The following is a 142,036-nucleotide window of genomic DNA, read 5'->3' on the forward strand; positions in this document are numbered from 1 at the left end:
TGAACCATATCACAGGTGTTCAGCCTTCCATGAGAAATTGGCAGACTTTACACAGCCCCTTATCCACAATACCCTTAGTACAGTGCTTTCTTAATATTTTCCGCATTGCATAGAAGATTACACAATACCCTTAGTAAAGAAACAATAAGTGCAACAGTTTATCCAATTGTTTTTACTATTGAATTTTCAAATGGGTCATCATCCTCTTTAAATGGGCCATCATCCTCATTATTCCAATTTTAATATAAATTTCTTGTTTCCTATAAAAACAAATAGGTCATCATCATCATCATCATTATAAGTTTAAGTAATTTACTTAGTGAACTTGACGCCAACCATGAAGTCATCCCTGCTATTCCCACCAAAAAGTACTTGAAAGTCACCAGGTTTTGAAGACTTCTGAGGTTTTACATTTCCAAAGTCCTTGCCACCTGGGGGTATTTCTTTTTCGTCCTCGTTGTCATGAACCTCTTCAGTTCCGAATTCTCTTGAAAATCGGTCCATGTGCTCTACATTAACCTGATAAAGCCGTCATATGATATTAAAAGAGGATAACCCCCTCAATAATTTTATTTCCTTTTCTTTAATAAACTGATAAGAAAAATAAGATTATTATGTTATCAATGCAAGAAAGTAAAACCCACAAAAATAATAATGTAGATATTTTTATGCAATGATTCATGAAGAAAAAACGAGCAAAAAATCTGAGAAAAAAGGTTGAAAACTTCTTGAGCAACCTATATATGGTTTCCAGAGATTGCTAACATGAATACTTCGAAATTGAAATTTCAAGCACCAGAATGTAGCTATGTAGCTTCCATTAAGAACAACCTCAACAATCACAGAAGTCTCACTTGGAACCCTGCATAGTAGATTTTTTTTCTCTAGAGTCTTAATTTATGTTTTTCCTAAATTAGAGACCTGCTGGAGAAAGCCTATGGATATGTGAAGAGGAAGTTACCCTGTACTTGTTACATGGACTCTTTTTGAAATTATGTGGAAGAGCTGGAATTGGTATTCAAATATGCTATTCTTCTAACCTCTTTAAAAGGTAAACCGAGATAGTTCTTTGCCAACTCTAGTAAATCCATCATGAGAAATTACACTCACTATACTCATGACTACAACACCCCGAATTCTTCTAGCCTTGTGCTTCTATAGAACACAGAATGGGCATCAACACCATTTTATCATTATAGCCACTAATTTTACCATATCTAAACATGATTAATAGCCTATCTTACAGAACTGTAATAAATCCTTTGCTCAGTTAAGAGCAGGCTAAAAATAACAACAAATGAGCCTAGTCAATTCAATAACGCAACTCATGCCATTGCAAAAGGATTTCCAAGAGACCACTTTTAAGAGAATGATTAACCATGGGATAATTTATCAAAAGGAAAAAAAAAGAAAGAAAAAAGAAATACCTTGTGAGCTGAAGGGGTAAGTTGTATTAGCCTCTTAACAACACGAAGTGCAATGCTCGCAATTGGCAATAGGATCAAAACCTGGTGAACATAATTAAAACAAATGCTCTTCACTAGGCATGCAAACTGCAGTAACTCAATTTGTAGATATCTGCTATTCTCCATGTAACAGAGATATGTGTACTAACTATTAAGTCTCTAGAAATACAACTTTACAAGCAACATGATGATTATAAGTTTACAACATTCATAGCTTGAGAAAACAAATATGAAAAATATAATCAAACTGCAACAATTATAAAAAATAGCCAGGATTTCATAGCTTGAGAAAACAAAAATAACTATATAACACAAATCCCATATACGACCACAAACAAGTTCAAAAGATATACATTACATAGCTGATACGTAACAACGGGATATACACCAACTACATAGCTGATGTTAAGAAAATTTGACTTCTCCAATATCAACTATAAATATGAGCAGATGCTGCAGATGTAATTAAATACCTATAACAGGCAATCTAAGATCCATCGATCTAGGGACTATAATGTATCCATCCAACAGCAGAAAATCACAGAATTCAGATAATATAAAACTAAAATCCTTTGTATCTTGGAAGTTTGAACCCAAGAGTTGAAAACTCTAATAATTTAGTCCTCTAAATTTCAGGAAATAAGTTCTCAAAACTATAACAATGTGTTTGGATAAAAAAATTAAACTTGGTATTCAGGAAAAGTTGGAATTTGGGAAATGACAATCTCTAAGTTCCTTGTTTGGTATAGTCAACAAGGAAATCTTGAAATTCGGTGTGCGAAAAAAATGTGAAATTTGGGACCATAAATTCCACCTAAAAGGTGTGATTTCCAAAATCTCAGCGCAATTAAGAAAAAAGCCACATGCACCCATAACCTACAAAGAGTTATTTGATTCCACGGAACAAAATACCAAACATGTTGTAATATAATATGTAATTTCCAATATTTTGTTTCCTATCTCTACCAGTCGAACCTGCAACCTATTGGACTTTGGTTGTTACACAAAGCCAATAAGCCACAAAGGCACCGGTATGTAATTTCCAATATGAATTGGTAAATGCCTGAATATATAAAGCGCTACCATATCCACGTATGGGATAATCGTGAAACTCATACTATATTCAGATTTGGAGATCCAACAAAAGAAAATCCAAGTTCACTTTATGATAACAAGCACATCACAAGAAAGCACTCGTATACCTTAGGACGCGTAAACCCATGATCAAGGAAACTATCATCACTAAGCATTTCATTCTTAGCAGTTTCTTGATGCCTTGCCACTTTTGCATCATTCTTCGTTACAAGATCTCTAGTTTTGAAGACATGATTCAGCTGCATAATATTACTTTATATAATCATTAGAAGAGGAAAAAGATCTAAAATTTAACACAAAAAATTTGAAATCTTTCCAGGAATAGGGACAAGCACGTACACAATGCATAATGTATGCATCCATGACACTTGAGTCTTCTTCAGAGCCTCTGTGATAAAAGGGTTTCTTGTTGCACTGCAATATATCCCGATAGCTGTTGACTGGGGGAAATGTAGATATCAACATAACCACAAAATAGATCCAAATTGAGTCAACCCATACTATAATTTCAAAGTCAAGAAACTAACTTACTACAAAAATTTTGGGAAAAGAAAGAAAAGAAAAGAAAAGAAACAAGTAGTGGAATAATCACGTATGTGTCGGGATTAATCCAAGCTTCTAAAATAATACAAAAAGTGACAGTCTACTTTATTAAACAATCAAACTCAAACAAAATTTTAACAAAACTTAACAAGCCATTTCCCCAAGTACTAGGGACCGACTACAAGAAATCTATGAAAGTCATATTGGGCACACTTACAAAGGGAGAAGAATAATCTTTGTCTAGATGAATGAAAATCACAGCCTCCAGATGTGTTATATACGTCCAACCAGTGCTTATACAACTTTTGTTTCATATCATAACCAGAATTGGGGTTAACATCCTGAAAAAATAATTGAAATATAGGATTAGGAAATACGCCACTTACTACTCAAAATAAGAAACTGCAATATATGAATATAATAGTGCAAACTGCAGGACAGGAGCAGATTCAATAAAACTTCATCTGTTTCTTCTCAAAAAATAAAATAAACCAAAACCACCTCTAGGATTGTAATGCATGCAGATTATACTTAGCATGCCAAGGAAAGACATGGACCATGTGATTAAATATATTTTTAATAACATCAAAATTTTATTCAAAGGAAAAAATAAAATACAGGAAGTGATGGGTAAGGTGTCCAACTTTGATCCTATTGTTTCTCTCTTTTCTTCTGTTTGTTTATTGCTAGGGTTACACTTCTATTTTATACCAAAATGGAACAGAGCAAGCACTGGGAAAAAAAAAAACGAGGCAACCAGCGGTTCCAAAGTTAAACAATAAAAATCAAAACTTCATTGCCAACTTAAGAGTATAATAACCAAATGAAAATGTGCACCAGGAGGATAATCCATAATACTCCAGCAACTTTGCAATAGAACTACAAGTCCTCCACACAGTACTAATTCAGTTATTAATAGCAATTCCCTCTACTAATAAGGAGAGCACTAAAAAAATGATTAAGAAAGAAGATCAGGGGTGATAGCTAGCAAATTTGGCATTTCTCAAGAAACTGGGATCGATTCCCACCTCCACTAGGGTTGGGAGATTTATGGGGATGGGAGAGGGGCCGGAGGGCTACCTCCATTTTGTAGCCCATAGGCTGGAAGGCCCTTAAATGGATAAAAAAACAAGAATAATGCAAAGAGATCATGTCTAGAGCTTTTCAAGGCATTACAAAGAGCATAAAACAAAATATAAAGTGTGATTAATAAATGGGAGACATACTTTTATGAAACACTCTCCCGTTCCTGCCCACTTGCCCTTTGACATCCCAACAGCAGGGACCTCCCACTCATATGTCCATTTCTTTTTTGACAGATTCTCAACCTCTACTTTTGTTAACTTGTGCCCCAAGTGTATATCAAAGGAACTGCATGATGAAAGACATAATAGGACATTACATGTATATATGTATACAACCTGAGATTTTAAAAAAGTACCAGCACGAAAGACATACAAAGTTCTCACATAAAATCCATAATCATAAAGCACAGAAAAACAAAAATACATAGGATTTTATAAGCATCATACTTAATAGAAGAACTTTTGAAGATATGGAAGAGGAGCTGATTTATTTGTGCGACAGAATTAGATTCCTTGCTTCCTTGTGGGTGTCATTGTCTAAGCACTTTGGGATGGTCCTTATAGTGTGATTCATCTTGATTGGTCTTGTACTTAGTGTGGCTGCTTGTTTTGTTTAGGTGCCTTGGTTTGAATGGACTTCTTGTCCATATATTTTGTACTTTTTTTTCCCTATTTCTTTCTATGAAGTTCTCATTTCTTATCCAATATACATATATATATGTGTGCGTGTAAGCATAACACTTGTTTGTCTGTATCAAGAATCAAAAACCCCTTACACTAACTACTGGTAGACTAGTAGTATAATCTTGAAAACAACAAAGCCAGCCCTCCAGGTATGAATTCTAGTCAGTCAATATGTTGTTCCATCCAACCAGCAAACTACAGAACACTTTTTTTCTGCAACACATTCACAACCACCTCTATTGTCTTCCCCCATTACTTACTGTTACTGACAAAGGAAAAAATTTCTGAACGCGTTCACAGTTGAAATCCCATATTTACTGTAAGGGTTCCTTTTTCCATCCTCACCCAAGAAACACATGTCCATGGTTAAAACAAAAGCTAGTTTTACTAGCCAAGAAACTTCCTCTTTCTTATCGTTCTGATTTTCAAAGGAACGCACAAAGGATTATACATTTTTACCCAGTTTATGTTCACTGAAATGAGCTTCAGCTGTGCTTTATCCACTCATTCGATAAAATCAAATGAGACAGCAGGTAACCATACAGAATTGCTAATTTATTCTTCTTTTCCTAAGAAACTGTGAAATATACTGCTAAAAAATAAACTCTTACAGAGAGAGTGTCATAAATAAACATAACTCAGCCCTACTTCCAACTAAATGGTGTCAACTACAGGGATTCATTTTGGCTATCCAATTCTATCTAAGGTGATATTCTCAATCAGATCATTAGTCATCGTACACCAATTTTTTTTTTCTTTTTTTATTCCTACAACCAAACCATCTCAAGTGACTCTCCCTCATCCAATATTCCATTGGCACATCCCATAACTCACGACTGTTGGGGCCTTTCCAATCAGTTTAAGATTTCAAAGATAATGGTGACTTACACCAAGTTTAAAACAACACACACTGACAATGTCAATGCATGATGAAAACATAAAAGCTAAATAAACAAGACATTTCATGTAAATGCACCTCAAGCACATTGATGCTTCAACAGCAGATTGACAACTGATTCCCAGATCCTGTTCTACATCTGAGGCAGAGGACTCCTGGCCATCCAAGTCAGAGGTCTCCTGCTCATCCTCAGTTTCAGCATTTTCACTCTGATCGTCAATGCCAGACATTTCAGGGTCTTTGAGTTTTCCTTTCATAGGAAATTCATCGTCGTCAACTCCTACGTAAGTACAGTAAATGAATGAAATAATATGCAGTGTGGCACAAGATAACAAATAAGGACAAGACAAAAGGTCAATGGTGGATACTAAAACATGATCACAAAAGCATGGCTTTCTCCAGCCTCAAAACCGAAAAGAATTCATCAAGTGTCGTTCAATTGTGAAAATGATTTTGTTCTTCAATTGCTCTTCTATTGTGCAAAGGATGTCAACTAGCATCTATAACGCAGCACCCATATTAGAATAGTTTTTCCTTTTCTCAAACCAGGAAATCCAATTACTACTTGCAACATCTTTCAATCTATGTGCAGTAGTTTGATACTTATGAGGAAACTATGTTTGGGTCCCTGAAAGAAAGAGGTTGAGGAAGAATCGCAACCCCAAGACCACCACTCCATTACATCCCCACATAAATTAGAGTGGACCACCAACAGGATCCCAATGAAAAATAATATATATATATAATCCAGAAGTAAGACCTCATTTTAATTCATTATTGTATAGGAGATGGAAATGAAACTAAACATCCATGCACACAGCAATAGTGTATTCCTTTCCATAACGATATTAATATATGACTATATGAATCTCAGTTATGGGATTTCGGTTTCTTATGCTTTAAAAAAAAAAGGATTTTAGTAACATTTTAGAATAGAAAATCAGAAATGTTCTACCTTCTTCACCATCGTCCAGTTCTTTTGATTCACTAGAAGATTCAGTTCCATCATCTTCATCCTCTTCTGACTCTTCTGACTCTTCTGAGTCACTTTTACCTTCTTCTTGTCTTTTCCTGTGCACAAAAGAAGCAAATGATAAAATGTTAGTTGTAAGTTCCTTAAGTAAATCAACTAGTTTAAAATAAAGAGCATTTAGAAAAGAGGTTAATTATTAATAAACCACTTATATCAATTCAACATAAGTGTACAAGCATCCAACTTTATTGTGAATCCAAATTCATTGGAATTTATATAATGCAAAGTTCTAAGACACCAAAATGCTCACATACCTCATCAAACAAGCATCCAAATAGAACCACATAATGAACTTCAGAAGACAGCACAACTTTTTTTTTTTTTTTAACTTTTGCTAAGTAAAGAAACCAACAACTTATGGAGGACTAAGTAGTGTTACAAATGTCAAATCCAAAGTGCACCCCCTAAACGAAGTACTTGAGTCCTAGAGGCACCCAGACACCTTATAAACAACAATTCACATGCCACCCTTAAACTCAGCCAAATAGAGCACAGCACAACTAATAAGTGATGATCACCCAAGAGCCAAAACAAACTTAAACAATGCAAAACTCACTGAATTATGTACAATTAGGACTGACGCACACAATTTCTTTCAATTATAGACCAGAAGTACAAGCTAAAAAATGAAAACAACTCTGGGACTTTGAAAAGACCATACCTCTGCTTATATGCAGCAGCAACAGATTTACTAGATGAGCCCAGTTTCATTAACAATTTATCATACATTGATGGCTCTTTATAAACTATTTCTTCTTCGGAAGCCACACCATTAGATTCTTCCTTTGATTGTTCCCCTGTATTAGAAAAAAATTACCCAGATCTTGAATTTCAATATAAAAGACAGTGGCCATTCAATCATTATCTCCAACTTCAATAATAGAGACTTAAACCGAATATCAAAACTAAAAAGGAAAGTTTATTATTAAAAGTTAAAACTGACACAAATTTAGAATTTTCAAAACAATATAAAGCTAAAATATATAACATGCCTGATGAAGTAGGTGAGGGGCTATGCACAACCTTTTCTTCTTCAGCACGATGACTTTTCCTGCCTGTGTAAGACTTGTTGGGTATTTTGCGTTTCCTCATTCCTGATAAAGAAAAAAAATTGTCTTCCGATATTATTGCTTCAATGGAGAGTAATAGTGAAAAAAATATATATATACACAAAGAGCAAAATAAAAGCAAAAATGGAGAGTAATAGTGAAAGGCAGAAGCTTCTAAGATAAAAATATAAAAGAGGTTGAATTATAGTACTATTAAATCATGAGGAACAAAGATATCAAATTAAACCCTGAATTTGTTTGAACCATAAAACACGTATATCTACTGCATGCAATGCAAATAAACAGGCCTAATTAGGCAAAGGAGCAGACTTTTCTTTTTATATAATCAAGGAATTCAATAATCAACAAAGCAAAGCAGGTACATCCTGAATAATTACATCAGAAAGCCAGTGTGGACCTTCTTCAGTCCACACCTCCTCCTCTCCAATACAAGAAAATGCACGCCTTGCAAGAACATGGGCTTCCATATTAAAAACCCTTTTACAATGTCAATACAAAATCAATCTAAAACTAGCCATGAGACCTTGAAATTCGTTCACCCATGGGCCTCCCATGGCAAGACAGTCACTTTCAGTATGTAGCAAATGAATTACTTCTTGGGAGTAAGACTCGACCAGTAGAGTAGAAAAACCACCAAATAAAGCAGCACCCCAGTTGCAGCAAAGGAGCAGACTTGAGTTTTGAAAAAAAAAAAAAAAAATTACATACAAACACATACATATATGTTGTACTTCCAAGATAATTTAACAAAAAAAGGGACAGAAGCACCCATTGATAAGGTCAAGCACTAACACATGTAACAAAATAAAGCTAATATGGTCCTTTTTTCCTTCACTTTCGAGGCAGCCAAACAAAACCTTACCTGGGTTCTTGCCTGATTGCTTTCCCATATTGATAAAAGACAGAAACTTTTCTCAAACAAAATCTGGAAAACGCCAAGAAGAACAAATTCCTCAATTGGATTGCAGACTCGCAATGCTTGGCTCGGTTTGGGTAGGTACAGTGACGGGAAGGCTTTTGTGGGTTTAAGCTTTTTTTCCTTCTTTTCTTCTTTCTGGTTGTATTGGAGGTTTAAGGATTGGCAACGGGTAGATTCTAGGGTTTAAGTTTTATTATTAAAAATTTTTTATTACAAATAGTCCCTCAATTTTTGTCCAAATATCAATTTAATGTTTAATAAATATATTTTCATTCAATTCAATGTCGTCCTCTAATTTTAATACATGTTGTTCTTGTGTTGTATTCTATCCGAATTTCCGTAAAAAATGTTCAATCCTTAAACCAGTTGGAATTTCCGTCGAAGTTCCTCCAAATTGTTAATTTTTGGGATATAAACGAAGCAATTGGCAAAGTTGGAAGATTTGCCATTTATTTGGACAAGGAATCAGATAAATTGTTTCCATCAAGAGATGGCTACCTTATATCACTATCATACTTTAGTCCATATGATGGATGGATACCAAAAAGTGAAAAATTAATAGGATTGGTGTTCAAAGATTTCAAATTTCTCAGAGTTTTGAAAGTTGAAAATATGGAGAGAAAAGTAAAATTGTCGACTCAAGTTAGAAGAGAAATTTGAAAATTTAACTCATTTTGATTGTCATTTAAATAGAGGGCTGCTATTTGCACACCCTCTTTTTTCTTTTTACACACCCCTTTTGAAAAAAAAAAAAAAACACTCAAAGAAAAAGACAACTTTGGCCCTCCCCCCCCCCCGTACACACCCATCTTTTTGCACACACCGGCGCAGCACCGCCACCGTGCGCAGTACCACCCCCTGCATGCGCCACCCTCTTGCACCACCCTCTCATTCTCTCTCTCCTCCCTGCTGCACTACCCTCTCATTCTCTCTCTCCTCCCTGCTGCACCACCCTCCCCGCGCCCACCACCATGCCAAGCTCGCACAGCCCCAACGCCCGACCACGCCGCCGATGCCCGACCTCGCTCTGCCCAGCTCGCACGACCACGCCGCAGTCCCTGCCAAAAGGATGAGCTTCGCAGGCCGTTCGGCAGTCATCCGCCGAAACCTGCGGGTTCGTTCGGCAGCCATTCGCCGAAACCGGCGATTTCCTTCGGCAGCCACCCACCGAACATTCGAGTTGCCTTCGGCAGCCACCCACCGAACCTTCGGCAGCCACATGTTTCTTCTTCACCGTCAACCTTGGCCGCCGCCCACACGCTGCTACACCTCCGCCCGCAGCACCTCGTCTTCCACCTCGAAGCCCAGAACCAGCCACCATTAAAAAAAATATATGCAATTCGACAGTTCGGCGGACAGGTGCCGAACCGGGCTGTTTGGTTCGGCAGTCATCCGCCGAATATAACAGGATTGTTCGGCGGATGAGTGCCGAACGAAACAGCCCAGTTCGACACTGGTCCGCCGAACCTGCTGAACTGAAATTTTTTTTTTAATGGTGTTCGGTGGTGCTGCTGCGGAAGAAGAGAGAGAGAGATATGAGGGTGGTGTTGCGGGGAGGAAAGAGAGAGAGAGAGAGGTCAGTGCTGCGAGGAGGAGAGAGAAAGGGAAGTGGTCGGTGAGGGAAGGAGAGAGGGAGGGAGGTGGTCGGGGGTGAGGGAGGGAGGTGGCTGTGTGTTTTTTTTTTTTTTTGGTATGGTTGATGGGGTGTGGTGGGTGAAGGGGTGTGTTGTGAGAAATTTTGTGAAATGTATAAAATAGGGGTATTAGGGTAATTAGAGGGGTGTGTTAAAGAGAAATTTTCAATTTTGGGAGAAAATAGGGGGTGTGTAGAATAAAAGTGTGTGCAAAAAGAAAAAAAAGGGTGTGCAAATAGCAGCACTCTTTAAATAACCCTTTTTTTTTTTTAGAAATTTGATTTTTGAGTAGTGCTCGAACTCTTATCAAAAATTCGAGTACTACTCAAGGGGGGTTCGAGCATTACTCGATAATCAAATCTCTAAAAAAAATTTAAAAAAGTTAAAAGTCTATATTTGACTTCAATTTAAGTTAATTTTTCAAATTTCTCATATTAGAATATAATCCACTCGAGAATTTTAAGTCTCCGTTATAGTAACATACGATAGTTGCCATCATGCATAGGTACTTTGATACGTTTGCAGACTCTTGATCTTGCCATCCGCTCTCAAGTTGAAGACCAAACCAACTTGTTGGATTCAATATTTTTAATTTTTTATATATGATGTTTCTAACCACCATTGGACATGCTAGTCAAGACAACCATCATAGTTTGCTGGTTGGCATTGTCTTATTTGTAGGAAACTATTAATGAATGAATTGTCTTATATTGTAATTAAACGATTGTAGATGCAAGTACGACTTGGGAGACGCATCAAATCCCTCAAATACCAATATACCAAAATGACAATGGCGTAGCATCTCATTGTCAAAAACTATGATTTTTCTTAATCCCATATCAATGTATGATTTGAGAAGACCCGATCATGAAGGGCATGTGTTTGTGAAATGAGGTTCTATCAAAGCGAATTGATACGGTAAACTGTAAAAAGTTCGAAACAAATTCATTACAACAGGGACCAGACACCAAAGGAAAAAAGGGAAAGAACAAGGCATCCTCTGCTGAGCCGAAACAGAGTAAGGCCCCGTTTGAGATTGCGGTGGAGGACCCAAAAACTGATGTGGATGACAATTTTTAATCACCTATAGCAGTTTTGGTTTTTAAGTAATTTTGAAAGCTACAGTGATTCATAACAACAATGAATATTTTATTTTACCTATAATACCCTCATTGATTTCTATAATTTTCATTTGCTTATTTTAAATTAAAAAAATATGTCAATTGTTAGTTATATTTTATATTGTGATAATTAATTATGATATTTTATTTATACGAATAAAATTATAATATACCTAAAAAATAATAGGCATACTTATTTAATAATGTTGTTCTTAGAAAAATTAATACTAATAAAAATTTGTAGTCAAAAATTTCAAAAACAAGTAAAAAAAAAACATTTTATTTTTACCAAACAAATAAGTGAAATGCACTTTCAGCATCATGTCTATTTTAATAATTATACACAGTCACAGTATTTTTATATTAACATTTACCAAACACTTTGATACTGTTTTTTGCACTCACAGCACTTTTGAAAACATAGTTTACCAAACACTTAACTGCTTTACTTTACAACTAACTTTACTTCCCAGCTGTTTTACTTCACAGCTGTTTTTTCTCACAGCAATACCAAACTGCCCTAACTTGTGTGTTGTCCCATCCCATGTTGGAATGAAGTATTCAAGTATGAAAGTGAAGAAATTAATAAAATTTGTGAGGGGATACATGGTGTTAATGTGTTATACACCTTCCTGCCACATTAAAAAAGAGAATAAATTTAACAAAAGAAAAGGTTGTTATCCCTAACTTTGCCGGATTACTGTAATTTCAGTCATGACTTTGGTTACCATTTCGAAGAAGCCATTTTTTGTGGTTCATTGAAAGGATTTGTAAACAATATACAAAAAAATCGATTGAATTTTATATCAGCTAGAGAAACATTTTATCACCCATTTTATTTCTTACATATGATTTGAAAGGAGTCAAAACAAAACCCTCACTGCCAAAATTGTTAGAGCATAAGCTGCTTTTGAGATTTTTCGAGATCAAAATAAATATGCACTACTAAAATTTCAACCCCGAATGAATCGCAACCACTCCTCCAACAAGGTTTTCATACTCAACCTTCTGGAAACCTGCATCTGCAATCATCGAAGCAAATGTCTCCTGCAATCATCAATTAAGATAAATGGTAAAGGGATATATAAGTTACAAAACAATTATCCAAGCAAAAGAACTCAGCAGCACCTCAATTAAACAGTCAAAACAAATAATTTCGCAAGGTACATAATGACACTAATAGAGCAATTCAACTTTCTACAGTTTTTTTTATTTGTCTACAACATATTATTCATGTCCGACTCTTGGTAGGGGCAATATATTCCTTTCAGGAAATGGTTCCAGAATTTTTTTTTTTTTTTTTTTTTAACTTTTTTGAATGGAAGGCAAAATGCATCCTTTGCCTTTAGGTGCCTAGGCAAAATCATGGCCAAACTTAAGGTCTTGTCCCATCCCAATTGACAAGGTGCAAGAATCCTTCCATCAAATTATAGTAAACTGGAATGAAATATTCAAGTATGGAAGCTGAAATAAAACCTGTGTAGGGAAACGACGGATACTCTCTACCAAGTACTGATAAGATTCCCTATCTCCTGCAACTAGCTCTCCTAGGGCGGGAATGACTGAGAATGAATAATAATCATAGCTGCATGAGAAAATTAGCAACCTTAAAACACACAACCTATAATATACATGAGACAGAAAATAAGGGTGCATCAAATAGAGACTGGCAAAATAGTCAACATTGATAAATAATCTAGTGGGTGATGTTGCTCTAGTTACAGTGAGCAACACTGTGACACCATGTGGCAGTTGGCACTGCATGATTATTCTGCGTGCATTGTTGCAGCATAACAATATTGGTCAAATCTGTACAATAAAAGATTGAGCAATGGGACAAGATATTGTTCATTAAGCTCGAGTGCACAAGATTTTGTGTTATTGTTAAATGATACACACACATGATTGTGTTCTGGTGTGCATGCATATGTATTTTGTAAAGGGAGGAAACGAACCGACGTTAACTTCAAGAAAGTATTTCCTCTCTTTTTTGGGATAAGAAACTTCAACATAACATTTTGTGTAAGCAGCTGGGTTGTCAAACTTCCATAACAGCATAAGTACAGGGGAAACCATTCTTTAAAATTACTTAGAAAAAGAACTATGCAGTAGACCGTAAGACTATGATATTGCGTGAACAAAGATGATGAGGGTGATGATATCAGTGATAACTACAATGAAATTCTAACATTGGCAAGCCTCAGGTTTATCAAGTGCGAATTCAACCTAACTAATAGTGTCAAGAATACTTACAACTCTTTGAATACAGGAACTTCTACATGGCTCAGTTCAAGACACAGAAACCTTCCTCCCCGTTTTAGTACCCTATTAACCAGACCATAAAAACAAACATGATAAGTATATCAATTTGACAGCAATCGGCATGTCCTACAATCCTTCCCCTCATTCTTAAAAGCTTCAGCATGCGAATAACCAATTTTAACAACCAAATTAACAGTCACAATGATAGATAGCTTAACTATTCAAGCCTATCACTAGAGTTAAATCCAAAGATAAAAGAAATTAATATAGCCCATGTGTTTAAAATAAATTAAAATAAGTTATTCCACATTTGACTATATGATCGATTTGTATGTGTTAGACTTAAGTCTTGATACATGCCCAACAACTAATAGTCACATTCATATACAGGGAGTGATAGCCTATTCAGAGAGTCATATACCAATTTTACATGATAATAGTTTGCCATGTATTAGTTATTAACTGTCAGAACCTGTTAACCAGTACAAAGTTGTGGCCTTACCTATAAGCTTCAGAGAGCACTTTCTCTATGTGTGTAACATTCCTAATCCCAAATGCAATTGTGTAACCATCCATTGTATTATCTCCAAAACTCAAGGCTTCTGCATCTCCCTCAACCCATAGGAGGGATTTGTCTTCTCCAAGACCTATAAAGTTCAGTACATGATCTTACATTTCTAAGCAAAAGAAGAATTTTTTTCTCTAATGTGTCAAGGGAATGTCCAATTCAACAAAAGTCAAAGCTCACAACACTAATATTACCTCTCTCCAAGGCCCGCTTTTTACCAACATTCAACATGTTAGGGTTGATGTCGCATACATAAACCTTAGTTTCTTCTTGTAAATCATCTTCAAGAACGTCTTGCATAGCTCTACGTTTGATGCTGTTTATACTGTTGAGTATCCTGAAAGCAACATCACCTGACAAAAGAAAAATATTAATTAAAGAATAAAAATAATTGTAAGATAGACATATGTCATTCAAAGATTTTAAGGGAAATGAACCTAGGTTAGATCAAAGCAAATGATCAATAAGGTCCCAGACAAGCAAGATAGATTGTCATGTAGCAATGTAGCAGCTATAATTTCATGTTAGGAGATCTCCAGAAAGGAGAATGAATAACAATTTTTATTTTTCACTTGGTAGATGCAGTGCACCCAGCAGGTACTGTACCTGCAAGATCATCATCCACCCCATAATATGGGATGGGAAGGGGTCAATTGGCTAGAAGGCAAGTTTAATCCATTTGGCCTGAGCTTAACAACTTCCAATTCTCAGAAGTTAGAACATATAATTCTTGTTTATAAAGTATCTCCTTTTTTGAAACTGCATCCTTAGCCCACTCCCAAGGTCAGATCCCTCCGCAACCCAAACTGGGTTTCATATTTCATGATAAGCATAAAAATGCCAAAAGATGAACTAACACAAGTACACAAAAGTTCAAAAATGTAAAGAAATCAAACTGGGATTCATTCTGTTTGGAAGGAGATAAAGGCAGAAATCAGCCTCAAGGAGCAGTGGCATCTAAAATGTTTTTTTTTTTTTTTTGGTGAAATCTAAAATGTATTCTTGGTTTCATGCTTATAATTGAATCCAGAAACTACAGTAGCATCATATTGTCCGAATATGTTGGTACTATTAGTATTACTTGTTACTATCTGGTGTGACAGCAAAAATACCTGATATGAACATGTGTCCCCAAGTCTTATGATCCATATAATTTGACAAATGTAACGATATAATTGCATATCACAAGCTTACCTGTCCCACCAGCCACATCAAGATGCTTCATTCCAGGAAAAGGATTCAGTTTGGAAACTAATCTGAAAAATTGGGCAGATGACATACAACATATAAAGCAAAAGTGCAATAATTTTTTGATTTGAAAAAGAAAAAAAAAATCACAAAAGTATATCTTCAAGAGGCTAACCTATCCTTCCATAATCTATGTAATCCGGCACTCATTACATCATTCATTATATCATAGTTTGAAGCAACATTGCTGAAGACATTACCAACCATTTGACTTTTTTCCTCTTCCCTTACTTCTTTAAATCCTGCAAATCAAACACTGATAATTATTATTTATCAATCAACGCATATGAAACAAGGTAATGGTGGGTAGTACATAAAATGGCTTTGTTTTTCATGTATAGCAAATGGAAAAGGAAAAGGGTAAAAAAAAAAAAATAATAATAAGAACTTTTTTCCCCAAATCATGAATCCCTCAGCCCACTCTCTCAAAAAAGAATATGCCATACTATTCTTTCTCAGTAAATTATTATGGAATCTAAACCCATACAGATCAAAACACATATAAATACAAATAAAAACCCTTCTTTTCACTTGGTAAATTACAGATACCCAGCGGGCAATTAACCTGGACCTTCATGAATAACTACTACAACATTCACTGTGATAAAGCACAGTAATAGTAATAGGAGTTTCTACAGAGTTCGATATTCATATTCCGCACACATGCCACTACCATTGAGTTCTTTTCATCTCTATATACATATATATACACGCACACACACAAGTGAGATAGAAAAAGAGAGAGAGAGATGGACTAACCGAAGCTTGTGGCATGCGAGTGCAATAGAGATGCAGGAGAAAACCTGGGTAATAGTTTACTCCCTAACTTCCTTGTGACTGTTCTCAAGGCCATGACTGTATTTAAGAGAAATAAATAATAACAAAATTAGAAGCACATGAAGAAATTTCTGTATTAACCAAACTATGTAATTATTGAAGTTATCAAACAACAACAATAACTGAGCTACTGTGATTGAATTTTCTGCAAACAAGAAAATCACTGTCTATTGAAAAAAATCAAACTCAAATACTCAGAAGGTCTAAAACCACAAATTCAAAACCTAAAAACAACAAAAATTAAACCCCATGTATAAATTAAAAAAAGTAAGCATATATAGCAATAGAGTAAAAAAGTAATCAATTTGACATAAGTAATTAAACCCTTTTTTATTTGACCAAATTTTCTCCATATTGATAAATTACATAAAAAATGGTCATATCCCAAACGTTGGAGATTCAATATGCATAAAAGCTATCTGAATACACTGAATCCTTCAACATCCGTCAAATAAAAAAAACGAAGGAAAGCTCAGATTTTTTAAAGGAATTATGTCAAAGACCTCAGAATTTGAATGAAATTAGTACATAGAGAGGACATGAAGGAAGTTGGTTGCTTGAGTGGAGAAGAAGAAGCAGCTGGAGAAGAGAGGAAGTTAAAAATGTGGACTTTTGGCTGGAAAAAAGTCTCAAAGAAGGATAATAAAGAATAATTCACTGCAGCCAAACAGAGCGAAGTTCAAAATGTGGACTTTTAGCTGAAGTCACCACAAAATTCAAAATAAATAAATAATGCAGCACAGTACTAGTGTATATTATACAAGCTTCAACAACTAAAGGCTTATCAGCATTGGCAACAATGATCAAGCACTAAATTTCAAAACCCAGAACGAAAACAAGAATCAGAGTTACAAAGATCAAGAAGAAACCGACTAGAACAGCAAGAAGAAACCGAAAAAACCAGAAACCACAACACAATTTCCACCCAATTATCAATTTTAACAGAAAACACCAAAAAAAAAAAAAAACAAGCAATCAGTACCCATGATTAAAAGTAGAGGTAACGTACCAGTTTTGAGTGATAGAAGGAGGCGGGTTTGAGGAGGCGTCTGCTCTAGTTCCCTCGTTTGGGTTCAGTTCCGGGAAACAGAATCGAATAGTGTGGAGTGGAGATGCCAATTTTGCTTAATAACCGATCAAGCAGAAATCAAACCAAGCAAAACTTGGACGACCTTCTTTTTTTGTAATAAAATTGTAAGGATTGTCGTTCGTAGCAAGAGCCCGTCTAGCTCAGTTGGTAGAGCGCAAGGCTCTTAACCTTGTGGTCGTGGGTTCGAGCCCCACGGTGGGCGATTCTTTTAAATTTTTTGCAGGTTACCTAAATTTTATTTTCTTCTTTTACTAAGTTCTTTTTATTAGTCGATCGATTTAGCTTTAAGCAGTATTTTTTTTCTTTTAATTAACAGAGAAATGAAAGATTAAGGCAAAATGTTGAAATGAAAGATTCAGCAGGACTTGGCCATCTTGAGAAAAATTCAGTGTTTCACTTTTGCAATTGTTGAGAACCAACACATACACAGTAGACAATACGTCATCGTAACAGGCAGCGTCGATCGCATACTCGCATGGACATAGATGCATGCAATTGCATGATGGAGGGCTATAACTGGAATTAGCATGATCTACTTATATTTTCTATGTTGATGACATTACTTCTTTGATCAATTTCAGATTAAGTATTTTGGATTTAGGGTTTATATATATTGGAAATCATTAAATGAACGGAAATGTTTCTTTGTCAAATAATTTTACAACATAAAATGTTTATGTCATTATATGTTGCCGATCATATTGGAAATCCAAACTATTGATTAAGTTGATTTTTATCTGAATACGTGGTTGATGCTTACGACTAACTAGACAATAGAACATTACCCAATAAAATGGCTAAATTACGATATCATTCCCATTATCATATATATGAGTCATATGACATACAACAAAAACATGAAGATATATACTATACATACAATACATGTGTAATATTACGAAAGTTGCAGTAAAATGGAAGAAAGTGAGTAAAAATTAACTAAAAGCTCACAAAGAGAAATATAAGTTAGAGTTAAAATATAGCTGCTTAAAGTATTTTTGTAACAAGTTTGGTAATTTTTTGTATTTTTTATAGCGCTATATTTGTATTTTCAAAAATTTCACCGAATCTTGAACTTTCTTTTTCAATGGGAAGCTAGCTATGGATTCATTACATAGAAAGCCATGTCAGTTCGGACCATACCCGGCCACATCTAAACTCAGTACACGCAATTTGGAGTGGTTCAACTTGAACTCGATCGTTCCCAACCCCAAATTAAATTTCCATCTATATGGGGCGGGTTAGAAACAATATAAATTTCCAACCCGATCAAATTGGGGCTTAATTCGGATTAGGAGTTTGTTAGTCTAATTTCAACGTACTTGAACTCAACAATTCGAAAGTTTGAATTTATAAGATCAAGCTAGGAAGCCATCCACATGTGAATAAGTCTGAGACCCACCCAAACTCTGCCCAATTTGTGTGCAACCAATTAATGCATTATGTACGTCAAGGTGATCCTATTTATTGACAAACAACTATATTTACGAAAATATTAGAAAAAATGTCGTTCATCCCTCTAGCTTTATTCGGCAGGCAACTCCTTGTTTCCATATTTGTTGGTCACACGCACAACCATAGCTCCTAATAATCAAAATTATATCTTAATATATGCTATACCTCATGAAACCTTAACAAACCCAAAGTGCTTCAGTGCGTTCCCATTGGAAGCCAACTGAAATTGTGACTTTTTGAGGGAAACTACCATGCTCATGTGAAATTGATTTCCACCAACTTGGCTGCATTTCTGGCAGCCAAATGAAATCAACTTGTTTCTTTATAATTTTCGTTCCTCAATTCCTGTACAAAGAGAGTGAAGTCACAACCCCATCTATCTAGCTAGCCTATAAAAACCGCGGCCAGTACATTAATTAAACTCCATTGTCTACATGCATGTTATTAAACACAAATTAAGCAATGGTGGTGAAGTTCAAAGGCTGCAATTTACTGAAACCCGCCAAACCAACATGGAAAGGTTCACAAACTCTATCCGAATGGGATCAAGTTGGCACCATCACTCACGTACCCACCATTTACTTGTACAGACCTGACCAAAACTGGGTCACATCTCATGACACCATCGCCAAGACCCTCAAGGACTCATTGCGCCGCGCATTGGTGGCGTTTTATCCACTAGCCGGCCGGCTGCGTTGGATTGGCGGAGGCCGCCTTGAGCTGGAGTGCAACGCCATGGGGGTTCGGTTCATTGAAGCCGAGTCTGATGCCAAACTCGAGGACTTGGGAGACTTCTCTCCGTCCCCGGAATATCACTATCTTATCCCCACTGTAGACTACAGTCTCCCAATTCATGAGCTTCCAGTGTTGCTTGTCCAATTGACTGTGTTCAAGTGTGGTGGTGTTAGTCTTAGCTTGACCATATCACATGCTGTTGTTGATGGGCAAGGTGCTTTGCATTTTATTTCTGAGTGGGCCAGACTTGCGAGGGGTGAGCCTTTGGGGGTGATGCCAGTTCTTGATCGAAAAGCCTTGCAGGCTGCTGGTGGCAACCCCCTTACAACTCCGCGGCTTCACCACTCGGAGTTCGACCATCCCCCACTTTTGCTTGGCCAATCGGATAACATCGAGGAGAGGAAGAAGAAGACCACCGTCGCCATGTTGAGGCTTACCAAAGATCAAGTGGAGAAACTCAAATGGATGGCAAATGAGAATGAGGCCATTACACGTGCTTATACCCGATATGAGACGGTGGCAGGACACATATGGAGATGTGCAAGCAAGGCGAGGAATCATAGACAAGAACAACCTACGGCAATGGGGGTTTGCGTTGACTCACGCAGTCGCATGCAACCCCCATTGCCCCAAGGCTACTTGGGGAACGCAACGTTTGACGTGATTGCCACAAGTCACGCTGGTGAATTGGTTTCCAAACCATTAGGGTATGCAGCCAGTAGGATAAGGGAGGCCATCGAGAAGGTGACGAACGATTACGTGTGGTCAGCCATTGAGAACTTGAAGAACCAACCGGACTTGACAAGGTTTCAAGACCTTCATGCCCTAGGGAGTGACCAAGGGCCATTCTATGGAAACCCTAATCTTGGGGTTGTGAGCTGGTTGACACTGCCTATATATGGTCTTGATTTTGGGTGGGGAAAGGAAATTTACATGGGTCCAGGAACGCATGATTTTGATGGGGACTCTTTGATCCTCCCAAGCCCTGATGGAGATGGATCTTTGGTTGTGGCCTTGTGCCTTCAAGTGGCCCATATGGATGCTTTCAAGAACCACTTCTACGAAGATATTATCCAGAATTAACATGTTATGATCATGACCATGCCTGAGTTTGATCACTATATGTAATAATATATATATATATATATATAGGTTTAAGTTGAGAAATAAGGAACACATTCATAAACATAAAGCTCAAGCATCCTACGTACTCTGAGTTCCAATCCTAATTACTCATGTTGTATTTAAATATTGTAATTGTTTCTCTTGTGGGTACTCGATCTGTAAATCTTCCACTACACATATATATAGGTCAGTAAATTTAGTGATCGGGTTCAATATAAGAAAAAAAAAAATGAGAGTGAGTAGGTTGAAGCTTGAAAGTGGAATACTGTGGAATTTCTATAATAACCTTAGCTTTTAAATTTATTATAAAAATTATTCAATGTAATAAGAATGTAGTTGACAACTTGACATGCAAACTGCATAGTGTATATAAGAACTCTCTTTGATTAGAATGAGAGCTTCTTTCTCTAGAGTGTAGACGAAGAGACTGGGTCGGCTGGGCGAACCCATTATTTTTTTTTTCATCATGTAATGATTCTACCCAACCTTCGTCAACAAAGCCCAATAAGCCATCCCAACTCACCCAAACAGCCTACCCCAGCCCACAAAGCCCATCTTTCGGTCTCTCACTCCCTCGTAGAAACTCTAATTTTTCCCCACTGTCCTATTCTCTCTCTCTTTTCTCTTTTTCACAGCACAACGTCACAACTCTCTTCTGGTTTCTCTTCTTCACAACACAGTGTCACCCTAAATTAGTAAATTTCAACATTGTACGTGTTACTCATGTATTACATATGACAATTACATTAACATGCATAGTTATGCAAATGTCTTAACTCCATATTTCTATTTAATTATTTTTATATTTTAAATACTAAACACTTAACCATAATTTCTAAACATGCTAAGATGTTTGGTGGCCAATTAGTAGTATGACTTATGTTATTATTATTAAAATTTGGAAGACCTACATTCCAAGAAGTTTAAATGAGGCAGACCATGAATTAGGTAAATTGGCCTTGAAGGACGGCCTGTTGTTGTTGTAGACATAAGTAACGGTATCACCTACCAAACAACGCGCCTCCTTCAAAGTTGTGATGGAAGTGCACTCGTCTACTCCCCACACTTCATACACATCCATAAAACTTCACTTCATCCATCTTTTAATTGCTACTGTTTTATTGAATTCCTTCATGGGTTGATTAATATATTTTATAAAAATGAGCCTGAAATTGTCGAGGCTCAATTATTATGTAATTTATGTATGTACTGAAATTGTTGAGGCTAAAAAATAATAATAAATATTAGAGATTTTAAATTTGTGTGTTAATTATTTGGATCTCAAATTTATATACAGTACGGATCTGTTTTAAAGTTCATTTATTTACAACAAGTAAGATACTAACACTTACGCTCATACATCATTTAGAATTCGAATTCAACATACAAATTTAGAATTTCTAACATTATTTATTAAAAACTTAGGCAGTCCATCAAAATTCTTGTATTAGTCTTTAATTTACTATAGGCAAGTAGCCCAAAGAAAAAAAATTACCTTAGGCAACACATGAAAGAGGGGCTAAGGAATTATGTTCTTGCTAAAAGCTACATGAAATATATAAAGTTCTCGTGCTTGCTCGATCCCATGTTCTTTTGGTTGAGTCCCAAATATTCTTCTTATCTATGGTAGTCGTGTTTCCTGGATTGCCTAGAGGACCTGAGGTTCATAACTGGTCTTTATGTTTGTGAAAATGGTAGGTGAGGACGTGCCAAAGGCAATTAATAAGAAAATAATGGATAAAACTATTTGCACCCTATTTTTAGTATTACACTATTACATATGTAACAGATTTTTAATAGATGAATTTTACGTGTATTAAAAATATGATAAAAATAGAGATGTAGTATTTAAGATTCAATACATCTAGCTAATTAATGCTAAAATATCAAAGAAAATTGTGTAGTTTATAACAAATGAAAAGTTCGATTCTTACTCCTTTTCTCTTCTTCCGAATTAAAAAAAAAAAAGGGTATGATGACATTGATGAGAGTCACTACTAGACAAGCCTACAATAGCCACCTATTTTTTCTTTTTACTGCATGGAAAAGGACTTGACTTGCTATTTTAACCACTATGGCATACTTTCAGTGTAGGACATGCCACAATTCTTGGGTACAGAGGCAAAACATAGAATGTGCATGTGTTCTTCTGATGCATTCAAGTAATTAAATTCATTTTTTGTACAATGGGTCCAAGTTGCTCACTTTGGCTTTTAGAGACTGAAAAGATGTTACCTGAATTTTTCAGAAAATCAAACCTCAAGACCAATTTAGCATTGCCATTTAGACTTTCTCTATCTTCAAATAATGAAAGCAATCAAAGATGCTCAAGCTCCCTCGATGCTTAAACAACTACATTCTCTGTTGGATTTTAGAAAATGCCATATAAATTTATTTATGCTATGGAAATTCAGAATTTAGGATAGATGTTGTGGAATAAAAAGGAGATGTGTGTATTAGAGAAAACCTATGAGAATTCAATTATCAATCCTTTTTTCTCCAATAATAGAGTATCTGCAAGGTTGTTTATGAAAATGGTGACATTATTTCGTGAAAATTATGGGCCAAAGTTGAGTAATACCCAATTACTCAAGAAAAAACCCAAGAATTCTTTCAAATGTAACTAAAGAATATTCCATGTCCATTTAAAAGAAGGGCATCACTACTAGTTGGACTTGGTGAAAGTGATAAGATGTTGGTGTTGCCAAATATGACCATAATATTATTTATATATATGAATACAAATGTATACATAGATGAGAAGAATGAAAAAAAAGAAAGAAATAGAGCCAATAGAGGGAGAGAAGAGTCTAGAAAGTCCCTAACATGAAGCCCCACGGCCCCCACCTTAGGCTTTATGGGCAAAGCATGAATGATGGCCGGTGACCGACCTTTTCCCTTTCCCAGTTTTTCTCTCTTTTTCCAAATCAATCCTCACAAAGCGGAAGTCAGCCCTCTCCATCACCAACCATCAATTCTTTCTCGGACCACCCTTTCTTCCCCTCTTTTCCCTTTCTCTTTGTTCCATTTTTTTTTTCTCAAGAAAATCATTTTATTATTACAGAATTTGTCAAAAAAATAAAAATAAAAATAAAAATAAAAACATCTGAATCAGACCCAGAAAAGTATCTGATCAAACTAAGATACACAGTCACACAAAATACAAAAATCGCAGCACATACCACCAACTGCTGCAGAAACAACAACAACAACAACAAATTGTACCTGTTTGAGACCCATTGATTAAAGTTTTAAAGGTACTTGCTTTTCCATTCCTTTTATTTGCCTCTCATAAACTTTCTACATGAATTCTTTCTTACCAAACAGTCACACACACTCTATTATATATTTATATGTTATATTTTTTCTACTGCTCTTTCATTTGCCCTTGCCATTAATGATCAAACCCACTTGGTAAATTCTGATGTCTAATCAAATAGTAAACAAATTAGATAAAATATTGAAACCAACAGATTTCACATGAAAAAACAGAGGATTTGGAAGAAGTAGAAAAACACCTGATTTTTGCATTAAAGCTTTCACCTTTTGGAAATTTATCCTGCCGATTTTAAAAACTTTAATCATTTATTCCCTATTTCCCTCTAAGTAAAATTTAATTTGGAAATGAAAATAAAAAAGCAAAACATAATAATAATAACAATAAAATAAAGAATTAAATAAGAGGAATTTACAGTTCATCTGTGCTTGTGGGGAATGTGTCTTCTTTTGTTGCCGTTAGTGATAAGCACGCCTGGCAACTCATCATTCCCTCCAACCTCCCCTCTTCTCTCTCTCTTCACCTTTTTTCTCTCTCTACCCCTTTCTCTATCTCTACACTTCCCATTTTTCTTCTTCTTCTTATCTTCTCTCTCTAGCCCCCACTTTACTTTGTTTGCTTCTCAGCTGTCTTCCATCTCTCACTTTATCAATTTTTTCTTGAAAATGTATATGAATTATTTTTATCTCTAATTTTTATGCATTAGATTGGATCTGGGGCGGCTTCATTTGGACTCTAATTGCGATTTTCTTCGTCAGCAACTATCGGGTATGCTCAAAACTCAAGCTTTCGATGCTGGGTTTTTGCAATTCTGTTCTTTTTTCAATATTTTATTTATTGGGTTTGTGAGTTAATGTTTCATTTTGCTGAATTCAATGCGAAAACCCCATTAACATGCTCTGTTAGTCATATAGATATTGGAAAAGTTTTGATTCTCGTGTGTTTTGCTCTGCTCTTGGTGATGTGGGTTTGATCGGATTGGTCTGCTATGATTGAATTTCACTGATCTAAGAGAAACTACCGTGTTTTGCTGCTCAATTTCAGCTGAGCTTGTGGATTTTTTCTCTTGTTTAAATATGAATTTCCATGAAACTTAGTGCTTAATATTATAATGGTGTGGTCCCGAAATTCGAAACTTGGAACTTGTAGTATCTCTGTCGTGGTCTTAGAATTTTGGTTTTTGAGATTAGTGAAGTTACTGTTATCTTTACTTCTTTCGTTTTCGCCGCCGTGACCCATTTGATTTTATCATCAATGTGCATGCGTGCGTGTGCATGTGTGCGTGTTAAATTGTCATCTGGGAATTACATCTCTGTTTGTGTGTCTTTTTTCATTTTCACTTGCACATTTTGTCTCTGTATGCCAAATGGTTTCTGGGTTTCGTGCATGGCGTTGTGTTTTGATTTTTTTTTGGCCAAGGGCGTTGTGTTTTGATTCAATAAACAGCTTTGATTCATTTTCGTACTACCATTGTCCTGTTTATTCATTTAACTAATGTTTATTTGTTTGCGTTCCTTTTCACGTCCACTTCTTTATAGGCCATGTGTATCTCCCGTCCACTTCTATAAAGGCCATGTGTATCTATGACATCATATTCATATGCATTATTCGGAATGTATTTAGCCTACACAAGTAGTTTTAATTGGGCTTGGCTGAGAAATGTTGATAGAAGATATAAATATATAATCAGTTGGCAGTTTCTCTGGAATTATTATTTTTTGTTGCAACTTTTTGTAATGAATAGACTGAGCTTCTCATTAGGATGTTATACATATTGAGCGAAGCTGCATTTGCGATTTGAAAGGTAGCTTTATTAGTGAATTGCATTGTGCAATCTGCTGATGTGAAGCTCTATGATCATCTTTGAAACTAAGAAATTTAGGACTAAATATCTAGTGTGTATCCTTTATCTAATCCTGCCAAAAAGTTAAGTGATATTCAAACTTTTTGGGAAAAAAGTAAGCTTCATGTCACATATTTTATGCAACAAATTTATATGGGAGTTTTTTCTGCTCCATGAGGTTCTATTTGACTCTATGTTAACACTCATGTTAATAATCATTTTTGCCTCCCATCCAGTTATTTAATCTTTGTTAAATAAATTTTGTTCACTTCCTCACCAGTGAAATGACTGACAGTAAATTTCTGAACTGCAAGCTGTCTCATATCTTGTAGGAATAATTTGCGAGGTGTATTTAGTTGTTTTTGTTTCTCTTAGTAATCAATATTTTTAACTCTTTTACACTCATTTTGTAGTGCCCACATTGTTTCAGGTGCCTTGACTTCAATCTTCTAGCCAGAGTTGTGGATAGCTTAATTGATAAAGCTGCAAAAACATAATGGCTGTTTCCATGAGAGATTTGGATCCAGCTTTTCAGGGAGCTGGAAAAGAGGCGTATCCTTTATCTCATGAAATATTTGGCATCTTTACAATTGTGGACAGTTGTATTTTATATTTCTCAGGTTTCTTATGAATGCAGTTTGCAATTTATTAGGGTAAACAGAATACATTTGCATGAAGACAGCAACTATTACCTTAGTGCTGCTGCTGATGTTGCTTTTGCTTGTGTTGCTGTTCTTTAAATATTGGATTTATATGGTTTTGATTTTAATCTTCTTCTTAGGAAGGTTCCTGTTATAATTCTCCTTGACAATGTGTAGTGGACTTGAAATATGGCGCATTGAAAACTTTCGTCCTGCTCCTGTCCCGAAGTCTTCTTATGGAAAATTCTTTATGGGGGACTCTTATGTGATCTTGAAAGTAAGTGATAGATCTAATCCAACTCATTTCTTAAGTAGCAATGCGGTTTAATTACTTTTGGCTGTATTCTGCAATTTCCAGAAGCTTCCTTTGTGCTTCCCAGTCCCTAAACATTCAAAACCTTAGCTTGTGTTTGTTGTGATACAATTCACACAAGGTTGTTTATGGAATATAAATCAATCGGAATGACTTTTAGTAGTGGTGCCTTGCGACATGATATACATTCAACCTGATTATTTATTTTTATTTTTTTCATTTATCTGAATAATTTCTGAGTCGCTTACCTTCTTTATTCAGACAACAGCCTCAAAAAGTGGTGCCTTGCGACATGATATCCATTATTGGCTTGGTAAAGATACCTCTCAGGTAAACTCAACTATGTACATTAATCAAGTTATTGTCCAATTTTGAGTTCCTGGCATATCTTTCTGACATAGGGACTGTTTAAACAGGATGAAGCTGGAACTGCAGCTATAAAGACAGTTGAATTAGATGCAGCTCTTGGAGGACGTGCTGTTCAGTATCGTGAAGTACAAGGTCACGAAACTGCAAAGTTCCTATCTTATTTCAAACCATGTATTATACCTCAAGAAGGTGGAATTGCATCTGGTTTCAAACATGCTGAGGCTGAAGAACACAAGACACGGTTGTTTGTGTGCAAAGGAAAACATGTTGTCCATGTCAAAGAGGCAAGTCTATGTGCATAAGTTCTTTGCTGGTGGTGTATATATTTTGTTGATCTACATAACACATGCTTGCTTACATACATATGCATATGTGTATTTCCTTATGTATATAACGCATATATATATGTATGTATTTATGTGCATAATATGCATGTAAGTATAGGTGTAATACTTTAGGTATACAACATTTAGTTTTCCTTTCCTTGTTAAGTTGTTTTTTTCCTTACAGGTTCCTTTTGCTCGATCTTCACTCAACCATGATGACATTTTCGTTCTGGATACCCTGTCTAAAATTTTTCAATTTAACGGTTCCAACTCATCCATTCAAGAAAGAGCAAAGGCGTTAGAAGTTGTCCAGTACATTAAAGACACATTTCATGATGGGAAATGTGAGATAGCTTCCATTGGTAAGTCAAATGACATAGTGAGAAGTTCAATGGTGATAATTGACTATCATTTTCTCTCTCTGAATCAGTCGACTTGTTTTTCATGTAGAGGATGGAAAGTTGATGGCTGATGCAGAAACTGGAGAATTTTGGGGTTTATTTGGTGGCTTTGCTCCACTTCCGAAGAAAACAGCCACTGATGAGGATAAAAGTGTTGATTCTCATCCCACTAAGCTACTTCGGTAATATGTCATCTTAATTTACTCTTTTCTATTTGGTATATTCTTACAAGGATGTCTGCCATAGTAAGTGCATCTCATTGTTTTTAGAAAAACCAACATGTTACCTTTACCAAAAAAAATCAACATGTTACTTGAGAGATGGTAGTAATATGTATGTATTCCTCCATTTCATTTCTTTCAAACTTTTTGATCTAGTACAGGATATCTATTCATTTTTTTCCCTTCTTTTTGGTCAAAAACAAAAGTCAGATAATTGCAAATATATCTATTCAAACTGATAATGATTACTTCATTTTAGATAGTGAAGTTTCATTTGTGAGAATGAATTATGAAATCCAATTATATTGTAGTTCTGACAGAAAGATATTTGCCTTTTAAGCATTGAGAAGGGGCAGGCAGAACCAGTTGAGGCTGATTCTTTGACAAAGGATTTGCTAGAGACAAATAAGTGCTATCTTCTAGATTGTGGGCTGGAAGTGTTTGTTTGGATGGGGAGAAATACATCTCTTGATGAAAGGAGGAGTGCAAGTGGAGCTGCAGAAGTACTAATCATTGCTTTTTTATTTTTTCTTTTTTATCCAACATGTTCATACTGATGTAAATTCTCAAAAACCCTTATTGTCTTGATCTCACCATATAGGAGTTAGTCCGCGGTCCTGATCGATCAAAATCCCACATGATTCGTGTAATTGAGGGCTTTGAGACAGTAATGTTCCGGTCTAAATTCGATTCATGGCCTCAAACAACTGATGTAGCTGTGTCAGAGGATGGTAGGGGAAAAGTTGCAGGTCAGTCATTGAATTGTTTTGCTTCTGATATTTCTTTTTCTTTTTTTTTCCTTGCAATATATTTTTCTATTATAATTATCATCATCATCATCATCATCATCAAAAGAAAAACAAAATCTTATTTTCTCAATGGTTTTGTAGCACTTCTAAAGCGGCAAGGGGTTAATGTGAAGGGTCTGTTGAAAGCTGATCCTGTAAAAGAAGAACCTCAACCATACATTGATTGCACAGGAAATCTGCAGGTGCTGTATATCTATATCTATGATAATAGTCAGGAGCATGAAGTTATCAATAGTTGATTTCTTTTAGTCATGTAATCCCTTTATAACCAACCAGACCTACCTATCAATGGTTGTAATTGTCCTTTAATTCCGAACTCTTTCCGGAAAAAATTCACTTCAACTAATAACCTCTTTTGTTAAAACTCCATAAAGTTGTTTGCCTGCTCTCCTATGGTTATTGGAATGGAAACCAAATGACATGGGAAATGTAACAGGAAATGCTGTCTGAGTCAGATGAGGAAGATATAAAAGAGGAAGTGCTTCAGAGTCAATTAATAAATTGTATAGAAATGCCAATGACTTGGTTACAAAGCTAATGTTTAGTTTTGAATTATAACATGGAATTAAAGGTTTTAACATTCTGCAAGAGTTATCTTTAGCTGTTCATAAATGAAGGCCTGGGGAAACATCAACAATTACTTAGTTAATTAACTTTCATGCATGATTGCAATTATTAATAAATGTAATATATTTCTGTAGAACTTTTGGAGTTTGAAAAATTTGTTATAAAAGAGGGTTAGGGAATCATCAAAGAAACATGACAAATTTTTTTTTGTTTTGTTGTTTTATTTTTTTATTTTTTAAGTTTCACATATGACTGCTGTCGCTCTATTTCCTTCATTATTTCTGAGATGCGTTTTAGGTTTTTGAGAAGTACATCTTTAATGAGTCCTTTACCCTTACCCCATGGAACCGTACCAGAAATATGGATATAAACTTCAGGTCATCTTGTTGTTTACATTATCTTGGTAATGATAGCTTTATCTCGGTTTGGCAGGTTTGGCGTGTGAATGGCCAGGAAAAGATTCTCCTTCCAGCTTCTGATCAATCAAAAATTTACAGTGGAGATTGCTATATCTTTCAGTATTCATATCCTGGAGAAGATAAAGAGGAACACCTTATAGGAACATGGTTTGGAAAGCGGAGTGTTGAGGTAATAAATTACCAAGCATCTTATCTTTCTTGACACCATGCTCAGAATATCATAAAGCATTCAAAGCCTTACAACAATTTCATGAAAATGGCCAGGGAAAGATATGTCTTTTTCTTCTAAATTTTTTACCTTTAAGGGTGCCATTGGATCAGGAAACAATTCAAATAAGTTTCTGGAATCTGGTCAAAATAAGTGTACATATGCATGAATACATTATGAATAGAGGAATCCTTCATACAACACAAAAGTGATTTACTGAAAAGGTTATAAGCCATTAAAAGTGCATAACATTCTTTGATGTAATATATTCAGCTTGCCTAGATGCGACAAAAACTGTTTTTTCATTTGCATGGATTTGGCTACAGGAATCCTTTATTGCTGTTCAGCTCTCTCTAGAGCCAAAGGATCTATATAAGCTCCTGACATTAAGTGTTTATTCATTTATCTATTCATGTCCATGTTGGCTTCTTGCAAATGGTGGAAACTAAAAAGTAAGAAAACAAAGATATGAGTTTTCAACCTAAATCAGATTGCTTTTAAATCTTTAGCATTTGCTGGAAATGTGATTGGTGTTGGGTCATGTACTTAAAATGTGACTGTAAATTGTTTAAATTACCTTAAATTATGAAATCAGATTACATTTAAATCTTTAGCATTCGCTGGAAATGTGATTGGTATTGGGTCATGTACTTAAAATGTGACTGTAAACTGTTTAAAATTACCTTAAATTATTGCCTTGATGCACATCGTGCTTATACGACATCAGCTCAACTAAAATAATTTTCAGCAAGTTACTGAAGTCTTTTTCCTCCGTCATTTTTCCATGCTAAATGTGACATATTTACAAGAGATAAGAAAGTTGTACGTTTGTTCATGCATAGAGCTCATATAAATGCATCTAGATTGCACAGCTGATGGAAGGCTTTCTAAATATGAAATACTACTTAAAATAGGAAGAAAGAGCGTCAGCTATTTCACTAGCAAGCAAGATGGTTGAGTCATTGAAGCTTCTGCCTGCCCAGGTAGTTTTCCTTTTTGACTGTAAATGCTATAGTTACCCTGATGTAATTAATTGTCCTTATTACTTTGTTACTTACTGATGATATAATTTTTCCTTTTAAATTTCTAGGCTCGTATCTACGAAGGAAATGAACCAATTCAGTTCTATTCAATCTTCCAAAGCATAATTGTTCTGAAGGTTTGTGGATTCTAAGATACCATAAAAAAATTGGAAAAAAAAAAATTAAGAAACAAACTTTCTTTATTCAACATTTATACATAATTGCATGTTTTCAAATGACCACAAAATAGACTATATGAAATCTATCAGGGTGGTCTAAGTGATGGATACAAAGATTATGTTGCGGAGAAAGAAGTTCCAGATGAGACATATCAAGAAGATGGTGTTGCATTATTTCGTGTCCAAGGAACGGGGCCTGATAATATGCAAGCAATACAAGTCGAAGCAGTAAGTTTCCTTTTTTTTTTTTTTTTTTGCAATATTATACTTGTACACTATTGTGTTGTTTTGTGTCTGCGCGCACACACATATACATGTCCTGTATATGGCAATATTATACTAGTTAACATTCACCCCTTTCTGATTTCTCTGTTTTTTCCTTAATCCCTTCCACCAGGTTGCATCATCTTTGAATTCCTCTTACTCTTACATATTACATAGTGTTTCAACTGTCTTTACATGGTCTGGAAGCCTTACAACCCCAGATGACCAGGAACTTGTTGAGAGGCAGCTGGATCTGATAAAGGTCTGACATGTTCTATGTTTTCTTTTAGTTATAAAAAGTTCTATAGAAGATAGACCCTTCTATGTGAGTTCTTTATTTGTACATATCGGTAATAGTGGAAGGCTAGAAAGACTTGTGACATGAATTGTGATGCATTTATGCATATGTATAAATATTGTTACCGTACTTGCAGGTGAATTACATTAGAGTCCATTTGGCTGATTTAATTCACTTAATATATTTTTTTTCTAGGAGGGTACTTAAATTCTTTATTGATTTTTTGTTTTGCGTGTGAAGAGGTCCTTAATATGTATATTGTTTTTTCAAAGTGGGATTTCCTTTATTGATCTACTTCTCACATGTTTGCCAATTGTCTTCAGCCAAATCTTCAGTCGAAACCACAGAAGGAAAATGCTGAATCTGAACAATTTTGGGATTTGTTAGGAGGAAAGTCTGAGTATCCCAGCCAAAAGATTGTAAGAGATGCAGAAAGGGACCCTCACCTATTTTCTTGCACCTTTTCAAATGGTATGAATATTATCTCTGCTAGATGGTAAAATTTTCATCTCTTCTAATTTTCTTATTCAAATCGGTTTAAACCATGAATCTTTAACACTTTTCTTCCCTTTTTGTTGTTTTGCTTATGACCACAATGCACATCAATCTTCAGGAAATTTGAAGGTACATATTTTGTTTTATCATTTCTACTCCTTAATATGAATGTCAGACTATGCTAACTGAAAGTATTTTTCAGTTGTGTATTGTGAAAAATGCAGGCATGTTATGAAGTCTTTTTGTAGTAGTGTTTCTTGTGTTTGTATTGCGTCATAAACCTTAAGATTTGTGACGCTGGATTTACAAAAAGTTGCCTTCTCTGACACCCAAGGACATGCCATTCATGTACACCTGTTTCAGACACTCATTTGGATACTTCAAAGAATTTTACTTCAATTATTAAAAAAGAGCAAAGTTATAAAGGTTTTGTCATGAAAATTCAACAGGGTTATTGTTTCGTAATGTTTCATGCTAACATACTTTCAAACGTAGAAAAATCTATATGTAGGTATTTTTAATCCAAAAATGTACATATATAGTGGCTTGTCCTCATGTCTCTGTGTCTGGGAGTTGGCATGTTAGACACCTTGTGTCTGTGTCAACACATGATAGTCGACAGTTGTGTCTGTGTCTGCAAATCATTGCATAAACCAGATTATGAAACTCAAAAAATTGAGGTGAATAAAATCATTTAACTTACATGGAATATTGAGGCTTTCTTGCATCAATGTCATGCAATCTTACTTTGGATTTATTTTTGCACAGAGTTTTAATTTGAAGTCATTGTCACAGGTAGTGGAGATATACAACTTCAGCCAGGATGATTTGATGACTGAAGACATATTCATCTTGGATTGTCACTCAGAGATCTTTGTTTGGGTCGGCCAACTGGTCAACTCCGCAGATAAAAAGCATGCTTTAACTATTGGGGAGGTACGACTTCTTAGGCTTGTCTGGAAGCAATGGTTGTACTTTGGTGGCTAGTATTTATAGTGTACCAGAACCAGAACATAAATGTCTCAGCCTGATGTGCACCGCCTGGAAATAGAATCTTCTAAATCTAGTTCTATTTTGTATATATCTTGCAACTTCAATTATACCATAACATGATTGTTACTTGAATTTCTTTTTAATTTTTTTATCTGAAGGGAAACGATCTTACCTGAATAATTTTTTTTTTTTAAAAAAAACTGAAGTTTGTCATCTGGGTTGACAACTGAGTTAACTATCTTAAGATTTGTAATGTCATTTTTTTTTTGGCAATTTTCACTTCTGACAGAAATTTCTTGAGCATGATTTTCTTCTGGAAAAATTATCTCGTGAAGCTCCAATATATATTGTCATGGAAGGAAGTGAGCCACCTTTCTTCACACGCTTCTTCACTTGGGACTCTGCAAAATCTGCTGTGAGTGACAATAATCATTATCAAGTTGTCACTGCAACTTGAGATTTTTCTGAAATTCTGATATTTCTTTTTTTGGTACAGATGCATGGAAACTCATTCCAAAGGAAACTTACTCTAGTGAAAGGGGGTACTCCAACTATAAATGTAAGGTTTCTTATTTCATATTTGATTGCATGAGATCTTGATATGAGTAGATACTTCTCTGGAGTTCATTCATATTTACCCTTGGTATCCTCTGTCAACTCCATTTCTCATATCCGTTCACATAATCACATCTTTCAGTGTCTTCATAGCTATAAAGTCTTGCATGATAAGTTGATGCTGAACATTGAATATTGTTAATGTGTTCTGTCCATCAGTTGATTATATAGTGTGAATTTCTGGTTCTTTTACTTGATCCTTGAATTCTAAAACTTTGGATTCTAACATATAGTCTTATATGGAATTGTCGTCAACCAAAAAAATAAATAAAATATGGAATTGTCCTGGATCCAGCGTATGATTTAGGAGTGGTGCAATTAGTCCATGTAGGGCCATCTTATTCATAGTCAAATAAAGGCAAAAAAATTGTGAGAAGGCAGAGCAAGGAAGGCCGGCTCGCACAGAGAGAGAGAGAGAGAGAGAGAGAGAGAGAGAGAGAGAGAGAGAGAGAGAGAGAAACAAAATACAGTCAGATATCAAAGCTTAAAATCACAATTTATTAATCATGGAATTTCAGATCCCTAATAAATTCTATGATTGGTTCTAAGAACGTCTTGAGATTCAGGCTATGGCAGATGATATAACTTGTAAATATGAAAATATTAATCAGGGAATTTAGTATTCATATAATTATGTGAGATTGAGTTCACCTAAGATATCAAAGCTTAAATATCACAATTTATGTTTTTGACAAGTAGAAAGAAATTTTATATAGAGGTGAAAGTGAAAACCCAAGTACACAAGCAAGAAAGCTGAGTATTCATTGTTCATAGTACTAATCAAGCATCAATAATTACATCTTGTTACAAATCATACAATCGGTGTGGTTTATGCAAGTCTGGAACTACTACATTTGACTCTGCACATGCACTGTCTTTCATCTTGTTGTCAGTGTTTAGCATTTATTCTCTGACTAAATATCTAATGCATGATTAGAAACCCAAACGGAGAACACCTGTATCTTATGGTGGAAGGTCTAGTGTGCCAGAAAAATCACAGCGTTCCAGAAGCATGTCTTTCAGTCCTGACCGAGTTCGTGTGAGGGGAAGGTCTCCAGCTTTCAATGCACTGGCTGCTACTTTTGAGAATCCTAGTACCAGGAACCTTTCAACTCCACCTCCAATGGTCAGAAAACTGTACCCAAAATCTGTGACCCCAGATGCATCGAAGTTGGCTTCAAAATCATCAGCTATAGCAGCGCTCACTGCTGGCTTTGAAAAAACAGCACCAGCAAGAGATTCTAATTTACCAAGATCGCCTAAAAGTAAGTATTGGCTAAGCTCCTTGAATTTAATTTAGAAATTGTTGCACTCGGTTCCTTATAGGTACCTAATTTGAATGACATTTTTCATGGGTGAAGGGAGCCCAGGCCCCCCCAGACCAAAATCAGAGACGAATAACAAGGAGAATTCTATGAGCAGCAGACTAGAATCCCTCACCATAGAGGAAGATGTGAAGGAGGGTGAAGCAGAAGATGAGGGTCTACCAGTTTACCCATACGAACGCCTTAAAACAACATCAGAAGATCCTATTACAGAAATTGATGTGACAAAGCGAGAGGTAACGTATTGAAATGCAATGAAATTGTAATGATTATGGCATCATAAGTTTACTTCCTCAATTCAGTCCTTATATTTTTTGCGTTTGGAACAAGCAGATTTACTTGTCATCAGAGGAGTTCAGGGAGAATTTTGGGATGACAAAGGATGCCTTTTATAAGTTGCCCAAGTGGAAACAGAACAAGCTTAAAATGGCCCTTCAATTGTTTTGAATCTCCTCCTCTGCATTTTCTTCAGCTTCCTGCATTTTATGTTGCATATGTCGGAATGCTTGCCCACCAAAACTGTACATATTCTTTCCTTATGACAATTACTATTTGATTATCTTTGAAATACAACTGAGGAAGCATTCTGATTGCAGTGCTTTCTTTCTTCCTGCAGTGGGGGAACTCAATTTCTCAGGAGTGAAAGGGACAGCATCAGTGCATTTTTAGCTGCTTCTGCTCCCAAGAAGCTTGTTTTCATGATTGGACAGAAACAAACACTTTTTCTTGTCTTTTTTTCCTCCTCTTTGGCCTTCTGAGTTGGTTTGAATCTCTAGGTTTGCATATTTTTTAAGTTAGCTGCTTGGTATTCTTTCTGGTCACATGTTTGTTGTGAGCTTGCATTTTTGTCTTCCATTTTTTATTCAAAAATTGATTTTTTTTCTTTTTCTTTTACCTTTTCCTCTTTTTTTGGGATTCAAAAATTGATTTCAGTAGAGCATTAGGGAGCTTGCAAATGCATGCTTAGGTTGTATTGATATCTGAGGATGGAAGTGTGTACAGCAGAGTGTAAAAACCAATTGGCTCCTGTTTTGACAATAAAAGTGTGACTTGTCTTTCTTTTCTTTTTGTCTTCAGGATTCATATTGCACCCATTTGGATAATGAAATTTATATTATCAAATGATGCAATATAGCATTATATAATGTGAAACATTTGGCAACTATATTGGTACTCTGGACTGTATCTCTGCATTGTTTGTATGAATTCAATAGACTTTTATTCGTAACCATTTGAGAGCGGGGGGGGGTGGGTGGTTGTTAGATGGGTTTGCAGTTTATTTTTTATCTTTGCCGCTTTAGCATGTGTACATGTGAAAATTAATTAACATTGTTTTATAGCAGATTGTTTCATTACCTGAGGAAAACTTTGGCTGTGAGGTGGTAGTTGCTGAAGGGGTATCACATTTACCTCTTGGTTAATTTGCCCTCTTACAGTTTCAGAACCGCATCTCACATTTTACCATTAACCCTCAAATGAATCAATTGCATCTCTTCCAACGACTAGCTATTGGTGTCCCCAACTTGATTTTTAACGGATTTTAAAAAGTACAACAAAATTTAGGTGTTTTAATTAAGATTTTAATGGATTTTATAAAAATTTAAGTGTCTTCAACTCATAAATAGGCATTGAAATTTCATTAAGTGATGAATTTTGGTGGATTTGGATGAATTTTGTTCACATAACAAGGGTTATGAGAATTCTAGCTTAATCTCCTTGGATTTTAATAGATTTTACCAATTTCATCAATTTCTGTTCACATAAACTATTCATGTTCTAGTTTAGGTATCTTCAACTCATAAATAGGCATGGATTTCTTAAAACTGTAAATTTCATTGAGTGATAAATTTTGGTGGATTTGGATGGATTTTGTTCATATAACAAGGGTTATGATAATTTTAGCTTATTCTTCTTGGATTTTAATAGATTTTATGAAGTCTATGAAATTTGCAACTCCTTTAAAATTTACTAAAATCTCAATCGGATCATCACCCCCTTACTCTGTCATTGTGTATAGCTGACTTCTCTTAAATAGAAGGTTTTATTTATTTATTTATTTTATATATAATACACAATGAAGGTATCAAAGTCTCACCATCTGAGATTTCCTCTTCGACGGCACTAGACTTCCTTCATAGACTACGGGTTCTTCCAACATGAGACCTCCTAAGATAGATGGAGATAAATGCCATTTGCACAAATAATGAGTCCCTTGCATATTTTGGAGTAAACTTATATCAGTTTTATACATAAAAAACAAAAAGTAAGTACAATTTCTCTTAAAATGAGGATTATAGTTGGCCAAATAACCTTGTAGCTAAAGCTTGGAGTTTGGGTTTGGAAGTTCCATGAACAACCCTAGCATAACCTTGGAGCTCCTACTAAGTTATTACAATCGCGGATAATATCAAATAAATAGATTTATTGTGTCAAAATCGACATTGGTTAACATATTGTAGCATCACAGGAATCCATGCCTATTTCTATTTTTACGGTTTTAAGAAACTCATGAAATGCAACATTGTTCATTTCAGTGTTTGAAATTGTTAGAATGAAAATGGTGTTATCAAGATATCAATTAGATTTTTCTATATTTTAGAGTATAAATAGAAATAATATACTTTTTTCTAGTATTTATTATAAAGTTAAAAAGGGACATGAGAATGGAAAACCGACTGCTTCCTTTGGAAATGCAATACCCCCAATTTGTGGGTTTTGAATGCCTATGACAATGAGAAACTCATTCTACCATCTATATGTTTATACCTATTAAATGAGAGTAAACTTGTGTGTGTTCCTCTCATGTGACAATGCTAGTGGTAGAACAATCTAGTTAAAAGATTATATATGTCTAAATTCAATGAATAATCTATTAACTAAATTATTCTGTCACTCTATATTGCCAACAAAAAACAACCCTTCTACTAAATATGAGAAGCAATTTCCATACTCATTTCTACTTTTATAATAGTTAAAATGTCAACAATATAACTCTCTGTAATTAATGTACATGTATATATTTATTGTGTTGATCTTTTTATCTCTCATAAGTCATAACGTCCTAAGTTGCATGATAAAAAAAAAAAAAAAATAGACACATAAATGTAGAATGATACATCCGTGATTTAGAAAAAAAAAAAAAAAAAAAAAAAAGGAAAAAGTTTTAGTTGTTTTTCTTCCTAAGCGAAATGATGGGATTAAAAAATTGACGCCTTCCAATATGATACGGAAGTGGCTAGCAAAATTATAAAAACGAGGGTTTATTTCATATTTAGTATTTAAACTTTGATCATTGTCTTAATGTGGTACCTAAACTTTTATTTGTCCCAATTGAGTACCTAAATTTTTATTTTGTGTCTAATAGGTACCAAAATGAATTTTTGTTAAAATTGTCAATAAAAATTAGGAACAATATAGTCAAAGTATATTTTAATTATTTTCTTTATATGTTTAAAATTATTAAAAAAAACACATAACAAACAAAAAAAATTAAAAATTAAAATTAAAAAATAAATTTTTTGAAGTGACTATATTGCCCCTAACTTTTGTTGATAATTTTAACAGAAATTCATTTTGGTACCTATTAGACACAAAATAAAAGTTTAGGTACTCAATTGGGACAAATAAAAGTTTAGGTACCACATTAAGATAATGGTCAAAATTCAAGTACTAAATATAAAAAAAAAAAAAAACCCTAAAAAAACGAGGAGACAAGACGAAGTTTCATGAGAGAGAGAGGGAAAGTTTCCTTATTTTGGTGACACGAAGTTGACAGACAGTTGCTGCTCCAACTACCGCTACTACTCTCACTCGACCACTATAAATAAGCGTCGCAAGAAAATTGAAGCGAATCACAAGAGCGAGACGACGACGTACAGTATGAGTAACGAAAAGGTTCCCAATCCCATTTCTGCTTCTGCTGCTGCTGCTACTAATTCTTCGACGGCCAACAGCGGCGGCGGTGGAGTTGTCGCTGCTAATGCTAATACCAGTCCTCGTCATCATGGCGTTGAAATTGTTAAGGGCATCAATGGCCTCGACAAGGTCGTCCTCCGCGATCCACGTGGCAGTCTCGCCGAGGTAAACCACGTCGTTCGCACTCTTCTTCTTCCCCCCAATTTCATCGTTTCATGCGATCGAGAGAGATCTGATGCTCGCTCGATTTTATTTTTTTCTTTCTGAGAAATGAAATGAAATCCATTCATTTGTTTTCGCGCGATTGTTGATTTGTATGGTGAATCTAGGGTTTCTTTGAATTGCTTCGTTTCGATTTTGTTTTTAATTGTTTATTTTGGATCTGTTTAGGTGACGTGTTTGGTTAATGAAATGGTTAGGAAATCATGAGTAATTAATTTGTAGGTTTTGTTCGTTCAATTTGGAATTATTCTTTTATAATGTGTTTTTCAATGCTTTCAAAATGAAAGCTTCTAACACTACAAATCTGTTTTATATGCTTGTGAAATTGCGTTTCGTTTCCCAAACTAAGCCTCATCATCGCATCGGGTTCAAGTTTATTGGCTATTTCTCATTTTTGTACGTATTTTCAGGAAAGCCAATTGTTAGGATGTGTTTTTTTATTCTATCTCTTGTTGGATTTATCTTCATGTTGGTGAGAGTTTCTGGCTGCAATCCAGTTTTAGTTTTTCTTGTCACTCTTCCAGTTGTTTGTATTGTTTGATCATATTAGGAACTAGCCTTTGTCGTCGAATTCGGACATGGATTCATATTATGGAATGGCTAAACTCTTTATTTTCATTTCTGGGTAAATTTAAGTCTGATCTGTGAAGAATAATAAGTCTGCCAATAGCATTATAGGCTTTCCTAAGGTTCTTATGTTCATGAAGTATTGAATACATTAGTTTGATGCTAGATATTTGTAAGTAGATACGTTGACGCGCATCCAAGTTCAAGCAGCTCAATATAGTATAATCTGTGATTGCTGTGTTTCATTCCTCTGGTATTTTTCATGTGCAAATTCCCATTTCTGTTGATGTTCTATTTAGAACCTTAATGACTTGTGAATTTGGATTCAATTACTTGAATTATTGTTCGTGTTCCATCTTTCAATCTTTTTTTTTTTTGCAATGTAGATTTTTTTTCTTGATGTTAGAATCGAACACTGTACATTTACTGGTATTGCACCCTGAATTGTTTTTGGTCTGAGTAGTTTAAGTTTCAATTTTTTTTTTTAGTTTACTTTGAATGTTGTTAGATAAAGTAATCCTTTCTGCTTTAGGGGTTGAAATACTCTTTTTGGAAGATGAAAGTTCAGGTGGTGGAATCATATTCCTTAGTGCTGATTGCAATGGTTTTTCGCTTTTCTATGGTCTTATGTTTATTTATTTTTGGGCTTTCCAGGTGTATTTGTATGGAGCTCATGTAACATCATGGAAGAATGATCATGGGGAGGAATTGCTATTTGTTAGCAGTAAGGTGCTATGCAGCCTTTTGATGATAATTCTCTTTATTTTATTCCGTAGTAGTTAATTCTCTTGATTTTACTAATGACATCATGGGAGGAGTTTATTTTTATTATTGTAGGGTGCTGTGTAATATCTCTAATGAGGACTCCAGTTTATATTTACTAACCAAACTATTTTCTATTGCCTCTCAGAGTTTACACTCTGCCCTAAGCATTGTATACATGTATCATAACACCTAATCCAATACTTAGATGAAAATGTGGTGGTGCCATATGTGTGGTTTAATGAATGAGAGTTTATTATCTTGTAACTACAAACCTTCGAAAAGGATGTTAGCACATACAGGGGCGAAGCTAGGATTTTGAAGTTTTTTTTTTGGGGGGGGGGACACAAAGTATATAAAAATATACTAATACTCAAAACTAAATTACAATAAGACAAGAAAAAAGAGCTTTCATCATTAGTTCTAGAAATTTTTGATATGGCAATGAGCCAATTACTAGAGAATCACAGTAATTGTTGTTAACCCACTTAACTTATTCACGTCATTTTTTATTTGGGGGGGGGGGGTGGGGGGGAGGCACTAACGTAATTATATAAATTTAGTCTTGATATTTCTTAACTAGAACATACATTGAAAGGAGATTGCAAAATTCTTGGCTGTACCACTCACAAGCGTATGCCATCATTTTAAGCATGTGATCGAACTAAGATTGTTGAAAATGGCATTGTGGAACTACTCTGTATGGAGTGAGCAGTGCAGGCATACCGAATAATAATATTTTGTCATCCATATTTTTGCCTGTCAATTCAGTTTGCTTCGTATAATGTTAGGTGGGTTCTATGATTTGGTCATGTTGCATTACTTAATTTTTGCACTCTTGCGAGGCGATCTTGATGCAGGACATGAGCAAAGGGCTGCTGTCTTGCTACTGTATTAGGGCAAAAATCTAGAATAGACAGAACTTTCTGCAACAAACAGTAGAGAAAGAGAGATTTAAGCTATAGAATCAAAGATGGAACGTAGGTAGATGAGTTCTAGGGTTTAGGAGCCCAAAAGAAATTGTAAAATCTGAATTTGTCAGAAAAATATAATGCATAAACTATCTATTACAACCTAAGCCTTAAGCTTATATGGGGAAACATAAACCTAAGATGACTAGGAAAGCATAAACCTTAACTAACTAGGAAAACAATAAAACTTAGCTAACTAGGAAAACATAAAGTAAAATTACCTTAAAGTCCTAATGAAATCAGGAAACTACGCTCTAAATTGAACTAGGAAACAAAAATTAGAAAGTTACTAAAAAAATACTAAATCTTGGAAACCCTAGCAGATGCTCCTGCATCAGATCTTGACATTGATTATAGTTCTTGGAAGTCTTGAAACACTGTTTTATACTTTTATTAATTCTTGAAATGAGGGATGGCCAAATGCTTTTAGCTTAGGGATGTCATTTAACAGATGCTAACCTAGTAGGGTGGTAGGATGATTCGCCTTCCTAACAAATGGCGTACATGATTTCTATTGTAGTATGTTGCATGAATGTATTTATTTATCGAGGGCTTGAGAAGATCTGTGCCATGACAAGGATTTCGACATAGAAGTTATGGGAGCTGTTGCTCACTAAGGTTTTCCTCCCTAATATCCCTTTTATTTATGTTGTTAAGGTTGATCAACATGGTCTTGCTAACTACTTCTGGCCCTTCTTGGTGTTTCTCTGTAGTTTTTGCTAGGCCTCTGAGGCATGCAGTAAATACTTGAATGACTTTCTTAACTGTCATTATTGCACCTTTGTTATGCACTTTTCTGGGTTTTCGAATGTAGAATGGTCTTCTCATCCATTTTTTATTGAAGGGTAAAAAGAAAGGAAAATGGTTTTAATTCGAAAATATACCCCAAAAAAATATGGCTATAAAATATAGTATAATTACTTGGTTGAGCGGAGTTTTAATGTTTCTGCAAATGCTATGACATTACTCTCATTTTCTCATCATTTGTCTTTCTTCTGCAGGCTATATTTAAGCCTCCAAAAGCAATTCGTGGTGGAATCCCAATATGCTTTCCGCAAGTATGCACTTTTTTCTACCTGTCTTTCTTGCTTGATTTGATTGTTCATCTTGGTGAAGGGAATTTGCACTCTGTCTATGCAGTTTTCAAATCTTGGTTCTCTTGATCAACATGGATTTGCTAGAAACAGGTTTTGGAGCATTGACCCTGATCCATCTTTTCCAACAAATACCACCAATAAGGTTTTTGTTGATCTGATCCTTAAGCCTACTGAAGAAGATATGAAGACCTGGCCTCACAGGTAAATACTCGGAAATAAATTTTGACTTATTATTTAAGGCTCTGGAGACTGATTCTAATTAGAATCTCCATAACCTTATGATTTTCCTTCATTTGTAGCACTAAGGTTCTTTTTACTTGACTTTGTGTTCAATTGAAGTTATGAGTTCCGACTGCGGGTAGCTTTGGGACCTGGAGGAGATCTGATGCTGACATCTCGCATCAGGAATACTAACGCTGATGGGAAGCCATTCACATTCACATTTGCATATCACACTTATTTCTCTGTTTCAGATATCAGGTAATTTATGAACTTGATTTATGTTGGAAATGCTATTATCTGGCTGTCCATGACATCATTTTTTTTCATGTCTAGATTTTATCTTATTTCTAATGCACAGAAGTGGGATTCTCATTTTTGTCACCAACTTCTCTTTAATCTAGGTTATGCAATTGTTAATTATCATAACTATAGTAACACATTGGAATAGGAATGCTACTTGGTATTTCAACACTAAACTTATTTATAGTTATTTAGCCACTAAATAGCCCAAATTGTAAAGGCACTCTAAAGTTCAAAGCTCTGCCTCTATTTTCTGTTCTAAGTAGTCTTGAATCTATCGGCGTAGTACAGAGGTCAATGTTCTAAGTATTTGAAGCATCCCAATTGTTTCGCTTTGGAACAGCTTTTCCAGTTGTGGTCAGAGTATGATAAAGATAACATAAAATTTCTCCTATCTCTCTCTCTCTCTCTCCCCCCCCCCCCCCCAACCCGCAGCGCACACACATGCACATGCATATATCGGTTTTCTATGCTGCATTGTGACTGAATTTGTGGCTGAGATAGCTTAATCATTTGAACTTGTGTACTAGGTTGTATTTCTTAGGGCAAAAACTTTGAGGACAAAAGCTATCAAAGAAAACTCCACTTGCAAACATCCATAAAATTCATTATTTAGGTTTGTTTTGGGCTATTCCCCTCCAATCTGATAAAAGGGGGAAAACTAAGTTACTTTTTAATTCTGCATTAAACCTTTTGGAAGTTCAATTCTCATCCTCATGCCTTCTTTGTAGATAGGTCATATACTATATAGAAACATATACTTGTAAAAGTGTGTTGTTCCTACCATATACTAAAATGATATATTGTTATTGGATAATTGTAGGAAGGCCGTTTAAAATTGATCAAATCTTATGGTTAACTGCGAATTTTTGTGCAATATGAAATTAATTAAAAAAAAAATTAAAAGCAGTGTCTCTGCCTATTCTATTAGTAATTTTTATACCAGCAAGAATTACAATATTTCCTAGTTTGTCCACAATTTCATTGCCATTTTCATGTAACATACAGTTCAATAGGAGATCCGCAGTTTTGTATGGTATTTAAATTTTCTTATTGCTCATGTTCAGTGAAGTTCGTGTAGAAGGATTGGAGACCCTGGATTATCTTGACAACTTGCAGAACAGGTTACGTTGTACTGAACAAGGGGATGCTATAACATTTGAATCAGAGGTAAGTTGAAGAAGCCATTCTTTCTTCTTTTCTGCATTGGTTAATCTGGTTCTAATTTTTCTTTACTTTCTTTTTTCTAAAATAATAATTAGGTGGACAAGATATATCTTAGCACTCCTACAAAGATTGCAATTCTGGATCATGAGAAGAAGAGAACTTTTGTAGTACGCAAAGATGGTCTTCCAGATGCAGGTGAGTATTATTATGTTCATCTCCTTTCATATTGACGTTTTGCTGCTTGAGTTTTTTTTTTTCTTTTTTTTTGGGGGGGGGGGGGGGAGAGCTTTTTGTATTACTCAAAGGGACAAGAATTTGTAGGTATTTTGAACATTTGTACCATTTAAAAACATATAATTGTATGTATCATATCTAAAAACGTACAATACTGTGGGATTATCATGATTTACAAGAGAACAGATTGAATTGCTCTATCACAAGATGACTAAGAACGGTGGGAGTACGCTTACTTCAGAATATATGGATTGTGCTAAAGATTCAAAACTAATTTTTATATTTTTAGACAAAACTTTATAAAAAAAAAAATAACTCATAAAAATTTATTCGAAATGTTTTTCTACTTTCTTTCTTTGTCTGTCTGCTTTTAAATATTATCCTGCCTGGGTTGAACTGATCTACCAGTTGATAATGATAGTAAGAAGTGGAAATATTAAATCAATCAACAACAGAGCCTTGTCCCAACTATTTGGGGTTGGTGGTCCTCCATTCCGTCCTTCATTTTAGTCCTACACTATCATATCTTTCCTAATTATCTCCACCCATGTTATTTTTGTTCGTTATGTTGATTAAGTCACTATTTCTAACTGGTGCATCCATTGATGTTCATTGAATATGTACAAACCGCCATAGTCGGCTCTTTCGTTTGGTTCTGGGTTAATAGAAGTGTGGGATTTTTGTCACTAGGAGTTATAATCTGAAATACCTTCCCTCATAGTGGTGGTTGGGATTGTATACTGTACCGTATATTGATTAGTTTCTTTCATCCAGTGGTGTGGAATCCCTGGGATAAGAAGGCAAAGGCCATGGCTGATTTTGGAGATGATGAGTACAAGCATATGCTGTGTGTGGAGGCTGCTGCTATAGAGAAACCTATCACACTGAAACCTGGAGAGGAGTGGAGAGGAAGGCAGGAGCTTTCAGCGGTTCCTTCCAGTTACTGTAGTGGGCAACTTGATCCTCAAAAGGTTCTCCAGGGCAGCTGAAAGATCCATCATTCTGGCCTATATTTTGTACAGGTACTTGTGCTGAGAGTCCAGAACTACTAAATATCTGATCATACATTCCGTTGACATCATTACAAATGGTTTAATGCATCAAGTAGGCCTTTCTTGAAAAATCAAAGCATAAGCATTATTATGCATTCATGCTTATTTGTCTTTCTAATATGCTTATCTGGTTTTTTGCTTGTTTTGCTATCCGACTCTAAATGGTAACTGTTTTGTATGATCAGCTCCTGATATACTATTTGGTAGCAAACAGTAACCTTTTTAAATATATGCTCCTTTTCACTTTTCTACCTTCCATAAATATGGCCAGCCTACCCCAAGAAGTTTATTACCATGGTTTTTCTTGACGCTATATATAATCCTCAAAATTTCACCCAATGAATTGCATGTGTTCCTCGACTTTTCATTGATGAACTATATTAGTAAGCAGAAAAAGAAGGGCAAATTTTTTTTGTCAGAAAAAAATGAGGTTGCCAAACCTTTCTTTACTCTTCAAAGAAACATAAAAGTTATCAAACGTGCCCTTGATTTACATATTTTAATGAATATCATCACAAATATGTTGGTAACAGGTGTTTTATTGTGCAGGTATTTTGTTGCACATGTACATGGGTCGGGACAACAAATTCTCCCCACTATTTTTTTCACTCAGAAATTTTCATTATGTTGGATGAAATGATGGATTCATGACTACATAGAACTCCAGATAATATGTTGTTTTAGTGGATGTCTTTTTCCTATTACAGTGGAAGCAACATACATGAGTTGCGTAAAATAGTGACCACTTTACTAAGGTGGATGAGAGATATACATGTTTCTGTTAAATGGGTTGGAAGTAGATGCTCTTTTTGATTGACAATCATTTGGGTTTCAGTTGCTGCTTCTTATCTTTTAAAATCTTCAAATATAACCTAGTTCTAGTGTATTCATTTCTCCTGATAGAAGAGAGAGCTTACTTGAAAGTACTCCACATACAATGTGAAATTTGATTATAGTTTTCAGAAATTTGGCAATTTCTGTCCATATTTATGCTACGCATATTATTAGTTCTTGTAAAAAAAAAAAAAATCGTTCATTTAATGTGCCATTAGGCCCATTGTCTTGTCTAGTAGAATATTGGCTGTACGGTGAGGCAGTCTTGCTCATTGTACACTACTAAAGTCAAATGCATGCTCGTAAGCTCTAAAAAAGTGAAGCATCTGATTGACCATATTTATTGCAATTTTTATAGGGCCGTGTTATTCGCACTCTTCATAAAACTTCCTGCACAACTCTCCTTGCAAGGAGTGCAAATAATTCAGACAATATATCATAATAGTGCTTTTATCTGCACTCCAAAAGGAGTGCAAGAAGCACATATAAGGAGTGCAACTCTACTAATGCTTACACAATCAAAGTTGCAAGTTAATGTCGTTGGTAATCTCTCAGCATTGCTCGCCTTAGAACGCAAGAACTGCATTCGAGTGTTTTTGGTAATTTCAAAAGTGTTTCTATATAATGAATAGCGGTTTCAGTAGGTGTTTGATTGAAGGTTGACGGTTTTTACATTTCAATTTTATACGTCTACACACTTCTAGTTTTTTTATCCCGTGATAATTGAACAAATAAAGAAAGAAAAATAAATAATAAGAGTGTGAAAATCGCTACCTCTAATTGAAATAGGGAAGTTTTCTATAGTGAAACATATTTATAGTACTTTCTAGAGAAGCACTTATGAAATGCCTATCCAGCTTGTAGTACGTACGTACCTTCCAGTTATCGAGTATTTCATAAAATATGATTGCACACAAGACTTTCAAAACATGCACTTGATCAATTTGAGTTAGAGACACGTACAAACTCTGAGCCCTACCCTTCCCCATACTAATTGCTAAATGACAGTCAGACAAGATGAAGTTTAACCATGTGAGCTTCAAATGATTGTTTCATTTTTGGACTGACTAAGTGACTATGATAATAAAGTCAATAAACATGGTCCTCTCTTAATGACGTGTTATTATCGTGAATAGGACTGGCTATATATTTATATTGTTTCCCGACATTGTCATGGAATATATATATGGCCTTACAGACACGTTATGCAGATAATATATCATGTTTGTGGGAAAATCCACATCGATCCGAATAGCCAATCACAGCTCGACACGTGGCTGGTCAACATCCACCTCGGAGTCGACTCTCAGTGGTCAAACTTTGACCTCCACGTCATCATCACTCAGCATCGCCTCTGCCAGCTCGGACCGGATCTCCACACCGGGCCCTCCATGTTCGGTCCGAGCCGAACCGATGATCTTCTAAGGGATCGAGTGTCCATCTTCCCACGATCATCCCGGTTCGGCTCGGCTCGGCACAGGAGATGGTCTCCTTCCGAGTTCTAGCGTCGACCAGTTAGGGCTCGGAAAGACCCCAATCTATGGGACCGGCTCGGCCTGGAATCCCATGTCCGATCCGACCACACATGGACTTCGTGTCTTTGCATGAGAACATGTGTTTGTATCGGCTCGGCTCGGTTTTCCACCGCCGTTCCCAGGAAGATCACGCTGGGACGAACCGCCACACTTGAATGCACCTGACACAATCTTCTGACAGAGAGAATATCAGGCTTGCATTCATGACCACTGGGACAGTTTGCCTGATCCTTCCAACCTAGCATTTAATGGGGCATTCAATGCAACATTAAATGCTGAGGAAGTAAGCAGCTGAACATGCAACTAAGTCTGACCAGGTGCGTGGATCTCTGGCAACCACTCATTCACATGCAGGTAACTTATTCATTAAGTCTTCCTTTGCCTATATAAGGCACCACATATGCACAAAATGAGGGATCTAACAATTTACGCACCTACCCAAAAACACTTGCACAAAAATTCCCATTCACCAAAGAGCTTACCCAACTTGTTGAGAATAACCCAGAACATTTGCCTTGTTCTTCCCATTCTCCCAAGTTCTTCCTTTGTTCTTCCTCATCCACCATCAAACACCACCACTGACTTCATCATCGGAGCGTGTTTGGCTGGTACCACACCGGTCCATCTCCTTTGATCTTGTGTTTGTCTACAGGAAGATTACATCATCATCATCATCCAGCAAGACTTCGGATCAGCCAGATCACTACCCCTAAGTTGTTGTAACTTTCTTACGGAAATTTTATCAACATATCACTTGATAATTCTTACTTTTATTACAACTAGTGTGATCGGATTTCAGCGCTTCTGGTATCACTGACGTATATATGGAGATAACTCATAATTGGCTGCCCTCTATCTATATATATATATATATATATTAATCATATATATAAAGAAATACATGTGAATAAACTAATTAAGTTTGTCAAATAAATTTTTTGTATATTTAGAATATCGATGATTGGGGGAGAGTAAATCATTTCTTTAATTTGATTGATAACAAAAATTGGTGGTCCTATTGCAGCACTACCAGATGTCCAGAAGCCTGTAATTAACTACTATTTTTCTACATTGACTTCAATTTATGGAAAGTTGGCATTATATTACTCATGTAGTCATGTTACTTCCCTTAAGAAATCTTTTAGATAAGTTTATTTAACTTTTTTGGGACCCATTCCATATTATAGTTTAACGGTCTAGAATCGTTTATTCTCTAGATCTTATTCAAGGATAATCATTGCAAAAAATTAAATAAATTGAAAACTACTAAAATATTTAATTGTAACATAACAAATAAACAAACACAATGTTTCTATTAAAAACTAAAATTGTCATCCATTTAAGCAAATGGTTTCTAATTTTCATCTTTTGTGTGGATGATCTTTAAATGAAGATTCAAAAAATAAACGGCACAATCAACAAAGTGAGCCCCACAAAAATCCTTAAATAAGTTTATCTAAGAAATCTCTTATTTCAGTTAATATTAATCTCTTTACGTCTTTTGGCCGATAATCTCTTTGGATCGAATTATTTCCTAAAGTTTTATTTCTTTTTATTTCTTTTTATCACTTTGTCTATTATAGCTGTCTCGCGTGATAAATTTTAGCATTTGGATTCTTGTCTACTTTTCTTTCTAGTGAAATTTCTAGTGAGTTTTAAACTCTTATATATAAGTTAGGTACTTTCATTTTTTTAATTGTGAGACTGATACATAACTGACCAAATAATTATCTTTCTAATTCACTCATACAATTCCTTGTGCAGAAGAGTTTCAAAATTCCTATCCTTTCTATCACAAAATTTTCTTTCCATTTGCAGAAATATTTGGCTTCGCTCCAATTTCAAGTTCACTCAATTCATTGCTAAAACTGTTAGAGTTTGAGAGCAAATAACGTGGGTTAAACTCAAGATGTGGGCTCTTGGGCTCTAATAACTTTAAAAAGTACCTAGCCTTTCTTCTGGTTTTAACTGCAGAATTCAAAATGTTAGGACATATCTTTTCATTTGAATTTTGAAACTTAAAACTGCTCTTAACTGATGTCTCTTTTTGAAAGGTTACAATATCTATTTTATAAATACAAGTCCTAACCATATTAATTATAACGATCTTTGATCAGACTTATTAACAAAAAACTTTCTTGTTCATACTACATACTGTATTGGAGAGGAGCACATCCAAGTTCGCCAGAAATCAAAGATCCTGTGCTGGGTCTTTGATTTATAGATAGTTGAATCTTGGGAGATAGACGCCTATTGAACTTCAAGCACAGAGAAGGGGCGAGATTCTGTCTTTAGGACATTGCCAAGTTTGCAAGCCTCTATCTACATATAAAGTCAGTTCTTTGTTTTCTTCACTACTATTATTTATTTATAGATTAAGTTTTGTTTTGTTGTTTACTGTAAGTTATCTATTGTATTAATAGTGTGATCATTAAATTATCACCTACTGATTTTGGTTTGATGCAGTGGTTGCTTGTTGGATTAAAAACTGGAATGAAATGGAATCACGATCGCAATGGAACGTGCAAAGATCGAGTTAAGAGGATCGAAGTAGAAATAATTGAAAATTGACATAACTCATAATTTGTATTATCTAATTATCTATTATTTTGTGGAATGGACATTCCATGGGAATATCCATATGTCCATTTATTTTTTATTTTTGTCACCCAAACATTGAATTATTCAACAAATACGCAATTGTACAAATGACTTCTCTCTACATCTCTTCTTTAACTAATTTAAGGTAGGATCTCTTCCAAACAAAGTAATAAAACAATTATTAGATCAATATTTAGTTGGGAAATAACTTCTCGTTAATACTATATAAGAAGATTATGTATCTCATGGTCCATGCCTACAAGCAAGCCTTAATTGGTCATGATATTACAGCAATGCAGAAAGTTCCACTAATGAAACCCAACCAATAGAGTATTTTTTAAAATACTTAAATTGTCCACATTTAACGGCTAAAAGTTGTGGAAAAAGTGACGATGTATGAAAACTTATTATAATTAAAAGAAGACGACATGTGAGCAGAAGTCTTTAAATATAAATTATCAACTTAATTACTTTAATAAACAGTTGCAATTTATTAAAATTTATCCACTTGTGTGCGTTTGTATGCTTGCTTGAAATGTTGGAGAAAGACACACAACCTACGCTCCACTCCTCCACCCCATCCCAATATCACTTATAAGTCCGAGTCGATGCCCCTTGTGTGTGTGTTCATGGGCGAGTTGATAGTAACTCTTTTTCTTTGGTTCTTTTCAGGGCCTAATTAAGGTGGATGATCGATGATTGATTGAGGGACATCTAGAAGTGGCAATTTTTTACATGATGATAACGAGACTCGAGTACGGTACAAAATTAGTGGATATGAAATTGGTCATTACTTGATAAATATAAGAATATAATATGATTCGTTAACAAAATTAAAAAACGAGTCGAGTTAGTGTCAAACATTAGTAACTTTTTTTTCATTAACTCAATAACTTGATATTGACACGATAAACATGTTTATCTACTATTTATAAGAAAAAATTAATATATTTTTTCATTTTTTAATACATATTATATGAGGCATTATATAATTATAGGTTTTTTGTTTTTTACTATTTTGCTAGTATTATGATTTAGTGGTTTTTTACTTTATAATTGATGTACAAGTGATGACTTTGGTTTAACAATAAAGGAAATGTAGGTTTAAGTTTTTACTTCACAATATATATTTGGGTTTTAACTTTGAACCCGATATAATTGTAAATATATTTAAGTTAATGTTGAGTCATTCAAAACGACTACTTAAACGAACTATAAAAAAATATTCAACACAAAATGAAATGACACGTATTAGGATTGCTAACACAAATTACTATCCCTAGGGTCACCACTTGAATTATAGTTCATGTGCTTTGTGTGTATTTGTAGTAGAGTTGATAAGTTTTTTTTTTTTTAACTCTCTTTTTATTTGTGGGTGGTTGGGTTTAACATGTATATGAGTTGGCAAAGATTTGTATTCACATTGCCAACTATTTAGAGTTCCAATATTTAAAAATGAATTGGGTTGTCCTTTTACTTTTTTGGCCACGGGTTGTCCTTTTACTTGTCTACTCATAGATGTCCATTTGCCTATGCATTTTTCAGCCTGTCCTGACTTTGCCCAAAAAAAAACAAGAAAAAGACTTCTGATCCTACAAACCCCAAACCCCATTCGCCTAGTCATCCAGTTTTCTTCCAATGGTCCAGTCATTTGTGTAACCTATAAACCAAGTTGTATATAACCACTTTCTGTGTGCTGTATAACAACATGTTATTAAAATAATATGTCAGCCCTCTTCAACCCATATCCTCAATACTCAAATCAAACTTGATGTCTATATCATTTAGTTGCCAGAGTGTCTCAGAAATGAACTCGATCTGTTCTTTATTTGTTTCTTCATTTTTAACAGCCACCACTTTTCCCCATATGCTTTTGTTTATGTCACTATTGTACATCCCATAATTTCAGTATAAATAGGTCTCAAACCCACATACCACATTGAACATTGACAGCAAAAAAGACATGGAAAATCGTAGTTGTATTCTTCTTTCAGTTTTGCTACTTCCTGTCCTGCTTGGAACAGTTTCTGCTCAACTGAGGACAGACTTCTACAAAAGCACATGTCCGAATGTTGAGTCCTTAGTCAAATCAGCTGTCACAACCAAGTTCAAGCAGACTTTTGTGACTGTTCCCGCCACTCTTCGCCTCTTCTTCCACGACTGCTTCGTCCGGGTTAGTAGCTAGGCCTTTTCGGATTCCAACTTTCAGATTTTCTTTTTCTTCTTTTGTTAGGTTTGATACAATTGTTCATGCTCATCATTTTGCAATGTATTATTCATCAGTTTTAACATTATTGGCTCTTGACACAGGGTTGTGATGCTTCAGTGATCCTTCAATCACCAACTAATAAGGCCGAGAAGGATCACCCAGATAACCTTTCCCTCGCCGGAGATGGTTTTGACACCGTGATCAAGGCCAAGGCAGCAGTTGATAGCGACCCTAAGTGCAAAAACAAAGTTTCATGTGCAGATATTCTTGCTCTGGCCACTAGAGATGTTGTGACTTTGGTATAGTAATTCTCCTTTTACCTTTAGTTTCTCTTTTCAACTCAGTTTTGTTGTTATCAGAATTGCCTATTTTGATAGAAAGAAGCTTTTTAAAGTTGATACAATGAGTGTGACATAAAGTTTAAGAATAGTCTAACTACTACAATTATGTAATTAATTAAGCATAATTATCGTATTTAAATAATAATCATATATATATGTGTTTTGTCTGATGCACATATGTTAATGTCATGCAGGCTGGAGGACCATCTTATCAAGTTGAATTGGGGAGGCGTGATGGGAGGTTATCTACTATTGCCAGTGTTCAACGCCATCTTCCTCACCCTACTTTCAATCTAGACCAGCTCAACAGCATGTTTGGCCCTCATGGTCTCTCCCAGACTGACATGATTGCATTATCAGGTAGCTAGTCTTCTTCTAATGGCTAATGATTCATATGAGTTTCAAAATTACCATTGTTTTGACTAGTTTGTTAAATAGGGTAGCGTTCTCTTGCTAGGTATATGTCATGTTATGTTATCAGACAGTTAATCTGGTCTAGATTCACACTCTGGCAGCATACCATGTTACACTGTTTGACAATAGAACATTTCCGTTGTCACACATTCTTGCATAAAGTTAACTTGTTATGGAATTTATGTGGATTGTCAAAATGTCTTTCTAACTTTTGTACTTTTGTTAGGTGCACACACACTTGGCTTCTCTCATTGCAGCAAATTCTCCAACCGAATCTACAACTTCAGCCCCCAAAATCGCACTGATCCGACGCTCAATTCAGCGTATGCTTCAGAGCTTAGACAGATGTGCCCTGTTAAAGTGGATCCGAGAATTGCCATTAACATGGATCCGACCACACCTCAGAAATTTGACAATGCTTACTTCCAGAACCTGCAGCAAGGAAAGGGTCTGTTCACATCTGATCAGACACTATTTACAGATAATAGATCCAAAGGCACCATCATCCAATTTGCATCAAGCAATGAAGCTTTTAACCAGGCTTTTGTGCAAGCCATGACCAGGTTAGGCAGAGTAGGAGTTCTGACTGGCAAGAAGGGCGAGATTCGGGTGGATTGCACCCGTGTGAACTAGAATGGAGCACCATTACCTCTCTGGCCATTTTATAATGATTTAAATTTTTGGATTTGTATATGGTGAGAGTATGATCATCATTTGCATGCATAGTCATGATGTTTGAGTTTCATTCATTCATGACTTTCAGAATACAATAGCACTTAGTTGACAGGGGGAATATGATCACTTTTTTCATTTCTTATAAACACACCTCTGCTTAGTTGTGCAAGGAATCTTCAAGTTGCTCAAATAATACATTTTTAGCAGTTGAATTGAAGGGAAATACCTGGAGATGGAAAATAAAAACATAACTGCTTTTGTGCCACATGGTCCTAGAAGACTTTTTTAGTTGGCTACTTGGGCAGGTCTCTTTAGTGTCATCCAAAATGTAAAGACGATAATGAGATGATTATATATAGGAAAGGCTATGCTAATAACCATCTACTAAGCTCAGACCAAAAAAAAAAAAAAACCCATCTGCTAAGCCATGGACTATTGTGCCCCACTATTAATTGATCCAGTATCGATCGATATTGTCCCAAACTTATTCACTAGGTCAACCCAGTTACCAACAATGATGGATTATTCATTTTAGCTGATAATGGGCTTATATTAGTACTTCGCAGCAAATTATAAACCAAGGAAAAGTATTTCAAGAGATCATTCTTCTGTATGTTTATTTTCCAATATGTTTTCTAGAGCATGTTTCACTTTCATAGTTTCATGCAACAGCTCATCCAATTATCCAAATATCAAACTGGACTCATGTACTTGGACAGGTATGAGATGGATGCGACCAAGGATAAAATGTTTTTGGAATTATTAGGAGTAAACGAGGTTGTACAGCTCATTATGTTTGAAAGATTACTAGATTGGCTTGTTTGGCATCATACTAGCAGTGGCATTTACTAGATCAATTCTTTTTTCTTTTTCCAAGAGTGACAAGAAGGATTGGAGGATGCACAAAGCAAACACTTTCGGCCTCTTGCATGCTATTTATTATTTTAGAGGAAGACTGGCTTAAATACCATTGAGAGAGACTCCAATAAGAGTAATTCATGTTAAACAACCACTGGACCCCTCCTTCAGGTGAAAGATATAGGTGCACCCTCACCATAGAGGAATAAGTGGAGAGACTCTTCCATGGGGCATGCCCCATGGAAGATTTAGTCGAATAAGTGGGGGATGGGGTGACAGGCTTCGAATTAGGACCTTTTGAAATCAAATACGAAGTTAGACAACTACTGGACCTAAACTCTTATTAGGGAATGAGTCAAGAATGTATATGAAGTTAACAATTAAATCGTACTAGGATAATTTTCATGGTGGTGCTCTTTCGGTGATTGGTGAGGGGAGTGCAAGAGACTCAAGTCTAGCTTTCTTGTGCAAGAAGAAATGATACTGTAATGTTCAACTAATAAGGCTACTCACAGATGTAACAATTAAAGACACAGTCTGTGTACAACAAAGGAATTACAAATTCTAATAGATAAAAGGACAGCCTAGTGCAGAGCCTCCTACTCATATTCCTGTTTTCAGAGAGACTCTTTCAGAAACTTGAAACCACGACCATAAGATATACTGTGGTGCCAGGCTCATCACCTCTACTTGTTCTAATAGATCAGGCAGAAAGAAACACAGTCTGTGCTGTGCTGCATGGTCAATCATTGAAGATAGAGGTACTATTGAATGGTTCAATATAGAAATAGGAAGCTATTTTGCTTCTATGCTCCATATTAGCAGCATAGTGACTGGGGCCAAGGAGCAATAAAAGACAAGGTAATATAGGTATTTAAAAAAAGTGAGTTGAGACTTGAGAGATAAAATTCTTAGTCCAAAGGTTAAGATGCTTTTATGTTTTTCTTGTTTCTCTTTTGGTGGATACTGGGGGAAGTTATGAATCTTATTATATTGGACAAGGAAATAAGAGTAATAACAACAAAACAATGTATTATTCTTTTATGTGTTGAGAGAGAGAGAGAGAGAAGCATTATCTGCATTAGCAATCAATGACAAATACCTGGTGACAAACTGGAACTTAACAAGATTCTTAATTTGTCCCACCATGCATTTACAGACAATGAGATTTCAAGAGGGTGATCAATGTGTAATAGTAATCATTGTCATTTTCAGACCCAAAAAACAATCATTATCATTTCTTCTTTTCTTGTTGGCTTATCTGTGATGCATCTCTTGCGGCGAGTTAGTCATAATCATCACTTTTTTTAATATGCTTCAATTGAACTTTAGAATTATTGTTTCCCTTTCATTATCAGACCAAAAAATAAGAAAAGTTCCTATCTTCTTGTGATTAAAACTTCACCTTGTTCTAGACACTGCAGCAGGGTGGAGAATACTGCCCCAATAATGCTTTCTCTGTTGGAAATCAAGATAAATGCATTTGAACTTTTAACTTCTTCATTTGCATGGGTGCAGAAGACAGATAATGAAGCAATGCACTGAAAGATCGAGTAACAAACGTTTGAAAATGTCCTATTTACACCAATGTAACGCGTGAAAAACAGTATCTCAATTGTCCATTTATTAAAGTGGCAACTTAATTAGAATTTCAATAATGAACAACGTGTAGATTTGCGAGGAAACACGCACACAAGTTGAAGTATAAGTCCTATTTGAGCTTTAAACCATGGAAAAGCCAATGTGGCTGCTTTCTTTCCTGGTCAAATGTTGCACTAGAGCTGCTCATGGGAGTTGAGGGGTCACTGCAATCTCCTCCTCTATCTGATTTGAATGAGGCCGGTGAATTGAGTTCCTTTTCTTTATGGATTAGCAGGTCAGAACATCCTAAATGTGGCTGATAAGATTTCGATCTCTTCTTGTTCCTGCTACTGCCAATGCTTAATGTCAGCTCCACTTCACCATCCTCATCAGAGCCATCTATATTCATATTATTAGTTCTGAGGGCAATGTTAGAGCTTGGCCCTGCTTGGTCCTGGTCAATTGTACTGACTCCTGTTGACATGTCTTCCTCTGCAGGCCTTTCAAGATCAAATCCCCTTGACATTCTCAGGGTGTCTCCACTGCAACTTCCACTACGCTCTCTGCAGCTCGGATCGTCTCTCAACCTCTGAAGATGGAAATTGTATCCAGAAGAAGTTTGAGTTGTCAAATGCTGCCGGTTAATCGACTGAGAATGGTTAATGTGGTCTGCACTACTAGTCATGGGACCCCAAAGTCTGTTATGTTTAATCTCTTTTTTCAGTTCATCCATTAGCATCTTTTGGACACTGTACAGCCGGTGGAGCTCTTGGATCTGCAATATTTGGTTTTCGGTTAGCATTGTTCTCATCAATTTCACACTGAACTTTTTAGATACAAAGACAATCTGATTGGACAAGTATATGACTTAAGATCTAAGAAGCACAAAAGGTATGCTTGAATTGTGTCTTGGAGTAATTTGACTGGTTTGCTTATCCAGAAAGATATTGTTGGTTTCTCTTAAAGCTGCTCACTGACATTATTTAATTAAGGTGTTGGTGAGAAAGAAGTTGATGAATGGTTCTATTTAACTTCTGAGGTATATGCAATGAACCAAAAAGACTGAGATCTGCAAAGTAGTACAAAGCTAAGCTACTATTCCCAACATTGTAATATCACATGGTCATCAATGTTGCACATATATATTTTTCTTACCATGAAACTCAAAAGGGTTCATGGCACAAGGATCAACATGCAATTTCCTAAAGTGGGGAAGGACAAGCTTTAAAAGAGTTTTCATCATACCTGGTGTTTAAAGGTATCTTCATGCATCTGCATTGTCTTTTTGATGGTATCTAAGTTGTGCTTGTCAAGCATCCGGTCCATTGAGCTCTGAAGTTTTTCCTCCAATCTAGTCTTCTGATGATACTTCTCCTTCAGTCCACTTTTCTGAAAATAGTCCCAGTCATCCACCCAATGCACAGTCAAGCTATTGCTATTTGGTGAGGCTCCTAATATATTGATGGAGTATTCAATTTTGGTTCCCATGCCTGAAAGTTATATGCCAGTCAAAAATGTTGGTAACTACAGAGAAACATATACTTTGAGAAAACACACAGAATTATTACTCTTGTATTATGAGAGCTGCCACAATGATTATCAGATATAATTTAATAAATATCATGTAAACAAATCATGGAGAAAGGAGAGAAAAGTAAAAAACAAAAATGAAAAACTATTACTGACTTCAGTGGAGTGGGTGTGATATTCAAAGTCACTAAGTGAATGTGGAGACACAGTCAAGTTGGACCCCAAGTCTACCAATCCTACTACAACTAAGCACCAAGGAATAATTGAGAAGATACGAATCATTTGGATTATGTTCAACCCCAATTGCAAGAGAACATCCTAACCCTTCTGGGTATAGTGGAAACTCATTTGTCAAATTCAATGACACTTGGCTTTATATACTACATTTGTGCTCCATGATATTATTGGTTCCCTTTTTGGTGTACAAATGCAGGCTGTATTTTAGGAATGGGACTAGTTTGCCACGTGAAAGAATATGTCAAATGTTCAAAACAGGGACTTTCAAGGTTTTGAATGAAGGATGAACAGAATGAACCGCTCAGAATTGGCTCGGGAGAGCTCGGAAAGTGTAATCCGACGGTACCCAGATCACAATGAAGAAGGAAGAAAAAGAAAAAATGGGATTTGGGAAATAGTGAGACCAAATCTGGAATGTGGGTTGTCAATTTTTCTTTCATAGTACATTATCTGCTGCTACCACCACTCGCCTTAACAGTAGTCTTTGTTTTCATGAAATTGCTCTCAAGAATTGTCCACTTCTTTCTCTCTACATGATGAGATCAGACAACAGGTATACAATTATGCGGTGAAGTTCCGAAGTCACAACATAAACAAAAAACAAGCTAAATGCATGAAATAAATATCAGTCAACTATGAAACACAGAGAGAGAGAGACAGAGGGTTTGTGCTTATTGCAATTCAGAATCCAAAAACCATAAACACAGCCTTTAAAAAAGTATTTCCACTATTGATTATCCTAAAATAAAATATATAAAAAATCTCTTTTCACCTTTAAATGTTTTTGACATATCCATCTCTGTTCATAAATAGAACCCAACTAATTATACCTCAGCAACTTCACAAACACCATCATGATTGGCCCAAGAATTATCAGTTTCCAGAAGCACAAAACAAGCAAAGAACGTTACACCATATGGGAACTCAACTTTGAAAACTTTTGCAATATAGTTGAGGTATTATACCTGAAATAGAAAGAGCTGAGGTGGCGATTCTCTGCTATGAGGCTCATTGAAAACTTTGCTTCTTCATGCCAAAACTGCTTTCATGTTCCATAAGCTATTGTTATATCATTGGCAAACCCAAAACCCAACAAGTACAGAGAAAATTTACTCATCACTAGTCATTCTCTTTCCGTACGAGGAGTGGACGGTGCAATCTAAGCAGTGGAGGCAGCCATGGGGGGTGAGAATTCAGAGAAGATTCCTGGACACCTCTACACCAGCAAATCTCTTTGGCAGGCCAATATTTCCAGGCTTCACTTTAATTAGGGAAACAACAAAGCAACAACCCCCTTCACTATAAAAATATTCCTAGTCATGTTCATGGTGTGTTAATAATTCAGGCTTGACAGGCTGTGAAGGTAGGAGGCAATGGAAAAAAAAAAAAGAAAAAAAAGAAAGGTAGAGTATACTAATGTCTTGGTGTGTGCAATATTCATACATACATAGGCAGAGAGAGAGAGAGAGAGAGAGAGAGTGGCTGTTAAATATATTCATACATAGTATTAATTGTTTCATGCTGTATTTTATATTGAAATGTATTAGCTTGATATGCACCCTTTTTTCTAACCGCTTAAATTTTTGGAATCCAATAGTTATTATTTAACATGGTATCAAAGCTTTGATTGCATGAAATATGAGTTCAAAACTTCCCACCTATATCACCAACTTGTTTTTTTTGGATTATAAGTTGAATGTTCTAATTTCTTTACGATGTTAAAGCATCGCACAATATAAATTATTCATGCATTTAACTCAAATCACGTCATATGTGACATAACATATTGAAAATCTTAAATTTTTTCATCCATTATTAATTAATTTGAGTTACATATTCTAATTTTTTCACACATAAGGGTCAATGTCAAATTATTGGTCATTTGCGGAATAGTTTAAGTTTTTGGGGTCCATTGTACTTGTATATCTGTGATGCACTGTAACATGGGGAAGATCAAAGGGTGGGGTCCAGAGAGCAAGCCATATAATAAAACCAGATGGCAATCCTAAACATGGACCAAGGTAGGCCAGTGAACAAGATATTCCAGACAAAGTCTTACAGAACATCAAGATTTGCTTGAATATTGATGGAAAGCTGGTGCTTCTTTCCCAGAACAACACCAATCTTATAAATTTTCTTTTTTCTTTTCTTTATCTTATTTGTTGTAGAAGTTCAACGATCCCCCTGTTTGATTATTTATCTCCGTACTAAGCAACCATATTTTGTTGGGAGTACAAAATGCAGGTGTTGGGGTTACATGATTGTATTTAATTCCCTGGCATCAGCAGAAGTAAATCATCTATTTAATGAAAAAGGGAAAAATTATTTGAATTTAAATGAAATATGATATTTTGAATTTACTTGAAGACTCATTGTAAGAGTAGAAGGACACAAAGAAACCAATTCCATACAAGTCAGTACCTTAAAGGGTAACAATTAATAAATAGTACGGCCAAAATGTGTGGAAGTTTTACTTCTCCAAGAGATTAGCCATGTGAACAAGGAAATCAATGTTTGAATGAGAGTGATAGCTGATTAATTAAGAACCATGTATTGGGATTAGAGTCTCTAGAGATGGGAAAAGGGAAACTTGGCGCGCATCGCTTTCAGCAAAAAGCTGAAGGGTCAGAACATAGCTGTCCTGTCCCAAGCAATTAAATTAATAAAAATCCCAAATCACATCTTCAGCGAACTAGTTCTGATCCTGGGTAATCTCAACCACACATCCACATGGCTCAGGCCGTCAAGACTCAACAAGTCAAGAGTAAGGACTAGGGAGGGTACTATGTATGACACTACTGTATGACACAATAAATATATTTTTTAACAATTTTTAAATATTAACAGATTTACTTTTCATATTAGGATAAAATAGATTTGTAAATAGTTGGATTAGTATGTCATATAATGTTCTTCTACAAATGAATTCTTCATATATGTGAAAAAAGAAATTTCTATAATAATAGCCGGTATCAATATCGAGAGTTTATTCACATTCACATTTATAATTATTCTTTTACGTAATATTTATCGAGGTATTATTTGATAAATACACTAAAAGGACTCTTATGACGTAATCACATAGTATATGGATGTGGATGTGGAAAAGTCTTTTGATCTCTTGTCTTCTACTAGTTTATTGTCTATGGTCACATATATGGGGTTTGGTCATCATCTGTATGATATGCACCCCCATTATTGCAGGCATACTCATTCACATATGCACGCGCCACGACATGCACTTGCACTGTTGCACACGAATGTGTATTACTCAAGTGTAGCCACATCCACACCATCTACCATGTATGTGTACACAGATTGGCATATGCAGTACTTACTTGTATCCTGATGTGATGGAATTCCAGACAGGACGTAATATTACATTAATTACAAGCTTTTTGATACCAATTTATGTGACACATATAATGGTTTCTTATCGATCCATTTTTAATTTTAACTTCTAAAATTTGGGAGGGAAAATTTAAAATTTATGAATACGTCTGATTCATAAGAAAAAAAATAAAATATACGAATTTCGATGTGCACCATTCCCTTATTGAAAGAAAAAATTTATATCTAAATTGTATAATATATCATACAAATTTAACAATATAACATATCAAATTATAAAATATTAAAAAAACAACAACAAAAGTTTTTGTTACAAGATAAACTTGATGGATGAAGTATCTAACGCATGGGTGCTATTAAGTAATTGCCACCAAGAAGATATAGTTTTTTAATTGCTTATTTGGTTTAAATGCTTTATGTACCATATATTGTACCTACTATTTGATCTGTGAGGCTATGTAAAGATAAACAAATTAAAATAAGATGAGGTGTGAATGTGTGATTAAGAGTTCAATCTCTGGTGGTCCGTAGTCCTACAAAGCCATAGTTAAACAATTAATCAAATATGTGCATAATTAATATTGAGTTAATTACACTTACATCTCTTGCGGTTTATTGTCTTTTCACATACTCCCTGGAGTTTTAAAAATTACATATACACCCCCTGAGGTTTCAAAACTATTGCATATAACCCCCTACAAGAGAAAAAAAATAAATAAACAAAAAAGAAAATATTTGTATTGAGATTGGACCTTACACCTTGAGTAATCTTAATAAGCCATTTAACCCATTAGCATGCCGTTTTGCATAATTTCTCATCATTTTTCGTCTCACTATAGGAGGTTATATGTAACAGTTTTGAAACATCAGGGGTGTATGTGTAATTATTGAATCCCCAGAGAGTGTATGTGAAAAGACGATAAATCTTAGGGGGTGTAAGTGTAATTAATTCGATAAAATAAATTTTAAACAATCAGGTATCTATATATAATTAAACTATGGAACTAAAACAATTCAACTTGGGGCGGCTACATGCATCATATGGGCGGTTTTGGGTTGGCCACGTGAACCATCACATGACAAATAATATCATCGCACTAAAATAATTAAAAATAGAGAGAGAGAGAGAGAGAGAGAGAGAGAGAGAGAGAGAGAGAGAGAGAGAGAGAGAGAAATCATATATTATATTCTATTGTATTTCCATTTTTCTTGGAGATGAAGATGCTGTCATTTCCGAATTCCTAGTTAGCTTAGCTATGTGATTTGGATTAATTTTTTTTTTTTTTGGTAGCTTAACAATTCGTAATAATCAAGTAATAAATATATAGTATACGTTTTGAGAATCTTGTCCCTTTCAATTTGCATCAACGTCATGTTATAATGTAATGTATAATGCTTCAATTTGATTGCACGATAATGTGACAGGGTACACACTTGGTGGATTCATTTGGTTGCTAACAAGGTTAGTAAGGAAGAGTCGATCTCATTAACTTGACTTGTAGACTGTCCCTCAAACGTCCTCTCCTATATTTTTGTCGTTGTCAACTGTGAAGACTCAAGGGAATGAACCCAAACCCCAGCCTCACTCATCACGATTGCGCTATAGTGCGGACTCGTATGTGCGGAGGCGAGTCAGAAATTTTTTCTGGAATGGTAAAAATTTAAATCTATTAATTGTGGGGTTATTATACACATTTTTATAAATATTCTAGATATTTTTTTATAATTTTTTTAATATGTATAAAGCTACATGTAGATTGTGGAGTTGGGTAACTCCACATGTAGCTTCATCCATGTGTATGTAATGTGGACACAGTTGTGATCCTCAAATATCTAGATTTTGAAGGTACACTTTTGAAGAGTAGATCGAGTATATAATTTCCACTATTGACATTGAATCTTTATAATATGTAGCATCCGCACCAAAAAATTTCTCCTTAAGTGATCATGATATAAGTTCATGAGTATAAGTGCTACAAGTTAATGCTTGAACGAATTGATAATACTTTTTTATGTATGAGAATAAAAGTTGAGTAAATATCATATTCCAATATTAATATCAGATTGCATGAGAAAAAGAATCCTTTTGCCATATATCATTTTCCACTCTCTTCTTCAACGTTAGAGTGCAAATGATATTATCATTAAATAACTTCTCTAAAGAAAAGGTTGTGTCGGTATTAATTAGTGAATTTTTGTAGGTCTAGTAGTCAAGGGTATTATCGCTACACATGTAATGCCCAGTATTTGAATTTCCCGACCCTTTTTCATTATCATTTGATAGGGAAAAAAAAAAGAAAGAGGAAATAGTATTGGTTTTTTGAAAGGTTTTTCATATTTTTGGTTTAAAGTTTGTAAGCGTTTTAATTAATATTAAGAATTTATTCTCAGATTTTATTTTGGGAATTATGGGTTTAGTTTTTCATTTTTAATGTTAGAGGATACATGCATATGCATGAAGCTCCGGTGACCTATAAAAGGCCACCATCATCAACATGTTTGAGATTCAACAAAACTTCATTCGATTTCCACTTCAGTTCCCATGCACATACGAAAATGGACAAAAGAATATACAACTTGTACCTTTGAGTTGGTGATCGATCGAATCCATGTCTAAAAAATTTGATATATTGATTAAGATCCCTATTGTCTATTGGTCCAATTAATATTTCTCATACGGAATTAATTTATTCGAAATAAACAAATAAACAAAAAAAGTCTTGGCCAGTTTGGAGGCAGCTAGCGCGCGCGATTCTTTTGTTGTAAAAAATGCCGTCACTGATATTATTAAGATCTTATCTTACTTGTTTCTTGCACAAGCTCAAACGAGCTAAAAATAAATTAATTAATCAAGTTAAAAACAAAATTTAAAATATTTAATAGGTAATATTGTGAGAGTGTAAATTAAAATTAGATTTAGGCATAATATTCTACCTTATCAAGATTGTGTGACTCAATATAAAATTATGCAATGTGACTTGAGTTAATTTTGTCATAATATAAAGGTAATACAACATATAAGTTGGTGATTTATTACTAATACCACCGAAGTCTTTTGAAATACCTTTTCACAATTAAATCTAAGTGGTTAAATTGAAGATAATATCAATATTAGGCCAGAAATCAATAATAACATGACGGTGATAGATACCAGACAAAATAAATTAGATTCCCTTTCTCTTCAAGTACGTATTACCTAGCATAAAACAAGGGTTGATGAGCCTCATGAAATTAGGTAGATGGAGGGTACAAATCCATGAATCACATTTGTTCTTCTCATGCATGAAACCTAATCTAGCTAGTTGCGGTTGAACAGCAGAGACAACAAAGAAGACAAAGAAAAAAGCGAGGGTGATTTGGATAGGAATACGCACGCGTTGTGCCCTATTGGAGGCACAAGCCGTAATACAGTGGACCCTACTCCCAAGTCTCAACTCCCAAGTGGCCATCAACTCCAACCCCACTCCATCCATATCGTCCTTTCTCTTTGCACTTTGCTCTAAGCCTCTAACACTAAACATCTCCATGCTTTATCCTATCATGAATCATCATTTCGGTAGGTAATGTTAGATATGCGACGTTTTTAATAAAATATGTATATTACTATTTTAATATGTAAATCCGCACCATATATTATTAGATTTTACTTTTATTAGAAATGTAGTTAAGAATTAAGGACTTTAAATACCATTGCTCTTTACAATATACTCCTCCAAGGCTCCAATGGGTATTATTATTTTATATTGCTCTGCGCCAATCCTGGTTAGTTATATATTCTAAATTGGTTAGTTTTACTGAAGGACCACAAGATTGAGCTTTTTATGGGCCATATATAAATTATTAATTGGCGTCAAAAATTTCAGCACATGCTACTTTTACAGATCCAGAAATTCATTTTGGGAGTCGTGAAATTCTACTTCTTTTTTTATGTCGATCATTTTACCTGAAGGTACTCTGAAGTTTTATAATGAAAAATGTGTAGAAAATGATATAGATAGATCAAAGAAAACTCATGATTAAATGATCGATTAATTAATTGTTCGAACAAAATCTGTTGATGGTCAAAATTCTTTATGGTACCATAATTACTAAGTATAGTTTATTCTTCACACGAATCACACATAAAAAATTTTAATCACTCAAAATTAATTAAAAATGAACTATTTGTCCATATTTATGATCATTTAAAGGACGAATTTTACATGAAGAGAATTTTGAATAACAGTCTAAATTTTATAATAATTTTACATATATACTCCTGAAATATCTTCACCTAGTTCACAACTTTTATGAAAATGGTAATTAGAGTTATGTCATTTTGTGTAAGTTTTTGACATAAAGTAACTGAATTGTAAAAACAAGCTAGTGTGGCAAATTTTCACTCACTTGTCACACATACACACACACAAACATATATATATATATAGAGGAGTGCTCTAAAACTAATTATTTAGTAAGTTAATATGAAACTAACTATGCTTTTGGGACCACCACATAACTAATTTTATAATCCGAACTATCAATTATTAAGGTCATACTTCAAAGATCATCATTACAAAAAATCAACTAAATCGGAAATCATTTAGTCATCTAATTGAGATCAAATAAATAGATGATCAGTATTTTCGATAAAAACATATAAATAGTTGTTGTTATAATCAAATGACTAAATGATTTCCAAATTTGAAGATTTTTTACAGGGATGATCTTTGAAGTAGGACCTAAAAAATAGACGGTTCGGATTTTGAGATTACATTGTGTGGTGGGCCCAATATGGTGGTTAGCTTTGTATTAACTTACTAACTAATTAGTTTTAGAGCATTCTTATATATATATATATATATAAATGCACAATCTTTCAACAAATTGTTAACCAAAAACCTTTCTAATTATTGGATTTCCCTGCTTGGAAATTATATTTTCCACTTATATTTTTTTTAATAAAATTTAAGCCATTAAGATTTCTTTTAAAACAAATAAAGGTTAAAACTATTCATTTGTAACTGCCAAGTGATCATGTCCTCACATTTATGCATGGTAGACTAAGCTGGTTAGGAAGCTTCCATAGATAATGGTTGGCAAACTGCATTAATTCCGAAATTTGTGTGTATGATTATCGCATTGTGCCTATATGATAAAATGTACAGCACATGAAAGGTCGCCATTGAGTTGGCTTCTTCTAGTTCGTTTTTTAAGTATGCCAATATAAGAGGTGGTGCCCATCATTGTGTTTCATTAAGCTTTAACTGAAGCTAAATTGTAAGAGTCTTTGCTTAGGAGCCATATATGGAATTCTCAACATCATCGTCTTGTTTCTCAAAAAAGATTTTTAATGGTCTCATTGCAATTTGTGTCATAGCTTCGGTAGCTTGCTGCTTTGTAGAAGGTCAAGTTGTAGCAAATGTGACAGCAGGCGGAGAGACATTTGAGGTGTATTTAAATCATTCTTCATTTATTGAAGAATTGAATATTAAACGATCATGTTTTCCAAATGATTTTATTTTCGGAGTGGCTACTTCTGCTGCACAGACTGAAGGGTCAGCCAAAGAAGGTGGGAGAGGACCAAGTACTTGGGATTACAGGGCCGAAAAATTCCCAGATAAAATTATAAACAGCGACAAATTCTCCACGGCGATTGATTCATATAAACGATATAAGAAGGATATCAAGCTTATTAAGGAGCTTGGAGTAAATTCTTACAGATTCTCCATCTCTTGGAGTAGAATTTTACCCAAGGGAAGCTTAAGTGGTGGGATTAACCAAAAGGGTATTGATCATTATAACAGTTTGATTGACGAGTTAATAAAAAACGACATCAAACCTTTTGTGACATTATTGCACTTTGACCTGCCACAAGCCCTAGAAGACAAGTATGGAGGCTACTTGAATCGCTCGTTTGTGGATGACTTCAAAGACTACAGTGAAGTTTGTTTTAAGTCATTTGGAGACAGAGTTAAAAATTGGTTCACACTGAATGAGCCAACAGTTGTTGCATCTTTAGGGTATGAATATGGGATTGCCCCACCAGCGAGGTGTTCGCTTCCAGAGGGGCTCTGTGCATTAGGGGCTCCACCACCTGGGAAATGTTTTATGTTCGCGGGTCCATGTATGTATGGTGGTAATTCATCCACAGAACCTTACCTTGTAGCTCATAACCTTATTCTTGCTCATGCCACAACGGTTAAACTCTATAGACAAAAATACCAGGCACAACAAAAGGGTGAAATTGGAGTCGCCCTTGTTACAAAATATTTGGTGCCTTATTCAGAGTCAGAGGAAGATAAAGCTGCAACAGAACGGGTTTTCGACTTCCGTTTAGGATGGTTTTTGGAGCCATTTGTCTATGGAGATTATCCAAAAAGTATGAAAGAGTTGGTGAAGGAGAGGCTGCCTACTTTTTCTGAACAAGAGAAATGTATGATCAAGGGAAGTTTAGATTTTGTTGGGATCAATTATTATTCATCAAGTTATGCCAAAAATAAGCCAACATCTACAAATGAAATGTTGCGCTATTCTGTAGATCCATCAGCTGAGATAGTAGATAGCAAAGGTGGAGTTTCTCTTGGTTTATACTATGGGCATTGGCCAGAAGGGCTGCAAAAACTGATGGGGTATATAAAGGAAAAATATCAAAATCCAAAAGTATACATTTCTGAAAATGGAGCTAGGGAGTTGAGGAATGATGCTCTTCCACTTGATGAACAACTGAAAGACCCCTATCGAATCTCCTATGTTGTTCGTCATTTGTATCGACTTCATGAGGCAATTAAGGATGGAGTAAATGTGAAAGGGTACTTCTACTGGTCTTTATTCGACGACTTTGAATGGGGCATGGGGTTTACAGACAGATTTGGGATTTACTACATTGATTTCAATGACAATTACAAGCGCATCCCCAAGCTGTCTTCTAGGTGGTTTCGCTGTTTCCTTCAGGACAATAAGACCGGCCCAAACTAAGTAACACTTTAGTAATTAATATGTCTCAAATTCTTGTTGTTTGTCAGTTTGTGTACGTTGATTGTTTGACTTCAAGGCTATGACACCCAAGTCTCCCAAAATACATATTTCTTTGTGTTGATTGTATTACACATAATATATAATAAGACTTGCAATTAAGTTCTCCAAGCCAAGTACTTCGAAAAAAAAACCAATGTATGCATAAAGCTTTAATTAAGAAAAAGGAATCGAACTAGTCTAATCATATGGCCAAATTAATGAAGATCATAAACACCTCAAAATTATTCTTACTTTTTCCAAAGGGAAGATAATATTTAAAGAGTATCTCCAATATTCTTTCAAATCCTAATAATTAATCACTAGAAGTATGCTAACCCACCCTTAAACTTTTCATTAAATTTAAGAATTCCCTAAACTTTTCCTCAAATCAAGATAAGTGTTTGGAGTTTCCAAACTCATCTTCTATCAATTTAAGTTTTTTTTTGTACGTGAACAAAATGTGTTTCAAATTTTCAATGTGTTTAAGAAGAATTGTATTTTATTGTTTTGATAAGTAGATTGTAACAAGCTAGTCCTTGGCAGCATGTGATGATGAGTTTCCATTAAATCAAAACCATGCATGCATGACTGGGATCTCACTTAGAGGTCATTTTTTCTTTATCTATATTAAAGTTTACAAGCTGTACACAACTCTTAGAAAAACCATCCTGATAGATATTCCCGAAGTTTCAAGTCTCAACTCACAAATTAGTTTAAAGATTTTAACATGTATTTTCTTGGTTAAGACTTCATTGAACTTCAATGACATCAATGGTGGACCCTACTATATATACAAATACAATGCCATTGGTTCCCTTTCTGTTAACTTGAAATGCATGGGACCAATGTCAACAGAATAAGTGTTGTCATTATCCCCAGATTTATCAACTTAATTTTCTGGAAATATATGGCTTTTTCATAATATAATAATATGTGTACATATATACACCTGATTTTATATATTCACTAGCAAAAATTGTAATTGACAGTTACTTTTCCTACAGAGCTTCTTAAGAAACTCTAGCTAGCTATTATTTTTAAAGTTCATAACTGTTTTATTTTATTATTACATACATTCTTATATTAGGGTTGTCAAAAATTAAAACAAAACCCAAATTTCTTCGTTTATAATAGTATAGAATATAGGTGGATTGTTATGATAACTTAATAAAAGTTATTATTAATTTGTAAGAAACAAAAAGTAGAGATCATTTAATTAGGCAAGAAAATCAATATGTAATACAATTTTAGTAATTTGTTATGATATATTTTAATTATTAAAAAGAAGTTATAAATGCAAAGTAAGATATTTTGCAAATATAAAATTGTGGATATACGGAGTATATACCTAGTTTAGAGTTTATCCAAAATTGTTGAGTGATGGACCATATATGCGATGATAACTGATTTCTCTCAATCTCTGATGTGGGGTTGGCAAAACAGACACTTGTCACTTACCCCAACCTTTTAAGTTATCTAGATCATGTTGTTTTTATCCAAGTGGGGAAGATCTAATGGTCACTTTGTGATTTGACCTGTCGGGGGGCCCTAGTACGTTCTTAATTTGATTCTTCTTCAAGACTTCAATCCTCAATTCTTCATATCATGAATGGTTGATTTCGAAGCAAAAATATTGAGTTCACTGAACAATCTCATTTGTTCATTTGTTAAATCATGTAAGTGGAGTGGAGCACCTGAATTCGGTCATGACTCATGACTCATGAGGATCATTATGAATTCATTGAATTATACATAATATATGTACGTAGAAATCTTTATATGTTGACTTTTATACATTCTCTCTCAATAAAGAGGGAATTTGTGCAAAAGAAACATATTTTATCCATTTTGCAGCAAAACTTCATGTGTGGACCGTGTGGTACCACTTTCGAATAAAGATGGGATGACACACCTTATTAAGGGTAAGTCTACATACATTAAAATCTATAATTACTTTCTTTTTTTTTTTTTTTTTTGAGAAGAAGATTCAAATTTAAAATTTCTTCACTAATAAGGTGGAGAGAAAAAATACTATTAAATTAGTTGATCGAATTTATAATTACTTTAAAACCTCATTTCCTCCTAAGGAATGCAATTTTGACCATCATTTTAACTATGACACATCATTACTATATATCCTACCAGTTGTATGTCACATATATTATTTTATGTTAGACTAATTATGTTGAAAATTTGAATATATGTGACACACGATAGGTTGGTAATGATGCCTCACAGTTAAAAAGTGACGAGCAAAAAAGAGCTCATTTCTTACATATAGTAAACCGCCCTATTACCTATTACATCATTTTTACAAGAATAAGAAAACCAATGACACATGTCACACATCCATACTTGGCCACCCATGACCCAATTGAAATATAGGAAAGATTCTGATAAGCTTTCATTCTTTTAACATTAATGTCTTTTGGCCTCATGTTCTGATGTTCAGCACGCAAAACCCAAAAAACAAAAAAATCTTGCCCCCAGTTCAGTTCTCACATTCAATGCATCAGATTCTGGGATGACTTCCCAACCAATAATAAAATTAAAATTAAAAAAAGAAAAGAAAGAAAAAAAATTGAGAAGAGGATTGGACTTTAAGAGGACCAAAGGAATCTCTCTATTTTCGAGCCATGGCTTATCTACTCTGGATCCAATACCCTCTCTCATTTTACTATGATATCCTCTCATCCCACGTTGTTGTAATGCTTATATATTATCATTTCTCTTCCTTATTTTTCTCGGCCCTTCAATTATTGATGTGAAAATATTTTTATTTTGTACAATAAAGTTTTGAAAGCAAGAACATCATTTGAAGTACAGATTGGCATTGACAATTATTATTATTATTTTATTTATAAAAAATATAGTATATGAGAGATTGGTAGGGGGGCACTGGCATTGTTTAGTTCTACATATATATGAGCTATTTAATGTGGCCAAAAAGATGCTTCACAAAACTAGCTAGCTAGCTAGGGATGTGCATATAAATAATTGAAGAAACATATGTTGGTTTGGATTAAGAATTGAAGAAGGGAACAGACAAGGATCTTCAGGCTGATATTATGCTGTAAGGGGCCGGATCTGTAGGTTTAGGAATGATTATATAAATAATTTTGGAGAACGGAGGATCAAGGGTACGTGTCCATGTGTAAGATGGTGATTCAGTTGCCATCTTGTTCAAGTGTGAGCAATGCACACATGGAAGTTCAACTAGAGCAATCTAGAAATTGAAAATTAAAAGTCTAATTAATTTGAAAATCCCCCTTTACATTTTTTCTTTTTATATTTAGAGCAAATTACAATTTAGTACCTCAACTTTACATGTTGTTTCAACTTAGTACCCTAACTTTGAAAACTTGCAAAAAAGTACCTCAACTTTCATTTTGTATCAACTTAGTACCCTAACTTTGAAAACTTGCAAAAAAGTACCTCAACTTTCATTTTGTGTCAAAATAGTACCTCCGTTAGTTTTTATGTCAAAGTGGCAGGGATATTTTCGTCTTTTCCGTAAATTTTAAAAATAATAATTTTTTTTATCAAAAAAAAATTTCTTAAAATAATAAAAAATTTCATAAAATTTAAAAAAACAATTTATGAAATTTTTTTATTAAAAAAAATTATTATTTTTAAAATTTAATTTTATGAAAAAATTTCATAAAATTAAAAAAAAAATTTATGAAATTTTTTATTATTTTAAGAAAATTTTTTATTAAAAAAAATTATTATTTTTTAAATTTAAAGAAAAGACGAAAATACCCCTACCACTTTGACAGAAAAACTAACGGAGGTACTATTTTGACACAAAATGAAAGTTGAGGTACTTTTTTGCAAGTTTTCAAAGTTGGGGTACTAAGTTGATACAAAATAAAAGTTGAGGTACTTTTTTGCAAATTTTCAAACTTGAGATACTAAATTGAAACAACATGTAAAGTTGAGGTACTAAATTGTAATTTACCCTTATATTTAAGATTCATCATGTTCACATCAAGATAAGAGTCCAGTAGGCAATGGAGTGAAGCCATGCAAGGACGGAACCAAGATTTGAATGTGAGGTGGGCTGAATTCTGTGTCATGGGCTGTGGGCTTTTCTAAAGTTTTTGGGAATTTTCTTTTAATTTCATAATTGTGGACTTTAGGCTGTGGGCTTTAACATACTTTTGGTAACAAAAATAAAATTGTGAGATGAGCCAGGCTATAGCCAAGCCAGCCCTCTCTACATATTATAAAATTTACGCTCTCACGTTACAAAGTATTAGCACTAAGACTAACATTAGTCTTTATTTCACTGTAAACTGTAATTAAGTTCGAATTCTATGAATGATAATTAATACTTAAGAGTAACGTACTATTAAGTACGTATAGCTGTTCAAAAACAATAAACTATCGAGTATATGTTATTCTTTACACCAATGACACATAATAATTCTGGATTACTCAAAATTAATGAAACATTTGTGACATTTGTCCGTGTATATAATAATTAACTTAAAGGAATGATTTGACATGAAGGAAAATATATATATATCTACGTTGAATATTAGTCGCACATCGGTTCGACTATCTAATTAGGCATGCACTATATAGTACTCGTCAAATCTCTCTACCTAGTTCACAACTTCTATGAAATTAGTAATTAGATTTGTGTCCTTTTTTGTAAATTTATTTCATAAAGTAAAATTATGAAAGCGAGTGTGGCAATATATAAAATTTCAAATTATTGAATTTTGAGTTAATTACACTTATACCCCCTGAGGTTTATCGTCTTTTCACATACATCCATTGGGATTTCAACAATTACACATACATCTCATGAGGTTTCAAAACTGTTGTACTATAATGAGACGAAAAATGATGAGAAGTTATGCAAAATGGCATGCTAAGAGGTTAAATGACCTAATAAGATTACTCAAGGTGTAAGGTCTAACATCAATACAAATATTTTCTTTTTTATTTATTTATTTTTTTCTCTTGTAGGGAGTTATATGCAATAGTTTTAAAACCTCAGGGGTGTATGTGTAATTTTTGAAATCCCATGAGGTGTATGTGAAAAGACAATAAACCTCAGGGGGTGTAAGTGTAATTAACTCATTGAATTTTCCCCGCTAAAAAATTGTATTTTACACTTATATTATTCAATAAAATTTAAGCCACTAAGCTTTCATTAAATAAAAGAAGGTTAAAACTATTTGTAACTGCCCAGTGATCATGTCCTCACATTTATGCATGTTACACTAAAATGGATAGGAAGCTTCCATGGACCATGGCTGGCAAACTGCATTTCAAAATTTGTGGTTACGTACGGTTATCACATTGTGCCTATATGATCTAAAATGTACAGCACATCAGGGTCTTCATTGAGTTGGCTTCTTCTAGTTAGGTTTTTTAGCATGCCAATATAAGAGGTGTGTTTCATTAAGCTTTAATTGAAGCTAAATTGTAAGAGTCTTTGCTTCGGAGACCATGGAATTCTCAACATCATTATCTTTTTTCTCAGAAAGGCTCTTTCATGGTCTCATTGCAGTTTGTATCATGGCTTCTCTCGCTTGCTGGTTTGTAGAAGGTCAAGTTACAGCAAATGTGACAATAGGAGGATCGACTTTTGAGGTGCATTTGAATAATTCTGCATTTATTGAAGAATTGAATATTACACGATCAGACTTCCCAAATGATTTTATTTTCGGAGTGGCTACTTCTGCTGCACAGACTGAAGGGTCAGCCAAAGAAGGAGGGAGAGGACCAAGTATTTGGGATAACCGTGCTGAAAAATTCCCAGATAAAATTATAAACAGCGACAAATTCTCCACGGCGATTGATTCATATAAACGATATAAGGAAGATATCAAACTTATCAAGGAGCTTGGAGTAAATTCTTATAGACTCTCAATCTCTTGGAGTAGGATTTTACCAAAGGGAAGCTTAAGTGGTGGGATTAACCAAGAGGGTATTGATCATTATAACAGTTTGATTGACGAGTTAATAAAAAATGACATCAAACCTTTTGTGACATTATTGCACTTTGACCTGCCACAAGCCCTAGAAGACAAATATGGAGGCTACTTGAATCGCTCTTTTGTGGATGACTTTAAAGACTATAGTGAAGTTTGTTTTAAGTCATTTGGAGACCGAGTTAAAAACTGGTTCACACTGAATGAGCCAACAGTTCCTGCATCTTTAGGGTATGAATTTGGGATTGCCCCACCAGCAAGGTGTTCGCTTCCAGAAGGTCTTTGTGCATTAAGGGCTCCACCACCAGGGAAGTGTTTTAGGTTCGTAAGTCCATGTCCATATGGTAATTCATCCACAGAACCTTACCTTGTAGCCCATCATCTTATTCTTGCTCATGCCACAGCGGTTAAGCTCTATAGACAAAAATTCCAGGTACAACAAAAGGGTGAAATTGGTGTGGCCCTTGTTACAAAATATTTGGTGCCTTATTCAGAATCAGAGGAAGATAAAGCTGCAACAGAACGAGTTTTCGACTTCCGCCTAGGATGGTTTTTGGAGCCATTTGTCTATGGAGACTATCCAAAAAGTATGAAAGAGTTGGTGAAGGAGAGGCTGCCTACTTTTTCTGAACAAGAGAAATGTATGATCAAGGGAAGTTTAGATTTTGTTGGGATCAATTATTATTCATCAAGTTATGCCAAAAATAAGCCAACATCTACAAATGAAATGTTGCGCTATTCTGTAGATCCATCAGCTGAGATAGTAGATAGCAAAGATGGAGTTTCTCTTGGCTTATACTATGGGCATTGGCCAGAAGGGTTGCAAAAACTGATGGGGTATATAAAGGAAAAATATGAAAACCCAAAAGTATACATTTCTGAAAATGGAGCTAGGGAGTTGAGGAATGATGCTCTTCCACTTGATGAACAACTAAAAGACCCCTATCGAATCTCCTATGTTGTTCGTCATTTGTATCAACTTCATGAGGCAGTTAAGGATGGAGTAAATGTGAAAGGGTACTTCTACTGGTCTTTATTCGACGACTTTGAATGGGGCATGGGGTTTACAGACAGATTTGGGATTTACTACATTGATTTTAATGACAATTACAAGCGCATCCCCAAGCTGTCTTCTAGGTGGTTTCGCTGTTTCCTTCAGGACAATCATACCCAAGCTATCTTCTAGGTGGTGCTACTGGTCTTTAGTAATCTGTCTCAAATTCTTCTTCTTTTTATTGATTGTGTGCCTTCAAGGAAATGACACCCAAATTCTTGTTCTCTGAGAGCCATCTCCTTTGTTCATAGGACTCAAATGGATCAAAACAAAATTCTTTGAAGAATAGGTATTTTGAAAGCCTATAGTTCCATTAAAATTTAATTGGACCTGGCCCAATATAACAATTGTAAATTTGGGCCCACTTTTTTATGTTTTTCACTGAAAGTCGTCCACTGGCTTCATTTCTTTGCGAGTTTAGCAGAAATATTGCAGCTCACATTCCTAACCACAGAAACTGCAACACAGCATTGCAGAGTTGTCTATCTCCATCACTAGCCAATCAAACAATCCTTCCTATCAGAATACACAAAACAAAATCTCAAAAAAATTGTTCATGTATTAGTGAGAGAAAGAGAGAACAAAGCCTCCTCCTACTTGGCACAATTGGCTTAGTCAGTGCCACTCTCTCATTCAATGGTGGGTGCATTCTCATCCCAAACCCAAGGTCTCAAACCAACAACACCATCAACTACCACCGCTTTATTTAACCCATCATCATCTGAACGGCTTTCAACTTCCCATCTATCAATCTTCAAGGTGGTACATAGTTTTACAGACTCATTCCTCAGTTTGATTGATACGGTGTTTTATGTGCAATTCTACTTGTTTTGGTGATGGGGTTGTGCGCTTTAGCTTATTTCTTGGTGTTTGAAATTTCTTTTTCTAGAACCCCATTTCAGACGCCTGTGGATTTTCTTCAAAACAAGCTTCTTTTCTCAGAGGTCAGTTCTGTAGCAGACACTTTCTTGGGTTTGATTACAATCGTGCTAGAAAACAAGCAGGTATCTTGAGAATTTATCAATTTCTATGTTTCTTTTGAATCGTAGTTTTGTTATCCTATATTTGGTTGCCTATAAGATGAAATAGAAGTTTTTAAATATCAAACATGTTCTTTTTTTGGTAGAAAGGAAAGGAAATTTATACATGAGATAATCACACTTTTCATTTCATTTGGGAATTCTAGATTCTTCTAAAACAATTTAAAGAGCACTCTGTATCCTTGTTTGAAAAAAAAAAAAAAAAAAAAAACATGTAGGGAAAGAAAATAATAAAATGTTGAATGTTATAAGGCTTGGTTGATGTGAGTTTTGCAGCATCAGATATAACATTTAAGTTTTGATACTCTGTTCTCTACCTCATGTCGTATTTGATTCATTCTACCATAAAAAAACGTACAGAACTTTTGCACCAAACCAAGAAAACAGTCCTTCTTTGAACTCATCTCAAGAAGTGACATCCATCTCTTGTTTACATCTAAATGCAACCTAATCAAATATGAATTTTCATCTAGGATCGTGATTTTGATGCGACTTCTTTTTATTTTCTTAATGATGAAGGGCATGTTGTTACACCAAGCTGTGTCCTCCCGTTAACTGAAGAAAATGTGGAGAAGGTTTTGGATGAGGTACGGCCTGGATTGATGGCTGATGGAGGGAATGTGGCACTACATGAGATAGATGGCCTTGTTGTGGTACTAAAACTACAAGGAGCTTGTGGCTCATGTCCAAGCTCAACAATGACACTAAAGATGGGAATTGAAACTCGTCTACGAGATAAAATACCAGAGATTATGGAAGTAGAGCAAATTATGGACACTGAGACAGGTCTTGAGCTCAATGAAGAAAATGTTGAAAAGGTTAGACAAATCATCATCATGATTTCCAACCATGTAGAATTTTTTCGTCATGTCCGTATGCAAGTGTTTGCTTTAACAGCCGAATTTTCTTACATGTCTATGTGACATTATTTCTCAATGGATAATGCTCAATGGACCAAATTTTCATACAACTGTAGCTGATCACATGATGGTCGGCTAATGTGGTCAAAAAAAGGGTTCCTCTAGCACTAATCTTTTCATTTCCAGTTAGAGGTTTCCCTAAGTTTTCTTGGATACATCATGATAATGGATATTGTGTTTGTTTTGGCGAATGAAAAGAAAACAATTCATCCAACGAGTGCTCAACATAACCAGCTACTTTCTTTTCAGCTTCTTGCTGAGATCAGACCATATCTGGCTGGCACAGGAGGTGGAATCCTGGAGCTTGTAGAAATCAAAGACTATGTCGTCAAAGTTCGGTTAAGTGGACCAGCAGCTGGGGTCATGACAGTCCGCGTTGCTCTAACACAGAAATTGAGGGAAAAAATACCTGTCATTGCAGCTGTCCAGCTGATAGAATGATAAATACCATCAAAAGTAAATGTATTGTGAATTTGCGATGCAGAGAATGGATCAACTGTCCGGCCTCTTTCCTTCAGAGGATAAGTGTAATTAACCATCCACACCTGAAAATAGTGCATTTCTATAATCTATACTACTAGCTTCTTTGTAACTTGGGGAAAACATAGCAAGCTCTATTAAACTTCTTTTCCACATGTTGAAGCCCTCCTAAAATAGCGTCAGTCAGTGACATGCACGTGAGTGATTAACAACCATTGATAAATGTGAACCCTACATTAGACTTCACGCCCATGAACAGCTCAGAATCACGCATGTGGGTAGCTAACGATAGTAAAACTCTAATCAAAATTGTTATGGTTCCATTGTACCAGAAAAAACAAAAATAATTATGGTACTGTAGATCCAGTTGTCCCTCAGGGGCAATCCACAGGCACACTGAAGAATTGCTTAGATAAATGCACAGCCAAAATTTCAAGGCTACTCACAATATTAACATGGTTATGATGTTACATTCATAATTGTGGCGAGTCAAGATTACACAATGCTATTCTATTATACAACAGGGTGGCTATTTAAAATGTTTTGTAACCACTAAAATAGGACATATATTCATCTTTTTAAACTAGTATAATATCAAGTTTTCTGTTAATACTAATCATCATCTTCTTCTCTGTCTATTGATCCAGTGAATCTCCTCACAACAGCAGCAGCGGCACCAAGAAATACAAAGAAAGCTAAAAGTTGGAACCCACCACCAATGCCAACAGCAACACTAGGACCCGGGGCGAAAAACGAAAATGGCGACCAACCCCACCCACCAAAGAAGGGTACTCCATAACCATATCCATAGCCACCAACTAAGGGTGGGGCTACTGGAGGATTGATATAAATATTGGTCCTGCAAAACAAACACGACTAAATAATAAAAAATCAAAGGGGAGTTACCAACCCAAAAATCATGTCAAACTATGACTACTTCCAATGATAACATTCTAATGGCATAAGCAATGATTTGATTTCACTCTAAAAGTGACATTATCATTTCTGTCCAAGCAATAGTTCCAAGCAAAACTCATATAAAAATAGTTCCAAGCAATTACTAGAACCCAAGTCAAATACAAAAATGGGAACAAAGATCTTTTTGAGAAAATGAGCATTTCGTTTCTATAGCTATACACCAGTCCACAACTTCTGGGAGGGATTTTTTTTTTGAAAGATAAAAAAACTTGGTACCAAAATTGCTTGGTCACATTGTGATATGAAAAGGAAACTGGAACTGAAGGGTGTGTTGGTACAAACAGTGGAGGGAAGTTGGGATGAGGAGGGCCAGGGCCTAGATAGTGGTAACGATTGAGTATGCAGTCCCCTTTTACTAGGAGTCTAGGAGTTGTAGTTGTTAGACAATAACTGAATCTCAAAGGCTTAAACAATTAGGAACGATGAAACAATTCAGCAACGCATATCAGGTAACAACCCTCCTTCAGTGTAATCCCATCCTACACGTGAGAGGCAAACAATGACAGATGAAGAGAAACATATAAGTGCAACCCCACTCTACACCTTACAAATCAACAAATAAGAGGGAATGGGGATTTAGAGGTTGAACTGTAGACCTCCTGAAACCAATTAACCAAATATATATACCATATTAAACACCAAAAAGTTGAGCGCTATAAAATGGGCTAAAGTTCAACAATGTACATCAGCATCAGCTAACAATAACACAACCCCATTAGTAATGTTTTAAACCCAAAGTGATTGGTATACAGTCAGAGTTCAGACTTGTCTTTATTTCGTTTTCCGTGATTAGTTTTTCTTTTCAACCTGACAATGATGCTCAAAGCCCTCAACATGATCTTCTCCTATCCGTACTTCATGGATTCTACACAGAAGCTAATTTTTAATAGAGACTGAACTTGGAAAGTTGAAGAGCAAGCCCTTCTGATACAGGGATGACAAAATGTACTTCATTCAGAGCAATTACAGCTCAAAAACCTTGTGTTCTCCAGTAGCAAAAGGACTTGTTTCCTAATCAACCAAACAAAAGGAACTTGTTTCCTAATTGATCTATACTTAAAGTCATTAGAATTTGTAACTACCTATGCCTCTAAGAACCCATAAAATTGTTAGACAAACACCGTGCCTCAAAAGCTTATATCAAGCTAACAAAAATCACTATCAAAGTTGACATCCAATTACATTTCCAACTCAAAGAAATGCAAAATTTGTACATCAAGCTCATTATATCAATAATATCTCATGACAACAGCTAGCTACAAATACCAATCTAATAATCAACAGTAGGAAAATATCTTTCAACCAAATCTAAAACCCCAATTATATCACTTGAATGATCAAATTCAAACCTTTATAATATTTAACTACCTTGAATTATTGTTGATCCTTGGGGATGAAGACCGAGGAGCCGAAGGCCGAGGAGCCGAAGACCGGAACGCCTGGCCACCAACTCTACCACCAGTCTTGGCAGCTGATGCATCATGAACTGAGCCCAGTGTCAACACCCCAGCTGCCAGTGTCACTATTGCCAATTTTGCCAATTTGTTCTCACTTTTTCTTGGCAATTCACTGCTAAAATAGAAAGTTTCTTTCAAAAATCAGTTACTGCAACAACAATCAAGCTTGAAAAAACAAAAACCCAGTTCAAGAAACCAACCAATTAGTACCTTGAACAGTCTTTTTGATCATCATCTGGTGAGTAGCTTCTCTTGCATAAGATGGTGTTGGCAGAAGTGAGAAGCTTGGTTTTGGGTTTGTGGGTTGGTGGTGTGAGAGCGTTGGCAAGAAAGCTCTGTTGGGAAGAGGCCACAGACATGGTTACTTGTTGTTCCTGATGCTTATTATGTGTACTTTGGCGCTGCGGTTAAATTTGCCTTCCTTTCTATTTTCTGCAAGACATGAGAATACAGACTTTTCCTCATCCATTTTCCTGATTCTATCGTTGCCACGTGGCATGATATTAGTGGCTAGCTTGAAGTTCCAAGAATCTAAGATACATAAATCTCGTGTCAATTGTGCGATAGGAAGGTCAAACGACCATTTTACTATTTTTAGTCCTATAGTTTTTCGTGGTTATTTCAATTTTTTCAATCTAATTCCTTTTGAAACTTGGTGATTGTTTCAATTTTGTCTTGTTTAGTTTTTTCAATTTAACTCCTTATAGCTTCAAAATTGTTTCAATCAAATTTAAAATAGATTTTTGTTAAATTTTTATATGATATAACTGTTAGGATAAGAGTATAATTGTTTTAATAAAAAGTCAATTGTAATAATTTTTTTGTTCTTGAATCATTATATTCTTACCTTAACGATTTTATCATCTTAAAACATGATGAAATCTAATTTTAGACTTAATTAAAATAATTACAAAATTACAAAAATTTAATTGAAAAAATTAAAACAACATTTATCACCAAATTACAAGGGCTAAAAAGCCTAAAATAATTGTTTGCCCACTAAAAGTCAAAAGAGAAAGGAGGACGACACATATTTTGGGCCTTTGCCAGTTTAAGGCTTCCATTTTGAGCCTTCGTCCAGTGTAGAGTGTAGAGCCCATGCCCATTCTCAAATCTAAACCCAATCCAAAATTGACTCCACCAACAACACACTACCAAACTTTGAGGCTTTGATTGGGATTTAGATTTCCTCGAGGAATTAAAAAGGATACCTGTTGAAATCACACATCAGACCAAAAAAAAAAATGTTGTAAGCACACAATATATCCTCATGCATTTTTTAAAAAGAGAGTTTTAGAAATATGATTGGTTGCTTATCCTTTCTATTTTGATATTGGATTCAGATCTTTTTTTTTTTTTTGACTTTTAGTTTAACTATTAATTAATGGAGCACAAAATGAAGTGGAGTTATATAATCCATTGGATACAAATTAAATTATCTATATTTAAATAAATAAAAACAAGATGAGTGAAGAATCCAAATCGGTTAATATTGTGTTTGTACCCAAAACAACATATTTGAAGTTCGAATTAAATGCTTTGAGTTTTGGGTTTAATATTAAAGGTCTACATTAAAAATAACTAAATGAAAGCCTATAAGGATGCAGTTTTTGATAAGTTCAGTATAAACATAAAGAGAGAATGTGGACTCAGAACATTTTCAATTTCTTTTTAAGAAAACAACAAAAAAACATCATTATACTAAAGCTAACATGGCAGTATAAACACACTTTTAAGAAGAGAAAGGAGATTTCTTAAAAAAAAAAAAAAAAGAAGAGAAAGGAGATTAAAATCGACATTTACTTCAATTATATATAGATGTGTGTTTAGTTATGTATATGTTCCCCTTCAAATATGGGATTCTTGATTGAAGGATAAATGATCGGCCACTTATAGGACTCGTCCCGTATTATAGTAGGAGGATCGAAGTTGTATATTTTCAAAGTCTTCATTAAAGGATTATCTATGAAAAAAATTAAACAAATTGAAAATTATTAAGACATTTGATTGTGATTGAATAAATAGACAAACATAGTGATTTCGGTAAATACTTGAAATGATGACCATTTAATAAAATGGTTACAATTTTCGATTTAACACTTGAAACTATTAAGACCGAGGATCAAAGCTGTATATTTTTTAAGCCTCCAATTAAGGATTATCCCTACAAAAAATTAGATAAATTAGAAACTATTAAGACATTTAACTATGATGAATAAATTGGCAAACATAGTGATGTCAATAAACACTTGAAATGATACCGTTTAATCAAATAGTTTTCGATTTATTTAATTATTTGCAAATATGATCATTAATTGAAGACTGAGAAAATAGATAACTCCAATTATTGAACTACATTAATGTAGAGTAGATCCAACAAAGAATCTCTAACCTCATTTATTCTTAAACTAGGAATCCTGTATTTGAAGGCCCTTTTGTATGTGCATGTATGTATTTTACTTTCTTTACTATGATATGCTTTATTAAAAAATTTCAAACTCCCTAATTTATCCATTTAAACTGACTTTCGATAATGTCCGATCCTTCTCTGGCTTAATTTGCTATCGAATTGGACCCTCTGTCTGGCCTCCAATGGCAAAATAAAATCCATGTAGGGGGTAGTTGGCTTGTGATCCAAAATGGACCTCGTTTGAGCAATCCTTGCCTATCGTTTAAGGTCTATTTAAGGCAACTTCATCGATGAGTTGGTGGTTGGGAGTTTGCTGGCTTATTATTTTCTCTTTTGTACTCTTTCAACTTAATTCCCGGCCTCCATATATGTTGTTAAGCTTGCATGTGCTGCATTATCACACACCACCAATACCATCTGTATATGTACTTCCAAACTAAGGCAACGCTACAAAAAACCCCCCCACATGAGAGGAGTCCCCGTGTGGTGTCCCTCATAATCCAACCAAATCTTCAGTTAAAAGGTGACAAACAAATAGGAGCACAAAGAACAAAAAATGAATAAAAGAAAATATTACTGTATATAGATAAATGTGGTGAAAATTTTCAGTACTCAAAGAATTTCTAATTGTTTTCATAAATTTGTTCAAGCATACTACAAAGATAGTAAGACTATCGACTATAAGGGGAAAGATGTATAGAATTAAATTAAATAGGTTAAATGACTAGATTCATGCATTCAAGTAAGAAACTTCTAACTTGAAAAAAGATTTATTAGTCAATCATAAGGAAAATTTATCCATTTCAATCCTCACAAAATGGTGAGATATATTAGTGGGAATAAGTTCGAAGACAATATCTATTTTATTCCTTGAATACACATAAATTTAGCTATTTAACCTATCCATTAATCAATTCTATGCATAAAAAAAGGCCTTAAGATTTCTAGCTGTGAAAATCCACCTGTAATTATGTACAATGTAGAACTACTTTCAATGGCGGATCCACATACAATTATTGGAGGTCAATTGACCCCATTAAGATATTTTTTCTAATTAAAATTAAGTGGTTGTCCTTAAATTATTTTATTTACTTTTCTTTAAGGAATATGGGCAAAAGATGTTTGTTAAATTAAATGCCTACATGAAGCAGTTCTTAATTAAACGATGGGTAAGGATTGCACATGCATGCATGTACAAAGTAATTTAACTTAATCATTCTCCTAGCTACTAAGACAAATTTTAGTTGGACTTTCCATATATAAACCCTCACTAAGTAAGTGCTTTAAGTTAATTACACTAGCACCTGGTCAAAATAAATTTGTTTATGAGATTTGAGCTAAGGATCTCTTCCCAACATTTGGATTTGATATCATGAAAGATATTAGAGTATCCAATTCAAAATCAATTGTAATAATTAATAGGAGAGATTTAAGACCTTTATAAACTATTATGTAAGATATTTCAAAAAAAAAAAAAAAACGCTATTATGTAAGGCCATACATTTCTGATGTGAGACTTTTTTCTCGTACTAAGCAGACAATACACATGTCAGGCCTAACAACCACACTAGCATGCTCCCATGTTACCCAAATACTCCAATTCCTACATCAATAAGAGCCAAAGTTCAAAATTGTACACATGGTATGGACCACTAACAGTGAGTAGTCCTAGCTAAAGCCTAAATTCCAGGGCACTACAAAAATCTGGACTGATCCCATGTCATATTAGCTTGATCTTGTGACCCTCGTGATCGATGAGAATATTAGAAGATCGAAATAGCATTCTCCACTATAAGCTGCATGTGTAAGCTCTACTTCATTTGTTGCCACTAAATTGTGGACAATGCACATGGTGTGATGTCCTCATCACAATCATTGAGGTGTTGCTTTGCATTAAGTTTTTTCTTCAGGCTTGAAAACTCCATATCTGGCCTTTGTGTACGTTCAACTGCTCAAATAGTCGACGTCTTTTCTGCATATGTCAGACTTGATTTGTCTAATAGATTAGAAGTGGTCATTAGGCCAGCTTTGGTCCACTTATATATATATAGCTCCAAATTAAGCATAACAATAAATCATATTCTAAGTGATTGGATGATAATCTAATGGATTAATAAGAAATATATTGGTTTATTAACATGCTCTAGATTTTGTTGTTTAATTGCTTTTGAATGTTTATACAACAACTTTAAAGTATCCCTTGAACATTCCTAGTATATATATTGAACTAATTCAATACCCGTACTGAGTTTCACTGCTTTTTCATTAGGTGTATCACTTATTTTTTTAGTAATGGTAGGCATTCTACATTTTTTTACTATATATGTAGTACTACTTCGTTAATAGAAATAGAGTCCACCTATGTAAGTGGGTTAAATCTCTATTAAAGAAATTGGGTACACATATAATACACTTAATAATTTGTTTATTTTAATATTTGACATAGTTCTTTGAGCATATGGAAGAACTTTTCTTATTGCAAATATAACCCAAATTGACCGCATACTCATCGAGCATAGTAATAGAGGGATGCCATTAATTAGGCTGGAAACCATATATGAAGACATACATAGTAGAAATTGGGGTACACGGTGAGAAATTTATAAGAGGGATTCCTTTTGATATGATGCCAAAGAATCATATATGGGCTTCATCCTCAATGCAATCCAATGATCCAAATTGTTTATTTTTTTTCAAGGCTAGCTAATGTTGAATCCATGTAGGAGCTTCTTGGCCTCACTCAACTAGTAAGATCCCCACAATATAAAGCAATTAAAACGGGTAAGAGTATGAGTAATCTCATTACAATTTTAAATACATAACTACAGTTAATCTCAGAAGATTGAATTCAAACTCTTTTAGCCTCCTCCAAAAAGGGCATGTTAAGGGCTTTTGATCGAAATCGAGAGATGATAGTTTAAGCATCCGAACCACTTATTTGTTAGGTTTTCATACAATGATCTTCTTTGCATGCATACATAAATAAAATTTTGAAAAAACAACCAAATCATGAATCATTGAGTCATCTAACTATAACTAAATAAATAGACAAACATATTGTTTTTGATAATAATAATAATAATAATAATAATAATATGATCATGATGATAATTAATAAAATGAATTCTAATTTTGTTGATTGTTTGCATGAATTTTTTTAAATGAGGATCTAAAAATAGAAAGTTTAAATTATTGAACTACGTTACAGAGCAATCCCAACAATGCGATCTCTTTTGTTTTTTATATATGGGATCCTTCTTAAAATGGGACCATAACTTGTTTCCTTTTAACCATATGTACTATGTAGGCAAGATTGCAAGAATAAGCAATTAAAAGAGATACAGTAGTAGCAAGTAGGGGTTGAAAAAGGAGGAATGAATTAATGAAGTAGGAGTGAGCTGTTTGATTTGAAATGAGCTAGGGACAAAGTTTGAGTAAGCGACGGCCTTGAAGGGCAAAGAAAAAGAGTACCACTGGAGTCATGTGAAGGCATTTATATAGTGGGGTTTTGATGTCTTTGTTTCTGAGTGCACATGGGAAAGAGTCCTTTCTTTAGGTAGGTGTAAAAGGAAATGAAAGCATGCATGTGCGGCCATGTGCCACCAGTACGTCCACACTCCACATTGACCACCCAAAGATTTTGCAAGCAAATCTTTGTTAACGGTAGCCTCTACTCTCAGAAATCAACCATATATGTCTAGCTAGCTAGCTAGGTATTGACTCTCTCTCTCTCTCTCTCTCACACACACACACATACATAATAGGGGAGAATTGAGTGCGGTATATAACATATATGTTAACACACTCGTTCTAAATTTGAACTTTTATAGGTTAATAACATGCACTTGGATTTATTTGATAGGTGTGGTTTACAGGTGATGATGTTCGTTAGATATAGAACTAGTAGAGAACTTTAAAATGTCAAATAAACAATCTCTCTCACGTACTTGTAGTCCTATATATTATGTATGAGTAGAAGTAGATGGTGTAATACCATATTAGACAAGTATTGGACTCCAGAAATAAATTAATTGTGGAATTTTCTTATTTCCATATCACCCCAATTGGCTTCGTGCGAATGATCAGTTTTATTTGTAATAACTAGAACTGATATTATCATTACTTTGTATTTTTTTTTTCCATGAAATACTATAAGATAATATTTTTAAGCTGTCACATGCACTTGGCCACCTATATAAGCCATATCCATGACCAGCACTTTGTTTAAACTCAGGTGCTTCCACCCATATCCATAGATAAAGCTTGGTTTTGCCTTTGCCTCCCTCTCTTTGTAGTAGTGGAGGTTCATAATTTTCTTATCCTTTTCTTGTTGTAATGGTGATGATCAGGCAAATGAGTAAACAACAAAAACGAGTTTACTCCCTTGAGCCCAACAAATTGGTACGTCCTTCTGTGTTTGCAAGAAAATATGTTCATTACTTGTTGCCTGCTCTGAAGAAGATCCATGAAAATGTGTTCATTAATTCTTCATCAAAAGAACATGATGATGAAGAGTTAGAGAAAATTGTTGGGTACCAAGTGAACATGGCAATGGTACTCTCTGCAGCAACAAGCACCCATCATCATCATCATCAGTTTGCATGGAGCCGTGCCTTGAAACAAAAGCTCTTAGCTGGGTTATATCATCAAGGCCATTGCTTTCATCGCCATCTTGATCATCTTGTAGTTTCTAAGCCATTGAAATTTCTACAGAATCCCAATTGCAATATTAATCCCATCAGTAAGACCAAGAAGCACTACTACTTGAATTATGTGCCTAATAGGAATTCATATACAAAGAAAAGGTGCAAAGAGACAGAGATGATTAGGAGGAGGTTGGGATGTCTGAGAAAGATTTTGCCGGGTGGGAATGAGATGGGAGAGAATGAATTGCTGGAGGAAGTAGGAAGCTACATTACTTGTCTCCAGTTACAGGTGACTATTCTTCAGTGTCTAGTGGGATCCAACTCTCCTTCATTAATTGATCATTAATTTGGTGCTCTGTCTTTAATTAATTACGTACCTAATTAAGTTTTTAATTACGAGGGTAACAAGTGCATGTATTATGGTCGTATGAAATTATGAATTGTGGAAATTCCTTCAGATCCCTATAGTTCAACGTACGGCTACCCTTGTCTCATTTGAACAAATATGCCAATTTTTGTTTTATGAGTTAATGACCTAGGGTTAGAAATCGTTCGGGGTTTTAAGTTTTGAGTTTAAAACTTGAAACTTGAAATCTTAAATGGACGCATTTTGACAAATTCTGAAGTGTCATTCGAATGGTTAGAAGCACTGTTTGAAATATGTATAATCTCAATGAGTGAGATCTTGTAAGAAAAGCAGTATGTAGTATTGTGTATACAACTAAATCAAAATGTTGCAAGGAGATCAAGAGCAGGAATTGGAATTGGAAGTGCTACCTTTACCATGTTTTTAGAGAGCAAAACTGTGTTGCTGATGGATTTGCGGCCTTGGGTTGTATTGTTTATGACTCCCCCCTCCCCCATTGTTACTTGTTGGGCTTCTCTAGAGCAAGGGCTGTTCCTGGCTAATTTGGTTTTTGGGCCCTAGTGCCCCCGTCCTATCAAATAAAAAATATAAAAAATTAATTTTTTAAGAGTTTGTTGTGTGATATTCACAAATTTTTTTGTTTGGTGCTAAGGAGGTCAAAGGCCCAAACAAAGTAAACAACCATGGATCTGGAGCTAGAACTAGAAGGCGACCAATGTGGGGAGGAGGTTAGGTCCGATATGTTGTAGGCTTGTAGCCCAGCTCGCACAAAAGACCATGGCTGCTAAGCCATCAACAACAACCATATTCTTAAACTTTGGATATAGATATGAGTAATTAATTTGAGTGGAATGGAGTTCTATTGCAGGACTGCACTATAAAATATAGACTTGTATAGTGATTTATAATATTTTGGGTTTTTTTGTTCATTGTACTCTAATTTTTTTCACAAGGTTCACTTATATGTTGAGTCAAATGGTCATACGTGCTCCACCCCCAATATGAATTGTTCACGTGCTTGACTTAATTGACGCCACACAGTCTTGCATAGCGATTTATAACGTGTTGGACTTCTTCACCGATTGCCAATTAAGTTTGGGTTTGGATGCTTCATTTTTCTTTATAAAAAACTCACTACCCTTGCCGTGCAAGCAAATTTTTCATGTAGGCGATAATCAATGATGAGAGCCTTATACAAGATTAAATTCCTTGTCATCTTTCTGCAATTTGAAGGTTACCAAAAAGTTTAAGAAACAATTTGAGCAAACTATGGATTGAAATTGTGTAATACCACAGAAAAGTTAAATCCACTATTTAGACTCAAAGGTCTAAGCATTCAAACACTGCATTAACAGTTTTGATGGCCATTCAAAAGTGAAATACAAAGATAGTACAAATCAGAAAGAAAGGAGATTGTTGCTAGAAAACTGTGGGACACTGCTTGGCCCTTACACCAGAGCAAAAAGAAAACCAAACACAACTTTTTTTTCTGGCACTTGAAATACATTAGAAAGTAAAAAGTAAACAGTAGGAGAGCTATATATAGCACAGACATGCTCTCCATCATATCTAGAAATGTTTATCGAATTAGGCCTTCTTTTAATTTGTCTCTCTCTTTCTTCCTCCTCTTCTCTCTCCTCTCTCTCCTTGTCTTTGGTACATTGTTGAATTGTAGATTTTGTAGTCCTTTCCCAAGAATTTTTCTTCTGGATTGTTACACTGTATAATGCTGCTGGCTTGTATCAATGTCAAGACCCTTTAGCTTCGCCACTGACTCCACATGTCCCTTGAGTGTGGTAAGCTCGCGAAGCCTATAACCACAAATTGGAAAGATAATTCTTTTCAATAAATTGATGCAACACTCGTAGGAAAATGTTCTCTTGTTAGACAGTCTAGCATGTTATATTGCCAAATCATGGCAAGATATATAACTTTGAAAGAGATATCAAGTCTCAAGCATTGGAAAACCGGTGTTTTGTGTAGGTAACATTGGAATTTCTAACTGAATGGTGGCTTACCTTGCAACTTCGGCTCGTCTCTTGGCCTGCTCAGCAATCTCAGACAGCTCTCTGTAGCTGCTCTTGTCGCTGAAGATACTGTTAGTTGTTACTGGTGGTTGGAGCCCATGCAGGGTCCTTTGAGCATGAGCCCATTGAGCTTCTCTCTCCTCTTTTCCATAATCTTTCTTGGTGGTAAAGGCAGTCTGTTACAAAAGGATAAATTATTTAAAAACTTTGTGCTCACCCATCAAACTAAATAAATGAATGATTCCCCTTCCTATTCAAAAGAAAATAGATGTATGTACCTTGTTTTCTAGCATGTTAAGCCAAGCCTTTCCACTCAAGATGTACCGGATGGCAAACTTCATTATGTCTAGTGGGATATAGAAGACAATACTGTAAATCCAGATGACACCAGCCCATCCCCAACCAACTCCTTTTATTCTTGCAAAACCCCAGTTGGCATATACGGCTATCAAAGTTGCAACCTGAAAAGGGATCGATAATTTTCAGCTTTCTACAACATGCCATTCCTTTGCTTCATTATGTCAATAAGAAACAGGGTTGTGCTTGGAACTAATTGATAACAATGTACAAAAAATTTCTGTATTTAAGAGAGCTTGGAAAGGATATACATGGCATTGTTCTTAGCACTTACCAGCTGTGCAACCATGAAAGCACTGACTAATAGCATTCCCGGGCGTTCCAAAAAGGACCAGCTGCGTGACCGAGTCACAAAAATGAGAGCCTGACTCACAATACTCACTTGTAGGTACAAGGCAGCCGTTAATTCCTCATGAGAATCTGTTATGGATCTCACACCAAATTTATCCTGCAATAGCATAGCAGAAGATGCATATTGCAAAAGTTAAACAACTTTCAAGAAAGTTTCTGTAAAACATATCTAGTCAAAATCATATCAAAGTGTATCTTACAGTAAAGAATTTAGTATCTTTTATTAGCCAGAAGAACACAACAGTCATCAATGCCAAGTAACCTCCAAGCACAATCCCAGTAGCAAATATCTCTTTCAATTTCCAGCTATCAGGAAGGGGAGATGGCTTTACTCTATCCTTTGAGATTGTCATTATTGTACCTTAAAAAATTAATGTGATAAAAACTATCAGCATGATGTCAATAGTCATTATTATCAATACTATTTGCAAGTTTACTTGATAAAAACTCACCATCATTTAATATGGCAATAATCAAAACCATGAAGGGTGAGAAATCAAACTTCCATATGAGTGCAATGAACATGAAACCGAACTGCAATGTTTGCCAAAAACAAAACACAATTAGATCAAGACTTGGTTAAGAAAAGAAACAACAAAGTATTAAACCACCACTATTTACTTACCACAATACGGATTGTGATGGAAACTGCATAGATCTGCAAAAACCAGAAAAACAAAACAGAAAAAGGAAATGTTCCGAGTCATAAACTGTTCAGTCAAACTAAAAAGTTGAAGTGGTTTTATTGAGAAGAAAGGCAGAGCAACTAACAGTGTAGTTCTTCATTCTCTGGAAAATAGCTCTACTGGTCAGCACTGCACTAATGATGACACTTAATCCAGGTTCTGTAAGAACAATGTCGGAAGCACCTCGTGCAGCATCTGTAGCATCAGCGACAGCAATTCCAATATCTGCCTTCTTCAATGCAGGGGCATCATTGACACCATCTCCTGTCATTCCACAAATGTGCTTGCTCTCTTGCAACTTCTTCACAATTTCGTACTTATGCTCTACAAGAAACACAATAGTAAGTGTCACAAAAGCATTTTTTGTATTAAAACAAAACAGTGAAACCCTGTATCATTTATAGAACCAATTCCTATAATTATGAAACCCATATGAGATACCGAGGATAAGCTATTATTTTTCAAAAAAAAAATTCTGACCAGGAGATGTTGAAATTTGCCTACTACCACAAGAATATAAAGAAAGGGTGTGGGGTGATAATTCCATATCGATCCGAACCCATCCATATGATCCCACTATCTAATAAGATTCCAGCTAAAAAAATACTAATCAGCCAGCATACTCAAAGTGCTCACCGGGAAACACTCCAGCAAACCCGTCAGCCTTCTCAATTAACTCTTCAATAGGAAGAGCAGCTATGCTTGCATCCTTGTGTTGACCAAGTAAGGAAGCAGATGGGTACATGTTTGTTCCCATTCCAAGTCTCCTACCAGTTTCCTTTGCAATGGCAAGTTGATCACCTGCGCATATAGAGACAATGTGCAAGTTAGCACAACAACACACAAAACAAAAATGAATGCATTAAAGAAGGATGCAATCTGAATTGACTTACCAGTAATCATCTTAACATTTACACCAAGATTAAGAGCCTGACGGATAGTTTCTGCACTATCATGTCTTGGAGGATCAAAAAGAGGCAACAACCCAACAAACTGCCATGGACCGCCAGCACTTTCTTTTGTTTTCTGAGGCACTTCCTGTAAACATATAACAATAGCAAAGATAAGAGGCCTATTCTAATTAAATTGAACAAATGCAAGACAACACTATAAAAATCAAGGTTGCTTATAAACCTGTCTAGCTACAGCCAACGACCGAAGCCCACGTTCAGCATACTTATCAATAATAGCAAAAGCCTTCTTCTTGAAATCCTCTTTGCAGTTGCAGAGTTCCAAAATCTACATACAGAAATTAATTATGAATACTTACCTTTCAATAATATAATGCAATTTTGGGCCTTGCTAAATAAAGGAAAACAGAAGTACCTGCTCAGGAGCCCCTTTGCTTGCTCTGTGCCAGTTTTCATCAGTATCAATGTAAGTCAAAGCAGTTCTCTTGTCCACAGGATTAAATGGTAAGAAGTGCACCTCTCTAATACCAGCTCGGGCCTGCATAAATATGTATTAATTAAGACCAGCGCATTCGTCGCAAATTTGCTTCCAGAAATAATTAAGAAACATCTACTGGGCTGACAGGAAAAAAGGGCTATACCTCCTTTGGGTCGGCAAGCATTCCAACCATAGCAGCATCAATGGCATCCTGGTTTTCAGTTCTAGATGCCCTTGCAGCAAGCAGAAGCACATGTTCTTTCTCTACACCCTTTGCAAACACCTCAACCAAGTTTCTATCAACACTAAGCTTGTTAAGAGTTAGTGTTCCTGTCTTGTCACTGCAAAGCACATCCATACCAGCCATTTCTTCAATGGCAGTCATCCTCTTGGTGATGGCACCCTGCTGAGACAGCCTGTGAGACCCAATAGCCATTGTCACAGACAAGACAGTGGGCATGGCAATGGGAATGCCTCCAATCAAGAGAACCAGGAGATTGTCAATTCCGTCCCTGTACTTGCGGTGCTGAATTGGGTACATGACTATAATCTCAATCAGCATTCCAATCGCAATGGAGCAGATACAGAAATTCCCAATAGCAGTGAGCACCTTCTGGAAGTGTCCAACATTGTTAGTGCTGTCCACGAGATGTGCAGCCTTCCCAAAGAACGTATGGACACCAGTGGCAATAACAACAGCCTCAATTTCACCCTGCTTGCAAGTTGAACCGGAGAAAACTTCGTCTCCCGGGTTTTTAGTCACTGGAAGTGACTCTCCAGTGAGGGCAGATTGATCAATCTTTAAAGAATCGCCCTCAAGAAGACGAGCATCAGCTGGGACAATATCTCCCAATTTGATGCTAATGATGTCTCCTGGAACCAGAATGGCAGCTTCCTCCTCGCTCCATTTTCCATCTCTAAGAACCTATACACACATCACCATGAAACACAAAGGGAATCAATCATTGTGGCATCCAATTATCATAGTGCATGAGTTGTGTGAGTATATACACGTGTCTAATCGAGTCTCATTTCGACTCATAGACATGAATGGCGCTTTCCCTACAAGTAAACAAAGTGAGCATATACTTTTTAACAAAAACTAGGTGGGCATACATTTGAAGATGCTTACTCAATATTCAGTCACTTCTAATATAAACCCCAAAAGAAAAGGGGGTGTTAACTAGGTTCTTATTTGGTGTCTGTATTTGGTGTCTGCCATTAAATTCTTTTTGCCTTACCTTAGTCTTGGGAGCAAGACCAGCCATAAGCGCAGCAGCTGCATTACCAGCATTGTTTTCTTCAATGAAACTGATGGTGGAATTGATTACCAGCAAGCAGACAATACCCAAAAAGTCTTGCCAATCTGGGGGCTTCCCACCTCCATTGGCCAGAGCAATTGCCATAATAGCTGCAGCTTCCATGACCCATGATAGAGGATTCCACATGAACCCCAAGAACTTGAGAAATTTGCTTTCCTGTTCATTTTAGTAACAAAAATTATAATTAATCAGCATTTGCATTCCAAACCCACTAAGAAATTTACTTTCTTTTTTTTTTTTTTGGCTACTTTATTACACAAATTGTTTCATTATTATGAAAAAATACCTTTTTCTCTTCTAGCTTGTTGGGGCCGAAAATCTCGAGCCTTTGGGCTCCTTCCTCTGAACTCAAACCTTCTCTGGAACATTTCAGCTGCCCAAACACTTCCTCAATTGGAATCCTCTCCTATAAACCAAGTCATTGTTAAGAAATTGGACACTCACTATAAATACAAATATTCATACATAATTGGGAACAAATATTCACATAAACAATGAACACCTAATAGACTCCATGTTGTATATTCAACATAGACTCCATGTCGTATATGATTGCTTAAAGACTATAATATGGTTAAAATTTGTAAAACTCTAATAAAATAAGCAATTACAAGTTTGAGACAGAACAACCCAAAAGGGAAAAAAGCTTAGAAAAACAATTTTCTTACAGTAAAACTTTTTTATACTCACCCAGTCATGTGCTCACTAAATGTGATAGTGATAGCATTGTCCACTTTTTTATATTATAAGACACAATCTTAAAAATGCCAAGCAAACCATGATTGTTTCAACTTAGACAAGGAACTGTTGGCAATAATCACAACTGTCGGAGAATCACATCTGTGACAACATGTTTAAGCACATAACATGCATATAAGCATAGCCAGTTCATTGGGTTCACATTCTTTGTAACTTATGCATGAGGTGTCACATGTGAGATTGGTATACATTAATAGCTAGCCACAGCCATATATGACTTTGTTCATTTCCTAGAGCCCACTCAAATGAATCAACAATAATATATTAAGTCAACCCAGCTTGTAAAAAAAACTTGGAAATTAGGAAAAAAAAAAAAAAAAAACAGCTTGAATTTTCCTTTTAGATATTATCTTGGCTATCAGAAAACTAGCAAAATTTAAAAACTCAATCCAGATGGGGATTTGGGATCTTGATTTTTTGACTTCTCACACTACTTTATGCATTCATCATCCATTTGGATCTAGATGCACCTCTTTATCTTAACAATTAGGGGTGGGCACGGTACGGTATGGTACGGTATGAGCCTCATACCGATACCATACCGAAATTTTTATTCGGTACGGTATCGGTACGGTATGGACATTTTTAAAATTTGTACCATACCATACCAGTGTTTTATGAATTCGGTATGGTTCGGTATATACCAACATTTTAAACTTCTTTTTTTTTTGTCAAAAAACAATATTTAACAACAAAAAAGAAATACTTTTTTTCCAACCAAAAGATAAAACAAAACCCAACTTGTACGTTCCTTTCATTTCTGTTGTGAACTATGACCGATGGTATTGATCTTTAATTAACCATCAAACGACTAATTAAGCACATATATAATTCTAACCCAATTCATCATCAACCAGTGTAAACACAGAATTAGAAAAGAAAGCAACTGATCATAAATCACACACCATTCTATATATATATATATATATATATATCAATGCCAAAGAAACTACAACAATGACAAAAGGAAGAGTAAAACAATAAAACACAACAGCAACTCAGACCCAAGTATATAAAGCATATGTTTTCTATTATAGTCTATAGACTTGCCCAAATAGCCACTAATATGGCAACACTTAATTAAAAAACTATTAAATAATTAAATTAAAAATATATCGGTACGGTACGGTATTTCACGGTATTGAAAGTTTCATACCTATACCATACCGATTTAGACTCGGTACGGTACGGTATCGGTACGGTATTGTTTTTCGGTATAACATTGACACGGTACAGTATGGTACGGGTTCGATATTTCGGTAATAAATGCCCACCCCTATTAACAATCCTTAATTTCTAACTTGAGCCATTTATTTCAAATTTTAATTTTTAATCTAAGTCGTATATCTTTTTTTATCTGAGAGAGGGAGATTCCAACTTGTGAATCTTTGGTGGAGAGAAATACATTAGATTAATAGTTAGTTGGTAATCTTTTTTTTTTTTTTTTGGCCAAGGTAGTTAGTTGGTAATCTAAGTCGTACATTTAAAATCCAAAAATTATTTAATTTTTAAACATTGTTGACTGCTTAGCTTAGAAATAACAGATTATTAAAATAAAGAGAAAGAATCTGAATTATTTCTGTACATTCACATGTAAGGAGCGCAAGTATAAATAAATGCATAAAATTCCTAAATAAATGCATAAATAAATTCCTTTTTTTGTTTCAAACGGTCAAACCTCTAAAAAAAAATTAATTGACGATTCAATAAACGAGTCGAGCTGAGTCGACTCGTGTACGAACCGGACAGACTAAGTCAAATTGTGGCCTAGGGATGCTAGCCAATCACAAAGTGTTGACTGACGCCGTGATAACATATTCGAGGTTATAGAATAAATTATTTAATAATAATAAAAACTGTTTGTGTCAGGTGGGACAGCGCAACTTTTCAACGCCTGGGCATGATTGGTGCGTGTTTCTCACGCGCAATGATCCCGATAAAAAGTGTTGGGGATGCGAGAGTAAATAGGAAAAGAATCGAAGGGCAAATTTGGTAAATCGAAGAGCAAGAGAGGGCGGGTGGTGTCAGGACTCAGGGGTTATATCAAAAGAAAACGGTTTTTGAAGATAAACAAAAAAAAGAGAAACAAAATTTCTCAAAGAGGGGAAAAGTCCAAAGTACCACGGAAAGGTACTTGGAATTCCTCCTTAAAGCAAAAAACAGGGCATAGTATAAGGAAGAGAGAGACGAAGAGCTTATTATAAAATGATAAAGAAACAATTGAAATTGAGAAATTATTAATCCTAGTGGACTCAAAACCCCTCTGTCTTTCACATGTGTAGATCTATTGGATTTGGAAACTGTATTCCTGAAGATATATATATTCCCATCAATATAGTCTGCTTGGTTGGTGAGAAAAAAGAGTTTGGGAAGGGAGATTTTGAATGTTTGAGAGGAACCCATATAGCAAAAAGGTTTATGGTGCATAACCCATGAAGTATATATGACTTGGACTTGTTATATATATATATATATATATATATGCATGCAAAGAAAGAAAGAAACATGAAAATAGAAGCTAGTTGCTAAAGAATTTTGAAGAAACATGGTGAAGAAAACTCATATTCAGATCTGAGAATCAACCAAATATGACAAAGTAGAAATTAAAAAGTAGCTAGAATCAACCCAAAAAAAAAAGATATATATTGATGGTGAGGAAGAAAAATAAGGTGGGAAAGATGAATATACCAGATCAACAGTCTCATTCTTGATCTCCTCGAGGCTGATGGCCTTGTCAGTAGACCCCATCTTTCACAAAGACAGAGCAAAACAAAAGCACCCACAAAGACAGAGCAAAGTAGTGAGGAACAAGAATACGTATACGAAGAAGAGCTAGCAAGAGCTAGCAAAACTCAAGAGAAGAAACGGGTAACGGGCATTGAATGAGAGATTTTGAATCCCAAGAAGAAAACAAGGCAGTGGAAGAGAAGAGGACTTGTGGTGGTCTGCAGTATGCTTCTCTCTCCTTTTATACGTGTGTGAGCACTAATAAATAATACTCTAGTAGTTTTGGCCCCGCCGTTTAACCCCCACCCCAAGTGGGCCTTACTATGACTTTTAATCTATCTTCTTACTTCCCAGTTCTACCGATAAATGGAAAATCAAAACCAAAATAACAAGGAATGTCAAATTCAGTAAAGGAAAGACAAAATGATCATTTTGGTCCCTCTACTTTGCCTATTTATTCAATTTTATGTTTATTGTTTTTATTTTTTCAATTAAATTCAAGTAATTTATATTTTATTATAATTAAGTCCAAAATTAAAAATATATTCCAATTTTAAACCGAATTTTCATGTAAAAACCCCATGTAATGTTGGGAGTCTTTCTTTTCCTTCTTTCTTTCTCCTATTACTGCTGACTTGTCGGTTGCGGTTGCTGATGATGATGACGATTGTTAATTTGTTTTTTCATCATAGGGAGGCATGCCTTGGGGTTCTGACCTCCCCTTGGTCACAGACTCACACACATACACCCAATAAAATTATAAAATGGTTCAACCTCTACCTAGCTAATCTAGGGCCCGTTTGGCACTGCTTCTTAGAAGCACTTTTATTTAGTAGCGCTTTTATCAGAAGCGCTTATGTTAAGAAGCACATATAAATTTTTATAAAACTTCTAAATTATTTATGCAAAAGCACTTGAAAGTGCTTCTTGAGAAAGCACCTGTCAGGTGCTTCTCAAAAAACCCCTTAGAAGTGCTTTTATAACTCAAAAGCACTTCTAATTATTTTTGCCAAACGCTATCAAAAGTGCTTTTACTAATTTAAAAGCGCTTTTGACAATTTTAAAAGCAGTGCCAAACGAGCCCCTAAGCTAAATGCTGTTGGAGTCTCTGTCACACTGTTTCTGACTATGGGATATTTTTACATATACATATATATACATATACTTGTCAGATCAATTATTATGATTAAACAGTAAATAGATACATTAATTATTATATAAACACACATAAATATGAAAAATGTGAGTCATTAAATTGTAATATACCTAATCCATTAAAATTAAAATCTTGTAATTTAATAACTTACTTTTCTTATATTATGTATGCTCATATTTCTTATATTCATAAGATAGTTTCTCATCACAAAAATATGATCTATTAATGTTATTAGAAAAGATAATTTCCTTTAACACTGATTCAGATATCACAATTCATTAAAATGATGAATAACCCCTCTTACAAAAACACACGATATAAATGTGACACGACTCAAATGCGAAAATAGGAACAGGGTCTATTCTATTTCTGCAGAAGGGTTACCTGTACAACATACGTGTTTGCTTTTTCCATTGCTTAGTACAAGAATATTTGGCCATCTGATCAAAAGTCCTGGAGAGCTTAAATAATCTATTAATTCATTTCATTGACTCTAAATTGGATTCAATACATCACATTTAGGAAGTAAATTAATTGGTCCAAATTAAAGGGCCTATGAGCATGGGCCAAAGACTCCAAAGTCATAGAACATGTAAATAATAGATGAATGTAAGAGCATATATATAAGATATTTATTCCACTGAAAATTAAAAAAAAAAAATGTAAAACATATATTCTCTCACACCTTTGGTAAAAAATTAAAAATTGATCCAAGTTGAATGTTCAGAATTACATGACATATATAATACTAGAAGATAGAAGCATGCATTTCCTCCATCCACTTAAAGAAGGCCATCCGATTATCCATAGTGCCCAAGTGGGGCCACCCATAACATGATGAGTGAGTGAAATTCTATAGAACTTGTAGCACATGGTACTATGGTAGGGATAATTATTTTTTGTAAATATGCCTAGCCAAAAAATATAATATATTTTCTTCTTAAATATATAAGATATAAAATAGAGTACGAGTCGTATGACATTTGTTTTAAAATGACAGTATTTGACTTTAATTTGGTGGGGCCCCCAATAATCTAAAGTCGTCGCACCTTGCAGACTAAACGAAAACTCAGTTTGTGGATAATAAATGTATAAAAGAAAAAAAAAAAACAATAATAGAGGGCATGGTTCTGAGTTCTGACCTTTATAGACTTGAACAAAATGTGGCATTTCGCCAAGCCACATCCTGACCGGTGGATTCCTTTGGGGTTCTTTATTTTGGAGTTTGCTGGAGAAATTTCTTTTGAAAGGTTATAAAGGAATCTGTGAGCGCATCTCTTCTATTTATTTTTACATTTAAAGTTTTTAGTGAGGATATATGAGGCTTTCATGAAGCCTAATTCAAAGTGATTTCGAGTAATTCTTCTATACAATAGTACAATAACTAACTTGTAAACTATATAATTCCCTAACGAAGGAAATGAGAAAGCCAGTATCTTATTGAATTGGAGAATCGACATAATTCTCTTATTATGCTGAAATTTCCATCTAATTATTATCATTCATGCCAAATAGAAAGTTTTGAAATTAAGATTTAATTAATCATTCTTTTGTTCAAACTTAGAAGCCAACCTCTTACTTTATTTTTTTGTTCTTGATAATAGAGACAAAAAATTGTCATAATCAGGACCACATTACTTGCATAATGAAAAAGTCGGAAGTGAATTCTCTATTGAGTTTAACCAAAAAAGGTGATTGGAAACTTAAAAAACTTATTCACAGCAGCAGCTGGATATATACAAGCAAAAGACGAATGTATCTAGAAACCTGGAAGACCTATTCTTTAGGGATCCTAGAGGACTAATCAACTGAAACAAGAATTCAAATTTGAAAACATTTGAATACAGCAGTTACACAAGATACATCTCTTACATGCCCCCTCAAGATGAGCCGCGATCAGAGAGGCCAATCTTGGAGCAGAGCAATTGAAAGCGAGCTGTAGATAAAGGTTTGGTCAGAAGATCAGCAAGTTGGTCCACAGAGGAGACATGGGCGACCCGTAGCATGCCAGATTGTACTTGATCCCGGATGAAGTGATAATCAACAGCCACATGCTTCATGCGAGAGTGAAAAACAGGGTTGGAGCTGAGTTGTGTGGCACCCACGTTATCACAATATATTACAGGCATAGCAGAAACGGAAATACCAAGTTCAGACAGAAGAGAGCACACCCAACGGAGTTCAGCAGAAGTAGCCGCCACCGAGCGATACTCGGCTTCGGTAGATGAACGAGCAACAGTGGATTGCTTTTTAGAACTCCAAGAGATCAGATTTTTACCCAAATACACAAGATAAGCACCAGTGGAAGAGTAATTGTCCCTGTTACCAGCCCAGTCAGCGTCTGAAAATGCATGAAGGGTGTCCGAAAAACTATGGAGAGACATGGGTGAACTGCGGTGAAGAAGAAGGCCTTTGGACACGGTGCCACTGAGATAACGCAAGATGCGTTTCACAAGAGCCCAATGTTCCGTAGTGGGGCGGTGCATAAATTGGGACATCTTGTTGACGGCGTAGGAGATATCGGGCCGAGTAAGAGAGAGATACTGCAGACTTCCAACAGTGGCACGATACTGAGTGGGGTCAAGAAGAAGAGTGCCATGAGCAAGAGAGATTGTGGAAGAACTAGTAGGCAAAGGCGTTTGGACCGGTTTAGCACCTTGCATGTGCGTGCGTTTCAGCAAGTCATCAATATAACCCTTCTGTGACAGTAAAAGTCCATTAGAATGAGGAAGAACCTCAACACCCAAAAAATAAGATAAGGACCCAAGGTCTTTGAGAGAGAAGCGGCCAGCTAAGGAAGCAACAAAATCTGTGACAGCTGCAACATTGTTACCCGTTAGGATAATGTCATCCACATACACCAATAAATAAAGAATGGAGCCAGAGCAATTATAGATGAAAAGAGATGTGTCTGAATGAGAGTTGCGGAACCCAGATTGTAAGAGAAATTGGCGCAACTCATGGTACCAGGCACGTGGGGCTTGCTTGAGACCATAAATGGCCTTATGTAGCTTGCAAACATGTGTTGGGCGATCCGGGTCTACGAAACCTGGTGGTTGTGCCATGAAAACAGTTTCGGTGAGGTGACCCTGCAAGAAAGCGTTATTGATATCCAGTTGCCGAAGTGACCACCCATTACTTACAGCTATACTGAGAACTAATCGAACAGTGGTGGGCTTAATAACTGGACTGAAGGTCTCATGAAAATCTACACCGGGCCGTTGATGAAAGCCTTTAGCTACAAGGCGAGCCTTGTACCTGTCAATAGAACCGTCAGAAAGCCTTTTAATGCGGAAAACCCATTTACAACCTACCAAATTGGTAATACCGGCAGAAGGAACAAGCTCCCATGTTCCATTACAAACAAGTGCATTGTACTCTTCAGACATGGCTTGACGCCAGTTAGGATCTTTGATGGCTTGAGTGATAGAGGTGGGTTCAAGGATTGGTGATGGTGACTTAATGACATGAAGATTGAGTTTTTGGACTGGTTTAACAATATTGTTTTTGGCTCGGGTAAGCATAGGGTGGCGGGTGGGAGGGGGTGGCGGTGGGGGTGGGGAAGTTGAGGGTTGGACTTGGGTGTGCAGGGCAGGTGGGATGGGCTCGGTTTGTGGCATTGGGGTCGCTGTTTGTGGCACGGGTATGGTGGTCTGGGTGTGTGGCAGAGGGGTGGTTGTCGCGTTTTGCGACATGGGTGGGGTGGTCTGGGTTTGTGGCATGGGTGGGGTGGGCTCGGTTTGTGATATGGGTGATGTGGGCTCAGTGTGGGCTTGTGGTATTGGAGAGATTGATGTAGGATTGTGCAGTAAGGAAATTGGTGCAGTGGAATGAAAGTGTGACTGACCTGTAGAAGGCAGCAGCTCCTGAGGGCGATCCAATGATGGCGTTGTGGTGACCAGCGACGGGGTAGGAGAGACGGGAATGGGGATGACAGGTGGCAACCATTGGGCTGGATTGATGGTGGCTAAATGGGAGAGGTCAGTAGGAAGTGATGTATATGGAAAATTAGTTTCAACAAATTGGACATGGCGAGACACATATGTTTTGGAGGTGGAGAGATTAAAACAGATGTAAGCACTTTGGGATAGAGAGTATCCTAAAAATACACAAGGTTGAGATTTGGGTTCTAATTTATGAGATGTATATGGTCGAAGCCATGGGTAACATAGGCAGCCGAAAACCTTCAATTTAGAGTAGTTAGGACTCTTTTGAAAAATTGCCTCATATGGAGATTTAAAGTTAAGTCCAGGAGTGGGCATTCTATTAATCAAATAAACGGCAGTGGCAAGGGCATGGGGCCAAAATGTGGTGGGAATAGATGCATGAGAAAGGAGAGACAGGCCAGTTTCCACAATATGCCTGTGTCTTCTTTCTGAGTATCCATTGTGTTCGGGAGTATGAGGTGGTGTAGTTAAGTGAGTGATGCCATGGTGGGTTAAAAAAAAGTTTAAGACCGATATACTCTCCCCCATTGTCTGAATAAAGAGTGATTATTTTTTGTTTGAAGTAATTTTCAACAAGAGGTTTATATTTTTGAAAAATGTCATGCACATCTGATTTTCGTTTGAGAGGATAGAACCATATATATTTGGTAAAATGATCAACAAAAATCACATAATACTTAAAACCATCTTGTGACAAAATTGGGGAGGTCCATACATCAGAAAAGATTATTTCCAATGGTTTAGTAGAGACAAGTGAAGAATTTGAAAAAGATAACTTGTGACTTTTATTAATTTGACAAGCATTACATGAGAATTCTTTAGGCATGGGAGAAGAAGATTGTAAATGATAATTGGAAATAATAAATTTTAAAATCGGAAAGGCTGGATGACCAAGGCGGTGATGCCAATTTGAAGAAGTGGTTTTGATGTGAGAGAGTGCAAAGATTGGGGACGTGACAGGAGGTGAGGATGCTGGCCATTCATATACACCTGCATTGGTACCGCCGGTCAGGAGGATGCTTCCTGTGCTAAGGTCCTTCACATGAAAACAAGAGGGTAAGAATTCAACAGAAGTATTATTTGAGGAGCAAAATTGAGAGATAGAGATTAAATTTTTTTGCATGTTAGGGACACAAAGAACATCATTTAGAGTGAAGGAATGATTTTTTGAGGAGAGGGAGAGGGAGCCAGTGTGAGAGATAGAGAGATTGGTACCATCACCGATCATAACATCATCAGATCCATGGTATGGAGTGTGAAGAGACAGGTTACTCAGGTCTGTAGTAACATGGTGGGATGCTCCACTGTCGAGTAGCCAATTTGGTTTGGTGTTAGAGTTTGCTGCAAATTGAGCTTGAGGTTGCCACGGTCTGGTATTGGCCGGAGATCCAGCAGCAGAGGAGGGTTGAACAGCCACAAATTGAAAGGATGGACAACGCTTGGCAGTGTGACCTTGGACACCACAGACTTGACAGTAGCCTTGATATGGACGTGATGAAGGCCGATTGGTGTTGCGGTTTGATTGGCTAGAAATAGACGATGGCCGCCAATTTTGAGAGGGTGGACGCCAAGTGGTCTGACCTGGTTGAGAGGAGGAATTGGAGTTGGGACGCCAAGTGTTGCCTGAATGGTTGGGTCGCCAATTGTTGGTGGTGAAAGATGTCCGATTGGCAGGATTGGCTGTAATAGGATGGGGAAGCTCGGGCTTTGAGTGAACAGGAAGTGAAGCTTCAAAGGAGAGCAGCTTTTCATGAAGCTCCTCAAACGAGATTGGGTTGTCACGAGCCTGAACGGCCCGAACAAGTTCTTTGTATTCTTCTCCAAGGCCATCTAAAATTTTTTCAGTGAGGTCTTCTGCATCCATTGGAGCACCGAGAATAGCCAGCTCGTCTGAACGAGCTTTGATTGAGTGAAGAAAGTCTGTGATGGTCATAGTGCCTTTGTTGGGATTTTTAAGAAGATTTTTGACTTGCTTGATGCGGCCACGAGTTGGTTTGGCATAGGTGTTGGAGAGGGTGTTCCAAGCTTCCCTGGAGGTGGTGGCACGAGCAACAAATGAAATAATAGTTGGAGAAAGAGAGCCAATGATGGCATTCAGAATTAATTTGTCTTGGCGTACCCAAGTGCGATAGGCTGGATTGGGGGTGGTGACAGTGTCGGTGGTGAGTGTTTGGGGAGGGCAGGGTGTGGAACCATCAATATACCCCAGAAGATCATAGCCAACAAATAAGGATTCAAATTGAATTTTCCAAGAAAGATAATTTGTGGAGGTGAGTTTGATGGGAGTTTGGGCAGCTGTGTTTATGGTGAGGAGTTGATGATTATTGGAAGTGAGAATGGCGTGAGGTGTTGCCATTGAGTTGAGAAGGAGAAAGGAAAAAAAAAGATTAACAGGGGAGAGGTTTTATGGCTCTGATACCATATTGAGTTTAACCAAAAAAGGTGATTGGAAACTTAAAAAACTTATTCACAGCAGCAGCTGGATATATACAAGCAAAAGACGAATGTATCTAGAAACCTGGAAGACCTATTCTTTAGGGATCCTAGAGGACTAATCAACTGAAACAAGAATTCAAATTTGAAAACATTTGAATACAGCAGTTACACAAGATACATCTCTTACATTCTCTACTTGTATTTCTTCTGCTAATCTACTTTTGACTTTCTTTATCCAAATGCCACCTCATTAAAATTTGATCCAAAGGTTGAGAAACTGACGCACTTACCCAAAAAAAAAAAAAAAAACCATTTTAGCAAACTTACAGACTAAACGTGACGTGGTTAATCACGTTAATGGGATTTGGCAATCAGGAATAGTTTAAGCAATGATATTCAACTCTGTGAAGCTTTCTCATCGAAGACTGCACAACTCAAAAGATCTACAATGGAAAACTCAAAAGATAGATGTGGCTTATGATATTGACGTACTGCAAACTCAGAGATCGGCATGGGCCTAAAATTTCAGTTTGGAATTAAGATTGATTCAATCCACGGAATCACATGAAACCTTCCAAAGAATTAGTAGAAACATATTTTGAACCTCTTCCGTCTCACCTCTTCATTTTGTACCCACTGTTTGTTTGTTGAGAATCCATTTTTGGGTCTGTAACGGTTATGGGATTTGGGTTCAAAGCGAAGTCGTTGGACTGGACCTTTGAGGGATTGGCGAGAATTGATTTAGACAAAGAAAGAGAAGAGATCGATTGTGGTAACTGGTAAGAGAGATGAGATGAACGAGGTTTTCTAAGTCTGTCAATTTTTTTTTGTTTTTAGGGGATAAATGGTGTTAAATTTTTAGCCTTTAGATCAAATTTTAATGATGTGGCGTTTGGAGCTTTAAAAGAAAAAAAAAAAAAACAAAAAAACCTTAGCCACTAGAAAACTCTAAATTTTCGCCTACACGATTTTGGTATCCCAGCCACCGCATGCTAGTGATTTGGCCGTCTTAGTTCGTAGGGTTTCTTTCTTGATCTTATAAAGGGTTTTTCGATTTCTTGATCTTAGAGACGGTTTATCCCTTTCTTGATCTTAAAAATGGTTTGTCTAGAGTTTAATCATGAACTCTAGTTTTGTTTTTGTTCGAGTGTTGTTGTGTTGCTTGCAACAACTATGATCATGCATTTTCCTAAGCCACTGTTGTATTTCTTAGTCTTGAAATGAGAATGAGGAAATGTTCCAAGTATGGGGCAAATTGACAAGAAGTCTACTGTAAGTTTTCCCATTGAATCAATAAGTTCAATTGGGAAAATTAGGTTATCAATTGAAGATTCATAGGTTTCTTTTTTTAAATTTCTTAGTGGTCAAACATGAAAATTTTGAAAAATGAACCATAATTAGTTCCATTTAAAGACTTTTAACCTTTTTTTTTTTAAGAAATCTAACCATCAAGTAGTATTAGAGCTCCCATCAATAAGTGTTCGAATCTCTCTCGAGGAGTACTCAAACCTTATCGAGTAATGTTTGTGGGAGGTTTCAAGCACTTTTTGATGGAAGCTCAAATACTACTCAATTAGATTTTTAAATTAAAAGTTTTTCATGAAAATAAATAATGGTTAGTTTTCAAAATTTATAGCCAAACATGACGTGTAACTTACTGTTGATGCAGATTATTTGCCTTTATCGTGGAAGGCTATCTTCAGGCATGGTTAATGGTTAATCTTTTGGTGGAGAATCTTTTTTTTTTGGGGGGGGGGGGGAGAACATTGTTAGTCCAATTAATTCTTTGGTTCATGGGTTTTTCAATTTTTTTATTGAAAAAATAATAATTGGCTGTGTGCAGTTGTAGGCTTGTAGCCGAGCTTATTGTTATGGTTTTTTTTTTTTTTTTTTAATCTTTTATCTTTATTGGAAACTAGTTGTCTAGGAAGGTTATATATTTTTTAAAATGTATGTACCCTAATTAGTAATTAGAATAACGTTGTGCCAGTCGAGCATATTATTCTCTGTTATTACCATGATTGTTTATTTGCTATATTTGTTTTTAGTATTGGCAATTATTCCCAGCTATAGATGAGAGCAAAATTGCTGTACTTCCCAATTATTTCGATGTTTAAATTAAATTAAAAACCTTGTGCACAGTATTAACTTTTTTGGTTCCATTATCACTTTTTCATAAAGTATTCAAGGAATTTTGTTTTAAAAGTTATTGAAACCCTTAAGAAAATAAAGACTCTATAGCAGTGAACTGCTCTACATATTTTTTTCTTTTTTATCATAAAACTGGCCTGCATTAATAAGCGCTTTTTAGGTCGTTCGGTCTCCGACATTGTAGAGCAAAATTAGATACCACATGAGTACAAGGCCAGCAACAGACCAGACCCATGATCCATGTCAAACTCAAAGGGACTTCTCCTTGGCATATGCAGCTTCACACAAAGCTAGAATTACACAACCAACCGGCAGTACGAATTGTTCAATGTCACAAGAAATAAATAAGCAGTGAGAGTGAAGTATGGATTTGAATTTTGATTTTGATTTTTGAGAGACCAAGATTGGACTATAATTTAAAAGTAAAAACTTAATTTGATGGGCCATTGTTTTTTCTTAAATATGCACATGCTCTGAAACTCGATCATAGATATGTCGTATACAGAATGGCTTTGGATCATGACCAATCAGGATCTTCTCATCATTTCAAGTTGTACTTCAATAAAATAAACTATAGGTATGGCATTTTTCATATCACATTGGTACTCACTTTATTAATAGCGTAATACCATTGTTCGTGATATGAAAAATTTAGTATATCTAGCATTATTTAGATAAGATCAAATTATTTATTACGTATATTTTTTATATCATTTATATATACTATGTCTTTAATAAATATGAAATCTATTTATGTAAGTTTTATCTTTATTAGAGATGTCGTATATATGTGGTTTAAAAAATGTGACATATTAAATATTACTATGATGTATTGTAACATTAAACTGTTAATTAAAATCATACATTCAGATTTATTTATATATGTATTCAATTTTTTGACATGTTGAACCTAAAATGCCTAAAATATCAAACTGATTAGCCAGATAAAATTACTCTAGATATTTAGTCTCACTCATTTTTTATAATCCCCACAGCTTCAGTCAACAATTAGTTTCTATCTTCTAAACAATATATTATGCACAATAGTCTCCACTACAAATTAATAATTAAGTATATAGCACATTAGTACCTACTTCTCCAGGTTCCAAACTCATTTTCTAGAGATGATAACCAAAATATATAAATACAAAGAAATTTTCCACTTTCAGCAGGTTTTCTTTCCAACATTGCGTGAGAGTTGAGCATGCACATTGCACCCACACCTAGGGTTTACATATGTGGACCCAAAAAAATCTATATATTTAGGCATGGCACCAACTAGGCTTATATATATAATAGCTCCTCTGTTGAAGTCACAATTACGGAACTTAAATATTATAAACCCAACTGCATCTTTAGGACATTCAAAGGGTGATGAGTTTTATTTTCACCAATGAGTGTCTTGCATGACGGGGGTGCAACCTACCTAGTTATAATGTGAATATACAGTAATCAAAGGTAATGTTACCAAAACTCTAGCCGTCACCCCTAAACCCTCTCTTCTCTCTCCTCATTCCTACCCCTCTCAACCAAGTATTTCTAGGGGTGGGGGTGGTGGCTCCTGTGTTCCTCACAAGCCCACCGGTTAGGGCTGCCCTTTGGTTTGGTTTTTACCGAATCGACCTACTACCGACTGAAATTTTTTGGTTTGGTGTACTGATTTTTACAATTCGAAAATCGGAAATCGAAAACCAAAAAAATCCAAAAAAAGTTGGTTTGGTTTTGGTAAAAAAAAAAAAAAAAAAAAAGGTAAATCGACTGATTACCGGAAATTATTACTGAAAGAAACTAAATCGATTATTACCGAAAAACTAAAATATATACCGAAAAAAACTGAAACAATTACCGAAATTTAGTTATATATGCTTATATAATACTATTATATTAGTGGTATAATAAATATTAAACTACTAATATCTTAAACAACTATAAGAAAATGTAATTGTATAATGTTATCATATTAATACTATCAAAAGTGTGAGTTAAGATATATAGTCATTCTTTAATAAAGTAAATGTTATTATTTTTAGGAAAATAAGAATCTCTCTTTAGGTAAGTAATGCATATATATATATATCTACTCATATTTATCGGTATATATACATACTAAATTAATATGATATATACTAATACATATTATTAAACTAATTATACTAGTATATATTATTACTAATACTAATATTATTGCAATTAATACTAGTACTATACTAAACTACCAATACTACTCATGTAAATATATAATCATCAAACATTATATTTTATGCATCATATTTGATTAAATTTTAATTTATATTGGTATATAATAATTAATATTATTATAATTAAACCGAAAATGAACCGAATATATACCGAAGTAAATCGAAAGTATCCGATACCAAAATTACCGAAATCGAACCAAAAACTGAAGTTTACCAAAAATTACCGAACCGAAAAATACCGAATTTTTTGGTTTTGGTTTGGTAAGCCCCAATACCGATCGTAACCGACCGATGGGCAGCCCTACCACCGCTCCTACCCCCATCTATTTTTTCTCCTTGTCTTCTTTGCTTATGAGATACTCTCATCTCTCTTTGTGAGAGCTTTTTCATCTCTTCATGTGAGAACTTTTTCATCTCTCCATGTGAGAGTTTTTTCATCTCACTAAAAGAGAATTTTTCTGATCGCTCTAGTTTGGTCTGTCTGTGGCATTGTGCGCTATATGAGCGTTGCACCGCGTCGGATCCTGCTTTAGCGACGCTTAGTTGCTCTCTTGAGCTCTTTCTTCCAGTTTGGCTCTGGTTCTTATCACACGGTGTAGGGAGGTCACTATGCTCACCAGTACCGATTCTACCAGTCGTTACTGCTCGATCCGCTACCTTGGGCTACTATTAGACTCGATTTAGAGATGTTGGTTGGATTGTAGACCCAAACGCGACTAGTTTGCTAATTTCTACAGTGCTTCGCTGGCTCCGTTTGGCAGATGTAGTGTTTGCTCGATGTTGACGTTATGAGATCATGCTCTTATTCTGTTATAAGTGTTTAGCTTTTTGGCCTTATTGTTGTAGGGCTTCTTGCCATAACCTTGTATTATCTCTGCCTTTTTTGTTGTTTTAATGCAATGTTATTATTTTCTTAAAAAAAAAAAAAGGGTAATGTTACCAAATATTCGAACATATATGTTATGTAGTCATAATGTAATTAAAATCACACATTTTAACATAATTTCACTTAACAATTCTAATTCACAGCTTGGTAGAATATATAACATGTCAAACTGTCTCGCAATAAAAGATTTTATTAAATTGCAATATTTTGACAGTTATGCTATATAACCTAGGAGTGAGCATAGTGCAATTTGGTTTGGATCAATTTTTCTCTAGAACTGAAAACCAAACCATAAACTAACCTAAGGAAAACTAATTCTTTCATCATCAATTTAATTTGGTCGATTTGAGCAGTTTGGGGAGAAAGGACAACATAGAAAAAGATAATGGCGGGATGATGACAAATAAAAAAAAAATGAGAACTTAATTAGGATTAAAATTTAAACAAACTGTATAACAAAATTATGCAAACAGTAATATTTATGAAATCTATGGGCCGGGAGGTTAGCCTCTTCAAAAAAGAAGAAAACTTATGTAATAAATGTATGTACTTATCATATTTATCTTTCTTATTGTCTAACTTTATTATATATTAAGTCACGTAATAAAAGACAAAAATAAGAAAATGTATACACTTTGTATTAAATAATTTTTTTCTTGAAAAAGAAAGGATTTGTGGTACAGACGTACAGTTAAAGCTGAGTACAAGTGATGCAGGTTTTGCAGGATGAGGGTAGCGGTTATGCATGCCCCCCCACACACACAATCACACATGTGCTGTTGAGCAGAGCAGCTAAAGTTAGGTAACTGTACTTTCCTATACATCTTATCAGTTATTTCATGTCAGACCAAAAAAATACATGTTGTTATTTCATGTCTTCATGTACATCGATTAAACCATATATAAAACTAATTAAATATAGCTTATGTATATATAACGCACCTGGAGAACCCACATCGAAATTCAAACTAAAAATAAATTTATTGATAATTTTCAACGCCCACACTGATTAATCAATTTTTTTTTGGTAGGAGATTAATCAATTTATTCTATAAACATATCACTATCTTCTCAAATTAGGCCAACTTGTTCAGTACTACAAATGTACATTTAATGAGGCCGGCCTTTTGTGTTTTTCATGTTTATTGGCCAACATTAATTGCTTATGTAAAATGTTGTGTGTACACTAGCTAGCTAGATTGATTTGACTGAGCACTTTATCCGAAATGCACTTAATTTGGACCTGGAATCTCAAACTCAAAAGTTGGGTACTAACCCCCAAATCGATTTCAAACTTGATTTATTTTGTAATTAAGAATTTGTTGAAAGTGTATATCAAATTGAGAATATTAAATTTGGTTATAATATATATAAAATTTTGATTTTTAATTCATTGTAAAATAATTTTGAATTCAATACTCTAACTTTTATATAATAGAATATATTTCATTTGTTATTTGACTTCGTTCTCGTTCTTGTTCTCATTATTATTCTATTATATTATATCATTTATAAATAATAAAAGTGTGTACCTTTAAAATTACTCTAAAATATAGCTAAACTAAGAATAGGGGTTTATAGCTTGACAATACTTCTTCAATTATTCTAATGGTTAAAACTTAAAACTAGAAATCCTTCAAGTAACACGCATTAATCCAATTTTTTTTTTATTTTTTTGGCTAGGGTATTAATCCAAATCTTCAGTTACTTATAATTGGTCATAATCACAAGAGCGTGGAGAAGCCAATCCCCTATATATTATGTTATTGGATCAACTATGCATGGTTTCGGTTGCAAATTTACCAAGTGCATGCATGCCAATTTTGAACACAAATATATGCTTACCTAAGATGAAGACCTTTGCATAACAAATTACAATTACTCGTTTGGGTCTGAAGGTTGCAGCTGACCATGAGGTTGCAAGTATATGCATATGATATGCATGCTTTTTTTTTTTTTTTAAAAAAAAGACATGAATTTGATATTATTGACACTTTTGGGTAAATATAAATAATATATTTTTATAAAAATAATTAGTTTTCATTATATGATGTGACATATATATGCAACGTGAACAAATATTTTGGTATTTAAGAAGTACTAAATTCTAATTTGGTACTTGAAGTTTGATTCATATTATAATTTGGTATCTAAATTCTAATATACTCTTATTAAGTATATATATGAACTATAATTTACTCTAATTAAGTATCTAAACTATATTTTGTATTTAATAAATACTAATTTTTAATTTCGTGTTTAAATTAACATAATTGGTCATGTGCCTTGCCCCGTGGATAAGCTCAACTACCCATGGGAATGTGATCATATGCAATGTACATAACCATTTATGTTAATTTGATCGATGAAATTAAAATTAAAAGAGTAAAATACATTAATTTCTTGTCCCTGTGTTTTGAGTCGAAAACACATTTGGTTCTCGTGGTTTTAATTTTTCTAATTTGGTTCTTGTGTTTTATATTTTTAGTAATCTTAAACATTATACACCTAACATGAAAATTTCCTTTAAATCAAAACTAATAACTTGTTTAAACTAGTAAGTTTTACTGAATAATAACTGAAAATTATGCATATAATATTAAATTTTTTATTTTCAAATAAGAATTTAAAGAAATCACATTTTTAAAGTTCAAACTCTAAAAATTTTGTGAGCCTCAATTTTTTTAACAAATAAACATAAAAATAAAAATTGAAATTAATTTTAAAAAGCCCATAAGATGGTCTTTCAATCCCTCAACAAAATTTTTATTGAAAATAAGTGAATAATTTATCCCTAAATTGAAGATTTGAGTTTTGTTAAAATCATTTTAAGATTGCAAACAATATAAAATACATTATCGAATTTAAAAAATTGAAACCATACTCAATTATGTCAAATTAAAATGCGGGTCAGAATTCTAGGACTTAAAAATGGAAAAAGGCCAATAATAAATTTATCATGCCAGGTCCATATATGATACACGTAATGTAAATATCACTTCAAATATATATATATATATTTGGGTTTTATAAATATGAGTCAAGATATTTGACGGTATGCATGACATTGACACATTTAAAATAACAAGGAGATCTAATAAATGGTAGAGACTGAGTTAGCAACTTCCATGTACTTGGGGCATGTGCCCTCCTCCACAGACTACAGTCTACAGCAAGTAGGAAGGACCGAGCACCCGCTATCTCGATATATATGGAAGATCGTTAACTGTCTGCTCTGTCTGTGACAGTCCTCAATATGCGTTTTCAAGCTCCGCCCAATCAGTTTCACCACGTGTTTATTAAATAACAGATTAATTTCATTTAAGGATCTCAAATTTACTTCAAATTTTAATTTTATATTTTATATTTAAAATTTTGTAATATTATATTTCATCTTTCTAATTTGAATGACATTTTACATTTTTTAGAGGATGCTATTCTTTTAATTGTTGGACCATCCAATTCATTTGCATGACATATAAATAGATAAATTAATTTATGTGTTTTACATGTGAAAGTAAAGAATAATTTATTTATTTTTTCTGTTTTTCAAACAAGCAACTCTTAGGCCTCGAGAAACTTAAGAGATACTAAGAAGATGATTAATATTCTCTTTTATGAAAATATATACCTTAATATAGAAAAGTCAATAATTTTAAAGGAGTTGAGAATGCTTTTTTTTATGAATTCCCTCGGGGGGGCTTCCATTCACTACAAATATTTTAGTTACCGAGTTTTTAATGACGACACAGTCACAACTCCTTTTATGACTAATATATTTAGTCACAAGATTTACACCTTTTGTCACAAATTGTGTTGTGACTAAAATTTTATTTTTTGTTGTAATTATTTAAACTAATGGAGTAGCACATAAACTAACTCGTTTTATTATCTCTGTTTCTGGTTCATCTGTTTGGTATGATGAGCCCTATAATTTAATTTAGGACGCTTTACTTGATGAAGACATTTGTAGCTCTGCTTGAGCTTTAAATGAAGTTTCATTTCATTTATTAAAAACTAGGTATTTTTCATTTTTTACCTCTAACGTCACCTGAAGGTTGTTGTTATAACTTATAATTAAGACTCTCACTCTCAATAATGAAAGGTAAGCTTAATTTCTAATTATTTCAATGATTGTAGTACTGCACAACATAGTCTTCGATCTTTCCTATATCCCTCCCCATATATGACTTTAGAAGTTTAATTGTTTACTTCATTAAGAATACTTAACCAAAAGACATACTACCCACCAACCATTATTAGGATTAGTATGCACAACGTACGTAGTCCCTAAATTAATATCGACAATTTTATATATTGTTGGAGTCCATCTTTGGCTTATATGGCTTCTTTCAGATGAGAAAAATTGATTTGCTTATTAGTAACTGAAACATAAGGTTTCTTTAATTTGTGCCTGTGTATGTATACTGGGAAAGAGACCCTATGATGTAGGACCAAGATTAATTTTTATTAATTTTCCTTTTCAATAGGTCAACTATAACATGCAAATTAATAGAATGCATTCTTTTGAAAATTAATTCAGTTATATATTATATTAGGTGTTGAAATGCATAATGTCTAAATTAATTAATTTGTATTGTTTTAGGGATTGAGATCGTGTCTGCTTCTAATCCATATTCTAATATCAGACTACTAGTTCATATATAAGAGATAAGACATAGACATGTTTGTAGGCTTAGAATAACAATGCAAGGCAACAAAGCATGTTTGATTTCTATAGCACGCCTGATTTCTTAATCTAATGTTATTATAATAATAATTGTTATCATGCATTAATTGGTAGTCAAATTAAAAATTAATCAATTAATTTGACAACCAAGCTGCGTGACGCTAGCTCGATGGATCAGGTGTTGACAACGTTTATATTCTGTTAAGTACTCTTTCTGGACCTTTTTTTATTTTTGTTTAGTGACATATCTTGTGAAATTATTGAGGGTATTGTAATGAAAATTATTAAATGTTCTGATCATCAATGATCAATATTGATCATGAGTTCATGACCCACCCATCACAGTTGAATTTGCTTTCAGCATGCACCCATAAACGTACGTATGCAAATGCCTTTGATCTGTTTTGTATTTTTCAGATCAGTTTTTTCAAATTAAGAAATTAATTAATGCCCCTAATTAGCTGCTGCCACATAGCACCCATTATTACTGGTAACTTCTTAAACAAGTTAGGGGTTCAATTAATTATTCATTTGACAACAGTCTCTTTCTCTCTCAGTGTTGTTAATTAATTATTTACATTTTAATTTTAATTTTTTTAGCTAAGAGTACGTAGTGCTACATATCTCAAATTTGTACACTTCTGATTAGTCATAGCCTCATAAGTGTATTTCATATCTTAGTTAGCCACCAATCTTGACGCCTCTCAATTGTAATTAATAGTAGGGGGAACATATATATTCACCAATACAAAAACATGGGGAGGTCGGTGCTATATAATCAAAACCAAACACCCCCCCTCCACGTACTACACCCTAAACTAATATCTGTATATATATGTACTACACATTGTAAAATAAACATAATGGAGTCATGTGTTTCTCTAGACCAGGCATCCCCAACTACATAATTGAGAGCTTATTAATTTTGTGATTTAATCATACGTACCCATTCTTGTCCTTGACCAACCATAAATATATCATATCATTAATATAACATTTGACAGATAATTTTCATGTGTAACCCTTCAATTAACAAAAGGGTATGATTTAGTGACAAACCCCCCCTCTCTCATGTTGAAGTGTTGCGGCCGGATATTTAGTTTTCAACATTTAGTATTAAAATAGCATACGAACATGTTGATGTTGTACAAACTAACATGTCAACATGTGACATATACCGAAGGATTTACTTGACTAGATCGAGGACGATTAATTTGTTGGGACACTTCTTGGCAGTATCATCGATTACAACTATACAAAGACGTGGATTATGTACTTGCGCGCATTTCATGCATGCATGCATGAATTATTATAGGGGTCATATTAATGCCTGTACGGACAGCAAGATATGACCCTCTATTTTCTATTAAAAAACGAAAACATGGCAACCCTTTTAATTTGTTTTAATTTGGTCATAAATGGACTGTTCCATGCCCTTCAAATTTTAGTGAGATATTAATTTAGTTAGTTATTCTTTGTTTAGTGTGTGAATTTGTCAGGACATATAAGCCTAATATATATATATATATATACTAATTAAGAGATATCCGTGATAAGTTAATTTTTTTTTTTTTAGAGAAAGATATCTGTGATGAGTTTGATTCCTTTAATTGTATTTTTTGTTTTGATATTGTGAATCGAATACAATTGTCTCACATCGGACAAGTTCATTATTAAATATATCACTAAAAAGGATATTTCCCTCTACATATGTACAAGCCTAAGATAGTTAAATCGGGAATAGTATCGGTGCAATATGGGGATGAAAAGATTAGTCCCTAAAAAGTGATATCTGAGTTGATAGTTTGGTTGTGACACATAATATATGATCATCATTCGAAGTGAAACCGACAGATAGTCATATAGGGGATAAAAATATTGTGGAACATAATAAAGAAATTTCATATTGGGTTTGAGGTGAGGTGATATTTGAGAGAAGCTAGTTTGCTAATTAGAATTGTAATTTGATTGAGGTGGAGATTCTTAAGAATTGTGGATGGAATACGTACGTTACATATATATCAGGGATAAATTGAGGTGGCAATTAGGAGAATTAATTAGTTTTTGCTAAGAATTGTAATTCGATCAAGGGAAGATTGTTAAGAATTGGCTAATAAGCCAATTAACTATTGGTGTGGCCGTGTGGATCTTAGCTTTTATTAGCTGAAAGTACCTTATAAGGTCTTGATTGCCTGTAAGATATGAGTACCTTATTAGCTGAAAGTACCTTAGAAAGTGCATTTGTGATCACCAATTCTTGATTGCATGCATGATGCCATGATTCCTCTCAATAAAAAAGCAACCAAATTTTAGGAAGTTACTTTTGTGGTTAATAGTAGATTTCATAATTTTTCATTACGGGCCAAAATAAAAACTTCTTAAATATTTATTTTGAAAAGAAAGAAACTCTTAAATATTAATTCACAAAATTTTCATTCATATATAAAAGAGAACATACTATTATAAGTTGTTTGAGGCATTTTGTCAACTACATTGCCCCAGTTTCTTAAGGAACAAAACCAATTCAAGGGGGGTAAACATCTAAGATCTAGGGGAAAAAACCTAATTCATGGGTCAATTCATTCCTTTTGCCCTGTAGTATTACAAGAACAAAGGGAAAAACTTAATTCATGGGTAAACATCTAAGATCTAGGGGAAAAAACTTAATTCATGGGTCAATTCCAGGGTGATCAACCATAACCAGGGGTGGATCTACAGTGGGGTCAATGAGATCACTTGACCCCATGAACCCATAAATGCTTGGCTTAATAAAATTCTTGACCCTATGAATGAACCAAGACTCTTGGTGGCAGTCATGGCTGGCAGGGGCAAGAATAAGAAGAACCAGAACAGTCTGAACAGAGAAAGGGAAAAAGCTGAATTTGTAGCACGTGAGATGCATCATGCATATAGGTTTTTTTTTTTTTTAAAATTCTAAACTTGCCAAAACGACGTCGTTTTGGTAAGTTAATTAAACAAACTAATGAAACTTGAACCCCTGCCCCTGCGCACAGACCTGAACCTCTGTGCACAAATGCACAATTACACAAACGAAGAGAGTCAAGAGACTCACCCAGACCTGAACTGCTGAAGGTTACGCAGCCTGCGCGCCCGTTGCCCCCTGCTCCCTTGCCCGTCGGCCATCGCCCCTGCGCCCTGCTGGCTCTCCATTACTAGTCTCCACCATTGTTAATCTTTGACATCTTAATCTTACCCCCATAATAGTTAATTTCTGAATTCGCCACTGACCACAACCACCAGTGAATCCACTAGAGGGCAAAAAAAATGAGTTGACCCATGTATTCATTAAACCTTATATCCATTAATGGATACATTTCATTTCATTCCCAAGCACCATTAACACATTTTATGCCTTTTTACCAATATTTAATGGTTGAAAAGAAAACTATGAACCACAAAGCATCACTCAAAAAATGATCTCAAAATTAGTCATTTTAGATTTTATATTTGTCTTTCTATTACAAAAGATATTAAAAGAAGAGAAAATATTCAAACTTTAACTTTAGGGCAAGGATAAATATTCCTTTTAACCACTAGAATTATAATCCTACGCTTTTTGGATTGGTAAGTGATACTGTGATAGTGTGGATTTTATTTTATTTTTTTCACGCATTGATTGCCATTATTGTACAGGACGTACTGCAGGTACACGTGCGCTATGCCGCTATCCAACTCACCTTTCAAGAAAATGTAATGCAACAAAAAATGTAGGTAGTTGCTAAAATGGAATTCATCTACACACACAAAAAAAAAAATAAAACTAAATAAAAATTTATGAAACTACCGACATTCCCAGTATCAAGCCTATCTTTGTAACAAAATTAAACCTAAAAGTATTATCATGATCCATGAAATGTTTGGTTGTCTTCTTTTCTCTTTATGTTCTCTTATAATTTAGAGGAGTGTTATCCACCTTCTCTAATCTATTTTATTCACCGATATTTTTTTTTATTTTTTTTATTTTACAATGTAAATTTATGATCAGAACCATTAATTTTTTAGATCTAACTATAAAGATTATCTTTGTAAAAAATCAACCAAATCGGATTTCGTTTGGTTATTTAACTATGATCAAATAAACTGACGGTTTTGATAACAATTTGATTCATCGTTTGTTTATTTGATAATGATAAAATGACTAAATGATTTCCGATATAGTTAATTTTTTACATAAATGATCTTCAAATACTTATATAAAAAATGAACAGTTTCGATTATGAAAATACATTGTAGAATGAGAATAATAAAAGAGAAGGTCGGTGAAAAAAGTGGATTGGAAAAGGTGGATAACATTCCTCTATAATTTATTGTACCACACGTTGTTGATGTCAAATCTTTGTAATTCAGTTAAAGATTTTGATCAATCACATGATGAAATATTTTTATGAATTATATATATGCACTCAAATTTCTTTTGTGTTGGAGGAGATTTTGAATTCAAATCTCATAAACGTTGTTGATAATTAAAAAATAAAATTATATACATATATGTATATATTAATAAGTATGGCCGCCAGTTAAAATTATCAATCACTTTTATAACTTTTTTAAGGATTCATATGTTCTATTGATTTTTAGTGTAAATCTTAGGCTTCTATAAATTACGTCGTACTAGGCTAGGCTTGTATGTAATTTTATTTCTAATATAAATTATGAATACTAAACTCTAAACTCCAAATACTTAATCTTTACTCGTTTGGACATAAGTATAATATCAGTAAAAAAAAAATTTCAGCAGAGGATCCTATTCTGGTTAGTTGAGATAAAAAGTATAACTCAAGCATGAGAAAGACAAACATGAGGAGAAACCTTTAGTACATGATTAAACTAGATAAACAAAGAAAAAACAAATGGAGTTATGCAAATTCTATATTACCTTAAGTTAAATGACAGGAAAACGTGCATATATTGTGGTAGAACATTGTCAGAGTCAAGGACTCTTCAATCATAAAGGGGGATAATATGTCAAATTGTCAATGTCTCAATGACACATGAGGTCTAGAAATTGAATTTGATGCCCTACATATGTGGGTGGGTAGGATTTGACCAAGAAACAAACCTAATACACCATGATCCTAGTACTTTAGGGGAACATCATAATGAACTTCCTGGATAATTAGGACCTAAAGGTGATGAAAATGACAGATTTACAGTAATTTAGAAGTAGTGGAATTTAACTGTAAAATGGAAAAGTGTACTTGGCACTGAAGCTAGTTTGGGAAGTCCACTTTTGTGTTGCCAAAAAGGAAAAACATGATAAAGTATTGTACACTTCTTCTTTTTCCCTTTTGTTTTGGTAGGTGATTAATATCAGAAGTAATGTAGCTGAAATGGCTTTTTTGTTTGCAAATGTGTTGCTAGCTAGGCCTCGTGTAAGAATCTCTCTCTCTCTCTCTCACTCAAATGCTGCAACAAAAAAAAAAAAAAAACAGAGTTGTGAACTGATTGTTATCAAGTTAATTATTAATTTGTTTGATAAATTGAATTTGTACTATTCCAGAAGCACAACATTAAAAAGAATAAAAGCCTTCTAGGATAGTCCTACTTTAGATCATCATTCGGTGCTTCCACTCTTTATTATATATCAGTGTAGTTCCTATTACAGGGATGCATTACACAAGGATAGTGGGGTTAGAACCAAAAGAGGACAAGCAAATAAGAATCAAACATTGAAAAGACTCAGCAAATGGCATGTTTTCTAATTCCCAATCCTGTAGCACGTACTGGACTATCATAACATATATATCTATATAATATATATGAGTATTGTTAAAATTTTTAAATTTGTATCTCAAATGTGGTTCTAGAATGATGTAATAGTACTTTATATCTAGGTCTATTTTGGAGCTTATTTATTTACAACGAGAAAAACATTGACATATACATTGTATATCATTTAAGATCTAAATTTAAAACAAATTTAAAATTCCTTGCATTATTCAATAATATTATATATACTTATACCCATGACAACTGTTGTGTTCAAGACAAATTGCAATGGCAAACTCAACCATCCATTATATGCTCTCCTAGCTAGCTTAGTGTCTCACCTATTATTGCCAGTACCCACTAACCCCTTTTGTTCCACCAATGCCTTTTTGGCCAGTAAGGCCAGTAAAGGTTCATAAGTCATTCCTCATTATAGAGATTCTTGAAAAAATGGACATGGCCTGTTTGTAAAAACAATGAGATATGACAAACAGATAAAGAGAAAAAGCTATATATATTCTTGGTAGATCCTTCAGTGCAGTCTAAAGGCTTCTTTCGCAAATTTGTCTTGGTAGGATGTATACTTGGAATGAGGTATAAATAAGGCTTCTAATTATAAAGTGGAAAGTACACGAGTTCCACTCACCAAATGGTTTTACCCCTTTTGGCCTTTTGGCTTTTGTAATTTCCTGTCTTTTTTTTTTTTTTCCTCATGAAGATTTTCCATCCCTCCATTTCAGACTCAATATATTTAGCTATGAGTAGGAAAGGATATGCATTGGGGTCTACAAGCTTTTACTGTTAATTCAAAGTTCTCAACTCTCAAGTACTACCGATTGTTTTCAAGCTAAGATTTTGAGTTTACTTCTGACTTTCTGGTGGTAGAGTGACAACTAGCCAATTAGGATGATTGGCTTCATTGGAGCTGTCTCCATCATGTAAATTAAAGAGTGCTTTTGTGTGATATAATGTGCAATTTGATGCTATGAAAATCACAATTTATGATGTAATTGACTAATTGGCATATTCAGGCGCAGGCTCACCCATGAAAAAGTAACACAGCTTAGAAATTTGGTGTGATGTTTCTTTGAGAAGACAGAGATGGTCTTCGGCAAATTACAAAATTGGCCCAACCCTTAAAGGTGAAATTGATTTATTGATTTATATATATGCTAATGTATATATTAGATATGTTTGTACTCAAAATTAAAAGAAAAATTACCCATCAAATAACTAGTACATACATAAATTGCTTACAAAAGACTGAAGAAGGAAAATCGAACTTAGAATTATTCCTTTACACCACTTTATCTATGTCACTTTAGCTAAGGTGCACGTACATCTTAAAGCTTGAGTGTCGCAAAATTCAAACCATATAAATTGTTTATTAAAATTAATTTAGAACCATACTAAAATCTAAATCACATTCATGATTTATCCCTCAATAGTGACATATAGTTATTTATTTTCTATCAAAGACTGATTTGATAATTAATTAATCATCTAGATACCGTACGAGTTAGGTACAAAGTCATAGCAGACAAATTAAAAGAGGTCCATGACTCGTAATTATCTTTTGAAGAATCTAGCAAGTTTATTTACAGCATGCAAGTTTCTAATTAACAACTATTTTAAAGTGAAGAATATATCATGCACATTTGAACCCTCATGAGTCATGATTCATGTCCTTTTATTGCCATTCCTATACCAAGCCCTTTTATTGCCATTCTTAAAGCCAAGCTATTGTAGTAATATGGAGGTTCAAAATGCATGATCCATCCCATTCAAAAAGGGGTTGTTGTGTTGTCTACCACATATTTTCTTATGCCAAGAAAAGTAATGATTATTATGCAGAGAATCAACAATTATATGATATTTGTGTCATGTATTGAATATCTATCCAAAAAGCTTAAGTTATTAAGTGGACAGATCTAATAAGTATCTACAGCATTATTAGACCCCTAAGTCCCTCACTCATCTGATGTGAGAATAATTATAACACTCTCCCTCACATAGGTCATAGGAGCGCTATTTTAGATGGCTATAAACAGACTATAGTTCTTATTTTGGGTGACTTGAAAATTACTATGTAGTCTCTCTTAATAATAACTTATATTTAGTGGCTCTAATATTATATTGAATATGTTATTAAGTACCGAATGAATATTTATAGCTTTATTAGACAACCATCTAATTTCGGACTAATGCAAATATTTCATAATGTCGTAATGCAGAAAATCTTGTACGGCACCTTTCGGCCAGAGATGACACAAAATCTCAACTGTAAGATATGTGAATAGTGTTCAAGTGGAGAATAGCCATCAATTTTCCACTTAAAAAAATGACTCAAATTTCTGACTGACTGCTTCTGTGGACTATCTGGATTTAATAAACAAAGCTGCTTGCTGAAATAGCCAGTTGGTCTAAAGTTGTACAAACAGGCTGGCCATTATCTTCATCATGAAAGAAGAAGAATTCCTTTTTATGTTGAAAGTTGAAAAATGAAAGAAAACAGCTATGCAGGGCTCAAACCTCTCTCTCTCTCTCTCTCAAGCATAAAAATGGTCATTGCATACATTTTGGGTCCATGGAAGGTAATTTCACAATTAGATAGCTAAAACAGCTAAGCTGTATTCAAAGGAAATGTTCCTAAAGAATTAAAAGTTGAGAAGGCAATTTGCATTTGTAAAGAATTGAATGTGGAATTTTGTTAGGAAGTGTGGATCGAATACTAATGTCTCAAATTCGACAAGTGATTGTTCCAACATTGAGTATATTAATTAGAATATATGCTTAAGTTACATCGAGACATTTTGAGATAAAACCTCCCACATCAATTTTAAATGGTAGTTAAGCTTTTTTATTGGGACAAGTGGAATTATATTATAACATCCCAGAGGAAAAGTTGCAAACGAAGATGGCCCAAAGGCCACCAAACATCATCAAGAGCAAATCCCAACAAGGCCCAGTCCAAACACTAAACACTAAGACTAGAAATAGAGAAAAAAAAAAAAAAGCCAGTAAGCTGGGATTGTGAGGAAATGGCCTATTACAACATCCAAGGGCCCAAGCTCGCAACCTTCACAAATTAAGTGGTTAGGTTGGTAATCTCAATGCAACATAGCATGACACATGATCATAATTCAAGGTTTAAGTCCTTAGTTAGGTGGAGCAGGTTGAAGAAAGACTATGCATGAATTAACAAGGCTGCAACAAGAGGAGATATGTATGTATCATGAATCTGAAAACTCTGTTTGATGGTTATTGTTGAAAGTTTAATTCACTTAACATAAATAAAATGGCTTTACTTTAAAATTACAGACTGATGCAGCCTGCATATTCATATTTAATATAAAGAAATATTTTTTTATTTTAATAATTTTTAGTAGGAAGTTTTAGTATTTTTGGGACTTTCCTTTTAATGTTTTTTTTCTAGTTTTAATGCTTTAGCGTTTATTTTATTTTTTGTCTTCTTATTGCTTGGAGCCAAGATTTTTAAACCTTATAAATATGGGTTCTTGTAAGCTTTTAGATGGTAGTAGATTATTGATTAATAAAATTGAGAGTTTTCTCTTTATCTTTTCCTATTATCGGTACTCTCTTTATCCTTTCTCCCGCTGCAAGCAGCATCAGAGATACAAGCTTATAAATGAAAGTTTCTACTAATTTACACTTGATTAATCTTCATAAAACAGGATATCAATATATTTCCAAAGTCATTTTATTGCAACTATATATTAAGATACTACAAACCAAACAATGAATGTCAAGTCCCAAAGCTAAGGCAAGGCAATTATCACAACTAAGCATGCATTTTCCTTCAAGCACACAATTAATTTGTAAACAGTAAGAAAGTAAAACAGTAAAATGAACTTCTCTGAGAATTTTTGGATTCCTATACCCTTGACCAAATGTCCATATTCCATATTCAGTTAAAAGATGTCAGTCTGAAAAATCAGTATATATTACAGAAACAAAAATTCAACATGAACACAATGATGCAGTAGCCATTAGATTCAGTTCAAGAAAACTGCCCATATTGAAAGTCAAATTAATGAGATCACAAAATACAATCTTAGGATATGAATCCCAGTGGCACCAACTTTAGAAAATCATACTTAAACTCCATAAGAGCAGCCAGCCACACCCAGAGACAAGGAACAACAAGCAACTAGCTTAGGTGTTTCATGCATCATAAAAAAAAAAAAAAAAAAAAAAAAAAAAAAGAGAGAGATTTTAGCTATATAGATGATAAGATAAGCATTAAACATATTTTTCTCTAAAAATAAATGGAATATAAACACATTACTATAATTCCAGCATCACAAAAACAAGGACCAAAAAATATTTTCAAACCAATACTATATTAGACCATACGCCGAGTATCTTTCAAGTAAAATAGGATAGAGGAACTCTACTATGATTCAGCATTTAGGTTTAGGACGATCCAATAAGAAAACCAGTTCGCTGTGAAGACAGAGAGAGATATACATAACTTACTAAACTGATTCACTTTTGAAAATTCCTAAAACAAATTAAATATATCTTTAATTAGTGAAAAATGATTTAACTACGGGTATAGCATCCAAACCTGAAGACACAATTTTGATGACAATATCTACACGCTTTGCTTACAAAAGAATTTAGAATTTCAGATTATTACATATCAAGCACGCCGTCTACTCAGACGCCAAGAGTTGGGTTCATGATATCTGTCATAAAGTGGTTCAATACATTCTTGACGCTTGCGCTTGCTCATCTTTGTGGGATGTGCCACCTTAAAGAATCTTGGCACCTGTTCCACAAGCCATTTGGGATCTATAACACTGATTTTGCGCATGTACTCCTTTGTGGTCATCACCAGCTCATTGTAGATGACCCAATCTGGTTGTCTGTGGAAAAGAGCACTGCTTGGGTGGATATAAACTTGTTGATTCTCAACTAAGGTTCTATAACCCTCCAGTGGATCATTTCTAGCTACATGGAAGAAGAGTCCAGCTACAATAGCCTTTCTGATCATTGTTGAATTTTTTCCTGCACTTACAACCTCTAATTCATACTTGTCCATGACAGTAAGAAGCTGTTTCCTGACATCCCTCACCTTGCTCAATGACCGAAACTGGACAAAGTTATCAAAACACCAAGGCTTAGAAAAATTCTTAGCTTTCCAAGCCTCATACACAGCAAGTAAAGTCAGATGGTCTCCCTCAGGTTGGAAAAACTTGGCCCTCTTCTGATCTGCTTGGGCTTGTTTTTCTCTAGGCCTGTAGAAGATATTGCCTGCCTGAACCATGGCAATGATGGTCAAAATTTCATCACTGCACCCAAGGTTCACACTGGCAAGCAGCATTTTAGACAATGGTGGATCCAGAGGCAACACTGCCATTCTACTACCCAATTTGGTCAGAAAACCCTCTTCATCCAATGCTCCTAGACTACACAGCTGTTCCGTGGCAGAAACAAGCGCTTGGGGGGGTGGTGGATCCATGAAATCAAAAGATAGAAGGTCGTTTATCCCCATTGCTTTCATCATAAGTGAAGTATATACAAGATTTATTCTTTGGATTTCTGGAACTGTAGTAAGAGACGTCTCATTGTGAAATGAACTCTCAGTGTACAGGCGGTAACATTTTCCTGGCCTTGTCCGCCCAGCACGCCCAGCTCGTTGCATGGCTGATGCTTGTGAAATTGGAGTTATGATCAGCAAATCAATCCCTTTCTTCGGGTTATATACATTTTGCTTTGCAAACACCGGATCAATTACGTAGATTATCCCATCAATGGTCAAGGAAGCTTCAGCAATATTTGTAGCCACGACCACTTTCCTCTTCCCTGGAGGAGCAGGCTTGAATATCTTTGACTGCTCTTCACAGGTTGGGCACCATAAGCTGGCAGAATAATCAATTCTGGAATACATTTACCTAGTTCTTTCATCCTTTCATACAGAGACTGACAAGCAAATTCAATCTCATCCTCACCAGTCAAGAAGAGAAGTATGTCACCTTCCCTTTGAGTCAAGTGAATCTGCAGAACAGTCATTAGAGCTGCATGCAAGTAATCACTTTCTGGCTGTTTCAATTAATGTAATTTTACAGGATAAATTCTACCAGGAACAGTAAATATTTTACAGTTGAAGAAATAACCTGAAAACTTCTCTGCATCTAATGTGGCAGATGTGACAATCAAACGAAGATCAGGACGCCTTTTAACAAGCTGCTTCAGCAATCCAAAAAGAACATCAGTGTAGACTGTTCTTTCATGAGCTTCATCAAGCATGATCACAGAGTACTGAGAGAGGTTGTTGTCAATCAAAATTTCCCTAAAAAGCATCCCATCAGTCATGTACTTAATCACAGTATCCAGTCCAGTACAATCATCAAAACGAATAGTGTAGCCAACTTTCTCCCCTAGTCGACAACCAACTTCTTCAGCAACCCTCTTGGCCACAGACGTCGCTGCAACTCTACGGGGCTGAGTACATCCAATTCTTTGGCGGTGTAACCTGCTTCAGCAAGATATTGTGTAACCTGGGTTGTCTTACCTGAACCAGTCTTACCAATGACAACAAGAACCTGATTATCATGCACAGCCTGAACCAGTTCTTTCTTCAGTTTGTAGATTGGTAAGTTCTGAGTCCGTTCGCGGATGGAAAGGCTTGACCTTTGCCCGAAACTCAGGGCTCCTTCATAAGCATGCTTCTTCCACTCATGCTTGTCATAAACCAATAAGCCAGCACTCCTAAGCTCTTGTGCAAGATGCCTCTCACCCTTCTCCGGCATAGGGTCTTCCCAAGCCCGATTAAGATCCTTTGGAATGGAATTGAGCATCATTCTTTCTTGCTTTTTGAGCACAGAATCAAGTACCGCTGCACGACTCAGTGACCCCTTTGGATCCTTAACAATCTTAATAGGTGACATATCAATTGAGTATCCACTCTTTCCCTGCAAAAATGCTGGTTGGTCTTCATTCACCTCAATTTCAAGCTCTTCCCCAGAACCCTCCTCTTCTTGATACTGCAATACAATCTCATCTCCTTCCACATCACTCATGCCATATCTTGCAGCACACGAAACACCAGACGCAGCCAACTGCTTCAATTCCCATCTCTCTGTCTCATTCCCTAAATACCCATCTTTTCTATGCTCCTTTTCTGAGTTCCTATGCCTTCTTCTAGTCCTATCACTGCATTTATCTTCTTCTTTACTATCTCTATGCCTCTGCATACCATCCCTGATTGTCATGGCATGGTTCTTGTACTTCTTAGAAGCCTTTTTAGGAGAAAGATCAGCATGAATGCTCGTTAACAACATAGACATGAGATATTCAGGCATGACAATACCTTTTTGCTTCAACTTTGCATGGAACTCCTCCACCGCCTCACACTTTCGATCCATCTCGGTTATGAACTCTGCTACAACCTTGTCTCCACAACCCAGATGAGTTTCAAGCTCCGTGCAAATCTTGGAGACCAAAGAAAGGTATTCAAGCTTGTTGAAAACACTGTCTTGCGCAGAAACAGCCATTCGTTTAAGGTAGGAAGAAAGCTCTCTCTCTATCTCTTAACATAAATTGAGCATTCAAATATAAACGATCAATGAGCGGCTTCTAAACCCATATCTTCTAGGAAACGTTCGTACCGACAAAAAAAGGAAACCTTCTTACCTTATTCGGGTTCCTACCGGAAATAAGCCATCCTTGCTAAGCAAGGAGAAAGTAATGGTATTATAAAATTTGGGTAACTTGAGTTATTAATAGTTGAAACTTGAAAGTCGGTTAAGATTGGAAATTAATCTTTTATTATCGTTTTCATTGACCAAATAATTCCATGATGTACATCTTATGTGCGGCTCAAGGAAAAACTCTCTATTTTTTTTTTTTTTTTGTCCTTTTGAAAGGAAGGAAAAAGTCTTTTATATATGGGTATATATCTATTTATACCCTACTAAATGCTCTCTATACCCTGCCTTTTTTTCTTCCAAGCACTAACCCTTTGAGCAACATCGACCCAAAAACAAAGAACAGCATAGAACAAAAAATAAAAAATACTCGAACCTGAAACCCAAAACACCAAATCCCACCCTCCCTCCATCAGCAATAACACCACCGGCGGCAACCCCAGACCACCCCCTCCCTTTCCTCTTTTTACTCTTTCTCCCTTACTTTCACTCTTCGACTCTCTGGGATGTTGCACAGAGAGAAAGGAGTGGGTCGGGAGGAGAGAAGGGGCTGGTTAGGGGCTGCCAACGGTGGCTGGGGCAAAGGAGGGTGGTGGGGTCGAGATCGGATGGCTAAGTTGTATGTTGTGTATTCTTTTGAAAAATCTGATTCAAGGACAAAATAGAAGTTTTGGACAAAATTTAGACGTAAAACATATCCAAAGCTGGAGAAATTTCTATTAGCAAGAATTCATACGCCATACAAACATAAGAGCACCTTTTTATTTTACTCTTGAATCAACCGGTATTTAATTGGCGGGTTTTTGAGCGTTCAAGAACTGAGAAATTCGCTTGCAAACGTGAGAAAATTGAGCATAACATACGCATTGTTATTTGGGCCATTAAATTGAAGATTTTCAATTAAGTACAATGGGGCATGGAAAACCAACAGCTCAATTACAAAATTCTCCATTTGCAATTGCAGTGTAGGTAGACATTCCTTCAAGAGAAATCATACTGCACAAGCACAAGAGACACCAAAACCCAAACTCACACCATCCTGTAGAACAATTCCAAAAATTTGACACTCTTAATATAAATTTTGATTAGTCGCATTCACAAATCAAGAATATTGTATCTACCATATTAATACGCATAATCTGACATTTAGATGCTACCCAAAAAAAACTTCAGATATGACTGAAAAAAAAATAGTGACCCCAGGGATCAACAGGCCCACCCTTTCAAGCTAAACAAAAGTGAGATGGGAAAATTGATTGCTGTGTCCCAATAATCCTAAGCACCTGCAGTTGCAGCTGAACAATATTAAAAAAAGTAATAGTTAGAGCTCCAAGCTGCATATAAAAGAAACAAAACATTCTGCAACCAACTATAGTAAAACAGAAGAATTCAGGAGGCAGAAGAGGTTTTTTTTTTTTATAAATTCTGCCAGGAAAATTAATCCAAAATCAGAATTAGTACCTTTTGCAGCAGAAGGCTCATCCTGTGGCTTCATAGCTGGGAAGAGAAGAACTTCCTGTCCAGCCATAAAGAATAGACGGTGAGAAACTGCTAAATGTGACATCTCACACATGAGTACAAACAAAAGCTGGGGAGAGAGAGGGAGAAAGAGAGAGGGAGAGAGAGGGGGAGAGAGAGAGAGAGAGAGAGAGAGAGAGAGAGAGAGACCTTAATATTCTGTGAATCAGTTAGTATCATAGATAGCCGGTCAATGCCCAAACCCCAACCACCCGTTGGAGGTAAACCATACTCAAGAGCTCTACAAAATGTTTCATCCAAAGCCATTGCTTCATCATCACCTGATTGTCGGTCCTGAAACTCAAAACCACACATGTTCAGAAAAATTACTAAACAATTTATAATAAGATACCACAATTCCACAGTTAAGTGATACCTTGAGTTGATCAGCAAATCGTTGCCGTTGTACCACAGGATCATTCAATTCAGTGTATGCATTGCAAAGCTGGGCATTTCCATAACAATTGGTAAGGAGAATAATAACAAAGAAAAATGTGCTAAATAATAAATAATTCACACAAGTCTTCAAGTTGGTAAGCATACTTCGTGCTTGTTGATAAACAATTCAAAGCGTTCAGTGAGGCCAGGTTGTGATCTATGCCACTTTGCTAAAGGACTCATTATCTCAGGATGATTAATGATGAATGTGGGGTTTACACATGTCTCTTCCAAAAAGTGTCCCACAAGCTGCAACAATAAAAAATACATTAAAAAAATAAAAATCACTGCACCAAGTCATCCCTGAAACCGTCATGCCTTCAAACTAGGGACTAGCTTTTTTCTAAACATTATGATATCTAGACAGAACATATAGAGCCATTCAACAAGACCTAGATAGTTTGCAGGCCCAACTGACCAACCTTGGCCCAGCCCAGAACAGAGTGATGCAATAACAGAAAAATGATAAAGAATCATATCAGAAATATATCATGAAGAAAATTGTCATCAACATCATACAAAATTTGGTCTAAACGTGATATTGCATTACCGCATTACCGCATTACAATGCCATTCACCGCCCACCACCAGCAACTAATGAGGATAGAATGACAGATAATCTCAGAGCTATGCGACAGGAATCCTCACCTTTTTTTATTGGAGAAGACTAATTCTCACTCTATTGAAACTTCTTTGAGTGTATTCAACACCATTCCCAGAAAGGAAAATAACATAATTCATTACTTCTCTTTCTTTCTCTTTTTTCGTTGGCAATGATTTAATAGCCAACAGCTATATATAATGGCAAACTTATCTGATCGAACATGTATAATGTACTACTGATCTTCAGACAGGGTATCACTTTTCAATCTGATATGCCTAGGCCAGTAGCTAGGTCTGTCACAACACCATTAGCTCCTCAACAGACTCCACATCAAATGGGAAAAAAAGGCATCTATATAGTACATACCACGAGAACACATACGCAATGGTATCATGACACATGTACTTGATTTAAAATGATTTACCTTGTCCAACAAACGTGTTGTTGTTTCAGGAGGAGAACATTTGATATCAAACTTCTTGCATGCCTCCTTAAGATATTTGTTAGCTTCCTCACTGGAGAGGTCCTCTGGATTTATGTTGAGATTTGCAATCTTATTTAATTCCCCAACCATGTCGATCCTTCTGCAACAATACCAGTTAAAACCACCAGGTAAGTTGTTTTACATATATCCAAGTTGTGGCATGTAGGCTAGTGAATAGAGTTTACAGACCTGAAGGGGGGAGTGAAATCGATATCAATTGGATCTTTATCGAGCCCATTTGAATGATACTTAATTTTATATCCACCTGTAAGTTCCTTGACCATCCCTATTATAAATTTAATGTATCAGCAAACAACAAATCCAAGTAGTTTCAGGGACACGGAAAGAGTGCAAAGAAACAAATATTAGAGGCATGCATCATTGATGCCTTACCACTCAACATTTCCTCAGTGAGCTCCATCAAGTCATTGTAGTCTGCATAAGCCATATAGAATTCACAGGTAGTAAACTCGGGATTATGAGTCAAATCAATACCCTCATTTCTAAATTGTTTTCCTATCTCATAAACACGGTCCAGTCCACCAGCAACTAGCTGCTTGAGATAGAGTTCAGGTGCAATGCGCATAAAAAGCCTCATGTCAAGTTCATTGTGATAAGTCACAAAAGGACGGGCAGCTGCTCCACCAGCAATCATATTCATCATTGGAGTTTCAACCTGAGGGAGAAAATAGAACAGCAAAATGACAAAAATAAGTAGACACTTGAGGCACTATCAACAAATGGCCATAAAAACACAGTGGATTGAGAAGGCAGGCTGATGAAAGACTAACCTCCAAGAAATCAAGATTGTCAAGAAACCTCCTAATATATTGAATGATCTTAAATCTGGTCTTAAATATTTGTCGAACCCCAGGATTCAACATCAAATCCAGGTAACGTTGACGATAACGAGTTTCCTGGTGCGAAGACAATTAAATTAACACATAGAATAATACAAAATGAGAACAGCATATAAATTTGAAAGTTGAAAGTAATAATGTAGTATGACTACTTAACAAAAAGAAAAAGAAAACAAATAAGTCAAAAAATTAATTATTAATTAATTGGGTAATTTGAATCAATAAAAATATCTCATCATCCTTGCAACTAAAGGGTCAAATCTAACTCAAGTCACCCCTGAACCTCTCGATGTCATTTAAAATATAAATCAAGAGAAACAAACAGAAACAAAGAATAAAAGGGTGGAACAAGATAGTACAATTGACATTCCGTATACTCAGAAAACCAACCAATCAAACACAAGTTGAGTTGGTATCCCATATAACAACATCTCCAACACTTAAAAACACAATGACTGCAAGATTAACCCATGGAAACACAGAACGATAACTAAAGGACCAGAAATTTATGTTCTTGAATGCATTAAAAAATATGTTAAGTTACTGCATTTAAATTAGATAGCCTTAGCCATCACACATAAATAGATAAAAATATTAATAAATAAACAAGCTCGCATTTTTAGAGATAGCCTAAGCAATCACATAAATAGAAATAAATAAATAATGTGTAAACAAGCAAGCACTTTTTTCTAACACCCAAAACTGTAATCTAATCTTAGTGTACTGCAAAAAAAGGTATAAGATTGTCTTTATCAATTGATACCTGATCTTTTAAAATGTATGCTTCAGGATTCCTAGGCATTCCTGGGACCCATTCATCAGTTTTCTGCAGAATTGTATGTAATGTTGTCATGAGAAGAGCCCAGGCAGCATTATATCGGTCACAAAACAAAAGTTGCTCACCTTCAAGCTGGCATTATCAGAAACAGGACCAGCTTTCTGCTTTGGCATCATATGCAGACAATGTGACAAGACTATAAATGACCTTGGGAAAATGCTCAGCTGCCCCCTCTTAGTTTTCCCTATGAGAATGAAAGAAAAACAAAACAGAAAATTGTATAATTCATAACAATGAAAAGTTCATACTTCCAAACCACAAAAACCCAGCAGAGCTTGCATCATGAGATGCTAACGAAACATTAAATACAAGCTTCAATTGACTTTAGAAAAGAAAAAAAAAAAAAAAAAAAACAGATGCCATAAGTTGGTAATGGTAGAAAGCCCAAGAACGTGATGTTATATAGTTAACCTATCATGTTTTCCCAAATGGATTTTTGGGACCCCTATAAATTAGACCTTTAGTCAACTAGACTGGAAGGCAGTAAAGGCAAAACCATTTCTAACATTTTAGGAAAATGAGATAGCTTGAAAGTTGTTTTGCATGAACTTAACATTAGATCCAGAACGAGTGCATACAGAAGAGCTTGTAACTCTGACTTATGAGTATGAGATTGAAAACAATCAGCAAGCAACCAAGAAGCAAAAAAAAAATGTGAAGACTAAGCAACTATTCAGGGGATCTTTTTCATGGAGCACTGTAACCTTGTTATCACTTTTAATTTCACCACAGCGCCTCCCAAATATTTCTTTAATGAAACCAAAGTACTGAACTGAGTGAGAGAGAGAGAGAGAGAGAGAGAGAGAGAGAGAGAGAGAGAGAGAGAGAGATGACGTGACTAATTAAATTAATCAATAATTTACTTGGAAAAAAAAAATTAAAATGTTAAACTGCTTGCGCACTCAGTGAATACCAATTTCAAACGTCCAATCATAGACTACCTTCAGGTCCCAAAAAAAGAGTTGCTTGGCAATTTCATTATTGCTAACTCAACATTTAGATTAAAACTCAAAATTTTTGGAAACAAATGATTATTTTGAAAAGAACTTATCATAAGTAACACGTAAAGGGTAAATAAACAGTTATCACAAACCTGGAAACCCAGTCACACCAACAATATCACCACGCTTAACACTAGAATTGAACTTAGAAAATTCAGATTCATCCAACTCTGACGTTCTGCATTAAGAAATGAAAAGTCCTTCAGTAATTTTGATATGGAAAAGGAAAAGAAATAACTCAAGAAATGGGATATACTAATGTACAGAAAAGATCAAGTCAATCATTGATGAGCAAGGAATAGAAGAATTTTTGATAATCAAATAGGAGTAGGAGTGGAGGAGCTCTGGGAGAGGGTGAGGTTCTTGTCCTCTCTTTGGGCCTCAGTATCATCAGAATTCTTCGATCTATCCCTCTCATCCATCTTACTTGATTGGAAAGCAGCTATTAGTTAATTTTTTATGGGCGTTGCTTAGTTTCTGTTTTAGTCTCTTGTTGTTATCCTGCTCTTACAAGCTGTGATTAATAAAATGTCTCTTTTCAAAAAAAAAAAAAAAATCATTGATGAGCAGCAAAACGCATCTAAGCAGGGGTGAATCCAGAATTTTCGATGGGAGTGGGCAGCCAACAACATACTAACACAATTAGTTTTATACTTCTGATCTACAAGACTCAACTTCACTCTATTACATGATCCAGGTATTTTTTTTTCTTCATAGTGTTGGAAAATTAGTTAAAAGACGAGAAAAGATAAATAGAATATTGCTATTATTTGCAAAAAAAAAAAAAATAGTACTTGATGATCAACAACTTGAGAGTAAAATCAAATTTAACCAATAGGTATACAGAGCTTCACCAAAGAAACCACCAACAAAATATGTCTCATTCATGCCTATTGATTGACATGTTCAAATAGGTCTCACACAGACACACTGGGTGTGTGTGGGCATATATACCCAACACAACTAAAAGCTTCAGGAAACTTATAAAGCCAGCATAGTGGGAGGATAAATATTGTTTAAGATGTTAACAAATGGAAAAGTGGAAAATGTGGTTGGCACAATGCTCAAGAGGCTAACTACATTGATATCTAATTTTCATTCATTGCATGAAAAGGCAGAAGAAATTAGAGATGACCATCAATAGTTAACCACACAAATCCTTTATTGACCGAACTATCAAATGTTCCATAATACTTGACAAGACATAAAGAATTAACATAATGAATACACTAATTAATTGATTGGTTAATTGGGGAGCACCACGCTGTCTGCGGTTTTTAGTCCTTACGACAAAAAGATGTAAACAAAATTGCAGACCTCCAATTGAGAGAACATAATTTGCAGAAGAGATTTCAACCATAAACTAGGGGACAAGGAAATACAAAAATTAACAATAAAAAGAAGAAAGAACCACATATAAATGCTCATAAAAAGGAAGTGGTGGTGACAACAATTTTATACCTTGCATCAGCCATGACTTGGACCTTCCCACCATCAGGTCCACCACCATGTAAATCATAAAAGAAAAGTTTTGAGGAGGAGGATCTTTTGCTCATGATTCGCCCTTGCATAAGAGAAAAATAATTCAATTCAACAAAACAGAAGATGTAACAGATGATTCCCTAGATAAATAGAATTCCTAATTTTGAATACCAGCCAATGAAACAGTGATATCCTCGAGATGTTCCCCATCACTTAAGCCTCCATACTTCTTTTCATATTCAAGCACAGTCATTGAAACATTGAATTTGTGAGGATATGGATTTTTAGCATCTGTCTTCTCGGTGGCAAGATACTTCAGCCTGTTTTCATAGTATTGCTGCAAGATAAAACAAAAGAAAAGAACAGCTAAGCATGAGGCTACAGAAAATCCTTATATGATTAACTTAATAGTAGAGAGAATAAATTTTACCGTTGGGTCCATTTCATCATCTTCAGTTGCTACATTTTTCTTGACCTGTGAGCTTGCGGCATCAGCCTGGAAGATAATTGCAAAGTTATTAATATAAGATTTTGTAACAAATATGGTGAGCTCTTTAGCGGACAACAAGGAATTGCACATTATCATTCAGGTGTATCCAGACCACGATGAATGATGTATCATATGACTATTTAACACCAAATCACTTTCATGGTAAATTATTGATTTTATACAACAAAACAAATAACCAAAATGTATCAAATTACTGGGAAACCAACACTTACAAATAATTGAATACACCACTCAAGAAAATTCGAAAAACAAAAAAAAAAAAGAAAAACCATTATGATGTTCACACCAATTATCTATCAACACTCGGGAAAAAAACACGATCACTCTATAATCTCATACATTAAGGTCAGGGAAGAGCCCTCTACGCAGTTTAATACCCAGATTATTTTTGCACTTATTTCTCCCTCATTCTCTAAATAACCAAACAGAACAAAATAAATAGCATTCTTAGAAAGTGGGTGTACCTGTTTTGCCTTCTCCTCCTCCTTTCGCTTCCTCTCCTCTTCCCTCTGCTTGTTCTTCAGCTCCTTCTTGCGTGCACTGTAAGCATCCCACAAAATCCAATTAAACAAAAACAAAAACAAAATAATAATAATAAGAAAGCAGTAGGAACGGAAATTAATCACTGTTTGATACCCAAGAACTGCCTAAAATCCCTCAATTCAAAGACAATCTTTTTTCAGTTTGGATCAACATCTAGAAGGACTTGCAGTTGACAACATTACAAGGATGATGAAACAATTAAGGAGGAGTTGGGAACCTACTTTTTGCTGATAGTTCCATCGGATTCCATTGTCAAATCCGAGACGGCCTTCGAAGTTTCTTCAACTGTGCCTTCCATACAGCGACTTGGAAACGAGAGGAAGAAGAGGGAGAGTCAGAGATAGGGCTTTAAGGGGTTTTGTGTGCCAAAGTAGCGTTAGGGTTTGCTAAAGGGTATATAAAAGTCAAAAGATGGGCAGTAATTTTTTACTTATAATTTTACTACTCGATCTTGTTTAGGTTTTTTTGTTTTTCAAGTCAAGAATGGAAAATAGGTTTTTTCCTTTTTAAGCTCACTATTAAACACTATCCGACAGACGGATTCAGGAATTGAAAATGAAAATGAGGTGGGCTAAATTAAAAATCTATTTGCGGCAAAAAAAAAAATTGGAGGCTATCAAATTTTGATGTTTACTTAGAATCTTGAAAAGTGAAATAATAGTTTTTCTTGACTTAAAATTTTGATGTTAATTTGACATTATAAACTGTAAATCATATATAAAACATTATAAATGTGTATTGTGTGTGATTAATTGAGTAAACTAATGTCTAATTAAACCTTTATGACTATATTGAAAATTTACAAATATATCTAATTTGTTGTAAAACTATTGAAATATTAAAAAGAGACAATCGTGAGAACATACGTACACAAATAGATAATAAGAGAATAGAGGTGTAGTAGGATAGTTTGGAGCTAAATGGTAGTAAAATGCAAGAGTGTTTGCATTGGAGAGAATGAAGTGTAGTTATGTGATGGAGCAGGAGAGAGTTTAGAGTGAAAGAGGGAATGGAAGGATGTTCTTCTCCATCATTTCATCAAATGGCCTTATTTATAGGCATATCAGCATATGAAGCTTGGATGCCACACATATCACGTGGGCATTATCCCAAGCTTACTTGGGCATCACACATGAGACTTGGGGGCATTACCCCAAGTTTTTATTTATTATATTAACTCAAGATGTGTACTGCCATATGATTAAATTATTTACAACATATTAAACTAATGTGTATTGTGCCTTAAATGGACTAAGAGATCAGATGTCATTGTTTTTTATGCTCAATTGCATGATGGTGTTGGTGTGGGTTGGGTAGACTAAGGCCCCTTTTTAACTCAAGACCCGTTTGATATAGAGATAAATATCAGCTTTTAATCGTAGTCGAGGGTCATTGACAGAGATTTTAAAAAGCAGCTAAGAGGCAGCTTTTAGATTTCACTATGGAGAGAAGCTACACGGCACCAGTTACTAGTTTAATGATTTTATTGAAATACCCAAAATATCCTCATAGATTACCACGATTTACATCATAATATTTGTTTTACGCGTGCAGTTTTTCTCTTCTTTCTTCTTCTGCAATTCATTTTTCTTCAAAGTTCTTCTACTCTCTAGAAGCAGCAGAATCCAAGCTGGGTAGTTGTTATCTATTTTCCTTATTAATTCTTCCACATTGTACCCTCATCTAACAAGTGGTATGAGTAGGTACTCAGCATAGAAGAGCTGCAAGAAGAACAAACAAATGAATGAAAAGTTAGCACATTGAAATTTGAAACAAAATGAGATAAATCACATAGAAAGAAGTAATGCTGAAAATGGTCATGCTCAAGTAGTTTTGGGCAGTGTTTAATGTACAGACCAAACAAACTGACGGTTCTTACGAAAAAAAAGGTGCCAAAAAGATCTTAATCAATTGTATAAAGCATTGAACATATTTTAAATTGCGTATGCCAAATTGTATAGGATGCATTCTTTTGCTATTGGAAATAACTAAATGTTCAACATATTCACAAATTGTGTATGCCAAAATATTAGTGGATAGTCACCTACTACATGAAATTGACAAATTTTGTTGATGACTGAACTTTTGATTTTTGATCTATTCTTCCTACTGGATTTGCATTCAATAGATGCGGTGGGCAATTACCTTCCATATGAACATGTAAAAGGTTGTTATTGCAGCTTTGTTGTTGAGATCAACTGATCTGGCTCGGTTCCAGAGTATCGAAGCCAAAATTGCATGTCCCAAAACCTAAACCAATTCAAACACAGAATAAATCAATATCTTTACTCTTCGGCACAATTTTCAGTTATTAGCATACTAGTAACTGAACAAAAAGCTGTATATAAACAGAAACATAATAGTAAGAAGCAATAATGAAAACCCACTTGAGGTTCCCCAAAATATCATTAACCTCTCAGATTTTAGAAGTGTCACTTGTTCTCATGTAAAACCAATCACATTAATAACTAATCCACAAGGCTGTACTACCCCTAATAGGGATGTTAATATGAATATACATTGAAGTGGCCTCATTTAACACTTAAAAGTTTGCATTTTTGAGGGAAGCCAATGAGGTAGAATCAGAGGGTAAAGCGGGGTCAGTAATATTTCAGAATCCTTTATGTGGAACATCAAAACTTCACAACATAACCTATTATTACATAATAACAAGCAGCATGAGAAGGAAGATATATATCAAAGAAAAATTCATCAAACTTATATTCGCTGAAATTATATCTTCTTAAAAATTAGCAATGTATGATTTTGAAATTATAGAGAAAGAAGAAACTAGGAGTAATGAAAATTGCGAAATACTCGCTACTGAAATCTTTAATTTTTGAAAACTGAAACATTACCGTGATGCATTTGCTCAACAGGAAGGAAGATGATGCTCCAACTAAAAGGGCAACACCATAAGCCATTTCAAGTAGTGAAATACAAATCCAAAAGACCTGCCAAAGATAATTAGGCATCAAAACAACATACATAATGTACCATCTTAAAAGCTTGTAGTAGATTTTTTATACACACTAAAGGTTACCCGCTTTTGTCCCAGACGTACTGTAAATGACCGGATGCCGAATATTTTATCTCCATCAATATCAGGTATGTCCTACATAATTCCACAATATGATTAAAATTGACCATAGTTCTTAATTTCACAGGAACTGCATGTATTGAAACAATACCAAACACATATCAACAAAAAAACATACAGCTTTAAAGTAAACCTACAACTGTTCTACTTAAAGTGAAAAGAAAAAGAAAAAGAGCTTTTACCTTAAATAATGCTATAACAACTGAGAAGAAGCTCATAAATGCAGTTGCAAAGATTAGTGGCCTCGAAAAGGAAGCTGGCCTTCTGTACACATGGGTCTGGACATTGAAATAGAAATTAGAACTCAAAAACTGAGAGTGCATCAGACTACATAACAAAGATGGTCCAGTTTTACCAATATCAGCATGTCAGACACTGCTTTTTACCCTGATACCTACGCCAGAGTTGTACTTTCTTACTTTTATCATGTTTTGTTTGAGCAATCAATTACTAATATCAACTAGTTAATACAAGGATACCCTGTTTATATTTTATCTTTCCAATCAATTGCCCTCACAATCATGTGCAAATGTGTGCTCATGCTGATATGTGTGTTATGCAGGCACTGCATGGGGAACTGACAACTATTGCTCGGTCAAACATGAGACAATATATCTTTCAAGGATTTTATATAGGCCATTCAACTTATAATAGCAAATAGTCTCCAACACGGAAAAAAAAAGTATAAATCAAGTATTTTGTTTGAGACTGAAATTGGGGAAAGGTATAAATTGATTGATTAGTAAAAAATAACAAACCTGCATGTGCAGGAAAAAAGCAAGTTGAACTATCACCGCCCGAACAGCTAGGATGCACATTGCTGCAACCACAGCAGACCTCTTCCATCTCAATAGTGGTAACTGAAATTATAAAAGATTCAAAAACCATATATTGAGAAAACTGTGTTTAACATATCATTACATTACTCATCAAGTTAATTGCCTATATACCTTCAAACTAAAAGTACGAGGAATTTCAAATAAAACCAGAAACTATTTTCATATACATATGTTCTGAAATGCAACTCTTAACAATAAAATTAACCAAGACCCATCTCATTGTCCTTTTTTGTTTGGGTTTGCTTGAAACTATGTAGGACTATTATGCAGTGGAAAGTGTATTTTATAACAAAATAAATAGGATGATCTGTTTGGTCAACCTGTCACAATTAGAGATATATAAATCCCAATCGAGTATGCAGATGCAGAAGCATGTGCAAGGAACATGCACAAGGACAAGCATGGGACCCATTGTTCTCTCACCTTTTTTCTTGGGGAGGGCAGCAGTGTGGGCGAAGGGTGTATAGGGAACCATTTCCACTAAAAGACCACTTGAGTCCACTCACTTAACAACTTACCCTTTTGGTACAATAGCTAGATTTATATGGCAAAATTTAGATAATGAAGTTCGGCCTTCTGTATACTATGGACTGATAACACTCTCAACTTAAATCATTCATCTGATTGTTTATCATGAGCAACACAGAAGCTATCCTTATAAAACTATTTGAGGCCTATAAGATTGTACATGAGAAATGCCAACTCACATTGATTGAATAAGCGGTTCCAAGTACAAAACTGATGAAAAGGGCCCAAAACAATGGCCATGAACCAACAATCCATCCAAGCCAAAAACTCTGTAGAAAAGGATGGCTATAATCAGAATATTTACAGCCAAGAATCCAGCTGCAATGCCCAAAATTTTGAAATGATGATGTGTATCTTTATAAATTAAATTATAAC

At 35.0% G+C, this 142,036-nt stretch overlaps 13 protein-coding genes, 1 non-coding gene and 4 pseudogenes across 29 annotated transcripts in view; 9 read left to right on the forward strand and 9 right to left on the reverse strand.

The window, feature by feature from the left end:
- NOF1 (U3 small nucleolar RNA-associated protein) overlaps positions 1-8,949 on the reverse strand; it is a 16,271-nt gene extending 7,322 nt beyond the window's left edge. For 2 of the 3 annotated variants that reach the window (XR_015120359.1, XM_086232003.1), the window contains exons 1-11: positions 8,737-8,949; positions 7,797-7,898; positions 7,466-7,601; positions 6,727-6,842; positions 5,850-6,051; positions 4,331-4,475; positions 3,322-3,445; positions 2,901-3,001; positions 2,669-2,800; positions 1,428-1,508; positions 317-519 (exon numbers count right to left, since the gene is read on the reverse strand). Coding sequence is in view for 2 of the 3 variants with exons in the window: in XM_086232003.1 (XP_086088129.1) it covers positions 317-519; positions 1,428-1,508; positions 2,669-2,800; positions 2,901-3,001; positions 3,322-3,445; positions 4,331-4,475; positions 5,850-6,051; positions 6,727-6,842; positions 7,466-7,601; positions 7,797-7,898; positions 8,737-8,764 (1,370 nt within the window). In the remaining variant the exon portion in view is untranslated. The remainder of the gene's footprint in view (positions 1-316; positions 520-1,427; positions 1,509-2,668; positions 2,801-2,900; positions 3,002-3,321; positions 3,446-4,330; positions 4,476-5,849; positions 6,052-6,726; positions 6,843-7,465; positions 7,602-7,796; positions 7,899-8,736) is intronic. The other variant, XM_086232004.1, reaches the window with a different exon arrangement.
- A 3,377-nt stretch (positions 8,950-12,326) lies between these two features.
- Positions 12,327-17,623, reverse strand: LOC147295819 (S-adenosyl-L-methionine-dependent methyltransferases superfamily protein). 2 transcript variants are annotated; one of them, XM_086232779.1, is made up of 9 exons: positions 17,473-17,623; positions 16,386-16,481; positions 15,742-15,868; positions 15,573-15,634; positions 14,573-14,731; positions 14,313-14,457; positions 13,802-13,873; positions 13,025-13,133; positions 12,327-12,595 (listed from the first exon to the last, which is right to left on the reverse strand). In XM_086232779.1, exons 2-9 carry the CDS (start codon positions 16,477-16,479, stop codon positions 12,494-12,496), a joined length of 870 nt encoding a protein of 289 aa, XP_086088905.1. In that variant the 5' UTR covers positions 16,480-16,481; positions 17,473-17,623; the 3' UTR covers positions 12,327-12,493. The 2 variants fall into 2 exon arrangements, with proteins under 2 accessions (XP_086088905.1, XP_086088906.1); XM_086232780.1 differs by lacking the exon at positions 17,473-17,623 and adding an exon at positions 16,967-17,066.
- Positions 17,624-17,682: 59 nt separating this feature from the next.
- On the forward strand, positions 17,683-17,755 carry TRNAK-CUU (transfer RNA lysine (anticodon CUU)). The gene has a single exon. It is a non-coding gene; the product is annotated as a tRNA-Lys (tRNA).
- Positions 17,756-19,470: 1,715 nt separating this feature from the next.
- On the forward strand, positions 19,471-20,826 carry SHT (spermidine hydroxycinnamoyl transferase). Its single transcript, XM_086231284.1, has one exon. It carries the CDS (start codon positions 19,471-19,473, stop codon positions 20,824-20,826), a length of 1,356 nt encoding a protein of 451 aa, XP_086087410.1.
- Positions 20,827-24,644: 3,818 nt separating this feature from the next.
- On the forward strand, positions 24,645-36,517 carry VLN5 (actin filament bundling protein P-115-ABP protein). The gene is made up of 24 exons (XM_086232132.1): positions 24,645-24,913; positions 26,419-26,540; positions 26,807-26,906; positions 27,204-27,272; positions 27,359-27,595; positions 27,822-27,999; positions 28,088-28,220; positions 28,600-28,762; positions 28,861-29,008; positions 29,150-29,250; positions 30,068-30,223; positions 31,177-31,245; positions 31,353-31,421; positions 31,554-31,691; positions 31,861-31,989; positions 32,349-32,496; positions 32,639-32,649; positions 33,316-33,456; positions 33,803-33,928; positions 34,010-34,072; positions 35,066-35,393; positions 35,490-35,689; positions 35,787-35,974; positions 36,070-36,517. Exons 2-23 carry the CDS (start codon positions 26,485-26,487, stop codon positions 35,898-35,900), a joined length of 2,877 nt encoding a protein of 958 aa, XP_086088258.1. The 5' UTR covers positions 24,645-24,913; positions 26,419-26,484; the 3' UTR covers positions 35,901-35,974; positions 36,070-36,517.
- Positions 36,518-39,163: 2,646 nt separating this feature from the next.
- On the forward strand, positions 39,164-46,775 carry LOC147295823 (Galactose mutarotase-like superfamily protein). Its single transcript, XM_086230558.1, has 9 exons — positions 39,164-39,533; positions 40,812-40,886; positions 42,892-42,948; positions 43,031-43,188; positions 43,327-43,467; positions 44,577-44,679; positions 44,772-44,871; positions 45,685-45,932; positions 46,512-46,775. The coding sequence occupies exons 1-8, from the start codon at positions 39,333-39,335 to the stop codon at positions 45,897-45,899; spliced, it is 1,050 nt and encodes a 349-aa protein (XP_086086684.1). The 5' UTR covers positions 39,164-39,332; the 3' UTR covers positions 45,900-45,932; positions 46,512-46,775.
- A 6,120-nt stretch (positions 46,776-52,895) lies between these two features.
- LOC147295824 (Peroxidase superfamily protein) lies at positions 52,896-54,547 on the forward strand. The gene is made up of 4 exons (XM_086230559.1): positions 52,896-53,105; positions 53,243-53,440; positions 53,677-53,842; positions 54,123-54,547. The coding sequence occupies exons 1-4, from the start codon at positions 52,896-52,898 to the stop codon at positions 54,527-54,529; spliced, it is 981 nt and encodes a 326-aa protein (XP_086086685.1). The 3' UTR covers positions 54,530-54,547.
- A 2,491-nt stretch (positions 54,548-57,038) lies between these two features.
- On the reverse strand, positions 57,039-60,119 carry LOC147295825 (ras guanine nucleotide exchange factor Q-like protein). 2 transcript variants are annotated; one of them, XM_086234008.1, is made up of 4 exons: positions 59,743-60,119; positions 59,550-59,615; positions 58,256-58,500; positions 57,039-57,785 (listed from the first exon to the last, which is right to left on the reverse strand). In XM_086234008.1, exons 2-4 carry the CDS (start codon positions 59,572-59,574, stop codon positions 57,141-57,143), a joined length of 915 nt encoding a protein of 304 aa, XP_086090134.1. In that variant the 5' UTR covers positions 59,575-59,615; positions 59,743-60,119; the 3' UTR covers positions 57,039-57,140. The 2 variants fall into 2 exon arrangements, with proteins under 2 accessions (XP_086090134.1, XP_086090135.1); XM_086234009.1 differs by lacking the exon at positions 59,550-59,615.
- A 7,295-nt stretch (positions 60,120-67,414) lies between these two features.
- LOC147295826 (beta-glucosidase 13 pseudogene) lies at positions 67,415-69,085 on the forward strand (annotated as a pseudogene).
- A 5,505-nt stretch (positions 69,086-74,590) lies between these two features.
- On the forward strand, positions 74,591-76,261 carry LOC147295827 (beta-glucosidase 13 pseudogene; annotated as a pseudogene).
- Positions 76,262-76,556: 295 nt separating this feature from the next.
- Positions 76,557-78,724, forward strand: LOC147295828 (nifU-like protein 3, chloroplastic). Of its 2 annotated transcripts, none has more exons than XM_086232459.1 (4): positions 76,557-76,888; positions 77,019-77,133; positions 77,689-77,987; positions 78,339-78,724. In XM_086232459.1, exons 1-4 carry the CDS (start codon positions 76,766-76,768, stop codon positions 78,528-78,530), a joined length of 729 nt encoding a protein of 242 aa, XP_086088585.1. In that variant the 5' UTR covers positions 76,557-76,765; the 3' UTR covers positions 78,531-78,724. The 2 variants fall into 2 exon arrangements, with proteins under 2 accessions (XP_086088585.1, XP_086088586.1); XM_086232460.1 differs by having other exon boundaries at positions 77,019-77,073.
- Positions 78,725-79,019: 295 nt separating this feature from the next.
- Positions 79,020-81,439, reverse strand: LOC147295829 (uncharacterized). Of its 2 annotated transcripts, none has more exons than XM_086232461.1 (3): positions 81,215-81,439; positions 80,916-81,119; positions 79,020-79,428 (listed from the first exon to the last, which is right to left on the reverse strand). In XM_086232461.1, exons 1-3 carry the CDS (start codon positions 81,361-81,363, stop codon positions 79,182-79,184), a joined length of 600 nt encoding a protein of 199 aa, XP_086088587.1. In that variant the 5' UTR covers positions 81,364-81,439; the 3' UTR covers positions 79,020-79,181. The 2 variants fall into 2 exon arrangements, with proteins under 2 accessions (XP_086088587.1, XP_086088588.1); XM_086232462.1 differs by having other exon boundaries at positions 80,916-81,116; positions 81,215-81,438.
- Positions 81,440-87,610: 6,171 nt separating this feature from the next.
- LOC147295830 (transcription factor/transcription regulator) lies at positions 87,611-89,310 on the forward strand. 2 transcript variants are annotated; one of them, XM_086233440.1, is made up of 2 exons: positions 87,611-88,349; positions 89,080-89,310. In XM_086233440.1, exons 1-2 carry the CDS (start codon positions 87,750-87,752, stop codon positions 89,158-89,160), a joined length of 681 nt encoding a protein of 226 aa, XP_086089566.1. In that variant the 5' UTR covers positions 87,611-87,749; the 3' UTR covers positions 89,161-89,310. The 2 variants fall into 2 exon arrangements, with proteins under 2 accessions (XP_086089566.1, XP_086089567.1); XM_086233441.1 differs by having other exon boundaries at positions 89,083-89,310.
- A 391-nt stretch (positions 89,311-89,701) lies between these two features.
- LOC147295831 (plasma membrane ATPase 4) lies at positions 89,702-98,249 on the reverse strand. Its single transcript, XM_086231556.1, has 16 exons — positions 98,007-98,249; positions 94,846-94,965; positions 94,479-94,715; positions 93,401-94,162; positions 93,175-93,297; positions 92,983-93,087; positions 92,742-92,886; positions 92,485-92,649; positions 91,934-92,172; positions 91,788-91,820; positions 91,615-91,696; positions 91,363-91,523; positions 91,086-91,259; positions 90,733-90,915; positions 90,446-90,630; positions 89,702-90,238 (listed from the first exon to the last, which is right to left on the reverse strand). The coding sequence occupies exons 1-16, from the start codon at positions 98,064-98,066 to the stop codon at positions 90,142-90,144; spliced, it is 2,871 nt and encodes a 956-aa protein (XP_086087682.1). The 5' UTR covers positions 98,067-98,249; the 3' UTR covers positions 89,702-90,141.
- A 27,431-nt stretch (positions 98,250-125,680) lies between these two features.
- Positions 125,681-127,496, reverse strand: LOC147295832 (putative pre-mRNA-splicing factor ATP-dependent RNA helicase DEAH5 pseudogene; annotated as a pseudogene). Its single transcript, XR_015120272.1, has 2 exons — positions 127,383-127,496; positions 125,681-127,263 (listed from the first exon to the last, which is right to left on the reverse strand). The product of XR_015120272.1 is annotated as a putative pre-mRNA-splicing factor ATP-dependent RNA helicase DEAH5 pseudogene (transcript).
- A 150-nt stretch (positions 127,497-127,646) lies between these two features.
- On the reverse strand, positions 127,647-128,762 carry LOC147295833 (putative pre-mRNA-splicing factor ATP-dependent RNA helicase DEAH5 pseudogene; annotated as a pseudogene).
- Positions 128,763-129,599: 837 nt separating this feature from the next.
- Positions 129,600-137,577, reverse strand: ATKRS-1 (lysyl-tRNA synthetase 1). 7 transcript variants are annotated; one of them, XR_015120271.1, is made up of 18 exons: positions 137,416-137,577; positions 137,116-137,191; positions 136,571-136,636; positions 136,312-136,477; positions 136,120-136,222; positions 134,751-134,836; positions 133,723-133,841; positions 133,583-133,645; positions 132,751-132,876; positions 132,353-132,635; positions 132,149-132,245; positions 131,900-132,059; positions 130,977-131,120; positions 130,810-130,878; positions 130,584-130,727; positions 130,377-130,431; positions 130,135-130,198; positions 129,600-129,954 (listed from the first exon to the last, which is right to left on the reverse strand). XR_015120271.1 is itself a non-coding variant. In XM_086231442.1 (17 exons), exons 1-17 carry the CDS (start codon positions 137,490-137,492, stop codon positions 130,191-130,193), a joined length of 1,842 nt encoding a protein of 613 aa, XP_086087568.1. In that variant the 5' UTR covers positions 137,493-137,577; the 3' UTR covers positions 129,966-130,190. The 7 variants fall into 7 exon arrangements, 4 of the variants coding, with proteins under 4 accessions (XP_086087568.1, XP_086087567.1, XP_086087566.1 ...); XR_015120270.1 differs by having other exon boundaries at positions 130,135-130,207; XR_015120269.1 differs by having other exon boundaries at positions 129,602-129,954; positions 130,135-130,210.
- A 1,083-nt stretch (positions 137,578-138,660) lies between these two features.
- Positions 138,661-142,036, reverse strand: part of HPT1 (homogentisate phytyltransferase 1) — a 6,258-nt gene continuing 2,882 nt past the window's right edge. For both annotated transcript variants that reach the window (XM_086234583.1, XM_086234582.1), the window contains 7 exons: positions 141,841-141,930; positions 141,053-141,154; positions 140,477-140,572; positions 140,238-140,309; positions 140,053-140,148; positions 139,340-139,444; positions 138,661-138,915 (listed from right to left, as the gene is read on the reverse strand). In XM_086234583.1, coding sequence (XP_086090709.1) covers positions 138,874-138,915; positions 139,340-139,444; positions 140,053-140,148; positions 140,238-140,309; positions 140,477-140,572; positions 141,053-141,154; positions 141,841-141,930 — 603 coding nt within the window. In that variant the 3' untranslated portion in view covers positions 138,661-138,873. The remainder of the gene's footprint in view (positions 138,916-139,339; positions 139,445-140,052; positions 140,149-140,237; positions 140,310-140,476; positions 140,573-141,052; positions 141,155-141,840; positions 141,931-142,036) is intronic.

The sequence above is a fragment of the Dryas octopetala genome, chromosome 2 (genome assembly GCF_963921425.1).
Source record: "Dryas octopetala chromosome 2, drDryOcto1.1, whole genome shotgun sequence".
Taxonomy (NCBI): Eukaryota; Viridiplantae; Streptophyta; class Magnoliopsida; order Rosales; family Rosaceae; genus Dryas; species Dryas octopetala.

Bases quoted from the DNA above. Each gene is read 5' to 3' on its own strand.
- LOC147295819 (XM_086232779.1), bottom strand. From the start codon at position 16,479: ATGGCCTTGAGAACAGTCACAAGGAAGTTAGGGAGTAAACTATTACCC. The intron at 15,869-16,385 runs GTTAGTCCATCT...TTTGATTTGCAG, and splicing joins CTCGCATGCCACAAGCTTCG to GATTTAAAGAAGTAAGGGAA. The intron at 14,458-14,572 runs GTAATATTAGTG...TGAACTTTATAG, and splicing joins AAAGCGGGCCTTGGAGAGAG to GTCTTGGAGAAGACAAATCC.
- SHT (XM_086231284.1), top strand. From the start codon at position 19,471: ATGGTGGTGAAGTTCAAAGGCTGCAATTTACTGAAACCCGCCAAACCA.
- VLN5 (XM_086232132.1), top strand. From the start codon at position 26,485: ATGGCTGTTTCCATGAGAGATTTGGATCCAGCTTTTCAGGGAGCTGGA. The intron at 26,541-26,806 runs GTATCCTTTATC...GACAATGTGTAG, and splicing joins CAGGGAGCTGGAAAAGAGGC to TGGACTTGAAATATGGCGCA. The intron at 31,422-31,553 runs GTTTGTGGATTC...GAAATCTATCAG, and splicing joins AAAGCATAATTGTTCTGAAG to GGTGGTCTAAGTGATGGATA.
- LOC147295823 (XM_086230558.1), top strand. From the start codon at position 39,333: ATGAGTAACGAAAAGGTTCCCAATCCCATTTCTGCTTCTGCTGCTGCT. The intron at 40,887-42,891 runs GTGCTATGCAGC...TTTCTTCTGCAG, and splicing joins TGCTATTTGTTAGCAGTAAG to GCTATATTTAAGCCTCCAAA. The intron at 42,949-43,030 runs GTATGCACTTTT...CTGTCTATGCAG, and splicing joins TCCCAATATGCTTTCCGCAA to TTTTCAAATCTTGGTTCTCT.
- LOC147295824 (XM_086230559.1), top strand. From the start codon at position 52,896: ATGGAAAATCGTAGTTGTATTCTTCTTTCAGTTTTGCTACTTCCTGTC. The intron at 53,106-53,242 runs GTTAGTAGCTAG...CTCTTGACACAG, and splicing joins TCCACGACTGCTTCGTCCGG to GGTTGTGATGCTTCAGTGAT. The intron at 53,843-54,122 runs GTAGCTAGTCTT...TACTTTTGTTAG, and splicing joins TGACATGATTGCATTATCAG to GTGCACACACACTTGGCTTC.
- LOC147295825 (XM_086234008.1), bottom strand. From the start codon at position 59,574: ATGGATATGTCAAAAACATTTAAAG. The intron at 58,501-59,549 runs GTGAAAAGAGAT...TATAACTTTCAG, and splicing joins TATGTCAAAAACATTTAAAG to GCATGGGAACCAAAATTGAA. The intron at 57,786-58,255 runs GTATGATGAAAA...CAAATATTGCAG, and splicing joins AAGATACCTTTAAACACCAG to ATCCAAGAGCTCCACCGGCT.
- LOC147295828 (XM_086232459.1), top strand. From the start codon at position 76,766: ATGGTGGGTGCATTCTCATCCCAAACCCAAGGTCTCAAACCAACAACA. The intron at 76,889-77,018 runs GTGGTACATAGT...TTCTTTTTCTAG, and splicing joins CCCATCTATCAATCTTCAAG to AACCCCATTTCAGACGCCTG. The intron at 77,988-78,338 runs GTTAGACAAATC...CTTTCTTTTCAG, and splicing joins ATGAAGAAAATGTTGAAAAG to CTTCTTGCTGAGATCAGACC.
- LOC147295829 (XM_086232461.1), bottom strand. From the start codon at position 81,363: ATGTCTGTGGCCTCTTCCCAACAGAGCTTTCTTGCCAACGCTCTCACA. The intron at 81,120-81,214 runs GTACTAATTGGT...TTTCTATTTTAG, and splicing joins GATCAAAAAGACTGTTCAAG to CAGTGAATTGCCAAGAAAAA. The intron at 79,429-80,915 runs GTAGTTAAATAT...TTTGTTTTGCAG, and splicing joins AGGATCAACAATAATTCAAG to GACCAATATTTATATCAATC.
- LOC147295830 (XM_086233440.1), top strand. From the start codon at position 87,750: ATGGTGATGATCAGGCAAATGAGTAAACAACAAAAACGAGTTTACTCC. The intron at 88,350-89,079 runs GTGACTATTCTT...TTTGGTGCTAAG, and splicing joins TTACTTGTCTCCAGTTACAG to GAGGTCAAAGGCCCAAACAA.
- LOC147295831 (XM_086231556.1), bottom strand. From the start codon at position 98,066: ATGGGGTCTACTGACAAGGCCATCAGCCTCGAGGAGATCAAGAATGAG. The intron at 92,887-92,982 runs GTTTATAAGCAA...ATATGTTTACAG, and splicing joins CGTTGGCTGTAGCTAGACAG to GAAGTGCCTCAGAAAACAAA. The intron at 90,239-90,445 runs GTAAGCCACCAT...TTGTGGTTATAG, and splicing joins AGACGAGCCGAAGTTGCAAG to GCTTCGCGAGCTTACCACAC.
- ATKRS-1 (XM_086231440.1), bottom strand. From the start codon at position 137,492: ATGGAAGGCACAGTTGAAGAAACTTCGAAGGCCGTCTCGGATTTGACA. The intron at 137,192-137,415 runs GTAGGTTCCCAA...GGATGCTTACAG, and splicing joins GATGGAACTATCAGCAAAAA to TGCACGCAAGAAGGAGCTGA. The intron at 131,121-131,899 runs GTAAATCATTTT...TTATTGTTGCAG, and splicing joins CAACACGTTTGTTGGACAAG to CTTGTGGGACACTTTTTGGA.